The sequence below is a fragment of the Talpa occidentalis genome, unplaced genomic scaffold (genome assembly GCF_014898055.3).
Source record: "Talpa occidentalis isolate TD23 unplaced genomic scaffold, MPIMG_talOcc4v2.1 talOcc4.16, whole genome shotgun sequence".
Classification (NCBI taxonomy): domain Eukaryota; kingdom Metazoa; phylum Chordata; class Mammalia; order Eulipotyphla; family Talpidae; genus Talpa; species Talpa occidentalis.
This window is the reverse complement of record NW_023601653.1, coordinates 16553985-16656924: the sequence shown is the minus strand read 5'-3', so window position 1 is coordinate 16656924 and position 102940 is coordinate 16553985. Positions and strand designations below refer to the sequence as shown.

Genomic DNA, 102940 nt, shown 5'->3' with positions numbered 1-102940 from the left:
TAGTTTAGAGCAGTGATAATAGAAACACTTCCTGTTCTTCAACAAATCAGCTGGCACCACTGTAAGGCATCATCCTGTACATTAAGTAAAAAAATTCTGTTGTACCATAAGAGAACTCGAAAGTGCCCAAGTCAAGATTAGGGTATCCTTAGCTATCAGTAACAGAAATCAATTTGAAATGTGAATAATTGATTCCGGCCAGGTGATAAGTGTCACAGATAAGGGAGTAAGAAACTAAGCTTCTAAAAACAAACATTTCTCGAGCTTTCAAAAAACTAAAATTCAATTATAATACTTACCAAGTTTTGAGATTTTCCACTGGAATTGTACATCTCTGCATGGGACTGTATGCCCTTATCTGGGGGGGGAAAAATCCAAACACTCTAATATTCTTATTTTACTATAAAGTAATTGAGGCTGATTCCAAATCCAGACACTACTGTCACCCTCTCGTAGGCTAATTCTTCACTGAATAAAAAAGCTTGCCCAGGGAACTGGTATCTACCAAACATATGATGTTAGAGCTAGAAGGAACCTTTGACAATGACCCATGACTGTTTCCAAGAGAAACTGCACAGCAAATATGGAGTTGCCTTAAGGCCACATAGCTCACTGAAGGTGAATAGTAATTGGTGCTCAGTAAGGGTCTGTATCCCCAAGCCTAGATACAAGTAACTAGTAGCCAAAACTGTGTGTTACTAGGAAAAAACAGATATAGAACATGAAAACAAAAAATTAGATAAGAACACACACCAAATGCAAGATTCTTACAGAAAAACTAAAGTTGGAATCAATGTGCAAAATTCTCAACCAAAAAATGTTATTTTTAAATATAATTGCTGATTGGAAATATTCAAATGACCATAAATTTGATTTCTGGATTCCCTTCCTCCAATTGTTATGGATTAAACACATTTTAGATCCATAAAAATTGGAAGAAGTTTTTGCTGGATCACAACACTCACTGTAACATATAAAAAGAACTGGAGGTTTTGATATATAACACTTATAGCTGTGCCTCATTCTGTGTGTGTGGCCGTTTAACAAATGTTTTAGTCAGAAAGTAAGATTCAAAAAACAGATAAAATAACTTTTGCTTTTTATATGTCTTCTTGATCAGTGTTAAACTGCTATGGCTAAAGTTTTATAGAATGATAACCTAAATGTTGTCCTTTTTTGTACACATCTTTTCTATGCCTGTAAATCTTCATTCACTTTCATGTATGTATCATTTTTACTGTTATATTATTTTTGTTCAATAAATACTTTGTGATAAAAGGTGTGAAGAGGCAAGTGAGTTGGTTTACTTCCATTTACTTGAGAGGATCTAAATTTCACTTTTCCATATGGGTACAAGTTAGAAAATTAGTCTTGTCACCGAGCCATAAATATGGCACACTTTAAAACATGCTATGAATACATACATACAACATACATACATAATGCTTTAAAACATTTAAGGAAACAAATGTTGAGACTGAATGGTGGGGGGGGAGATGGTTCCCTTATGTTTTAAATGTTAAGTTCTATCAATTGCTCTGTACTAACATGGTGGAGGATAAGGAAGAAGGGTAAAACCAACTTACCATTTATTCTTTTAGCTGCAGCTACAATCATACTCAGTGGTGCAAGACTGAAAGCTATTCCTTTAAGATGAGGAACAATAAAAGGATGCCCTCTGTTTGCTGCTTGCCACTTCTATTCAACTTAGCACTGAAAGCTTTAACCAGAGCAGTTAGGAAAAAGGAATAAAAAGCATCCAAATTAGAAAGGAAGTAAAACTATCCAGAAAAAAATCCAACCCAGAAAGCAATTACAATAACATTGAGAAAAATATCTAGAAAAAATTTAATAAAGCACAAGACTAGTACACTGAAAATTAACGAAATTAAGAAGTCAAAAATATCCTGAGTTCATGATTAGAAGGCTTAATATTGTTAACATCACAATACTCCCCAAAGTGATCTACAGACACAGCACAATTCCTAACACAATTCCAATGGCATTTCCCCCATCATAAAATTCAAATAAACTATCAAGAAACCCTGAATAGCCAAAACAATCTTGAAAATCACAACCAAAATTGAAGAACTACAATGTTACAAGTAATCAAAACACTGTGGCACTGGGTAGGATGATAGAGATACAGACCAACAGAGTCCTCAAATAAATCCTCAAATCTATAGTCAACTGATTTTCAACAAGATTGCCAAGACTATTCAGTGGGAAAAAGACACAAAAAGAGAAAATATTCCTGACTTTGGATCTGACATAGTTTCTTAAATAAGCTGCAAGAGCAAGGGTAACAAATAAATTGGACAAGTTTTTAATTTTAGTGAAGTCCATCAAAAGGACACCATCAAGAAAGTAAAAGACAACCCACAGAATGGAAGAAAACAATTGCAAATTTTGCTTCACAAGGGTCTACTATCTAGAATACATAAAGCACTTCTACAACGCAATAACAAAGTTGGAGGACCAATTAAAAATGGGCAAAGGAAATGAATAGACATTTCTCCAAACCAGATATACAAATCGCCAATAACACATAAAAAGATGCTCAACACAACATTACGGAAGTGCAAAAACCACAATGAGGTATCACTTCACAACTGTTAGAATACAAAAATACAGTCATAACTGAATGTAAAATGCTTAATGTTTTAGAGTGAATGTAAAAAAAAAAAAAAACTCACCACCAACAACAAACCAAGTGTTGATGAAGAAAAACTGGCATTCTGATATATTACTGTTAGGAAAGTAAATGGTTTGGCCACTGAGGAACAATGTGGTGGTTCCTCAAAAAGTTAAGAATTATTAAATGACCCAAATTCCAATCCCACATACGTAAAGCCAAATAATTGAGAACAAGGGCTAAAATAGATACATGTATACCAATGTTCATGGCAGCATTATTTAAATAACCAAAAGCTGGGAAGAACATACCTATCCATCAAGAGATAAATAAAATACTGTATATTAATACATTATTATTCAGCCACCAAAAGAAATGACATTCTAATATATGCGACAATATGGATGAACTTATAAACATGTCAGGTGAAATAGCCAGACACAAAAGGACAGATATGGTATGATTCCACTTATGTGAATTGTCTAGAATAGGCAACTTCATAGAGATAAAAAATATATTAGAATTTAAACCAGAGGAGGTAGGATTAAGAGAAAATTAGGGGGGGTTATTTCCTAATGGGTAGTTTCAATTTGGAGTGATGAAAAATTCTGGAAACAAATATGGTAACTGGTGTATACCACTATGAATGTAATACTACTGAATTGTATAGTAAATTTTATGTTATATATATTTTACTACAATTTAAGAAAAATAGTAAAAACAAACATGAATTGTCTTGATTCCAAAGGTAGATTATTTGCATGGTAACAAGTAGTCTTTGAAAAGCTAGGTGATAAAGCACGAAATGGAACACAGCCACATCTATGTATCTAGTGATAAACTTAATATGTATTAACATCATCACTCAGAAGAAAACAAAGAAGACATCCTCTCTTACCTTGAAGAAATTTCAGTCTAGGATGAATCAAAAGTATTCAGGGTCCAAATTTTCCAAGTGTCAGTTCTCTTTACTGTAAAGCTTTCATAATCTTAATGGTGCTCAAGTATCAAAAAATACCAAACTCCTGGGCCTCCCCGGTGGCGCAGCGGTTGAGCGCTGGGTTGCGAAGCTGCCCGCGGCCTCTGCGGCGCCGGTTCGATCCCCGGCTGCTCCCCGGCCACCAGAGGAGGGTCCCACATGGCGCGCAGACCTCTCCTGCCGCCCGCTGCTCCCCTCAGCAGTGTACTTCGGTCCTTCTGCCTGGTCTGCTCCCCGCTCTGGCTCTGGTGAATTCTCTCACCCTCCCGCGCTTCTGACTGTACCCAGTGCATGTATAAACAAAAAAAACAAAACAAAACAAACCAGCAAACAAATAAATAAAGCATGCCTCTATAAAAAAAAAAAAAAAAAATACCAAACTCCTTAATAATAATGAGAAAATTCCCTAGGGCTTACCAGGAAGAAGAATTTATGTTACAACTAGAGGTATTACTTTACCTTTTTTATGCAGGAATCAAACTTATTGATAACTATATCAAATCAAATACATGACTCATGAAGTGAAAGATCTGATGCTTTATAATTTAGTGTTAGCCTATAAAATTACAGATTATGAAATGATCAGCATAAATATAAGTATCACTATTAGCACAATCATCAGTGCTAATAAGTCTCATAAGAATTATGCCCCCCCGCAAATGATCTCATTCTGCTTGCCTTCTCCCCCAAGAAAGAACTGTGACTCAACAAAAGCAGATTTTAACAACATGAAGATTGTGTTATTATAAATTTCAAAACAAAATGGAGGGATTTCCACATAATATTTATAACCTTCAAAGTACAATATTAATACATGTTTGTAAGTTAGAAATAACAGCAGTTTGTTAGGCTACAGGGTTTAACATAAAACCAATTTACAAATGTGAAAAGCAGTAGTGGTCCAATATTCACCATTACACATGAATCTTGTTTCTTCCAGAAATTTTTTTAAAAAATTAAAATTTCAGTATCATGAAATATTAAAATAACACCCCAAACATGCCACAATCACTATTCACAAATAAAGTTAAAATGTAATATACAAAAATTCACTTAATACTGTTAAATAACAATAAACTACAAGATTTCCTGAACAGAAATGGTAGGACCCCTGAATGTTTTACAGTGAATGTCAGGAAAAAAAATTAAGTTATGACTATTTCCATGATATATAAGTCAAAAATTTTACATGACCATTTCAAAATATACCAATTAAGATTTGTAGTTTGTAAGCTGCACTAAACAAATAGTCCTTAAAAGTGAACACAAATGCTTAAAACACTGTTACTAACACCAAGATGTGTTTATGATGTTCAATAGATGCATAATTAAAACTGTAATATTTATTGTCTCTGGTAAACAGATAATACCTACACAATGTTTTAAAACAGTCATCTCAGTTCTCATTTCTTTCATTTATATTTATCATGGCTCATTTCAAAGACATATTACAGCTTTCAGCTGATTCCAAGTGAATATTAAAACATATATATATACACACACACAGCCCCCAAATGAAATAAATTGCTCCCAATGAAGGATCATTCTTTCTATGAAAAGAACGGCATTTGAAACAAACGAAAACAGAACTTCTCATGTTTGAACTTATGATTTAGTTTTAACTAAATTAAAGCACAATGTAAAATAGGTTAAGTGCATTAGTATACAAATATTCAATAATACACAGTAAATATTTCTAAAATGAGGAAAGGTTAAAAATAAATAATTTTGGTGCTTTAATTTACTGGTATATAATGTGAGATTCTCCAAATAGCAGGTATTCACTTGCTTGAATCAACTTCTGCATCCCATGCTTTCCTAAACATAATGTGCTTATCAGTTTCGTAGCTATTCTACGTGCCAATGTTCAATAAAAAATTACAGAGCAGTAACTTAGAGTGTTCAAGATGGCTCACTTTTTTTACTGTTAAGCAAAGCTAAATTTACATTCCAGGAAACATTGCAGTTTAATTTTAAAAACAAACAACAATGCAGCAGTAAAACAATTTGAGAGGAGAAACAGATGCATTCACATATAATAAAGCCACTGCAACATCTTCAGGCATTCAACTGTTGTGTTAAATAAACAGACAGTAGTTATTTAGCAGCAATGATTCCGCAATAAATAATGCGCTGTGTTTCTCAGTCCTGCACAAAAATTGCAGCTACAGTTACATCAACAGCTGTAACCTACTGGCTCTAATGGCAGAAAAGACCTTAAAATCAACTGTACAAAAAAATTGTCACACTGTGACAACAAATATAAAAACAATCTGTAGGTCTGAAATAAAATGACTCCACTGTGAAGAGGACAGTGTAGACAAACGGAGATTCCAAGTCCACCAAAAGATATAATTGCCTTCAGATCTGAGTCCTTGATTGATAGGAAAGGCTGGGGGCTGGGCTTGAAACCATGTTATCAGACTTAAAAGAGCATGCTCTGTCTTCTGTTCTTCCCATGTCCTAAAATATAAAGTCATCTTATGAGGCATTTCAAGGTTCAGTTTTATCCCACATACAGTATTTGGTGACTCTAGGAAGCTAATGTTCCCACCAGCAAAAGCTAATATTCCACGGTAAGAGTGATCAGCACTGTCTTAAACGACCCTTTTGTTGATGGGGTCAGTCTACAGCTTCTATGCTTCGGAGTGATGAACCTGATGACTAGGGAAGTACAAGATGTATCTTCTGCCTCAGGTACCAAGGATGGTGTGTGCAGTGATCAAGCCAGGCCACTTGTAAAAGGTCTTTGTGCCATCTGCCGCTTTCAGGATCCCTGACTTGACTGAGTCAGATTTTTCTCTGAAGATTACTGAGCTGCCCACATCATACAGGAAAGTGAGTACGTGCCATGCTAAACATACACAGTGGTGGAATGCACTGTACATTGGTTTTTACATCGATAATTTTACTGATCAATTTTAAACCAAAAACTTGGTTCACACAAAATTTCATGATCGACACGTGAAATGGTTTATGACAAACACACCTGTCTCTGGATAAGAAGAGTTTCGAAAACCTGGGTCCTTTTGCAACTGAATCTCTTTCAAACTGAATATTGATACACCTAAAATGCAGACACAAAAATCAGGTGAAGAACTAACATGATTAAAGCAAACAGACCCCAACTATAGATGAAATGTTTTCGTTTATATTATATTTTCAAAGTTATAGCTCTGTTAAAATATTTCCCCCTTTGCCCCAATGTTTTGAGAAGGAAACTAAGCAAAATAATCTCCGCTTCCATCTTTGCTTTAAATGAGCCTCCGAGACTATGCTCCTGAGAATAAACACTGCTCTTTCTAGGTCTTGTCACGAAGCCATGAAGTTCTCAAACTACAGCTTTTTAGAGAAAAACAAAGGTTTAACATAACCACTTACCTCACACTATGAAACTTGATATTGACAATTAAATGTAAATATCATCTTTAAAAACACTCAATTCACCTTTTTCATTTGTAATCTCTGCCAAAGAGCTTCATTAAAATAAATGCAGAGAGGGCCTCCCCTGGTGGCGCAGCGGTTGAGCGCTGGGCTGCAAAGCTGCCCGCAGCCTCTGCAGCGCCGGTTCAATCCCCGCCGGTTGGGCGAGGGTCCCACATGGCGCGCAGACCTCTCCTGCCGCCCGCTGCTCCCCTCAGCAGTGTACTTCGGTCCTTCTGCCTGCTCTGCTCCCCGCTCTGGCTCTGGTGAATTCTCTCACCCTCCCGCACTTCTGACTTACCCAGTGCTTGTATAAATAAATAAATCTTTAAAAAAAAAAAAAAAAAATAAATGCAGAGAGTTCTAAATTCTTAAGGATTCTTACTTATAATTAGCAAACCTCAGTGAATGAGTATTACTTAGTAAATGAGAATGAAATAATGAAAGCTTTTGGCAGGTCAATTTCCCAACTATTTTCCTAATTCCCACCATCCTCACTACATTTTAAGAAAAAATATTAGGGTGATTAAAAAGTTATGAGTAAAATCAAGCAGTTACCTCAGGCCTGAGAAGTCAGCTATTCTAGTGATGACAGTATGTTCACCACTGTCATAGGGATAGTAAATCAGAGTGATCACAGTAGAGGAAAATAATTTTTATGTCTTGACAAGGAAATCTACTTTCACAAGAAAACAATCTTATCCAGGCTTGTGCTTCATTATTCTTTGCCTGAAAGCCATTTTTAACAACTCTGAATCAAAGCAATCGAGGTGGGGGTCTCATGACAATCGCTATCATCAGAAGGCATTTTCTAACTTAAATCCAGTAAGATTAATTAACCATGTCTAAGCACTGTTGATTTCTAATAGAGAAATGGCAATGTACTTGGGGTTAAGAGAAATAAAGCATAGATAAATAAAACAGATACCTTCCTTTAAGAAATTCTGACCTAATTATAAAAAAAGAACAAAATTTTAGGCTTAAAAACCAGTAACAATTCCTAACCCTGTAATTAACCCCAATCTCCAACCTTGGACAAATGAAAAAAACCAAAAAAATGGTATGGCAGTGGGATGAGAAAACACTTTAGAATCTCTTACTTTCAGGTAAAGCATGTATTCTTGGTCCCAGACTTCGGAAGTACACATGTTTCATAGCCTCTTCTGCTGAAACCCTTTTCTTAGATTCATACTGTAAAAAAGCAAAGAACTGCTTCATTAACTTTTTCTATAAATAGTGTAAAAGTAGGGTGTGCAAATTAGCAAGCATTTAGAGCTACTTTTATCTTGATCACTTAATAAAATGACGGTGTTTTATAAGAACAATATGGAGTACTATGATATGCTCTAATTTGAGGTGCTATTAAGGTTATAGTAATTCTTGTACCTCAGTTCTAAATTTCCAAGATAAAGCTAGATTTTAACTTAAAATTCAGACCCCTATATTTTATGAAGTGATGAAAAATGAAAATATTTGACATTTGGCATTATTTTTCTTCATGAACACCAAAGAATCACAGGAAATAGAACCAATACCTTTAAGGCAGACATTATTAAATTACCTATTCAATACCCATTTCCCTTGATGAGATAATCTAGATTGTTTAAGGTATCCACACTTCCAACTCTGACCATGAGTCTTAACTCTTCTAAGTTTATGCTAATTATGACAATTCTGCTCCCCAATTCCCAGTCTCTCTTACAATGAATGTTCTGGTCAAGGAGACTTAGGAAGAGACCTTGCAGTTGTTTCTGGAAAAGCCTTGCTTTCCAGATACAAGAGGACTAATGTAGCTGATATAACCCTTATTCTCTCTCTTCTTCCTACTTTGAATGAAGGTATGAATGGTATTTGAAGATGCAGCAGCCTGTAAGGTGGTACATATAAGGAAAAGAAAAGAGAAGATAAGAGAACATGAATTACAAAGAACGTGGTCTTAACACAGCTGATCAAAGCCAGCAGCTGACTACTTCAGACTATTCTAGGTCATATAAGAGACCCAGACCCATTGAGAAAAAATATAATATCTATATATCTGTTTTACTTAAGCATGTGCCTTGAGCATGCTAAATACTGCCATACTATAAATAATATTTAATTGTCATAAATATTTGAGGGAGGTATTAATCCCACTCTACAGATGAAATAGGCTTAGAAGTTAATTGCCCATATAACAATCATAAAACAAGATGCAACTTACCTGAAGAAATTTTGTTATCAACTCAATTCCTTCAGAGTCTAACCTAGAAACAACAAAAACCAAGAGGCTTTTACTCTTTTGTTTTAGCTGATAGCAAGTTTTCAGATAAAACTGTTTTCTAAGTGTTTTAATTTGCTAAATTCAAGTGCTCTAAAATAGCTACTCTTATAGTTTTCAAATACTCAAATGTTTTATCCCTAAAAAAGACTTATCTTGACACTTTAAGAAGAAACCATAAATAAGTGGGTTTCAATTCAAATTTTCAATATTCAAGAAAAAATTAGATTATTGAAACTACAGAATCACCATTCTGCCTCAAAACCAAGTAACTTCTATAATCAGGGCAGCTTGTAAAAAAACATTTTCCTACATAGGTGAAAAGACACAAATGACCCCAAAATTGTATCACTGTAGTTCAAGATAAAGGCAGAAATGAGTCATTTATGGAATTTTTACAGGGTAGTTTGCTGAGCATTCAGTACTGGAGTCATAAAGTTCAATTTAAATATGCCTCAACAACTTCATAAAACTTAATTAAAAAGGGCTTCAAAACCAATGATACAGCTGATAAAAATAGTTACAGTGAAGCACTGAATACAACAGAGAGTGGAGGGTTTAGGGGTTATTTTCATGGGACAATCTCTTGATCAAAAATCACAGGTTCTTTTGGACACCTCCCTTCACTTGAAAAAAACAATTATAAATAAGTGTCGTTCCCTCACCCCCGCCCCCCTCCGAGTATTCTTAGTGGTCTATGTTGCAGCTTAGATTTTTTTTTTCCACACTCTTCTAATCCTTTGTAGTTTGACTTTCTGACAAATATCCACAGTTCCTTGGACACAGTGAAGCTAGATCTAAGGTCAGAGAATCCACTTTAAGAGTTTCAACCTCCTATAATAGACATTATAATAGGCAAGCAAAATGTAAGTGACAAAAATAGGATTTGTGCTACTTGGAAGAAACATACACACACAAAGTCTAGCACATAATATTATTCCTCTTAAGTATACTTAAAATGTTATTAGTTGTTACAGTAACAGTAAGACCATAAATTCCCATACATATTTGAAAAGTAATTCTGGTATCTGAATTTTTTCAATATTGTTATCTTGAGAATAAATACAACTAGAGTGCATGTGCTGTGCTGTGAGCAATGTAAAAAGGCTTCTCATTAAAACAGACATTGGACTTAGCTGGTATCTTGGTGTCCTTTTTTCTCTTTTTAAGAATGAAAAAATTAAATTAATTATTCTACATTACTTACTGAAAATGTAACATAGTCCATAAATAAAAATATTCTGACTCAAATTTTAATGGGGATCATGGATGCATTTGTAAAGGAGATCTGAAAAAGAAACTTTAATTGAGGGCCTCCCTGGTGGCGCAAGGGATTAAGACGCAACCTATGAAGCTATCCACAGCTACTGCAGCACAAGTTCGATCCCCTGGCCATCCAGGGAGAAACCCACATGGCGCAGCAGATCTCTCTTGACTCACCCACTGCTCCCCTCAGCAGTGTATTTCAATCAATCTGCCTGTTCTGTTCCCCACTCTGTCTCTGGTGAATCCTCTCACCACGCCCACACCTCTAGCCTGTACTCCAGCTCTTGTATGCATAAATAAATAAATCTTTAAAAAAAAAAAAAAAGAAACTAATTGAAAGGCCAACATTCAGAATATAAGAGGTGGGAAGGTTTATATTCTTCAAATACAAATGATGTCACTGGCCAAAATACTCAGAGATCATCTTGTATCAGAATCAGGCATTTACTTTAGACATTTTCTCAGTTTTTTTCTTAGTAAATACTGAATAAACCCATAGAAAACAAAACCAATTGGATCGCTTACTTTAATTCTTGGTCACGGAATTATAAAATTAGTCTGACATATGAAAGAAGAAATTCAATTAAGATCCTGAATCCTTAACTGTGGCTAATGCTCAAGAGACTTGAAAACATAGCTGGGTTTTCCCCCCTTTCACTTAAAGGAAAAAAAAAATACCTGGGTGCATGGTTAATTAGAGGCTGTGGTTTATATTTTGGAAAGTTGTAGTTCTTGAACTCATCATTTGAAGAAACACCTGGCCAAGTTTCCTGAGATGGAGTTCCTAAATTTAAAAAAATGTATTTATAAATATAAATTTTATATATGAAAAAATATACAAATAGGCAGTACTAAGAAAGCATCTTAAAGAACAATTTACATTTAGTAAATGATTTGACTATTTAAACTGAAACCAAAGTGAAATGATAGAAATAGTAAACATAGATCGTTTTTTGGACTTTTCAATGAAGGAAGACATGAAAATGATGGTGTCTTGTTGACATGTAAAAGAGAAATACTTCCTAATACAAGACAAAAGTCAATTTTCAAATAATATTTCTCTTCTCTATTCTTCCATAAAATCTTTATTGTAAAGATAGAACTTGGTAAATGAAAAAGAGAAGTTATGGAGGGGATTATAATTATGCTAATTATAATTCTTACAGTAACAGCTATTAACATTCGTTTCAGTATCAAAGTTTTTAAAATGTATTTTTTTAAAGATTCTGTCTTATCCAGTTAATCAACTCTAGGTGACAAATCCCTGGAAAAGATTTTTTCTATTACCTAGCAGTCGAAAAATTAAGTGTAGTTCATCTTCCACAGTCGATCCTGGAAACAGAGGTCTTCCAGAAGCCATTTCAAAGAAAATGCAACCAACACCCCTTTAAATATCATTAAACAAAGATAAACAAAAAAACAATGAGCAATCTATTTACATATTATGAAGCACAAATAGTAAGAATCCTTTATTACTTATAATTGCCCCTCTGGAGAATTTTGTACTACCCTGCAAACCTCCTACAGAGATAGTTTCAGATCTAACTAAACTTGTTAACATTTTTCTTATTTGTCTAAAGATCTACATTGCTATATATTGATGCATTTTTTCCAACTTAAAATGTCTAGCTCTCTTCTGCAAGAATAACATAATAGCTAATAATCATTTAATACTATGTGTGAGTAGCAGGGATAGGGCAAAACAAGTGATTCAAAATGTTTTAATGAAAGCAGAGATAGAATATGCAGGTGGAGGGTGAAGAGGGAGAGAGAGACTAAGGGAGAGAAATTAATGGAGGCTCAATGAATGGATAATGTCTTCTGGATCTGTGTGAATATGCATTCAGCTTAGGACATTGTCTATTAAAGAACTTAAATTCTGGCAACAGTATATGCACTTTAATTTTACATATTAAAACGTTACATAGGAAATAAAATGATGGAGTCACTATGGAAAGCAATACAGTGGTTCCTCAAGAAGGAAAAAAAAAAGAAAAAAAAAAACCCTCCCCACCAAATCCAACAACATAAAATTATCGAATGATTCAGCAATTTCATTCCTAAGTATATACCCAGAAGAACTGAAAGCAGTGTCTCAAATATTTGTAGACCAGTGTACATAAAAGCAATATTCACAACAGCCAAAAGGTTGAAGCCACAAGTGTCTATCAATGGATGAATAAACAAAATGTAGCACAAATATACGATGATTACTCATTCGACCTTCATACTGATTTGACCTTAAAAATATTGAAAATTCTGGTATATGTTACCATGTGGATGATCCTTGAAGATATTTATGCTACATGAAATAAGCCACTCACAAAAGGACAAATACTGTACGAATTCATTCATATGAGGCCCTTAAAAATGTCAAATTCAGAGAGACAGAAAGCAGGATGGTACTTATGAGGGGATAAAAAGAGAAGGAAACGGGGAATTGTTCACTGGGTATGAAGTTTCAGTTCTGCAAGACAAAAAAAGTTCTGAAAATGGATGTGGTGATGGTTGTATCACAATGTAAATGTATTTAATGATAGAGAACTGTACATTTTAAATTAGTTAAAAAATTTTTTTGTGATACACTTAACCACAATTTAAAAATAGAAAAAATGTTACATAAAATTATAATTATTCAATCATTGACAACAGACAGAAATATAGGACTTATCACTCCATGAGGAGCAGAGGCAATAAATGCAATTGCAGTTCAGAGGAAAGAACTGCCACCAGAGACTAGGTTGCATCCAGGAAGAATTTATGAAAATCGTAACTTGAAGGTTCCCAAGCACAGGTCCTTGTTAGAGAAGCAGAATGCGCATTCCAGAGAGATGGCCTGGTATGAACACAGGAGCAAAGCTGGGAAAAGTCCAGGTTATTTTTGAGATACAGTGAGTAGTTCACTTAGCAACAAATGGCCAGCACTTACATAGAGGGTTAGTCTAAAATGTAATGACAAAGTAATCTAGACATGTTTTGTGGACATTATTAAGTATAAAGAACTGTACCTATTCTATCGGCAATGAATGGGGAAGGAGTAAAGGTTTGAATAAAGGAGTGTGGTGATTAAAGGGGTGAGGAAGAGTGCTACAACAGTTTATTATTTTGAGATAAATTTAAAGCAAGTGGGTTTTTGCAAATACTGAATGACAGAAACAATTTTATTTTACATCACTTACACCAAATACTCTAACTAGTTCAGTTAGTCTTAACATTAGCCATAAAACAGCTTTTTAAAGTAGTTGTTACTATTCCTATTTCCTTCAATGAGGTAAGTGAAGCACAGGCAAATAATGTTATTATATAGTTAAGATGTGCAGAACTGGTATTCAAACCTGGATGATCTTTCTCATGTGCCAGAACTCTTAATCATTGCTTATACTGTGGATCTTTAAAACATATCTCCTTAAAAGTCAAATATCTATCAGTATGCCATGGGTTAATGGCTACATTCTTTCAAAACTATAAATGGCACTAACATCTGCATATATTTACCACATGTCAATCTGTGTTGAGTATTCTGAGGAACCAAGAAGCACATCAGGAGGCCGGTACCACAGTGTGACAACTTCATTTGAATAGGTCTTTGTGGGAACTGACTTGGCTCTGGCTAGTCCTACAAAGGAGAGAGAAAACAATTAAGAAACAGCTGTAAAGACTTATCCCACTCCATATCTTCACCATGGCCACAAGTCACAAGGATGTCTGAGATGGCTACTCTGTAGGTTCCTGGATTATCAAAATTCGTCTATGAGTTTTTTTAAGTGCACATGGTATTGGATGGATCAGGCAAGTCCTCATGTAATTAAGTGAAATAATTCCACAATCAAAGACTGAGCTTGCTTTTAAGCATGTGAATGTACCTTCTAGAGTGTCTGGGTAATTCTAAACTTGGTATTTTCCTTATGTTCCTGAATCATGACATCAAATTTACTTCCTTGCTGAACTTAAATTGATGCAAATTAGGCCAATGGCACTGAGATAAACAATATTATTACTTATAACTAGAGACTTTTGTCACCTTTTAACCTGACTATAATATTCATTTGCTATACCGATTTTTATCAAAAAAACATGACCCTACTGAATTCTGACATTTCCTTGCAGAAATCCATTTAAAGAAGTTTTCCAATTTAATCCTTGGAATAAATTACATTGCTTCTATGGATAATTTTTAAAATAAGATAGACCTCACCACTTTTAAATATTATTAATTAGTGTAAAGAGTGTAAAACATATGCCATTCCTTTGCCAATTTAACATGGAATTCACCGATACTCCAGGTATAAAGGTGACTGTTCACAGCTTTCTCTCGAGCCACTGGCGTGAGATGTTTTCACTATCTTTAAGTCTCCAAATACTGATCACCAGAAGTGGAAACTTTTTTTTTTTAATTTATTTATTTATACAAGCACTGGGTACAGTCAGAAGCGCGGGAGGGTGAGAGAAATCTCCAGAGCCAGAGCGGAGAACATAACAGGCAGAAGGACCGAAGTACACTGCTGAGGGGAGCAGTGGGCGGCAGGAGAGGTCTGCGTGCCATGTGGGACCCTTGCCAGCATCCGAGGATTGAACGGGTGCTGCAGAGGCTGCGGGCAGCTTCGCAACCCAGCGCTCAACTGCTGCGCCACTGGAGAGGCCCAGGAAGTGGAAACTTTAAAAGATATCTAAAAAATATAAATTTACTTTTAACATACACTTTCTTTTGAGCTGTGATTTCTGTTATATATAACTTTACATACCTGTTCAACTATCAAGAAAAATATCACAAAAGACTAACTCAGAGTTTCATTAAATAAGTCATTCAAATGAAATTTAAAGTAATTAGGCAGCATTTATTATCCCTCAGTACAATAAAGGGATAACTGGAGCAATATTGACACTTTTGTTTGACGTTTTACTCTACTATCCTATCTTGGTAAAGTAAGCTCAACGAATCATGTTCCTGTGAATTTTGGGGACAACTTTCTGAGCCTTTCTGCTGACATTAGTAGTCAGTTAGATGGGGGCAAAGTACAGGGCTGCAATTTTGTTTACCCTAACCTACACTGATAGCATCAAAGCAACTTACTCTCATGCACCTGTCAGGATTCTAAACTAGGATGCTTATTCTAACAGGCTTCTGGTTTACAATTAGAATTTCAATATTGACATGGAAATGAAATGAACAATTTTTTTCCAAGCCAAATTAAACATGATATGGTATTTTTATACAAGAAATTTTCAATTATTAATGAAAACATCTATCTATTGAATATATTAGTACTTCCTAAACTTAAATTTCATGGACCATTGGAAAAAGGGAAGAATTTTCATAGGGATCAAAAACAACTTACCATGTGACTTATAGTATCACTTAGTTATATAGCCCTCCCTTTCTTGCAGTTAGTTCTACGAATGCTACTATGTAATCAATAATCAAAATAAATAATTAAGAGATAGACAATGTCGACTGTATTATCTCATGGGATACTTCAAATTTCTTGTTTGCCTGTGGGAAGGTAAAATTTACTTGGCATGCCTTGTAAAAGGTCAGAAGCAAAATTTTAAACATTCGTACTATCCCCCCCAAATATGTTTTTAATAGCCTTTGCCATTCTTTTTGCATTTCTAATTGCTAAGCAGGGCTTCTCTGAAAAAGAGAGAAAGGGAAAGAAAGGAGATGGGGAAAGAGGACGGGGAGGGAGAGAATGAATATTATAAGGAAATTTGAGCAGCATAAGCTATGCTCAAGAACAGACTGTATAATCTATGTTAGTATATGCAAATAATTTGTAATTTCTTGTTTAAACACATGTGATCTATCCATTTCCTTTTAAAGGAAAGAAACACAAATAGCAACCTATTTCAATACCCTTCAAATAAATGGGCAATATGTCAATGAAGAAATTTGAGGAACAGACTTACCACTTAACAGTGAATTTTCAAGGTTACTAACAGAGTAATACCTGAAACACTCATTTATCAAATTTAATGAAATTCCCCCAAAAGTAAAACTATTAGGGCCTCCCAGGTGGCGCAGCGGTTGAGCGCTGGGTTGCGAAGCTGCCCGCGGCTGCAGTGCCGGTTCGATCCCCGGCTGCTCCCCGGCCACCAGAGGAGGGTCCCACATGGCGCACAGACCTCTCCTGCCGCCCGCTGCTCCCCTCAGCAGTGTACTTCGGTCCTTCTGCCTGCTCTGCTCCCTGCTCTGGCTCTGGTGAATTCTCTCACCCTCCCGCGCTTCTGACTGTACCCAGTGCATGTATAAACAAAACAAACAAACAAACAAAATAAATAAATGAAAAACATGCCTCTAAAAAAAAAAGTAAAACTATTATAATCACTTCTGAAAAATGATAAAATGCTAATTATGGAAAATTACATGGCTTTAATACTACATTCCATTAAAGTATTCAAACTCTCACAAAGTAGAATTTTTTAAAAAAAAAATCAAAGTTACTACAAAAAGTTTCTTCAATGTAAAAAAAAAGAACCTGGAAGCAAGAAGAAACATTTAATTTCATTTTACTTTCTAATCCCTTAAAATGGGATTAGCTAAAGAGAGATATATGAACAGCTACTTAATTATCAACCACATAAATGAGTACAAAATCATGGCGCCGGGCATATAAAGGGAATCCCCATTCAGTACAGCCATCTACATTCTTTAGTCTTGGGATCCCTATACTTTTAAAAATTACTGAAGACCCAAAGAACCGGTATTTCCATATATCATATTTATTAATATTTGCCATATAAGAAACACTGAAAAAATTTACAACTTTTTCATTAAAAACACCACTCATTCATTATTAAGACATGAATAACAAAATAAAAACTAGATGGGCCTTGTTTTACATTTTTGTAAATCTTCAAAGTTCTGTTTTTCTTTTTAAAAAGATTTATTTATTTATTTATTTATACAAGCACTGGGTGCAGTCAGAAGCGCGGGAGGGTGAGAGAATTCACCAGAGCCAGAGCGGGGAGCAGAGCAGGCAGAAGGACCAAAGTACACTGCTGAGGGGAGCAGTGGGCGGCAGGAGAGGTCTGCGCCATGTGGGACCCTCCTCCGGTGGCTGGGGAGCAGCCGGGGATCGAACCGGCGCTGCAGAGGCTGCGGGCAGCCTCGCAACCCAGCGCTCAACTGCTGCGCCACCAGGGAGGCCCCAAAGTTCTGTTTTAATAGACGAGAACTGGAGTCTCACATCTGCTTTTGCATTCAATCTTGTATATTACTTTGATTAAAGTATTTGAAGAGAATCAGATCTCACACAAAGATGGAAAAAGGAGCATTACAGTAGTCTTTTCTGACAACAGTACATTTTCTTCCCAGATACTGCACTAGCACTGGAAAATGTTTAGCTTCTAAAAGGTTATGTGGGAACTGAAATTGTATCAATGAACTTTTTGTACTTTTGTTATATTAAAATTCATAGGTCTAACTTGTACTCTAAGTGGATCTTTTATCCAGGCATGATTCTGTAATATCACATATAGATCATACGGAAATACCAGTTCCCGGAGCTATACATATAATCCAAATGCTTGTCAATTTCTTTAACATAGAAAAAAAAAAAATCCAAAATAACAAAAAATCCCCAAACCCACCATATTTGTTAATATCACCAACCATCAACCTCAGCTGCAAATACTAACACAATGAAAAAGGCAAATAAAGACATATCTCATCATACTGCCCTTCGTATATCGTGTTTTTTGTAAGGATTTGAGTTAACTTTGTGTTGAACAGGCCTATCGGCAACATTTTCACTAATAGCACATGCTCATGTCACATCTCTGTGTCACATTTTGGTACTTCACAGTTTTTCATATTATTATATCTACAAATGGAGATCTTCGATAGTACTGTGTGACCTCCACCAGCAAAAAGATTACAACTCACTGAAGGCTCACCTGATGAGCATTCTTCATTAATATTTTTTAATTAAGGTATGAATGTATTCTTTTGGACATAATGTTATTGCGTATTTAACAGACTATATTATAGTATAAACATTTTCATGTGCACTGGAAGACCAAATATTTTGAGACTCACTTTATTGTGAAGTTTGCTTTTATTAGGCTAGGCTGGTCTGGAACCGAAAGGCAGTACCTTTAATGTGTGCCTGTAACATCTGGCTTAATTTTGATAATATATTATACCTTTGGTAACCCCCCAAGAAGGTTTCAGAACCTTAACAATTTATGGACCACGTCTGAGAACTGGTACCATTCAGTATTCACTAACATAATGCACCCACCAAAATTTTGTCAGTATCTCATTCTGAGGGCCACAGAGAAAATTTCCAAATGCACATAAAAGTAATCAGTGTCAAGGACTGTTCTTTTAAATTTAACCACCAGAACTATTTATAAATATCTCACACATTCCTTACCAAAATCTGCTAATTTTAATTCCCCTTTTTCATTAATGAGGAGGTTCTGTGGTTTCAAGTCTCGGTGCAACACCTTTCTTCTGTGGCAATATGCTAATCCACGCAGAATTTGGTATAAAAATAGCTACAGAAACAAAAAAATTAGTCTTACAGATGAGCTATACTTTGGCATAAGCAAATGACTTAGAACAGTTAAAAAAAAAACCAAAACCAACCAAAACGACATTTTTTAAGTACAAAGTCTTTTCCTTACATAGTTTTCTGAATTTTTTTAATTTATTATTCTACTTAAGGCATCTACTTGTTTTTTCCTAGCCTAACAAGTACCTTTGAAAATAAAATTAAACTTTACCTTATTAGTAATAATTCATTTGTTACAGAAAATAACTTAAAATTTCCTCATAAACTTACAGATCTACTAAGGATTACAGCCCGATTAGGAAATTTTGGCAAAATAAATAACCACCCTTTATTCACCCTTCCAATCTCCTCTACCCTCAAAAAAAACAAAAACAAAAAAAAAAAAAAAAAAAAAACTGACCTGGAACACAGACTTGAAAATAAGTCATCAGATTTGGCGGTTTTATTAAAATTCTGAGGTGTCAAAGAGAATGGTACTGCATAGCTCTGGTAAATTAAGTGCTTTTTAAAAATAACCTAAACCAGCTTCTATCACCCACTTCTTGGGTACTTTACTTGCAGCACCTCCTACTCAGCCTTCAAAATCTGCCATGATTCATAAAAGACAATTAGCACTATAGTGCTCTGAATGACTCTTTGAAAGAAGGCTACTGGTAGACTTTTATTGTGAATTTTGGTGGAAAGGGATGAACACAGAAGGTCTTTGATTCTTTGGGGTTAACAAAAAGAGCCTCAAGTCAGAGGATTCAAGAGTGTACTCTCAATTTACCTGTAGATGAGAAATTGAGAGTAAGCCAAGACAGCTGGTAAATAATAGGCCTGAAGAAATTCTAAGCAGCAGGGTTTCTACAATTATTTATGATTTGAAACTCTAAAATTACTATTTTCACATACTCCTGGTTACTTTTTTATGTCTGAAAAATATAAGGGCTATTTAAACAAACAAACAATAAAATACTTTATAATTTAAGCCAAGCATGTAGCCCTGGCATAAAAGGTAATAAACTCAAATCTTTGTCAAATTTTGAAATTTAAGATCTTTGTCTTCCTTCCAAATTATTGCTAATACAAAAGCAAAAAAGCAAAAAAAAAGAAAAACTGCAAACAAATATATGAAAAACAAGATTCACAAACTTCATAACAAAATGTAAAAAACGATGAAAATAATTCTCAAAATTTGGAAATAAATTTAAAGCCTTATTCTCCAATTCTTAGTTATCTATTATCCGTATGTTCTAAAGCTTCCTTTATTTAGTAAAAGAAACTAGCTCTCCTTTGTATCCACCAAACCTACTATTTTCAAAAAATTTAAAGTCACTATCTACACAATTGAACTGCCTCAAACACACAGCTGGGCAAGCCTATTTCCAGAACAGTTTCTCACAAACTGTTGACTAAGTTTAAATAAATACATGTTTGCTAAATTTGTGCACAACACTCAGGTAAAAGAAACCTACTGCAAGAACTCAACTATATCAAACATTTTTATTTGATTTTACTTTATTTTGCAGTTTCGTCTAGCACTGATTAAGATGCCAAACTTTTCTGTCATTACTTGTATGTTTAGATATGTACATAAGTAAATATAATTATCTTACTTTCCCTTCTGACAGTATAGATTGGTATTTCCAACCAGATTTTGCAATACTTGTATGTTCCTGGTGCTATTCAGTAGATTAGTACCTTGAAACTTACTGTTTTATAATTAAGTACCATTTTAAATATGGTAGGTGAGTTTGCCATTTAAAGGATGCCTTTTGCAGAATACATTATCATTTCTATTTATTTTAATCATTTGGATTTTGAAAGTAAATATATTGAGTACAATAAACTACTGAAAATGTCGAAGAGAAAATTCTGAAATAGAATAGTTTTGAGGCTGGTAAATATAATGCAAGACAGTTCATCTATGCTTAGTGTTTGGCTTTTTTTTTTTCAGTTGAAGATTGAACTTTATAACTCTCAGATGTACGGGAGTCAAGATCTGTATATACTACATTATATTCTAAAAGTCAAATTCCATTTTTCACGAAACAACTGAAAACGACATACTAAAACATACCTTTACATTGTGCATACTCATGATGTTTCCACAGTCATCCATGTACTGCTTTAGGTCTTTATCCTGAAAATCATACAGCACTTTACAAAGTAATATATATGTAGTTTTCAGAAGGTATTGATGATTTACTTAAATAGTATTTAACAAAATAATAATGTCCCTAACGTTGTTTAAAAAATCCAATTCACTGTTTTATTAAATACTGAATTCTTATTAAATACTTACCAGATACTCAAAGACCAGGGTCAAAGATTTATCTGTGTGAACAATGTCATGCAAGGTTACTATATTTGCATGTTTTAGATCCTTTAATAGTGAAACTGCAAAAGCGAAAAGAAAATCAATTATTTAGTCTGTGGCAGCCACTCTTTATAAAATCTAAAGTTTAATATATGAACTAATTAAGTTTAAGACTATCTTAAGTTTAATTTTTAAAAAAGATTTATTTATTTATGCATAGAAGAACTGGGGTGTGGACCAGAGGTGTGTTGGGGAGGCGGTGGTGAGAGGATTCACCAGAGATAGAAGAACAGGGGGATCTACTGAAATACACTAAGAAAGGTCTGCTGCACCTTATGTGGGTTAGCATCCTGGCCAAAATGGAATTCGGGCCATAGTTGTGATAGCAGTGATAGCACTGACTTATTAACCCCTATGCCACCAGGGAGGACCCTCACGATCATCTTAAGTTTAAAACAGGAATGCACCAAGGAGATTTATAATTGAAATTTTAATAAAATTATTTTTTTTCTTGTATGGTTCTGAATTGTCCCCAATATTACAAAAATACTCTCCATATCATCATCATCATCATCATCTTTTTTCCCCTCTCAAATGTTAAGCCTATTGAGACTTTCAGGGTTAATCTAGAGGGAACACACAAGAATTTTTTCTCTTTCCAACTGCTGATCAATTATTCAAATGATTTTTCTGGATAAGCTTTTTTTTTTTTTTAAATGGTATCATGATACAAACATATGTATTACATACTCATTTACAGTTTGCTTTCCCTCCACGCACCCATGTAACATTTCTGGTATGGAATATTTAGCCATGGCAATTTTTTCTAGTGACTTCATAATAAGCTATACATTAAAATAATTCATTTCTGTTGAATACTTTGACTTTAGATGTTAGCTTTTGTGAGGTCTAAATATATCTTCCAGTAATTAATATTTTTATATCTGAGGTCTTTTTTACTTGCAAAAAATTAGCTGGTATTATGCAGCTTTAGTTTTAAAGTGCTCTACTTGAATTTCACAATATATTTTGCTCACAAAGATCAAATTATACCTTCTCTTATAGCTGTGCATGGTGCACCTTCTTCATGTTCCAACCGTATCTCTTTTAATGCCACCAAATTCTCTGTCAACTTACTTCTTCCTTTATATACTGTCGCATATGTACCCTATAAAATATATTTTGAAAAATACATCAAAGGTTAACATGAGTCTCTATTTATACCATCTATACAATAAAGTCCTACCTGAATATCTCAGCACATATTAAATTCCATTTTGTAAAGAAAATGTCACAATGATTAGTCTTGGTTTTCCTACTGCCAAGAGGACTTTCAGTTCCATATGCATAGCTTCCAGACTCTTATAATTTATAACCAACCCTACAGAGTGCCTCAAAAATATGTAAACATAGGGAAGAATAGTTAATTTACTTTTTATACTTTGTATCAGATTAACATTGGAGTATTATCTTTAGGATCAAAGATATTTTTATCTGCAACAGTATGTGGAGATTAAGGAAACTAACACATTAACTAAAATTTTAAAAATAACCTTATTAAATTATAAAAACGTTGTTTCCAAAGTTCAGAATTTCTGAACATTAACTATCCTTTAAAAAATATGACATAACACTGTATACAGGAGATTACTTCTTTTAGTATTAGGACAGTCCTGAAACTCTCTTAAGGCTTCACTGTTAACTAATTCTATTACTTTTTTTTGCCCTTTCTCACCTTGGAAAGTAAGATAACATCAAAATCAGCCAGTACCATTAGGAAGTTCAAGAAGACCAAGGCCTTATTAGCCAAATATTACCTTCACCTTTAACAAGATGTGTCTTGATCAAAGACAGTACTTTGATTTTTCACAGGTTTGAACTCATGCAATTTCCCATGAGAGCAGATAGGAGAGTGTAGGAGGCTACTAACAAATGTCTATTTGTTAGTACCAAGAAAGCACAATATTTTGTGCTTTAATAAAGGATTAAAGGATTTTTATCAGGTTATAAAAAAAATTACTTCCTCTTAAGTTTAAGAGGGCTAAACTAGATGGGCTAATTTTACTCACTGAAGGCTTTAATTTCCTTCTAACATTGGTTGCCTTTTCTGAAAAAGATATAATCCTTTGAACAATAGTGTTTACATTATTTTTTCCAGGTTTGCAAAAACTGGACTAACAGAAGAGTTCAGATAATAAACAAGAGAAATTTTTGAAATAATTTACTTACCTCTCCAAGCTTTTCCAATTTGATGTAGGTTTCCATTTTCCCAAACCCAATTTCTGACTGAAAACAAAAAATTATAAATTTACTATTCTTAAAAATGTATTTTTTCCCTCAATTTCTGAAACTCTTCTGCTTTAAAGATGATCTTGGAATTGAGAAATCTTGATTATAACTAAATTGTATCTGTCAAGTTTTCAAAATATATATAACCAATGTTGGAACACTTACAGGGTCAAAAACACCAAAGTTCACTATTAAAACTGACATGAAAATACCGACTGTAAGACATGAAGTACATTTTAAGATTATAAAAAATTTTATAAAGGATAACTACATGATTTTCTTTTTAACAAAATTGCAAAATAATTTTTCTTCACCAATTTTGAAGTTTCCTAAGAAGCATGCAAAAAGTAAAATATTTGTGGGCCTCCCCTGGTGGCGCAGCGGTTTAGCGCTGGGCTGTGAAGCTGCCCGCAGCCTCTGCAGCACCGGTTCGATTCCCGGCCACCTGCAAGGGTCCCACTTGGCGCGCAGACCTCTCCTGCCATGCCTGCTGCTCCCGTCAGCAGTGTGTTTCGTCGGTATGCCTGTTCTGTTCCCTGCTCTGGCTCTGGTGAATTCTCTCACCCTCCCGCGCTTCTGACTGTACCCAGTGCTTGTATAAATAAATAAATAAATAAATAAATCTTTTAAAAAAAAATTTGTTTCAGGCTTTCTAATTAAAAAAATAATAAAGACAACTGAAAGTCACACTCTATTACTGGATCAGGAAAAGGCTAACACAGGAGAAATAATATGTTTCAACCTCCTTGGCTAACCCCCCCCACTGAAAGGGAAAAAAAAAAAAAGGCTTTAAAAGTGTGTTCACAGAACCAATGCTTTCAAACCTCAAGCTTCTTTGCCTATTTTGTATGGAGTCAATAAATGAATTAGATGGCATTATACCCAAATACGTAAAAGAAACCTAACATTTAAATACTAAAATCAAAACAAAAAAAAAAGACAAAAATAAAAACATAAAAGGTTTAGGAACAAAAAAATATATATATGGAAATTTAGGGATTGAGTAGAAATAGAAAAAGTTAACAAACATAAAAGGAGAAAAAGAATTTTTTAAAATTGCTTTCTAGTACCTTGCAGATAGTGGAAAAGGCAGGACAGATTAATTTCTCAAAATTGTACAAATGTCCATAAATAAATAACCAGGAAATAAATAATATTTTTTATATCCAATCCCAGCTCAAAGTTATATAAACTATGCTGGATCATTAAATATTATAATTTAGTCCAATTCTGGAGGTTCAAATATGCAATTTTTCTGGAAGTGTTGAATAAAATAAAAATTACATCTGCCAATCTGACTTACCATTCACTACCACTTTGCACGAGAGGGCAAACTGCCTAAAGTTGAGTGGTCCAAAGTAGCAGAGGCCCCTCAAGGAATTTTTATCTTTTTGATACAATGATATATTATCATGGCATGTTAAAAGTCATGAGGAAAATTACATGTCCACATGTAATTTTGAACATGAACAGAACACTGATAAATTCTGGCAAACTAATAAAAATTAGTCACCAGGCGGTATTACTGAAATGACTGAAAAACTGCTTCTCTTTGTGCTTGTTAAGACCCTTTTTTCTGTATACAGTGCTTTCCAAATAAATTTCAATTAAAAAAATTTGGTTTTGGTGGGGTGCCTCCCTAGTGGCTTAGGGATTAAGTGTCGGCACTACCACCTTGAAGGCCACCACAATAGCCTGAGTCAGGGAGCTAACCCACATGGCAGAGCAGACCTCTCCTGTTTCTCCCACTGCTCTTTGCAGTGTATTTCAGCGGCTCTACCTTTCTGCTCCCCACTGTCTCTGGTGAATCCTCTCACCCCCTCCCCCGCACCTCTGGTGTGAACCCCAGTTCTATGCAAAATAAATATATGAAAAATCTTTAAAAAAAATGGTTTTGGAACCATCACACACCATCCACCCATGTATTGTTCAAATGATTCAGTATGTTAAATTCATGCTTTCTATTAACAATAACTGCAGAATAATAAAGTAAAATTATAACAGACAATACTTTCCAAATGCAAATGGAGTTTTTAAATTTATATGGGAAACATGGCAAACAAAACTCACTGTTTGGTACATGAGAGCCCGTTTCTGAATAATCTTTAGGCTTCTGTAATCTTTTTAATAGTTCCTTTTTATATGATCTTAAATTACTCCATTTATTGACTAATGTGAACGTCACACAAATTAGGATATAATAAATTATTTTCTTCTACCAATCTCTAAAATTGAGGTGCTTCAAATTCACAAGTATAGAACTATACTTTTTGCCATGAATTTTAAGTCTATGTCATAGCTTTTATGAAGGGAAAAAAACTATAATGGAAATAAATGTAAACCATTAACAATAAACAATGCATATCCCTGAAGGAAAAATGTCACCACCTGTTAACAACCACAGGCACACAGAAAAAATATGACCGTGACCTAGGAACTTTTTCTTATCAGGGGGTGGGAAATTTTTTTAAGTGAATAAATTCTAGCATACCCTTAAAATGTCATACTTGGTTCAATGGAGATTATGACAAAAATGCTGAGGTTTGCTTTAAAGAATGTTTGAGTGGCCTAGAAGTTCAAGATGGTAAAAATAAAGATATTACAGAGATTACTATATCATATAAAGTAAGGAGTAAACTGTAAGAGGTACATATAAAATTAATATAATGGGTCACCCTTCAGAGACTGAAATTCAGCGAACACTAAAATATGCTAGAACTCTGCTTTTAGAAAAGAAATTAAATATTGTACTATATTATGAAGTTAAATTTGAATATTTAATCTACAAAATAAACAACATTGCTGAATTCCACCTATGCAGGCAGAGAATTCAAAGAGTAAGTACAGTTACACTAGTTGTCTGTCAAAACCCAATTAAAAGAATAAAGTGTACCCCCCCACCCATTTTAATAATTTCTAAACTTAAAGATTTAATAATTGCATTCAGATATTACTTGCTGCATCTTGAAAAACTTTAGAAAATTTACTTGTACTTTTATTTGCTGAACATGACGAGATTAACAATAGATATAATGACGAGTTTGTTGACATGCTGTCCTACAGAAATTATTCAGAGGTCAGAGGACAAAGCTCATCTATTCAACATTTATCAAGCACAATGCTAGGTCCTGGAGAAATAGTGAAAAGACAGATAAGATTCCGCCTTCAACAGAGTCACAATTTAGACTGATTTCCACCTTAGATTATTTTAGAATATTTTAAAAATTTGTAAAGATAGAAATGATAGCTAAGGGAATAAATAAGTTTTATATTTTAATGTAACAGTAAAATGCCCTTAATTTTGCTTTCCAAACAAAAGTATTTATTTCTGATACATCATTGCTCCAAGAAAATACTTGGCTTCTTGGCAGCCTCAAGCAAATTCCTGTTCAGATGGTTTCGTAGAGCATATGCACATGAAAATTTCTTTTGAAATACAAAATCAATTATAATTTATAATATCCTTCCATATAATTCAGTATAACTTAAGGGGTATTGAGTATTATGGAAAACTTCTTAATTACTTTGGCTCTGGCAATATAACCATGGCATAATTGTAAAGCTCTAGTAACATGGTGGCAATGCAGTTCTAAATAAGCTTCCAAACCAATGGTGTATATACAAAAGTCTATAGATGTCATTCTAAAAATGAATATGTATGTAAATAACACTGGCAACAAATGAAGATTTTTTTCCCCCAAACATCCATTTCCCTACTTGTGAGAATTACTGTACTGTTGTTACTGACAGAAATTTATTCTATCCTTAGATATATGGGGGACAGAAAAGAGAGAAATTATTTTACTTGGTCATTTAGTCTTACAAAAATTGTTACCCTCTATATATACACAATGGAATATTATTCAGCAATCAAAAAAGATAAACTCAAGCCATTCACAGCAACGTGGATGGAGCTAGAAGGAATTATGCTCAGTGATATAAGCCAGAAAGAAAAAGAAAAATATCAGATGGATTCACTTATAACAGGAATACAGGGGAACCAAATAAGACATCAGTGTAAAAAAAAAAATAATAACAGTACAAAACACAACAGAGATATACTGCAGGGGAGGAGGAAGGTGAGGGGTGAGAAGGAGGGAGGAGCACAGGGGACTGTGGTGATGGTGCATGTGTGCCTTGGGGAAGGAAATTCTATGGGGACTCAATTCTATGGGGTGGGAGGAAGCAAATATTGTCTTAAAAATGTAAAAAAAGGATAAATGTTAAAATTTTAAAAAAGACCATCAAAAAAACAAAAAACAACAAAAAAACAACAAAAAAAATTGTCACCCTCATCATGATATGACTTTGACCATGTACAATAATACATCAAAGGTAAATTAAGTTGTGGGTGGTTTTGAACCTCACTTCTATAACCCACAATGTATTAGTATTTCTGAGATACATTAGGATTTGATACCTATTTTCTCACCTCTTAGAAACAGGAAAGGACTATAAATAATCTGTATTGGTAAAGCTATGAATAAGGAATTCAACAGTTAATGTTTAGGCAAAAGTAATTCTTATAATGTGTGGAACCTATAATATCAATCTAATGAAGACAAATTTTCACTTACAGATTTTCAGTCTACTGAAGTTACAATTAATCCCACAAAACTTCCTGTGGGTGTGTCATCAACACTGTAAGACCAGCAATGCTCAAATGATCTTATCTAGTGGCATACAGGCTTTCCCACAAATCTTGTTTATGTTAATTTCTACTTTTTATCAACCATAAGTGAATGCTAAATAGCACTTCATCAATTTGTTAACCAATATCCTTAACATGAAATATGATGATAAATGCAATGTGGTGTCCTGGATGGGACAAAAAAAGGACATCAGTGAAAAATTGGGGAAATGTGAATGAAGTGTAGGATTTGGTAAACAGTAATGTACCAATGTTGGTTACTTAGTTGTGACAAATGTACTAAAGTAATGCAAAGTGTTTATAAAGTTAATTGGGTTTGTGGTATATAGGAGTTCTGTATGCTATCTTTTGACTTTTTCTGTATATCTAAAACTACTTAGTTTCTTTATATTAAAAATCAACTGAATACATATGCGTGCATAGGGATAACAAGTATTCTATCCTCCTGAGGAGATGGGAAAGGAAGAAGGACAATTCTTCAAAGTTAAAAGGGAAGAAAGGAATGAGAAATGGTATAGTTAGATATGCACATTTGCTATTTAGAAAATGAGAGTTTCTGGTAATGGTTTCCTTCTTCTTTACTATGTAGAAAGAGATCACCTGCTTATAGCGAGAGAGTAACAGTTAACAAGAGAAAGACTAAGTCAATAAAGCAATACTGAGGATCTATTTGAGGTTGACGATCATGAAGAATCAATCAACTCAACTGTATGTTTTTCTCTATGAGAGATGAATTTTCTGACTTGTTTCTTAGTTTGTACTCAAGGGACTTATGTTACTTCTACTATGTACGTATTATTGTTGATGAAAACAAAGCTTTATACTTTTAGAAAGGCTAAGATTTTATCTTGAAAAATAAATTTTAGAAAAAGACTATATTATCTATGGAAAATGAGCATTCACACATGTGAAGACTTTTTCTTTTCCCATCTCTTTTTCATAAATCCCCTTCCCCTTCCTGTCCATTATTGTAGGTTACTGAAGAATAATTTTCTAGTACATTCCAAAGAAACCATGCTTTAGAAAGGCACATGAACGCATGGTGAGAAAACCAAACACATTTAGCATAATTTGAAATCTATAAATCACTTCAGATTTAAAAAATAAGGTGGAGGTGGATAGGAACACTCAATTATAATAAAAACCTGTTACTTAAACATTGATTAGAGGGCACTGTTTTCCTTAAATTTATGTAGATTGAAAAAAATTCTTAAATGACAAAGCTTTAAGAACTACATGATGATAAAATCAAACTATTAGCCCAAATCTGAACATTTAATAAACTCCAAAACTAAGTATAAATTTTTGACAAAAACTGATAGCCAAAGAACACTATCAACTAGGTAATCAAGTGACAAAGGTATTTGAATAAAAGTGTCTTAAGCAGTGATACAAAACTATGATCTACACCTATACCAAAATCAAGTTGACATTATACTTTTACCTTACTATGTATGGTGAATGTCAAATAATGTGTTCGTATTATATACAGCATAAGCTTTATTCTTTAAAATAATTAAAATATGCAAGTAGAACAGAAGGTTTTTGGTGGATAAAAATGCTGTAGGATACATAGGTAACAAGGTGATGCAGGGCCTCCCTGGTGGCACAGGGGTTAAAGACAGTGCTATCAAGCTATCACCAGCCACTGCAGTAGTGCAGTTTGATTCCCCAGCTGGCCGGCCAGGTTGCACCACACATGGTGCAGCAGACCTCTCTTGACTTGCCCGCTGCTCCCCTTAGCAGTGTATTTCAATCAGTCTGCCTGTTCCGTTCCCCACTCTGTCTCTGGTGAATCTTCCCAACCCCCGGACCTCTGGCCTGTACCCCAGTTCTTGTATGAATAAATCTTTAAACGAAACAAAACAAAAAAGGTTATACAACAACTGCTACTGACACAGGAATTATCATCAATTGCTCCTTCTTCTGATACAGTGTTCAATTGGGTGCCAGGTACTGCCTATTTCATCTCTACATAGTACCTGGAATCTGTGTTCTACTTTCCATTTCCACATGACTGCCATATCACCCCTAATTTTGAATAAACTCCTACTTCATCTTCTTGTCGCTACACTTTCTCTCCTTTTACTTTATCATTTATACTTTTTCTGAAACTACTGCTATGAAAAAAAAATGGGATCATGTGAGTTCTTGTTTAAGTATCGCTGAGGTCCTTCCATTACATGGGATGAAGTCCCAACTCCTTAGCCTAATATCCAAAGCTTTCTACAGTTTGGATCTGCTCTATTTAATATTATTCCACATCCTCCCCTCACATTAGCTATAATTTTGCCCATATTCATACCTATGGGTTTTAGTTCATGATGTTTCCTCTCCTTAAAATGCCCCTGACAAATTCCTACCCAACTTTCTAGAGCCAGCTCAAGCTGTATCTCCTCTGTAAACCTGTGTTATACAAAGACATTTTGTTTGCTGTCTCTCTTGTTTTCCCACAGCACTTTATTCATACCTCAACTATGATGACAGTCATCTAAAAGAAATCCTCACAGGTGCAATCACCTGACTTTATGTCAAAGGTGACCCTGCAACAGGGAAAGCTGTTCTTTCAGTAACCACTGCTGGGTCACTTGCTGCATGCTAAGAGAAGGCATCTGTAACATACAACTAACAAAGGACTTTTATATAAAATGCATAAAGAATTCCTAAAACAATTTAAAAAGGATCAAAAAACTGGAAAAGAGACAACAGACTTGAACAGTTAACTTTTGCAAAAGATCCATAAACATTAAAAAAAAGGTGTTTAACTTAGTCATCAGGAAAATGCAAAATAAAATCATAATGAGATAGTATTACATATTCACCAGAAGAGTGAAGGTTTTAAAAGGGGGGGGAGCAGACAATATAAAAAATTGTTGAGGAAAATTTTCACACATTGATAGGGCGAACTATATAACTACTTTGGAAATTCTTTGGACAGTATCTAGGCAAGCAGAACATATACATACAGTCTGACCCAATAATTCCATTCCTAATATGTACCCAACATACTTACATATGCTAACCAAAACCCATGTACAGGAATGGTGACAGAAGCACTATTTGATAATGGCCCAAAACTAACAATCCAAATGTAAATGTCTGTTAATAGAAAACTGAATAAAGTATAGTGTATTCATATGATGAAATACCAGGTGAAAATAAAAGCAAATAACTAAAAATTCATGAACTGTCTAGATAAAACACAAAACAAAGAAGCCAACCACAAAAAGAATACACATTACGTATTTCCAATATACTGGAATACACATTGTATAACACATATATAAACTTGTATAAAAATGTAGTCAGACAATTCATAGATTCATAATTATAAAGTTTAAAAGTTCAAGTAAAAATAACAACTATCAAAAGCATTTTTAAAGTAGTGTACATAAATAAGGATTTAAAAAAAAGTCTGGATCCTAAAATGTACTAATAACATAATCAAAACAATGGGAAACATGGATAAAAGTAATCTTTGACTTTAGAGTCAGGGATAATGTTTACAGTAGTTTAAAAAGGGGGGGAGGGGGACAGAAAGGAAACTGGAAGGAAGCATGATGAGATTTCTGGGATTTTTCAAATTTCCTTTTAGTAATCTGAATATTGGCATATTAACTTTACAAAAAAGAGTGTATTAAAAACTGCAAAAAATCTTCTATTCATAGAGAATACAATTATCATTTATGTACTTCCTGTATATCTAGCATATAATAATATAGTCTATACAGCTAGCAGGGACTAGATGGCAATAAAAATATTAATAGTTTACCAAAATAAAATATAAAATAGCTTAAGACCTAGTCCAATAGCCATCTTTAAACTCTTAAGAATGGAAAACAAAATACAAAAGCCAAAGCAATAAAATTTATTCAAAAATTAAATTTAAAATTATAAAATATTTACACTTAGAAAATCAAACAAACATCTGATGGTGTAGTATAAGAGACTAAATATTTACCAAGGAAGCTCGACGTGACCTTCGGCTCATTGGTTGATCAAATGGTGGACTGTTTATCTGCAACTTCTCAAGATATCCATCAGGTATTCTGATATCTGCAGGCAGTGATAACCGCTTATTTAAATCCTTTAAAAAGAGAGAGAGAGAAAGGAAAAAAGGTATTTGTAGGTAACCACAAAGAAAAACAAGGGTATTTAAATTTTGGATTCATGTTCTTTATTATTTCTTAGTGATAAGTAACTGTAAAATTGTATTGCAGTTGCAATGTTACCTATTTTGATTATATATATGGCCCACAAAATATATACTGTAAGCAAAAGTATAAAATGCAGTTTTTCATAAATGACCAACATTTCATCTTAAATTAAATTAGACATGGAATTCTCTTGTTTCAAAATATATTGTTTTTTCCTGAAAAATTTGATTCTATAGAATACACTAAAATGACATTCACAATTAACTTGTGTCCTTGATGTTATGCATAACACTGACAAAGAAAATCAAACAAGTTCATTCTTCTACATGAAGACATAACTTGAATGTGTTATAGAGATAAGTAGGTATGATGAACTATAAAGGAAGTGTTCCCATATTTACAATATAAAGTATATATTTTTCACAAAATAAAGTATCCAGAGGAATCTTAAAATAATCTTATTTTCTAAAAAGAAAATTTTGCTAATTTATCATTCTAGATTTCCAGAATTTTTGAAAATTCACATTTCACTTACAGAGAACCCACATAGTTTTTTGCAGAATGTTAAATATAATGTATATTTGCCTTAGGATAGCAAATAATTGGAAAAGAGGAAATATTCACAAGACTTCTCTTCAATAATGCGAAGAAAACAACTTTCTTACAAGTATCTTATGCCTTTGTGAAAATTTTCAAAAAGGCACTGTTTTACATGTGTGTGCATTTATATGCACAAATACAGACACACAGAATATTCATATTTAAATGGTTACCTCCATTGATATCCGTCTATGTATACGATTTCTAAGACAAACACCAGTAGGTGACTGGACTTCATCAGATGATGTCCCAGAAGCTTGGTCACTCTCACCATCTGATCCCATTTTTAAATTTTCATGAACAATATCTGTATAAGAAAATGAAACATCTATCTTACCCTACTTACACTCAGCTACATCACACAATCTTTTATCACTACAGGTAATAGGTAGATAGCCAACAAACACGTAAGTCATAGCATAAAAAGGTTTTTACATTCTGGGTGTTGTAAGTATGCAGTTAATGGATCAAAACATAAAGTGGTCTTAGAAGATTAGTAAGAAATCCTTTTATACTCTCAGACTATGAAAATAACAATCAAGTAATTATCAAGAGTTGAACAATAAATTACAGACTGGAAATAACACTAGAGGATCATTTAGCCATTTCTCTCCTTTTCCAGAGCTGGGAACTAAGACCTTGAAAGATTAAATGATTTCCAATGGTCACACAGTTTACAGGCAGAGCTAAAATAGAAACCTGGGTTTTTGCCTTCTATTTAGTTTAGTATTCCTTTCACTAAATAATGTGCTATTGGGTCTATAACCAAATAAGCTAATTCTTTGAATATTGTTTTTAAAAGCTTTTAAAAAAAAACCTGGTAAGACAGCTTCTCCCAACCCCAGTCCAGTGTTAAATATAAAACAGTTCAAGTTATTCATTGAATATTTACTTTGTACTACAACTACAAAAACAAGTTTATGATTGCCAAAAATATGTTGGGCGCAAAAACTTACTCAAATTACACTGGAAGGTGGGTTATAAGTAGATACAACAAAGTGCTCAACAAATACACCAATGATCTGAATAGTAACTAAAAATCAAAGACTGCACTAGATAATTGGACCTTTCTCCCAAATGAAATGTTATATGAAATATAAATAGACTCAATCAGTTACAAACTGTAATGGTTTTTTAATAGATCAATATGTAATTTAAGAACACACTTAGAGATTTCTGAAGAAATTTTATACTACCATTTGAACAAAAAATTAACTTGGCAGCAAAAGTCAATGTATTAGTGATTGATTCTTAATCTGATAGTATCTATCAGAGGCTATTATTTTCTGTCACACTGTAAAAATGTCAAAGATATGCTTTCTGTTTAACTAAGCTTTCCAATTCTAGCAAAATCTGACGCTCCTTCTACCTCTGAAAATACAATACTTTAAAATCTATAGCTGAGGTTGCAAGAATGTATGCACAATACCCAGGAAACAAAGACAAAGAGAAAACTAAAATCCAAAGCTGATAAACATATAAACATAAACTATCACTTTTTGGGGAGGGACTGCTGATCTGGGTAAGAATGTACTTGAATTTAGCTGTCACACTGGAATAAAAGATGAAGCCTCACAAAAAAAAAAAAAAAAAAAAAAAAAAAAAAAAAGGTGATGCCTCAAGTGTCCGAGTTGCAAAAGCTCCTTGCAGAAAGGCATGAGAATCTCAAAGTGTAACATCTTCAGTAAAGGGCACACTTAAAAGAAATCTGCTCTAGTCCATAATGACTACAAAGGAGCATATAAATCTCTAAAATATTTGAGTACCATATGATTCAACTAAGACATTTCTCATGCCCTTAACAAATATGGGTAGTTCCAACATGAATGTTGGTTCTTCCATTTTTGCTAGTAAGACAAAAGTGAAACAATGAATGAAGGTTTCTGTCAACACTTCACTTACTTATCATGGTTGCGAACAATTTCTTTGCTGAATTAGGTAACAGTTTTTGAGGGCTAGAACAAAATTTACTTCTCAAATGGATCAATTTTTGGTCACTCACAATATGACAGCTACAGAACTGATACACTTAAATTTAATCTGAATTAACATTTTCAACGTCACTTCCTAAATTTATACCAAGAGTCTGCAAATGTGATTTGTTTTTGCATGGTCCCTGAGTTTAAAACAGTTTTTATATCTTATGGAGCTATTTTTAGAAGAATATGCAACATAAATCTTATGTGGCCTACAAAACTTGAAGTAGTATTATCTGTCCTTAGACAGAAAAAGTTTGCTAAAATCTCTGGTCCAGGCAGTCAACAATAATAAATCAAGCCCTGATCTGAGCACTTTCCAATTTCTGTGGGTTAAGTAGCTTGCTCCAATGACTAACTTCAAGTTACCAATAAGTTATCACTGAACACAAAGCTGGAAAGAAATGCGCACACCGTTATATAATATTTTGACTATATATGTACATTAGAAATAAATAACTCTAAAAGCCTAAGTAATAGTAAAAGGTTAGTTCCCATTGTAGATAAACTCATACTCCCCCAAAGTTAACACGACACACAAGGAGATATTATATCATGGCAAGAGTAAGCAGATAAAGCAAGCGACAAAATAAAACTCTCAAAAACTTCAGTAAATATAATTTCATTACCAAAAATATGTTGGGTGCAAAAACATTATTCAAATTACAGTGGAAGGTGGATTTTAAGAAGGTACAACGAAGTGCTCAACAAATACGCCAATGATCTGAATAGTCATGAGACCACAAAATATACGTAAATTGATTTTAAAAATCAAAAACATGATAAATTAAATATCATCCAAAAAGGCCAGAAATAAACAGAACCTTGCAGATATATAGTTTTCCTAGATATTTAAAAGGACAGTGACATAACTCAGGTGATAATCATACATACGGATTATTGCATCTGGTAATAATCTGGAGTTAGAAAGGTATGACCCTACATTAAGCACCATTTCAACCTGCCATTCATCTTCAAATCTTGCATCCATCTCTTAAGGGTTTTGTTTTTTTCTTGCTGAATAGGTTTTCAAATGTTACTATTCTGTAGTGTCAGCACTACTGCACTACCTCTCTAAAATCTTCTATCTTTCCGCAACTGAATTATAAGAAAAACTGGGTAATAAAGATCTGCTTCTTTAGCTGTTTGTAACTAAAACTTAGCTATGTACATGACCTATAATCAGACAGTGTTTTAAAAAGTAGACAATTAAATTACCTAATCTGCTTCCATTTCTGGGCATTGCCATGAAGGAGCCAAGGCTTCCTCCAATAACGCTGTGTGGTCTCCGTAATGGGGGCTTCTTGAAGGACCCTGTGTACTGGTGGAGGAAGGAATGCATACTGTGAGAGGTTGGAGGCCTGCCATTCTTCACAATAGGCTCTGTGGTATCCAAAAATCATTCCATTAACAGCCCAAGATCCAGGAGCACATGAAAAGGGTTGAGAAAATGAAATAGGAAACAAAACAAAAGGTTACAATAGAGATCTACATTTAATATCATTTCTTTGACTATCTCTGCAAAGTATTGGATTAAAATAATTTATGAAAAATTACAGAAAACATTTTAATATTTGAAGTTGGTCTAGAAACTAATTATCTACTTCTTACATAATCAAAATTGGTTACCATCACAAAATACCCCATAGATTTTTGATCTATTTGCTTATTTTAATATATCTTGATTTTTTCCCTACTACTCTTACATTTATTAACTGTGCTGACTAGGCATGCTGTAGAATATAAAAGACATAGTCCTGGTCCGAAGAAACTTACATTCCTATTTGGTAAACATTCAAAAAGATATGTCAGTGAATAAGTAACAGAACTTCAGTATAGATCAATATAGAATTTTTAGAATCTATTGCCCCAAATTTTTCATAGTTTTAAAAATAATCCTAGATCTATATCCAAGCAGAAACATTTTAAAAATACTTAAAAGGCATTTAATTATACATGAAGAAAATCCTGTTTTGTAATGTTTACAGGGAATCCTATGATTCCTTTCTACTTCTAAAGAGCAGGTTAAGGACATGATGAAGTTTTCTGTGACACATAATTAGTCCTCTGTATTAAAATTGTATTTTAGGGCCTCCCTGGTGGTGCAAGGGGTTAAGACTCAGCTTATGAAGCTGATCGCAGCCTCTGCAGGATGAGTTCGATCCCTGGCAGGCCAGGGAGTAACCCACATCACGCAGCAGACCTCTCCTGACTCGCCCGCTGCTCCCCTCAGCAGTGTACTTGGGTCAATATGCCTGTTCTGTTTCCCACTCTCTATCTGGTGAATGCTCTCATCCCCTACACCTCTGGCCTATACCTCAGCTCATGCATGTATAAATAAATAAATCTTTTTTAAAAAATTAAAAAAATAAAATTATATTTTATATTGGTAGTAGTCAAGGAATTTTAAAAGAAATTGGGTATCTTTAAGTATCTTCTCCTCTCAAAAGGAGCCAAACCTTCTTTGGTAGCAGGATAATCAAAAGTATACCTCCTAATGAGGGGATTTTCCTACCTATAAAGATTTACCAGACACCAAAAAAAGTTGGCAAGAGTGGGTTGCTCAGATCTACAGAAGACAACCAATGTATGGGCTTAGGAAAAATGAGCCAAGAAGGCCAAGTAGCCTGCGCCTCTAGTGATGATGACAGCCTAAAAGGAAAGAGAAAAGATGGGGCAAGAGTCCTTGAGGCTCACATTAGGCCCAAATCATCTAATCTGCAGCAGATTAGGGTAGGGGGGCAGTACCTAACTAGTAGTGGAAAATACCTGCCCAAAGTACACTGAACATATATGGTCTTTGGCAATAGTTAGCTAATCAAGGACCTGGGGATTTTAAGTCTTATAAAATAATCAGTGATTTAATAATGAATGGTAAGAAGGTATCCTATACAAATGTGTAAATTAAATAGTTAGAAACACTGTGGGACACATGCTAGAACAAACAAGAAAAATTCTAAGTTATAATATTTCATTTTCTGTAATGATGAACTATTTTACATTGGGTACCGAGGAAAAATTTTCTGTGCAGAGATATTTCTTAACAGATTTAAATGCAAAAAGGAGTCAGTCATGGGAAGATGGTTGTGTGGTATATTAGAAGATATTCTGGACAGAGGGAAAAGCTACTGCAAAAGTCAACACATGGCAACTTGACTTGGTAGAGAAGTGGTCCTTAAAGTTTAGCATGTTTCAGAATCTTCACAAGGACTTGTTAAAACACAAACTTCCTGAAAGGGACCCTCCTTGGGGCAATGGAACGAATGGTGGTTACCAAGGGCTATAGAGAAGGGAGAATTAGGAGTTATTGTTTAATAGGTGTAAAGTTTCAATTTAGAATGATGAAAAAGCTCTGGCGATGAATGATGGTGATGCTCCAACTACAAAGTGAGCATATTCAATGACACTAAAAGCATATACTTCAAATGCTTAAAATAGTAAATTATAGGTTATATACATTTTGTTGCAATTTTTTCAGATAGTAGAAATTTATATGAAAAACTGCAGTGATCTTTCTTATGCTATGAATTTGTTCCAAATAAAGTTTACAAGTGGTTTTTAATACTGTAACATGGCAATTTTGATTCCATTGAGAAATTTATTTGGCAGCTTATTTATCTAGACCTTCTGATTAAGTAAACTATTATGATCAGAAACATGAAATTTCTTGCTCTATTCCACAGCCTTACTCATTCCTGTTCCTAACCCTGTTAATCAGGTATATTAGCTTGATCCTATCCCACACCCTACATGCACCCAATGAAGTCTGCTTTCAATTTCACCTTCTCATAGACCTTGTGCAATGTGTAGGAGTCCGCACTACTTTCAACTCCATGTATCACCCACTATTGTCAAAAACTAACCTTCCCTGCTAACCATGTATCAAATCCACAGGTGAAAAGAAGAGGACTGCAAGTAAGGCAAAGGCTGCCAATATCCATAAAATCAGGATTACTGACTCTAAAAGACATGTCCCAGTGCAGCAGATTTTAGAGTATCTAGAAAACTAGGCTACTTCAATCTTTGCCTTTGAGATTATCATGAGAATTAACATCCTGTTAAATTCGTTTAATTACACTCCTTGGGAACATGAAGACGGTTCATTTTTTTAAAAAAAATTTCAGTTATGTCAAAAGAACTTCATTAAATTTACCTGTAAGTCACAAGTACTGTAACAAAACATTATTCCGGACTGTCTTTCTTTCCCTTTTTTTTTTTTAAAGATTTATTTATACAAGCACTGGGTACAGTCAGAAGTGCGGGAGGGTGAGAGAATTCACCAGAGCCAGAGTGGGGAACAGAACAGGGAGATAGACCGAAAAACACTGCTGAGGGGTGCAGCGGGCAAGACAGGAGAGGTCTGCCGCACCATGTGGGACCCTTGCCCGGCAGCCGGGGATCAAACTGGCACTGCAGAGGCTGCGGGCAGCTTCACAGCCCAGCGCTCAACCACTGCACCACCAGGGGAGGCCCTATTCCGGACTTTCTATAGTATAGTTATGATCTACCTTTTCCTCATATTTAAAATTAATTATAAAATTAAATAAAATTTAATTATTCCAGTAAATTTTCTTATTACAAAAAATAATAACTACTTTAAAGACAAAACCCTGAAATATTATAACTGCGATATTCCTAAAATAGCACTAAGATTTTATCAAACAGAGAATCTACAAGAAAAAATATTTCTCAGATAATCTAAGCATTTGTATTGAGATACAATGTGCATAACATAATTAACCATTTTAAAGTGTATAAATCAGTGGCATTTTGTCCTCTTACAATGATGGACAACCATCACTTCTCTCTGGGGCCAAAATACTGTCATCATTTCCAAAGAAGACCCTGCACCCATCAAGCAGTCATTCCCCATCATCCTCTTTTCTGAATACCTGCTTTTGGTTTCTATGAATTGACCTAATTAATTATAAAATATGAAAACTTTGGGTCAGGCTTTTTTCAGTTTTTGAGTTTCATTCACATTGTAGTATATAGTAGTCCAATCCTTTTTATGGTTGAGTAATACTCCACTCTTAGAATATGCCACAGTTGACTAATGCACTCATCTGTTAATGGACTTTTGGGCTGCTTCCACCTTTGAGCCATTGTAAACAGTGCTGTGAATATAAACATTCGCGTATGAAACTTTGTTTGCATACTTGTTTCTATTCTTTAAAGGAAATTCCTAGGAATAGAATTGCTGGGTCATATCGTAAGTTCAACTTTACAGAAACTAAGTTGAATTTATTTAGAGAAATTATAAACTAAATTCTTCATCCTTCTTACACTAACATTGCCACTATATGGCTGTTAGACAAAGACCACCTGATTTAAAAACTGGTAACAGTGTATGTGAGAAGGCAATTTTAAAAGTGTCTAATCTATCACATCTCATTCATTAACGGATACTCAGATGTAGACTTTGTGTATCACCTATTTTAAGAGCTTTTATGCTCTATGATAAACTCATTAGAGAAAAAATGTGTTGAGACCAGCTACCAGGCACTAATGGATGTTCAAAAAAGATATCGAACCTTTGCCAAAGCCACTGGTAAAATCTATGTGCTATTACACATAAGGGATAAAGAAAAGCAGATTATAAATCAGATAGTCTGTTACCAGCAATCTTTACAACACAAGAGGAATCAATGTCTATTATGACATATGCAAGTATTATTTCTCAAGTATCTCATGTTAAGAAGAAACTATTCAATAGAGCTCCTGTTTTCTCTTCCTCAGTGCCTATTAATAAGAAATTTTAATAAAGCAAATTATGTACAACTTAAAAAATATTTTTAACATTTACCCATTTGTTATAAATTAAACATGTTTTTAAGAAATAACACCAAAATATTCCAGAAAATATGAATTAATCTATTAATGAGTTCTCAAAAAAATATGTACATTTCTTTGACTCACAAGAAGAGGTTTGTCTTGTAGCCAAATACCCCTTAAGAATGCGTCCCAGAAACCATTCAGCAACATGTATACTGTGATTATTTTACTCCTGAACATCACTGGCAAATATGCTGGCAAGACTCTCTGATCACAAGAGCCAATACACAGGATTTAAATAATACCCAGAATTCAAAGGGGGTCAGAGAGAGAATTTTAAGGATTTTACTCCTAGCTAAAGGAATAAAAGACATTCTAAAACCATCTTTGAGATCTGATGCAAAGGCAAAAATGTTTCCCTCCTAAATAAAATAAGTAAATTATATCTAAATCACTTTAAATTTTTTTAAATTTTTTTTTTTTTTAAGAGGCACGTATTTTATTCATTTATTTATTTATGTCAGAAGCACGGGAGGGTGAGAGAATTCACCAGAGCCATAGCGGGGAGCAGAGCAGGCAGACTGAAGTACACTGCTGAGGGGAGCAGCGGGCGGCAGGAGAGGTCTGCGCGCCATGTGGGACCCTCCTCCGGTGGCCGGGGAGCAGCCGGGGATCGAACTGGTGCCGCAGAGGCCGTGGGCAGCTTCGCAACCCAGCGCTCAACCGCTGCGCCACCGGGGAGGCCCATCACTTTAAATTTTTAACTCAACTTATCTATGTCCTCTCTCCCCTTTCACAACAAATCAGTCAACCTTGGGTAACTAAGACTCTTCTGAGGAAAAGAGATAAAGAAACCAAAGCCCAAGTAACATAATTATGTAAAAAATTACTTACATAAAGCCAGGAAAGTAATAAATATATAAATGTTAATGTATCCCAAACTCCAATGCATGACTTTTAAATCGCGATTATTCCTTTCCCTCTTACAAGAAGGACATTTGCATTCAGTTAGAAAGGGTGGAATATTCATGCTTTCAGCCACGGATACAAATCTCTAACAGCAGAATTAGGCAGAGGCAAGGAAGGTTTCTCACACAGTCTGCACATGATGATACACCCGCAGCCATCCAGTTAGCCCCTTCCCTTATTATCATGACATCCGTAGGGCTATTTCAGTTTTGAATATTTAGCTTTGTTTATTTCATCTGGAGTTTGCATTCATCTAATATAAAAAAAACTCTTTTTCTTTTCTATTATGGGTCTGTGAACTACTACTTTACATAGTGAAAAACTGCTACTTTACATAGTGTCCAATGTATTATGCATTATACCCCTAACTACTATCTTTCAATACCACTGATAGATATTGCAGTAAGTATAAAAAAAAAAAGTAAAATTCCCTTATGTAACAAACTTTGTCATCTACATGGTAGTCAATCAGTACACATGCTATAAAATTATGATGAAGCCGAAAATAAGAATTTCAAACTTACTATAACTTAGGTTATAAGAATAACAAAAATATTTAAATATTAATTTAAAAATAGTTACTTAACAACTAGAATAATAGCATAAAAGGTGGTATTATTTAAGAACCAATAAAAAAATGGAAAGATAAATGGGACAGAATTCCTCAGGGTTAGAGAGCAGGTAGAGTAACACTGTGGAGTAAGAGTTACAGTCCAGTAAGAAATCAAGCAAAAGTTATGCTGCCTTCTGTTTCCTGGTAACTAGGAAATCAGATGGTGAAATAAGCAAAAGGATGTTATTTCAAACTAACCGGGAAAGTAAACTTATATTCTATTTATGAAGTAATTAAAAGGAGGAAGCATTTGTCCTCCCTTGCCCATCCCCCAAATATTTACCATTATCCTTGCTGCTGTTTTCTTCAATAGTCATTTGTTCAGCCAATTCAGACAATGATTCATCAATGGTCTGGCTTCCTCGAAGCGTGAGGGATAACCTTCTCTTAAATTTTTTCATCCTATCAATTGAATGTGACTTGAAAAATCCTAGGGAAAAAAAAAAACAGAACACAATGAATACAAAATTAAAGCTATGAATTACCACTCAAGAAAAATGTTGCCCTGGGTTTACTAGGAATCTTTAAAATAAGAATGAGGAATTCTCAACTTCCTCCAAATACCACAAAAATCTCACCCTGTCCTTTAAAAGATCCACTCTTTCAGATTAATGCTATACTTATATAATACCATCAGAAAAGCAGAAATTCTACAGAATGAAAGATTGAGACTTTATACAACTGAATTAAGAATTGAAAATTTTCCAAAAAAAAAAAAAAAACTTTAAAAAGACAAAATATAGTGAAAATATCAACACTATTTTGATCTATAAGTTTCATTAAAAACATCTATCATCACACTGAAACCAACTAATGATACCTTTAGATTCAACCAGGGGAGTGGGGCCAGACAGGTGAAGGGGAAGAGAGAATAAAAGAATGGTGTTTGAAACTTTATTAAATAGTTCCAATGGAAATTTTCTTTGAAATTCCTGTTCTATGGGGCAGACCCAGCACCCAGCTTGAAGTGCTCCCCTCCCCATCACTTGAGGTGAATGATCCTCACTGAGTAATCAAAAACCAGGCATGCCATATTTAAGACAGGGAGCTTCACGTCCAGACCTCACCAAAACTGTGTGGAACTGAGAAAGGGCTGTCCCCACAGTCAGAGGTGAGCTGAAACCCCCACAAAAGCCAGGCCCTGCAACAGGCCACCAGATGGAGCCCAGAGGGGGATCCAGACCCCGCTGGGGCATACCAAGGGCACAGGGGAGTGCCTCCCAGACATGCCATCTTTAAGCCAGAGAGCTTCATGTCCCGACCTCTGACTGTTCCCACCGACCTCTGACTGTTCCCACCGTCAGAGCTTCCGCTTCCGACATCCCAGAAGGAGCTCACCAAAGAGATGCTGGCCAGTACCAGTGACACAGTGTCCCAACACACAGGACAAATCAGAAAACAACCAGCAGGGCGAAGAAAAACTACAAGCAACCAAGCAAGACCTCAGGGAAAGGATATACCACAAAAAGAAAATCAACCACCAGAATGCAACAACAGTGACTTGGAAGAACTTTTGAGCCTTCCCGATAGAGAATTTAAAATTGCCATGATTAAAAAACTGAAAGAAGTCAAAATAAGGGAAAAATAATGAACTATTGGAAGAATGAGATTGAGTCCCTAAACAGGGAAGTGAAAGAAATGCAGGAGACCAAAGGATTAATGGAGGAGCTGAAGAACTCTGGGAAAAGCAATGAAAGCAGAATAGATGAAATGGAAAAACAAATAAGTACTCTCAAAGACACAGAAATAAAAAGAACCAAAACAGAAAAGAAAAAAAGAAGTACAAAGGAAAAAGCATGAAGAAAGACTTTGGGAACTATCTGTCTCCATGAGTAAAGGAAATATAAGAGTTATAGGGATCCCAGAAGGAGAGGAGACATAGGAACAGAGAAAATATTCAAGGAGATAATCGAAGAGAACTTCCTAAGCATGAATAAGGAGCTGAAAATAGACATACAAGAAGCAAGACCACCACCAAACTTCCATGATGAAAGGAAAAATACAGCAAGACTTTTAAGAGTAAAGCTTCCAAGAATCCAAGACAAGGAAAAATTAATGAAGCTGACAAGAGGGAAGAAACAGATAACATACAAAGGAAAACCACCAGTAATGCAACAGGGTGGTCCCCAGGAAAGGGGGAGGTTCCCTGCCCCACCCAAGGGAGGGTGGAGCTGAGCAGGGAGAGAAGAAGCTGCAGAAGAGACTGAGGAAGGAAGCAGGATGGAGCCAGGAGACCTGGAGGAGGTGCATGGAGCCTAGAGACATGTGAAGAAACTGCGCTTGTCTTTTGGTTGTGGACTGGGTGACACAGATGTGGGTGAGACCCATGGGGAGGTGACAATGGCAGCTTTTATCTTGATGTTGATTTTGCTCTTTTCCTTCTGGGCTTGTCTGGTTGTTTCTGACCCTTTTCTGTGGGTCCCCACTGGAAGATGCTTTAGACTTGTGGCAGGCTTTGGGGCCTTGCTCTGGGCCAATCCCATTTGGATGGACTTTTACCCACGAGGGGACGGGTAACTTTGGGTGCTTCATTTAAAAACTAGACTCTGCCTTACCTGTATTGTTTCCTAGTTTTATTAAAGTTCCTTCCCCTTAAAGTCTCCTATGTTTTCTGTTGATGCGGCGGATGGCAGAACCCATTTAGAATAGGCAGGTTTGCGGAGTTTGGGCTGCCCCTCTCCCTGTCCTATAACAGTAAGACTGACATCAGACTTCTCCAAAGAAACACTATGTGCAAGGAAAGCGTGGAGGGATATAGTCAGCGAACTCTAAGACAACAAATGCCAACCAAGAATACTTTACCCCACAAAGCTTTCATTCCTCTATGAAGAATGAATAAGGACCTTCCCAGACAAACAGAAACTCCAGAATTTCATTATGACTAAACCCCCACTCCAAAAAATACACGGAGTCCTAAAACCAGAACATACAGAGAGATAAGAACAAAACAAGACAAAATATAAAACCATGGAAAAGACAAACAAAATGGCAAATACAGATGCTAACGTAGCAATATTAACTCTAAATGTAAAAGGACTAAACTCCTCAATAAAAAGACAGAGTCGCAGGCTGGATTAAGAAACAAAACCCAACCTTTTGCTGTCTCTAGGAAACACATTTAACTATAAAAGATAAAAATAGACTGAACGTAAAATGATGGAAAACAATCCCACAAGCAAATGGACCAAAAAAGAAAGCAAGAAGAGCTATACTTATATCAGATAAAATAGATTTTAAACTCAAAAAGGTAAAAAGAGACCCAAACGGCCACTACATTATAATCAAGGGGACATAACACTCATTAACATATAATCACCAAATGAAGGAGCAACAAAATCTCAGACAACTATTATCATCTCTGAAAACAGACATCAGAGAAAATACATATGTAGTGGGACACTTCAACACACCACCATCAACAATGGATAGATGAACGAGACGAAAAAAAAATTAAGGACACTAACGCTCTAAATAAGGATCTAGACCTCTTGGGCTTAACAGACATCTATAGAACACTACACAGAAAAAAATATGAGTACACATTTTTCTGAAGTGCACACAGATCATTCTCCAGGATCAATCACACAGTGGGATACAAGACAAACACCAACAGATACACTAAGATTGAAATTATACCAAACATGTCCTCTGACCATGAAGGCATCAAACTAGAAATAAACCATAAAAAGAAGGCAAGGAACCCTCCTACCTCATGGAAATTGAAACCCACACTACTGGAAGACCACTGGACTAATGAGGAGATCAAAGAAGAAATTAAAAAATACTTTGAGTTGAACAATGAGGACACCAATTTTCTAAATGTATGGGATGCAGCAAAAGCAGTTAAAAGAGGAAAATATATAGCAATAGAGGCTCACATCAAGAAACAAGAAAGAATTCAAAGAAACAACCTAATCTCACATCTCAAAGAACTAGAAAAGAACAACCAACAAAAACCCTAAAACCAGTAGAAGAAAGGAAATAATAAAAATCAAAGCAGAAATAAATGAAATAAAAACTAAAAAAAAATCCAAAAGATCAATGAAAACAAAAGTTGGTTCTTCAAAAAAATAAATAGACAAATCCCTAGCCAGACTCATAGGAAAAAACGGAAGAAAGCATAAAAAAAAGACCACAATTGAAAGATGAAAAATCACAACAGACACAGCAGAAATCAAAAGAATAATGAGAAAATACTATTAACAGTTATATGCAAATAAGTTCAACAATCTAGAAGAGATGGACAACTTTACAATCATCCAAATCTAGATAAAGAAGAAATAGAACAACTAAACAGCCCAATTACAAGCAGTGAAATTGAAATGGTAATCAAAACCCTCCTCCAAAACAAAAGCCCAGGACCAGATGGATTTACAAATGAATTCTACAAAACATTCAGAAATGAACTAGTGCATATCCTTCACAAATTCTTTCAAAAAATTGAGAAGGGAGGGATAATAACAAACACATTCTATGAAGCTAACATTACACTAATACCAAAATCAAACAAGGACAACACAAAAAAAGAAAACTACAGGTCAGTCTCTCTAATGAACACCAATGCAAAAATCCTCAATAAAATTTTAGCTAACAGAATCCAACAATGTATCCATAAGGTAATTCACCACAACCAAGTAGAAGTTATTCCAGGGACATGAGGATGGTTCAACATCCGAAAATCAATCAATGTCATCCAACATAAAAAGAAATATAAAAACCATATAATATCAAAAGATGCTGAGAAAGCTTTTGACAAAGTACAACACCCATTTATGATAAAGGCCCTTGAAGTTCTCGGGATACTAGGAACATACCTCAACATCATAAAGGCCAAATATGACAAGCCCATAGCCAACATCGTTCTCAATAGTGAAAAGTTGAAAGCATTTCTATTAAGATCTGGAACAAGACGAGGATGTCCACTCTCACCACTGCTTTTCAATATAATATGGGAAGTCCTACCCAAAGCAATAAGACAAGAGAAAGACATACAAAGAATCCAAACAGGGAAGGAATAAGTCAAACTATCACTATTTGCAGATGATATGATAATATACAGAGAACCCAAAAAACTCCACAGAAAAACTAATCAAATTAATCAATCAATTTAATAAAGTAGCAGGGTACAAAATCAACATACAAAAATCAGCAGCCTTCCTATACACAAACAATAAATCTGAAGAATAAATCAAGAAAACCATCCCTTTTATTATTGAAACAAACAAACAAAAAATCAAATACTTGGGAATAAACCTAACAAAAGACGTAAAGGTAAAGGAGCTATACAAAGAAAACTATAAAGCAGTTAAAAGAAATAGAAGAAGACACAAAGAAATGGAAAGACATCCCCTGCTCATGGATTGGAAGAATTAACATTATTAAAATGGCATTCCTACCAAAAGCAATTTACAGATTCAATGCTATTTGAATAAAAATTCCAATGACATTCTTCAGAGAAATATAACAAACATTGATGAAATTCCTATGGAGCCACCAGAAACCCCAAATAGCCAAAGCTCTCCTGAAAAAGAAGAAGGGAATGGAGGCATCACACGCCCAGATTTGAAGCTATACTACAAAGCAATAATAATCAAAACTGCATGGTATTGGAACAAGGAAACACGGGCCAATGGAACCCAATAGAAAATCCAGAAATAAACCCCCAGATTTATGGTCAACTAATCTTTGACAAAGGAGCAAAGAATATGCAATGGAGCAAAGAAAGTTTGTTCAATAAATGGTGCTGGGAAAACTGGGTCGCTACAGGCAAAAGAATGAGGCTTGACTACTACCTCACACCATGCACAAAAACCAACTCAAAATGGATTAAAGAACTAAATATAAGACCTGAAACCATAAAATATATAGAAGGAAATATAAGCGAAACACTACATGACATACACCTCAGTAACATCTTTAAAGACAAATGACCAAAGCAGTGATAGTGAAGGCAAAGATAAACAGCTGGGACTACATCAAATTAAAGAGATTCTGTACAGCAAAAGAGACAGTAGCCAAAACAGAGACCCCACCGATTGGGAGAAAATTTTTGCACACAACACTAATGATAAAGGACTAATCACAAAAATCTACAAAGAGCTGAAGAGACTCAACAAAAACAAAGTAAATAATCCAGACAAAAAATTGGCAGAAGAGCTAAAAAGAAACTTCTCTGAAGAGGAAATGCAAATGGCCAACAGGCATATGAAAAAATGCTCAATATCACTTGTAATCAGGGAAATGCAAATCAAAACTACAATGAGATACCATCTTATGCCAGTGAGAATGGCACATATTAAAAAAACTAGCAACAACAAATGTTGGTGAGGATGTGGAGAAAAAGGTACTGTCCTGCACTGCTGGTGGGAGGGCAAAGTAGTCCAACCACTATAGAGAGCTGCATGGAGATTCCTCATTCTGCTAAAGATGGAGCTTCCATATGATCCAGCAATTCTACTCCTAAGTATTTACCCAAAGGACACCGAAACATTAATTCAAAAGGGCACCCGCACCCCTATGTTTATAGCAGCACTATTTACAATAGCTAAGCTATGGAAACAACCCAAATGTCCAAAAATAGATGACTGGATCAAGAAGATGTGGTACAGATACACAATGGAATATTACTCAGCATTCAAAAAAGATAAACTCATGCAGCAACATGGATGGCGCTGGAAGGGATCATGCTCAGTGAAATAAGCCAGAAAGGAAAAGAGAAACACCGGATGGTCTCATTCATAGCAGGAATTTAGAAAACCTAAATAAGGGACCTGGAAAAATACTAATTATAATAAAGTAAAAATCAAAATCAACAAGCAACTATAAACCAGAGACACACTACAGGGGGTGGGGGGAGAAGGGAGTAGGATCCAAACAATGGGGGGTGGGAATTGTTTGGGGACTATAACCAAGATGAAAATGCATACACTGTGCAAAAAATGAAAAATGATGTAAAAAATATATAAAATAAATAAAAAATAAATTCCTGTTCTTTAAGCTTAGTTTGGTTATAACACCAAAAACACAAAGCTGTATTGAGGAATATTTTCTACTAACTCATCTTCCACAGTTAACTAATCCTCTCTTCAGCTGTGTCCAATCTACAGTTAAACACATCTATTGTTATTAATTTTAGTTACTAAATTTTTCAGTAATTTCTATTTGATTCTTTCCCACAGATCCAGTTCTCAACAGAAATTTTCCACCTTGTTATCTATTTTCATGAACAGGTTGTTTATAGTTTTAGAACTTTGGATTTTGAACTCCAGTTTATGGTAACCTGTATATCCTTTATCTATTGTTAATTTTTCTCTGTTGGTTCTAGTAATCTTTTAGTGAATGTTCTATATTGTATGTGAATGCTTGAATGGAAACATGTAGCAGGTTCTAATGATGCTATGTTTACCTAGAGAGAATTTAATTTCTTTCTAGGAGCAGATCCTCTCACTTAAAATCAGGGACTGGGCTGGTTTGAAAATTGTTTCAGATAGTATAAAGACTGGCCTACCTATGGTTTGTTCCACTTATGGTGAATTCCAATTGCAAACCTAGACCACCACCACCACAAAAACTATTGAAAATTCTACGCAGCTTCCTCCGTAGCATTTTGCTCATTTTTTATCCTCTTATGCAAAAGAACTTAGATAGAAAATGCCTCTAGAGGGAAACTAGCACAGAATGTTATGTTTATCTCCATTTTCTCTGAATCTTTTTCTCCCCCCACTTACACCCCCAGTATTGACTGACTGAGAAGCTCTACAATGCCTTCAAGTTTATGTTTTCTCCCTCGCTTTTCAAGTAATTCTCAACAGAAGCCATAGTCTGATACAAATTGCTCCATCATAGCAAAAAGGGAGGTTTAGATGTGAATTAGGAGCGAAATGTTTTTCATCGAGTAAGGTGAATTTATAGGAAGCAATCAGTGAACTCTATATAAAGAGTTGATTCGAATTAAGAAACCTGTAACTATAGGGTTACCCCAAACACTAACTTCTATCATAGTCGGCCCTTACATAGCTCTACCCTAACATTAACAGTAATCCATGCTTTTATTCAATAGGTATTTAAGGTTAATCGTATAATTGCCAACTTCATCTATTTCTGTAAGAATCTACACTAGAGACACCATCCTTTGTAAGGCTTCAGCACCATTCTGTGTGGTTAATACATATCTCTGCAAGTTTGGGGGACTCAGTCTAAATTCCAAAGAAAGGACCTACTTGTGATAGACTGCTGGAAGTAACCCTTGAGGCTCTGGGAATATCCTGCCTTTTAAGTTTCTTTGTATCCCTGAGACATTGAGCCCTACCAGATAATTTAGTTAACACATAAATTTGCATGATTAGGGCTTTGAGACACTTTATATTAGTTTGGTATCTAGGGGAGGGGGAGAAATAAGGGAAGGTGAGTAGTTAAAGGCAGTCATGTAGAGGCATGGCTTCCATGCCTATATAACTGACCCCAATAAAAGCCTTAGATACCAAGACTCATAAGCTTTCATGGTTGGCAACACCTTGTACAGTGTTGTCATATAAGGTGTGAACATACTGTAAAAATGTTTTGGGAATGACCTTTCCTGGCTCTAGCAAAGGAGGGTGCAAAACCATTTGAATAGACTGAAATCTGTGAAATAGGTAGGAAAAATCTACTACCTGTGGAGGAAGCCAGTTTTTCACTAACCCCCACTAACAAGGAAGGAGTTGATAATGAAGATTTAAACAACAGGTACCCAGGCTTTGCATCTCTACAGTGCATTCTTTAGTACAGAAGAGATTAAATGCCGGCATTGCCTTCCTCTGCACAGTCACAGAATCAAAATTATCTTTACGTCAAAACAACTCAGAACCAGAAGCTCCACCCCCCTCTAAAATTAATTACTTTTAATGTTAAATGATTCACTGTTCCTACCTATATAAATGGAATGCAAACCTGTGATTGCTGGAACAGTTCTCACAGAGTAAAATTTGTTAGACTGCTTCCTGAGCTTGGATCTTTTATTTTCATATAAACCTTTGTCTAACTATCATTGAGATTTTTACTCCAATTAACAAATATGACTGGAAGAATGAAACAAAATTCATGCAACTTCACTACAGAAGATAACTAAAAATTCATACCTGGTTTCTCCTGGACTCTACCTTATATACCCCTTTCCCTTTGCTTATTTTAATGTGAACTTTTCATTGTAATAATCAGATGTCACTAATGTCTGTCCAACTATTCAGGCACCACCACTTCATCTTACACATCATTTTTGAAAGTTTTTTGACCAAACTGTCTATTGTTTTAGATGACACAAAAGGATAAAACCACAAAATTAGCCAAAAAATTAGATTAATTCACACAACATTCTATAATGTAAACCAAATACAAATAGAGTTAGTGCCTGTCATAATACCGTGTTGAGCTCTCCCAAACTGTAGCCTATTGCCACACATGGCTATTGAGCATGTTATAGTTACATTTTCCAAGAGGCGTGCCATTTTCCCAGCCCCTCTTAAATGCAGTCACCTTGGACTATATGTCCCAATATGCCATATGCTGGTCTTCCTGAGAAGGAGAGCTGGAAACTCGGGGTAGAGCTGAGCAGCTGCTATATAACATGGATGGTAAACAGATCTGCCTCTCTTGTGTCTGAGGTCTGAACTTGTACACTGGTACTGTTGGAAGGAGATATATGGAGGAGAGACATGTGGAGATACTTGGAAGAGACACGTGGGGAAGCTGACAATGGCAGCTACTATTCAGATGTGGCATCTGCCTAGCCCCTTCCTTGTGCCTTAGACTTGTGGCAAACTTTCAGGCCTCAGTTGCCCTGCTTTGGTCCAATTCTGTTTAAGCATTTCTCCACGAAAGGATGGGTAATTTTCAGTTTTATTAAAAAATATCCTTGCTTCTCATCTCTCTATGCACACTAAATCTATTAAAGAAATTTCACACTAAGAGCATGCTTCCTTTGTCTTCCTTTGTGCACAGATTCTGGAATGCCAACTAATTTTTTAACCTGGGAATGGGAAAAACATACATATATACATTACTATTTAAAGACAATAGTCTTAACACTAAGAATATTCCCAACCCAGAGCCTCTGAGTCTTTACCTATAAAAATGTTGTCATGTGGTGGCCTTTTTAGCACTTCCGATAAGAAGTTCTTAGTACACAAATCTGCTTACAATCCAAATTTAATATTAAAGGACTTAAAATGGCAATTTTCTGCTTTATGTCTTTGAAATATCTCAAAAACAATTTTTATTAATAATTACAGAAAAAATGACAAAAAGTCTGAACAGTTTTTAAAATGCCTATATGGTCTTTCTTTAGGTACAGAAGCAAAATTTACATACCAAAAAAGTTGAGCATTTTAAAATTTAGATTAAAATCCAAGACTGAAATGCACACTAGTACTAGTCCACATAACCCTGCTGTTGCTAATGTTCCTGAACTTAAGTAGAGTAATATTGTAACGTGGTCAACTATGTTGGGCGCCAAACTGTTACAGGACTACCCCAATGTGAAATGGGTGCCTGACTGTGGGTCCTCACCTGCACACTTAAAAGCGACTTATGAGACTCAACTGCAGGCACCACAAAAAAAGTTAATAAAAGGTTTCTTTACAAAAAGGGGGGGAATGAAGAAATGAATAACTCAGGGAGGGAGGGAGGAAGAGGGAGGAGGAAGGTAAGGGGGGCGAGAGAAATACTGGTGAATGCATCCTACCAGTTCCATTGAGCTAGAACCCCAATAGTATGCTGGAATCCAGCAAAAAACGAGGGGGCCCCCAAGGGCCACATTTCTGGTTATATACCAAGCCTGGCTGCTTAACTTCACCCTCAGTTCCCAGCAATCCTCTCTTCAGAGGTGATGACATCATGAAATTTGTAGTCCTTGGTGTCTTGGCTCTCTTTGGTCTGGAGTGGGGGTGGAGTCCACAAAACCTGTGTTTGTGGAGTTCATTCAGGACATCCTCTCTCCACAACAATATGATTTCACAATAAAGACAACTTTATTTCATCGTAATATTTTCTGCAAAGACTATGCTTAAACTTATTGTAAATGAAGTGAACTCATTAAGTGGCCTTAAATAAACTTTCTATTATTTTTCCCACAATAAATAACAAATATCTAATTCTCTCTAGGACACTCAAGCTAACGATACTTAATGAGAACTAACTTTACACTTAAAACTAAGATTTTTCACTAGACATAAATCTTATTTGCATTAAATAGTTACTGCACAAAAACAGTGACAGAGCATTGAATTAAAATTTCAAACATGATTGTAGTTTTTGTTTTCACACAACACTTAAATAAGTTAATCCTTTAAGCATTCACATCTTAGACTGATTCTTCTCCTTTAACAGTATGAATGAATGCTCAACATAAAACCAGAAAAAAAAAAACTACCAAGGATTTTCTACTATTCATAATCACCACATTAGGATGACAGTAAGAGTATTATGAAATTTGAAGCAAAATATCATACAAGGAAGTTATAGGGGTTGGTCCCTCCACCAGAAAACAACCAGTGAAGTAGAAAAACAACCAAAATCAACTATCTAGGAACTCTGAAAACTGATTTGCTACTCTTAACAACCAGGAGAGGGCCTGCTGAAAGAAACTGCTAACCTTGATAGAACCATTTGTGTAAACCAGTTAACACTGCCCATTCCTCAGTCCTGTCCCAGGAAAAGAGAGAAAAACCATATTCTTACAGTAGCTGGTTGGTGCCAGGACAAACAGCAGGGAGCCCTGTCCTCAAAAAATTGGGGGCTGCACATTTTGATCATTCTGGCAGATCTCTTGAGAGACTGGTCCAGATGCAGACACTTGCCTTTCTTTAAGCCCTCTGAGGTTGAAGGGGATATTCCTGCACCAGTATCTATTTGAATATCTAAAGCGAAATCAAATGAATTATTGTTGTTGTCTGAGGCAAATGTTAACAAAAATCTTCATCATGTCACTAGATGACGGCAAAAATAAATGGAATAGACATTTCACAACCACACACAACCACTAATACATATTTGTAAAAATAATTTGGAAAAAATCACAAATAGGTGACAGTGGCCTTCACCAACCAAGAAACACCTGAAGAGTAGGAGAATCTGGTTTCCATTGTTGTCACTATAACAGTCACAATAGCCAGGTTGCAACCAAAAATTACAAAGCACACAGAAGTTCAGAAAACCATTCCTGAAGAAGTTCAGAAATTGGAATTGGTATTAATGTTAATTCAACTATCCTATATATGCTCAAAGGGTTAAGAAAACCAAGCACAACGTATAAAATAAATGAACATATCAAAAAAGATACAGAGGAACCTCCCTGGTGGTGCAAGGGGTTAAGACGCAACCTATGAAGCTCTCTGCAGCCACTGCAGCATGAGGTTCGATTCCCCCTGCAGGCCAGGAAGCAACCCACATGGCACAGCAGAACTCTCCTGACTTGCCCGCTGCTCCCCTCAGCAGTGTATTTCAGTCAATCTGCCTGTTCTGTCCCCCACTGTCTCTGGTGAATCCTCTCACCCTCCCACATCTGGACTGTACCCCAGTTCTTGTATGCATAAATAAATAAATCTTTAAAAAAAAAAAAGACACAGAAACTATAATAAGGAAGCAAACAGAAATGCTAGCGTTAAAAAGCACAGCCTGAAATGAAATATTCACTACAAGGTTTTAACAGGTGATTTATGTAGAAAGAAAAACAGGAGCAGTGAATCTGAATAAAGTAAAATTATGTATTCTGACAGGGGGTAAAAGGAACTTATAGGACCCCACTATGGGAACCCACACAGACATCACAGGATCCTCAGAAGTGAGGCAAAAATACATTTGAAGAAATAATAGCTGGAGACCTGAAATCTGATTTTTAAAAAATGAATATACACATCCAAGAATCTCAAGAAGTCCCGAGAAGTATAAAATCAGAGATTTCAATGGTGATACACATATTCAGACATATTCAGTATCAAAAGAAAGAATACTGAAAGCAGCAAGAGAAAGAATTTGACATACACAACGGACCATCAATAAGATTGATAGCTAAGATTTCATCAGATACACTGGGTATAGAAAAAAATCTGTCAATCAAGAATTCTATATCCAATAAAATAATCCTTCAAAAAGGAAGAAGAAATTAAGACATTTCCCAAAAATAAAAAAAAAAAAAGCTGAGGATTATCATTACTAGTAGACCTGACCTAAAAGAAACAGGCCAATATGATATCTTTGACTATAGATGTTAAATTCTCAACAAGACACTAACAACCCAAATTTACCAGCATACTAAAAGGATTAAACAAGGGAAGTTCAACATTAAAAATCAATATAACACTATATTAACAGAATAAAGGAAAAAAGCCAATTGAACATTTCTAATGATGCAGAAAAAGAATTTAACAAAATCCAATACCCTTTCATGATAAAAACACTCAATAAACTAGGAAAATGAGAATTCTCAACATGATTAAGGCCATACATGAAAAATCCATAGCTAACATCATATTCAATGATGAAATTTCCCCCCTAAGATCAGGAACAAGACAAAGATATCCAACCACTTTCACCACTTCTAGTCAATATGGCACCAAATGTTCTAGTCAGAGCAATTAGGCAAGTAGATTTAAAAAAAAGGTATCATAACTTGAAAATGAGAAGTAAAACTATGTCTTCACAAATGATATGTAAAATTCTAAATAAAATCTTGAGTTAATAAATGAATTGAGCAAAGTTGCAAACTACAAAACACAAAAATCAACTGTATTTTCATACACTTGCAACAAACACAGGGAACAGAAATAAATAGTAACAAAAACAATACAATACTTGGAAATAACTTTAATCAAGGAAGCACAGATTTCCACAGTGAAAACTACAAAATGTTGGTGAAAGAAATTAAAAAGTATTTAATAAATGCAAAGCATCCTGTATTCATGTACTGGAAGACAATATTAAAATGACAAAATCGGGCCTCCCCTGGTGGTGCAGCGGTTGAGCACTGGGCTGCGAAGCTGCCCACAGCCTCTGCAGCGCCAGTTCGATCCCTGGCCACCGGCAAGTGTCCCACATGGCGCGCAGACCTCTCCTGCCACGCCCGCTGCTCCCCTCAGCAGTGTGTTTCGTCAATCTGCCTGTTCTGTTCCCCACTCTGGCTCTGGTGAATCCTCTCACCCTCCGTGCTTCTGACTGTACCCAGTGCTTGTATAAATAAATCTTTAAAAAAATGACAAAATCACCCAAAGTGATTTATAGAGACAATCCAATCCTAATCACAATGCCATTTTTTAACAGAAATAGAAAACCAGATCCTAAAATTTACATAGAATTACAAGGGGTCTTAATAGCCCAAATAATCTTAAAACAGAACATCAAAGTTGGAGAGCTGACACTTTTTGATTTCAAAACTTTCTATAGAGCTACAATAATTAAAACATTGTGGTACTGACAGAAGGATAGACAGCCAATGGAATAACTTATTTTTTTTTTAACATTTTAATCATCATTTTGTTTTTATTTTCCTCAATTTTTTTTTTTGTAGGGATAGGAGCATCAGTTTATTTTTTTTTTAAATAATAAATTTTATTTTTATATTCCCCATACAATTGCAGCCCCCCCATTCTGACCCCGATCCCTCCCCTCCCACCCCCACCCCCAAAAGTGTCTCTGGTTCATAGTTGTTTGTTGATTTTGATTTTCACTTTCTTATAGTTATTCTTTTTCCTGGTCCCTTATTTAAGTTTTCTAGATTCCTGCTATGAGTGAGACCATCCGGTATTTTTCTTTTTCTTTTTGGCTTATTTCGCTGAGCATGATCCTTTCCAGTGCCATCCATGTTGCTGCAAATTGCATGTGTTTATCTTTTTTGAATGCTGAGTAATATTCCATGGTATATATGTACCACATCTTCTTGATCCAGTCATCTATTTTTGGGCATTTGGGTTGTTTCCAAAGCTTAGCTATTGTAAACAGTGCTGCTATAAACATAGGGGTGCAGGTGTTCTTTGGAATTGATGTTTCTGTGTCAATGGAATAACTTATTAACTCAATTTTTACAAAGGGTGCCAAGATCATTCAATAGGGAGAAGATCATGGTTTATTTTTTTCCTTAACAAATGGTGCTGCAAAATTTAGATATATTCACATGAAAAAATGAAGTTAGAACCCTTAACGTGTACCCATATATAGAATTTAAATCCAAATAGATCAAAGGCCTAAAAAAGCAAAAATGTAAAATTCCTGAAAGAAAATATGAAGGAAATAATGATGCTGAATTGGGCAGTGATTTCTTAATATGACATCAAAGACACAGGAAACATAAAAAAAGACAAATTTGACATCAATCAAATTTAAAACTTTTGTGAATCTAGGCACAATATTGAGAGAAAAAAGCCAAGCCTCAGAATTGGAGAAAATATTTGCAAGTCATATACTTGATAAGTGCTTAATATCCAAAATGTATAAAGAACAGGATCCTATAACTCACCAATAAAAAGCACTCATTTAAAAGATGGACAAAGGACGTAAGCTGACACTGCGCCAAAAAAACCCAAAAAAAAAAAAAAAAAAACCAAAGTTCTAGAAATAGAGTGTGGAGGCAGTTATATGTATTTAATGGCAACTAAATTGCTGACAAAAAGGTTACAATGTTAAACTTGTTATATATTTTACCAAAATAGAACAATTTTTAACAACTTTGTCAGCAAGCATTAATATACATTTTCATCAAGTATTCAGTATGGCCAATACCTCATTTTAATAGAATTTTATTAACTGCACTGACAAAATTATTTCAATGTGAGCAGTCAACCTTTAGCAATTGTTTTGAACACAACAAAATAAGTATTAGGACAATGGCTTACAGTTAGGATGTATGAACTCACAAGGCTCTTGCTATTTCCACCTTAAAAATAAGAAAAAGCTAGAGAGACTATAAAATTGTAATTTTTTTACACTCGAAGAATTGAAATGCAAAGTAACATAAATGAACCTAATACTAAAGGAAACAGATCTTTTCAGGAATGAAAACATGGCTGGGGTCACGGTGAAAGGAGGAGTAAACCTGCTGTGAAACTAGCCCAACTTTTAACAACTTTTAAGGGGTGTATGGAGGCTGGCAAGGCATTAAAATCTTGAGCAGCCTCACTCAAAAAGTAAATCTGCACTTTCCCAAGGACCCTTTCCAAGCACGGGAGCTATGACAGGGAAATGGCAAGATTGGGCTGCAACATGCTTAGGGCTAGGCAGGAGAGCTAAGAAAACTTTGTCCCCAAGGGCACAGGGCCTTCACCAAGACAATGCCATGTCCACTACAGGAAGGTGTCAGGGCAGAAGGTGAAGGCTTTCTCCAGAGGCAAGGGAAGCCAGGGTTAAAGAGAAAAGAAAATGTCCCAGTTGCTTAAAATCCCAGCAACTGGGCTATGAAACAAGAATTTTACTACTGGCTTGGCTGTAAAGCTTGCAAAGATTTTTGAGCCTCACAGGTGCTCAGAACCCAAGCCCCAAAGAGGGAAAAGTCCCGACTCCCACAGCCAAAACATTTGATACCAATGGTGAACAAAACAACTAAAGCTCTAACAGTTTTGACCCAAATCAGGCTGCTTTCTGATCAAGTATTCTATTTCAGCAACCCCTCCCGCCTTCAACTATGTCATGGAAATCCATTTTAAAAAATGAATGTTAGCTATACATCATCCTAATGTATGGCACAAATGTTTTGTGCTGCCTATTAATCACACTGAATATTAAGAAAGACATGTACACCTCCAGGGTCAGGTTTAAGAAAATTAATACATTTCACTGCTTCACTAAAAACCTTATGTGAAAATGATTCTTTCCTTATAAATGCATGTAGGTGAAGCATGTCACTACTATGATTTGAAATGGGAGCTAGCAGTTTTACGCATCAGAGCTAATGTCCACGGTAAAGAAAAAGGGCAAATAGTATTTTACTATAATGAAAATTAAGTTTTGATCTTATAAACTCACTGAAAGAGTTTCAGGATCATGGGACCACACTATGAGAATTGTTAAGTTAGTTTCCCAAACTAATTCCAATTAACCTCTCTTGGCAAACTGAACATTAATTATTCAGTAAGGTTATGGTCAGTTATTAGTAGCAATCATATTATTACAGTTACACAGGAAGAACAAGTTGAGTGCACAGGAAGAACAAGTTTAGGAGGCGAATGAAATCAACACTGTACCTACCAGACCAAATTTTAATGAACCTGGAACTCAGAATAAAAGGCAAAGAGTATGACTCCGAGAGTTACATTTATAAAATGGACTGATACCAGGAAGAACATGTATGATAAGAGGAAAGGTCAGAAATGTGAGCAATGAAGGAAGGTAAATGAATAAAGGTAAAGTCATCGAGGCAGTTCCAAAAAGAGTGGATAGACACACAATTGTGACAGATGAAGGAATATTAAAGACAATGTATTAGTACTAATCAATTCATTTCATGGTTATGGCTTGGCCAAGTTTCTGAAAGTAGAAATCAGGTCTTAAAATTCTTAGAGACCCCAATTCAGTATTGTTTACATTGCTGATTGTTCACTGTAAAGAGCAAAACATAGTTCATTACGGGGCCTCCCCGGTGGCGCAGCGGTTGAGCGCTGGGTTGCGAAGCTGCCTGCAGCCTCTGCAGCCGGTTCGATCCCCGGCTGCTCCCCGGCCACCAGAGGAGGGTCCCACATGGCGCGCAGACCTCTCCTGCCGCCCGCTGCTCCCCTCAGCAGTGTACTTCGGTCCTTCTGCCTGCTCTGCTCCCCGCTCTGGCTCTGGTGAATTCTCTCACCCTCCCACGCTTCTGACTGTACCCAGTGCATGTATCAAACAAACAAACAAACAATAAATAAATAAATAAATAAGACATGCCTCTAGAAAATTAAAAAAAAAAAAAACATAGTTCATTATATTGGAACCCCTACAAGTACATGATGTAATATCCCACTAATTACCCCAAATTCAGTAACAACTTAGGAAAAAAAAACAATCTCTGAGAAGTCTTTTACTGGCTATTAACATTGGATTCCTCAATAAATTCATTAATAAACCCCCAAATCCTTCTGGCGCTCAAAATATTTTCCATCTAAGTTGTTTTAATTTAATTAATTTTATTTATCTTACAATTACATGTTTAATTTTCTCAAACATGTATTTTTGCATATATTGTTGGGCAGTTAAAACTATGATTAAAATCTTTTTTAAAAATCAGTGTAGGGTCTCCCCGTGTTGCAGTGGTTAAGCGCTGGGTTGCAAAGCTGCCTGCAGCCTCTGCAGCGCCAGTTCGATCCCTGGCTGCTCCCCGGCCACCGGAGGAGGGTCCCACATGGCGCGCAGACCTCTCCGGCCGCCCGCTGTTCCCCTCAGCAGTGTACTTCAGTCCTTCTGCCTGCTCTGCTCCCTGCTCTGGCTCTGGTGAATTCTCTCACCCTCCTGCGCTTCTGACTGTACCCAGTGCTTGCATAAATAAATAAATCTTTTTAAAAAAAAATCAGTGTAGATACTTTCATCATGAATAATCATCAGTTGATCTGCAGATGATAAATCCCAACAGAAAGGCATTTGTTTGAAACAGCTGTTCAGTTTCAGTGAATTCAGAAAGTCATCTATTAGAAATGTCATCTGACTCTTTTGATAATAATGGTCTTACTCAAAGCAGAACCAAGAGGGCAATTGTAACCACTTGAGGTAGGGCCTCATTTTGATATACAAATGGTTACATACAAGGAAAATGCCCACTTAAAAAGCAGCAAAGATTTGGAAACAAAATGATATCTAAACTATCAAGATTTCATTAGTTTCATTCATTTCATTATTTCATGAAATATTAAGATTTCATTAGTTTCTAGCTGTTCCGTAAGTAAATGAAATTTTCTTAAAAAAAAAGTTTCAAATTAAATTGCAAAACCAGTTTACTGAAAGCTATTTTTAAAAGATTTGCTTGCTCTGTCAATTATCTCATACACTTAAAAATCAATCATCATCTCTGGTGGCTAGTAAAAAATTAGTACTCTAAAAAAATTGTTAGTTCCTCCACTACAATTGAAAGCCAAAGGTGGCAATTCAAATTCTCATTCTCTATTTCAGTTAAGTGACGAGAGCTCTAATTGTGGGTTTACATCTATGTACTGCCTTTCTTAAAGCACAACTACAGGAAGATCATAAATTGTACGAACAAATTGCTAATAGCAACATAGCTATCTGTAATAACATAATACTGGAAACAAACCAAAATTTATATATAGGAAAATGGATAAAATATGCTAAATTTGTAGCATGGAGGGTAATACAATGGTAAAAATGAAAGAACTACAACCTTGTCACAAGAATATTGGCATGATGTTTAACCAAAAAAGCAATTTCAGGGCTTCCCCGATGGCACAGCAGTTGAGCGCTGGGTTGCGAAGCTGCCCGCGGCCTCTGCCGCGCCGGTTCAATCCTCGGCTGCTCCCCGGCCACCGGAGGAGGGTCCCGCATGGTGCACAGACCTCTCCTGCCGCCCGCTGCTCCCCTCAGCAGTGTACTTCGGTCCTTCTGCCTGCTCTGCTCCCTGCTCTGGCTCTGGTGAATTCTCTCGCCCTCCCGCACTTCTGACTGTACCCAGTGTATGAATAAACAAACAAACAAATAAATAAATAAAACATGCCTCTGTTAAAAAAAAATTTTAAAAAAAAGCAATTTCAGAAAACATTTAGAATATTCTTCTTATTAAAAAACATTTTATATAAAATAATAAAATAAAATATATATATAACTTATATAATACTAAAGACTGAGATACAAAGTTCAGTATGATACCATTTAGGTGGTGGCAGGGAGAACATACAGAAAGATGTATTTCTGATTTTGTTTTAGATGTCAGCATCACAGATACTAATTATTTTATTGATGTAAATACATCATACTAGATAAGCAGATCATGCACAGAACAGTGAGGACAATGTGTCATGAGTCAAGAACTGTGTTTAACACAATTGTGAAAATTGGTGAAAAAACGCAAGTTTAGGGGAAAACAGTAAGTATAAAGCAACATAATTAAAGGAGATTAAAAATTTTAAGAGAATAAATCTTTTAATAATAAAAAGAACACAGGGCTAGAGTCAAAAGGGCTTTCTTTTTTTGAGTCCTGCCACTTAGTAGCTATGTAATCTCAGGCTACTAACCCACTTAATGAGCTTTCAACATTAAGTTTCGTCAGAAAAATTTAATTTTCCCCCAGAAACAAATAGCCTGTATTTAATGCTAACAGATATGAAATCTGGTCTCTTTTGGAAGACATCACTTCATTTTTGGCTTGACCTGCTGTCCCTCACCCACAAACATTATCTAATACTGTCACTACACTATCCCCAAATAAGACACCAAACTAATTGGTCCAGGAGATTCCCCTCATAACTTGCACTGACTATTGATTTATTGATTATAACAACCACTTAGGACCAACTTCAAAAGACAAATATACCCTGGGAAAGCAACTGCTTTTACCTGATGTACAACATTCAATAAATGCTGTCCCTACAAAAAAAAATCATATTAACACTAATTACAAAAGTCAAGACTGACTAGATTATACTACAGTAACAAATACCAACAACACAACTAAGGGTTCATTCTTTCAAGCTATATAGACATTGAGAACTGTACGGGTCTCTGCTCCAAGTCTTCGAGGACCGAGGATGCAGTAGCAGCCACCACAGGAAGGGGATCAAGAGTGTAGCAAAGTGTAGACTAATTCCTAAAGCTTCTGTCTAGGAAAACCATATATTACTTTTACTCACACTTAACTGGCTAAATCAAGTCATACGGCCATGCCTAATTTTAGGTATGTAGGAATTTCTAGCATACTTATAAAAACAGGAGAGTCAGATACATACAATTTTTACAATGTTTTGGGGCATTTGGAGATAAACAAAAAATTCAAGATTAGAAAGAGCCAATATAATCGATTTTCAAAAAATTTAACACGAAAACACAAATAGCAAAGAAAAGGTCAAATGCTAAGAAAATCCCTATCAAATTCTAAAAGATTAAAAAAACAAACTACATCTCCTAAGCAATTAAAAAGAAATTCCAAAGAAATAATTACTTTTCTTCCTAAAATCTCAGTATAGTCTATATAGTCTAACAGTTAACAGATTCCAGTTATACACAGTGGATCAATAGCTCCTCCACTACAAAAGAAATAAAGCAGGAATAGAAAGAATTTTTTTTGAGTGTGTATGGTGTTCATGAACAATCCATCATTTTCGTGTGTGCAACTTTTCAATTTTCCCAGCACCATTTATTAAAGAGACTCTCTTTTTCCCCATTTTATTGGAATGCCTGCTTTACCACAGATTAAGTACCTGTATGAGCATGAATTTATTTCTAAGCTTTGGATTTTGTTCCACTGACCCTCATAAGTATTTCTGTGTGAGTACCTTATTCTGCTGCTTTATAACTGAGTTTGAAGTTAGGTAAGATGATATTCCATTTCTCTCCTTTTCCCCCAGGTTTGCTCTTGCAATTCAAGACTTTTTGTTTTTCAGTTTGAAAAACATTGCTGGAATTTGATAGGGACTGTGTGAAATTTGTTTATCATTTTAGGCAGGATAGTCATTTTGATTATACTGATTCTGCCTCATCCATGAGCCTGAGATATCCTTCCATCTCTTCATGTTGCTGCTATCTAAGTCCTTTAGTAACATCTTGTACTTTTCCTTTATTGTATTAGGTCTTTTACCTCCTTTGTTAGGGTGATTCCAAGGTATTTAATTCTTGTGGGTGCTATTGTAAATGCTAATTATTTTCTTAAATTTTTTTGTTATCTTTGCCCGTTTATATAAAAAAATCCATGATATTGTAAACTTGCCACTTTGCCTTATTCATTTATTGTTTGTAATAACTTTTTGATGGAGGCTTCAGGATTTTCTATGCCAACTTTTTTTTTAACTGACTTCTGTCAGCTTATTCTGAGAGAGATCTGTGAAAAGTCTATTAATCTACAACTATAATTGCAGACTTGTTTGATTTTCCTTTAAGTCAATTTTTGCTTTATGTATTTTGAAGTTATGTAATTAGGTACATACAAATTAGAACTGTTACATCTTGTTACTGATGACCCTTTAACATCATCCCTTTCTATCTCCAGCAATGTTTCTTGGATTAAAAACATTGTGTCTCATTAGTATAGTTACAGAGCACCTTCTCTTGGTAATCTGCATGGTATATTGTTTTCCATGTTTTCACTCTGAACCACTGTTTATGCTTTGTAAGCACCATATAGTTGAGTTTTACTTATTTTCCTTATTCAAGTTGATGTCTTCTAGTGAGAGGATTCAGTAATTTGCATTTAATTAGTGATACAGTTGTATGCAAATCTGTCATTTTTCTGTTTGTTTCCCATGTCTCCTTGTTCCGTCCTTGCTTATACTTTCCTCCTTTTGCATCACATTTTTATTATTCTATTTCCTGCATTCTATTGACTTATCTTTTCATGTCATTTTCAGTAGTTACTGTAAAAGATACAAAAATGCATCTTTATTTTCTATCTTAAATTAGTACTTTTAACATATCCCCCCAAATGAGCAATTCTTACAGTTTTACTCTGTTTACCGCCTGTTTCTGCTATCTTACAATTACTTCTACATGTTATATTGTTTTTCAATATAACACTACTACATTGGACTAATGGTTTCAGCATTGACTATAGTCTTACCCACTATATTTAATCTTTCCAGTGCTCTTCATTATGTCCTGCTTCCACCTGAGAATTTTTTTCTTTACTCTGAAGAAATCAGATTTCCTATAGTGCAGACATTCAGCTGACTTCTCTCAGCTGTATATGTAATATCTTTATTTCATTTCAATTTCTAAAGAATATTTTCACTGTATTTAGTATAGACTTACTTGTTGGCAGTTTTTCCTTCCATAGTCTGTTAAAAAGTTGACTTTCAAGTTCTTACTATTTTCCTGTAAATAATATCTTCCCTCCAACTATTTCTAAGATTTTTCTCTGTATATGTGATTTTTACAATCCCAAATTATGTGCTGAAGAAATACAGCAACATCTGTACCAATTGCTACTATTAAGTTTTTTGTACCTACCTACTTAATAAGTTATTTTTTAGCTTAGTGGTGCAATGAAAAAATTTCAAAGAAATTAGGGCCTCCCGTGGTGGCACAGTGTTTGAGCGCTGGGCTGCGAAGCTGCCCGCAGCCTCTGCAGCATGGGTTCAATCCCCTGCCACCAGGCGAGGGTCCCACATGGCGCGCAGACCTCTCCTGCCGCCCGCTGCTCCCCTCAGCAGTGTACCTTGGTCCTTCTGCCTGTTCTGCTCCCCACTCCGGCTCTGGTGAATTCTCTCACCCTCCTGTGCTTCTGACTGTACCCAGAGCTTGTATAAATAAATAAATCTTTAAAAAAAAATTTTATTTTTCAGAGAAATTAGGTTAAGTGTGATTTTGTTATTTATCCTGTTTTGGGTTCACTAAGCTTCCTGGACTGTAGCTAGTATCTTAACAGTTGTGAAAAGCAGTGATTATTTCTTCAAATACTGTTTGTGTCTCCCCTTTTCCTATCCATTTTATCAATGTCTTTTAGGATTACTCTAAACTAGGTAGCTTATGAAAAACAAATTTATTTTGCACAATTCTAAAGGCTGGAAGTCAGAGATCAAGTGCCAGCATGGTCAAATGAGAACTTCTGGGTTACAGATTATTCATATGCTCACATGGTGGATGGCACCAGGGAGCTTTCTAGGTGGGGCTGGGGTGTGATCCCATACATAAGGGTTATACCTTTATGACCTAAGCATCTTAAGGCCAAAGGCTCTACCTAATATCATCACAATGGTTAATAGGACTTCAACACATGAAATTTGGGGGGCATAAACATACAGACCATAGCAATCAAGGACTACAATTATATATATGTTAAATCATCTGGTTGTTTTTGCTTTTTAAAAAAAAGCTATAACATTTCTTTTCAGCTTATTTTCTTTCTGTGCCTTAATGGTATCCTTTGCAACAACTTTCTCTCAGTGAGTACTATCAAGATAGTAGATACAGGAAATCACTTCCCTTTGCTTAGTCTTCTACTTTACTCCTCAAAAATGGGGAAAACAAGTTCCTCTATGTTTCATAAATGAACTTCATAAATTGCTTTAAAAATTATTAAATCACTCCTCCCTTTTAGGAAGAGGGCTGGGAATATGACCCTATCTTCAGTCCCTTCTATGGATAAGCTATTACAGAATGTTCCAGGACTCCTCACAAATGTAAAATGGAGCAATGTATATAAGGAAGGTGCTGAACTTTCAAAAGCATCCCTTAGTTATGATTAAGTCTTTTTCAGACACCATACCTACTATTTTTTCCTACTAAATAACCCTCTAAATGCCTATATATTTAAATGTTTAGTCTTTATCCATAAAACTAAAGAGTTTTAAAATTGTCCTCATATCATTCAATGCTAAATAAAAATAAAATTGCTTTTTTCCTCAAAGATCAGCTGTGTATTAATTGCTACAAAGAAGATAATTCTTTTATCAACTTATTGTTAACACCACCATGTATCTGGTCCTACGGAATTTACAATTTTCACACTCATCATCTCATTTAATCTTCAGAACAAAAGCTCAAAATTTAACTCATTGGCATTAATAAGCTAAGTAAATTCTTGACAAAAGTCAAATTTCAAACTATGGGTTCTTTCCACTAACCTACACAAAGTTGATTCATGTGCAGACTGAAAGAAACACTGCCTTTCCTTTTAATTTTTGTAGAATTAGATATTCAGTGAAATAAGGCAAAACATTTCTGATAATCTTTTTCAAAAGACAATCCACGCTTTAAAAACAATGTTAGCAATATCAAATTACCTGAAAGTCAACAAATTTCAATTATCCCATCAAAACTTGCTTAACAAATGATTTACTGATGAAGACATCATATCTGATATTCTTCTATATATTTTTAAAACTAGTTTACACAAAGCAGAATATACTATAAATAGTAACTGTAGGAGATCAGTAAACACTCTTCCTTGGGCAGAATTATAAAGACAAACTCCAGACTCAATTTCACAAACAGGAATAACTTTCAACTATTCCTTGTCATATTTCAATACTGAGGAGAAATTTCAGACAAAGGGAAGGACAAAAAGCTTTCATCAAACCTTCACTCCTATCTAGCCTTCATAGACTAGACAGTGTTATTTTTAAATGAAGCTATTTAAAATTATTAACAAACTTCTGAAAACAGTATTGTCAAGTGTTAGACATTCCATCAGAAATAGGCTACACCCATTTATTATATGAACACATATCTTACCCTTGCTACACAACAAACCATTTTTTTCATTACTTTTATGGAGAGTATGACCTACGAAAGAGGAAATAAATATCCCTATGAAAAAGCTTCTTAGTTCTAAGTACAATAAACTAGCGCCACTATCTAACATCATTATATATATTATATCTGATAAGTTATATCTAGTATATTGCAAAATAAACAGACATGAAGTAAAATTATCTCTGAAAAATAAGTGGAATTATAAACTTATTCATACCTCCCTTCACCCCCCCCCAAAAAAAAAATCAGTTCATAGTAATTCATGCTTGTCTGAAATATTTGGCTAAGGCTAAAACCCATCATTACAATAGATACTTATATATAAATCAATTAGCTTTACACTACCAGGAATATAAGTAGCCATAATGCTGGACATTCACAAATGGCATATAAAAGCAGTGGCTTAAAAATGCATGACCAAGATGAAAATGCATACTTTGTGCAAAAACAAAAAATGTAAAAAAATATATAATATTAAAAAAATAAAAATGTATATACCTAGAAACACTGGCCTGCTATCTAACACAGACAAGAGAGTTCTCACACACTGATGTGATTTGTCAGACAAAGGGTGAGTTTATAAATGCATTACCAGGCCTATTTCATCTATAGGAATAATCTAGAAGATTCAGGAAAAAAAATGAGAAGGGCAGAATCATTCCTCTATTCAACAAAGAACATTAGGTTAATAGGACTTATTTCTTTTACTCCAAAGAAAAACTAAAAAGGTCCTCATCTGAATCTATCTGTACAAGGTATATAGTCAAGAGGTCATAAGCTCTAGATGTGGCTATATGTTCCCATGCGATTCTGTGGTTGAAAGTTAGGAAGTGACTGAATTGTTCCCTCTTTCAAAGGTAGGAAATGAGAGGTTATCCTGAGGTCAGAATCTTCTAATGTGGCTCTTGATTTAAATTGTGTTAACTTGCTCTGCTCCGGGATGAAAGCAATTATGATCAGATCAATGTGCTCTGCAGCTGGCTAGTTAGCGTTCCAGAATAGGCAGCCAGCATAACAGCTTTGGGGCTTCTCTGGGCATAGTGCCTCCTAAGATTCAAGTGAAGGCCAGTCCTGTTGCTACCAATCCCTAAACAATATTTTCAGCTCCCCAAGATAACAAGTAAAATAAATAGAAAACATTCTTTTAATTGTCCAAGTAGGCTATAAATGAAGTGTTCAACATTTTAGTCGAATATTCACTAGAAAATGTTTTGACACTTTATACAAAATCATTATACTGGCTCAATAAATTATATGACCTTAGTAGCATCAGCTGATTTCTTGGAAGAGAAAATTTAAAAGGAAGCCACTATGATATTTGCTCTAAAAAAGTTAGATGAGGGGAGCAAGCACGGCCAGAAAGGAGTGTAAAGAATCCTAAAACCTAGGAAACTATAAAGTCCTCTATTTATGCATACAAGAACTGGGGTGTAGGCCAATGGTGAAGGGGGTGAGTGGATTCACCACAGACAGCAGGGAGCCGAATGGATCCCATACATATATGTGTGTATATACACACACACACACACACACACACACATATATATATATATATATATATACACACACACACACTGCTGAGGGGAGCAGCAGGTGAGACAGGAGAGGTCTGCTGTGCCATGTGGGTCAACTCCCTGGCCAGCACCAGGGAGGCCCTACAAAGTCCTCTTAAAGAAAATGGCGTGAATACAAAGTTTTATGATTGCTTTAAGTGATACTATGAAACCAACTTATTCCAGTTTGACTATAAAATCCACTTTAAAGTTTGAAAAAATGCTTCAGCCTACTACTTTCTTTCAAGTTAGAATGCAAGAAAAATGTCTGAGGAAGAAGTTATATTCACGAAAAATAAAAATTGACGACTCAACTAGCTTAAAACAAGTCAACTAATCAAATCAATAATTGGGGAAAACACAAAAGGGAAAAAAAATTATACCTATATACGTTAGCATTTTAACTTATAACTTTAAATGTGCTTACCAATCTCTTGCTGTTAGACAATGGCCATGATTCTTACATAAAATCACACGCCATTTTGCAACCATCCCAGGCCGGCAAGGTTCACCATCGGTTCTAGCGAATTGAAGAATTCTGGAGCCCTTGGCGTCATCAGGTTTTAACAGTGTTGTGGCAGAAAGGCACTGCGGGTTCTCCATGGATCCGCGTAAACAGTAAAGGAGAGTCCTGGAGCTCTCAGTGGCTTTTTCAGGCTTTTAATGCTCTTTGTATGCCAACTGTTGTGGGGCAAGCCCTCGGGCTGGCAAGGTGGGGGATTTCTGGGGGTCTGGTAGGCCAGCCCCCAGCAAATCTTTACTCTTTCTTTGGGCTCTGTAGTGATAGGAATGCTCAGAATGCACCCTATGCAGACGGGTGAAGGAGGAGTCCTGGACCCCCGGGCGGGGCGGGGTTGGGGCGGGTGGCTAGCTAGCGGTTCTGCTCTCTCGCTTGTTCTCCTGGCTTTCCTGTGATGCCGCCCTTATATGCGCAGGCTCAGCCCAGGTGAATCCACCTACGCATGCCCACACCCTACTCCAGGTGCCGCCATCAGGCATACATTCAGGACCACTGGAATCCATCATTAATTCCTAATGGCAGGAGGGTAGAAAAATCTGACAATTATTTGCCCTACAGACTCTCTTTGGAGTAGTGTGGTGGTCTCTTCCTCTGTAGCTGTTCTGCCACCCCCCATTCTCTGTGATGCAGCCCTTATAAACTCAGTCTCTGAGCTCAGGTGTGCCCACCACCAGACTCCAGATATCCACCATCAGGCATGCGTACCCTGAGCCCATACTCCCAAGTGCCTCCAGCATTCAAGGCCGCAGGTGATAGCCACAGAGGCCAGCAGTAAAAAAGCTTGAGCAATCCTCACTTACCCTACAAATGTTAAGCAGGGGAAACAAGCCAGTAGGGAGACAGCAAGTTGAGCCCCCTGCCAATCTCTATATGATCTTTTCTCTGGCCTCTCGTGGTCTCTTCCTCCTGTAGCCATTGCTCGCCCTCTGGTAGCCATTCTCTGAGTAATGCTGCCCCCCCCTATATATATATATATATATATATATATATATATATATATATATGGCCCTGACCTCTAGGCGCAGGTGTGTACACTTGCACATGCGCATACACCCATGCTCAGGTGTCCATAGTCAGGCCCACACCCATGGGTGCTCCACACCCATGAGCCCTCTACCTTAACAAGATCAAGGTGGCAGGTGATAGCCACAGAGCCCAATGGCATAAAAGCCTGGCCAATTTCATTACCCCACACTAACAAAGACTCTACAATTTCTAGTTAAATCTTTAAAAGTGAAGTGAAATGCATGCCAAACTTTTACAGATTTGTATACCTTTCAAGATTTTTAGTTATCCTTCCACACATCTAATTTCATAAAACTTTTTTCAGCAACCCGAAAAACTTGACTTGATATATCAAATCTTATGCATTGCAGAGAAATAATTTATTTGGGCAGTAATTAAATTATGTGATCACTATAATAAATAAAGCTGGTATATAACTGGTAGGAAAAGAATCGAAGGTCAAACTAAAGAAAAACCTATTAGCCACCAGTTAGTATCAAACATGCCATGGCCATCAATCAGTAGCCTTACAAAGGGAATGAAGGCCACAGACTAATCAGTGCTTCTAATATATCCTCACTTGCCCTCATAATTGCCATACATAGAAGTCTAGGCAAGCACCCAAGAATCTATGTCATTCAAAATACTTTAAACTTCAAATAAATTTCTTAACTGTAATGTAGATGAATAATTTGAACTTTCCTTTATAAATGGAGTGCTAATGAACCATAAGATTTCTGTGCAATTTTAAACAACATTCTTAAACAGAAAAAAGGGAAGAACCAGTCAGCATTATAACTATTCTGTGTATATCTATGAATGTGATGATTTTTTAAAATTCAGGTTAAATTCCATTATGAGCAATTTTCCTCATTACATTCTTACAGGTTCTATTAGAAATATTTGGATGAGAGCTAAGACTTGCTAATTATTTTATAAAGAAATGAAAAATAAATATTTATTATATGCTAGGGAAAGCGGACTTCTCTTTTAACCATGCTTTGAGAAAAGGTTTACAGTGAACTCCTACACAAATGAGTACATGTTCATTTATATGATTGCTTTCATAATAGCAGGCTGAAAATCTGATTAAAAGCCAACTCATTAGGCGTGCAAACATTCAATAGGAAAGAAACCTAATGGCACTCACCATGGCTCTCCAGAATGCATTAGTAAAAGACAGTAAAATGGGTATGAATTCATTATTACTGAATTTCAGAATATAGTTCATTCTAATTTTACCTAAATGATGGGGGGGCGGAGAATCATCATTCAATTTCATTTAAAAAAGTAGTGCCTGGAGCATAAAACTGCTTCTCAAGGCATCCAAACCAGACCCTCCTTTGTGGTTTCAATCTGTCCCAAAAATGTGGATCCTTCAACAAGGAGAAAAGACCTTTCTGCTAACACACAGATTTGACTTTTCATCTGGAAATTTAGAAGCAGGCAGAATAAGTCTCTTTTTTTAAGCATATCCCGCCAATAAGGGCTTTTCCTGGGGCCCTACTCTACATTTACTTTCTGCATACACATTTCAATGGCATTACCATCTCTCTGACATCCTTAGTAACACAAAAGGACAGAGAGAGGCTTGTATTATTTTTCCATTCTTTCTGTAAGTAGAAAGCATTTAATGATTTTCATTACTTGTTCAAAAGACAACTCAACAATCATATTTATAGTTTTCTATAAAACCTAATGCTGGTCTTGACCGAAATTTTAATTTACCAAGGACAACTTGAAAGATTTGTTCAAATAAATCATACTCAACATTAAAGTATGAACCATCTTCAAGTTTTGTTCCTATAAGCTAGCAACCATATTCTTCAAAAGTGATTAGAAATATACAGAAAATACTACCTAGTACTATCAATGGACAACTTTTCTCTCAAACATGAGATTTAAGTTTTCTCTTAAAACTTTCATAGCAGCACAATGTAAAAATATCTATAATAAACTCAAGGGGGGAAATAATATAAGAAATCATTAATGCATCTTTAGGTAAAATTCACTTCAATTGCCAGAAGATCTAGTGAGTCTTCTATCAATCTTTTTTGTGCAAGTCAAAATAATAAAATGTACTTGAAATTACAACAACAAAGAAATTAAAAAACATAATTAACCTTTTGCATTACATAATTTTCCAGCACTCATTTTTAAAGATCTCTGAGACTACCAGAGTTAATATTATCAAGAAAATGTCTTTTTCCTTTTTTAAGTAACAGGTAGTTACTAGCATTATGTACCAATCTGTTTCAGTACTTTACCTCGCATTAACTTTTAACCATCACAGCAATGCTACAAAATTATTAAAATTATCCACATTTTACATATCTAAAGAAACTTAAGTCACTGAAGAGCTTTAAAACTCCCCCAAGATCCCAGCTAGTAAACAGTAGAGGCACTTGGAATCCGAGTAGTACAGACTTTATTTGGCCATCCCTTAACTATTACATACTATCACCCAAAATAAGCTTTAGCATACAGCTTCTTTAAATGAATATGAACTGGCTGGATGCTTAATAATTTTTCTTCCTCCTAGGATTTATGAAAATAAGTGGCTGAGAAAAAAGGCAAAAACTAGATGTTTTTTTCTTTTCTACTTCTCCACCTACACAGAACTGGGTACCCCTACATCATGCTCTCATAGTTTCCAAACATCACATTTTATATAGCATCTTCCTACTTGTTTCTAAGGAGTGTAAGCACAAGGTTATGAACACTTTCAGAGAAGGAAGGATGCTTTGTATCTTGTGTTTTAAAATCCCTTTTCCTTGTAAAGAACTAGCTCTAACCAGGCCCAGTTAGTGCCCGATAGAAGAAAAGAAATTAGGATTTTTTTTTTTTTAAATCACTCTCTAGAGTAATTTATAAACCAGAGAGACCAAATCTTGTTGAGTATGGGATCTTTTGTAAACTTAATCAAATAGTCCAAAATGTATATGCAACAAAACTGAATAGACCTCACGTAGTGGTTTTGGCTAACTCTTATTAACAGTGAGATTTTATTAGCAACTCTGTACAATGTTATCATATATGATTCCTACGACAGCCCGAGTTGGCATTGCACTACCCATTTTACAAAGGAGGAAATAAAAAATGTTAGTGAACTTTTCTGAGATTAAATACCTAAATCTTGCCATTTCCAATTGGTAGTATTTAAGAGACTTTTGAAAAGGAGGAAAAAGAATAAAAGTCTACAGTTCCAAAGCTACTCATAGTAAAATGCCCAGGAGTAGATTTGAGAAATGGAATCAGTGAGTTACTACAGTTTAATAGAAATAGCCCCTAAGATAGCAAAAAGAGCAAGATGAAGGGCAGTATTATGATCAAATTTCATTTTGCTTAAAGCACAGGTTCTCCAAGTGAGGCCTAAGAAATCTTTAAAGAGAGGTCCTGAGGTCAAAACTATTTTTATACTACTACTAATAGATTAATTATCTTTTTTACTTTTGTCTCATGAGTGTTCAGTGGAGTTTTCCGGAGACTACATTGCGCAGAATATTGCAACAGAATGAAATTCAAAAGCAGATGTTAAAATCTCCTAATAAGATCTGCATATATATAAAACAATGCTACTCTTCTCACCATGAGTTTTTTCAAGATATTTTTCATCTTAAAATATCTAAGTTAACTACTAATATTTGTTATTTAAAGTAAACATTTATTAATTTTAAGAGGTTTTGAGACCAAAAAGGTTGAAAATTCTCTGCTCTAAAGTCATTCTTAAGCAATCCTCAAATCTAAAATCTGGTCTAAATTGATTTTTAAGTGGGCTACAAAAATGAGTAGTTACTAGGTTTCAAAAAATTTTAAGCTCCTTAAGGACAGAAATGTCTTTAATGTGTGTCCCTCCCTACCACCATCTTATCACTCACATCCATAAAACAGAGTTATATCAAGTAAGATTATTTCTCTTTTTTTATTTCTCTCTCTATATATATTTCTAAATAAATGCTATAGTTGATCCTGAAGTAATAAAAAGATTCTACAATACATCATCTCAAACTGGACAGGAAGATCAACCTAAAAACTGAAAAGATCAGACTTTGTATCATGGTGACACATGACGACCCCACTGATGTAAAGATATCATGTGAACCTCAGCTATCCACTTCCTGACTCCAATAGTTAGAATATTAAAAAGAATTTCAGGAAGCACATTTTTTTTTTTTAAATAGAGGCATGTTTTATTTATTTATTTGTTTGTTTGTTTGTTTTGTTTATACATGCACTGGGTACAGTCCGAAGTGCGGGAGGGTGAGAGAATTCACCAGAGCCAGAGCGGGGAGCAGAGCAGGCAGAAGGACCGAAGTACACTGCTGAGGGGAGCAGCAGGCGGCAGGAGAGGTCTGCGCGCCATGTGGGACCCTCCTCCGGTGGCCAGGGAGCAGCCGGGGATCGAACCGGCGCCACAGAGGCCGCGGGCAGCTTCGCAAGCCAGCGCTCAACCACTGCGCCACTGGGGAGGCCCAGGAAGCACATTTTAATAGGAAGAATTAAGTAAAATTACACATTTAAATATTTAAAGGGTCATGTTCATAGATAATGTAAAAATGAATCTTCAATTAGCTCCTCTTTGTTTCTGAAATACAAATCTCACAAAATTTCTGACTTCCTAAAAATTCATGTAGGTTTCATTAAGTACATTTGGCATAAGGTAAATATAAATTTGTATTTCATGTTTAAAAAAACAAGGAACAGGGCCTCCCCGGTGGCGCAGCGGTTGAGCGATGGGTTGTGAAGCTGCCCGCAGCCTCTGCAGCGCTGGTTCCATCCCCTGCTGCTCCCCGGCCACCAGAGGAGGGTCCCACATGGCGCGCAGACCTCTCCTGCCGCCCGCTGCTCCCCTCAGCAGTGTACTTCGGTCCTTCTGCCTGCTCTGCTCCCTGCTCTGGCTCTGGTGAATTCTCTCACCCTCCCGGGATTCTGACTGTACCCAGTGCTTATATAAATAAATAAATAAATAAAATAAATCTTAAAAAAAAAAAAAGGAACAAAGTGTGTACACAATTTTCTAGCCTTTCTTTCCAAAAGATAATCTAAACTGGACAAACTGAATGTGTTAGTTTGTTATTTTGTAATGTATGACAAAATAATAGCTTATCACATTTTTTAAAAACTAACACTTCATTAAAATTTTCATAAGACTGGATAGTGGCCAACTTTCCTTGGCAACACTGGAAGACTTGGTAACATGTAAAAATGTCAGCCCTCTAATCTCTTGGTAGTTTTCTTGGGGAAGGAAAAGGGTCATCCTAGGGCTGAATCATATACCAGATGACCTCAAAATTTTAGATTCATAATCACATTCAGAAAAGGCCCCTTGGGGGCCTCCCCGGTGGCACAGCAGGTTGAGCACCATGCTGTGAAGCTGTCTGCAGCCTCTGCAGCGCGGGTTCGATTCCCGGCCTGCCAGGGAGATGCCCACATGGCGGGGCAAACCTCTGCTGCCTCACCCGCTGCTCCCCTCAGCAGTGTCTTCAGTCCTTCTGCCTCCTCTGCTCTCTGCTCTGTCTCTGGTGAATCCTCTCACCCTCCTGAGCCTCTGGCCTGTACCCCAGCTCTTGTACAAAAATAGAAAGAAAGAAAAGAAAGAAAAGAAAGAAAAGAAAAGAAAGGAAAGAAAGGAAAGAAAGGAAAGAAAGGAAAGAAAGGAAGAAAGGAAAGAAAAAGAAAGAAAGAAAGAAAAAGAAAGAAAGAAAGAAAGAAAGAAAGAAAGAAAAGAAAGAAAGAAAGAAAGAAAGAAAGAAAGAAAGAAAGAAGAAAGAAAGAAAGAAAGAAAGAAAGAAAGAAAGAAAAGCCCCCTTGTGGTTTTGGAAAAGAAAGAAAAATAAATAGTCCTCTATCAGATCATTTGCTAAGTGAAAAGAAATTGCTCACATACCAAATCCTAAGAGGGAGAGGACAAAACAATGAGCCAATTAACAAGTGAACTTAATTTACTTTGTAAGATCTAAGGGTCTAGGGCATTTAAATAGCCAGGTGTGGGCCTCCCTGGTTAAGATGCAACCAATGAAGCTATCCGCAGCGACTGCAGCACGAGTTCAATCCCTGGCCAGGGAGCTACACACATGGTGCAGCAGACTTCTCCTGAGTCGCCTGCTGCTCCCCTCAGCAGTGTACTTCAGTCAATCTGCCTGTTCTGTTCCCCATTCTGTCTCTGTGAATCCTCTCACCCCCCCCCCACACCTCTGGCCTGTGCCCCAGCTCTTACATGAATAAATATTTTTAAAATATAAACAGCCAGGTATAAGATTTCAAAGGAATCAGAAAAAATGTAGCCTAATAAACTTCAATACCACAACTTTCATGTTTTGAATTTTTTTCATTTTAATTTCTAGGATTTTCTATTCTATTAATTCTACTTATTTAGGAAACCTTAGCATATCAATAACAGGAAAACTAAAGCATTAAATTATATTAACATAAAATGAAATTATAAAATGTATCCTGTGATACAGAAAAACACTTTGACACAATAATACCTGAATTAACCAGAATTCTGACAAACAAGATACTGCTATGACACCTGAATATCTCCCATAAATGGAATTAAAAATTCTTGTTAATTAAAGATTCTAGTTAATCAAAGATTGACTATATGGGCCTATAACCTCTCTTCTTTTGCTTCAGTATTACTACCTGTTCAGTCTTGCTCCTCAAAAGCTGAGAGGTAACATATTATTACATCTAATTAACACCTGTGGTGAAAAGTTAATTACATACAACTTTGGCACTGATTGATGATGTGTTTACAGCACACAGGAAGCAAACTTGGTATACCAGAAACTGAAAGTAAGTCTAACACGGGTTCAAGTCCCAAATACAACAGTCATTGTGGAGCGTAAGAAGTATGACACTGGGAAAGTCAACCGTAGTCTCCTTTGTAGAGAACCAAATTAATGATTGTATCGAAAGGATGTGAGATTTAGATTAGAATGTCTGTACTGTACCTCGGCACCAGGCACACAGTAAGCATTCAACAAATGTTACTTCCTCCACTACACACTCCCAAATTATGAATATCAAATATTTGTACTGTATATAAAACTACAGACTACACACTCCTTTCTTCAATCACAGTCAAAATAAGTAACTTTTGTGAGGTAATATAGGAACAATTTGGTAATGTCATTTCTAAGAAAATATTGTTAATTTCAAATAACCACCCTGCAACAGAATTTCCAACTATGAAATTCTTACATAAACCATGTCATGACAGACTGAATATTTCTGTGAATATTCTATATCTTGCACATACACAGGAGAGCTGCTGAGTGAAAATTTACCATGGCCAATCGGTGTCATTCTATTAGGCATGCGAAGTCTGTGTGTTCTGATCCCATGACTTTTCAGGTGTATCTCCAGAGATCTCATAACAAAGACCTCGTTTTCTTGCACTCTCTTGGCCACTCCTTTTGCAGGTTTATTCAAATATAAACACTCTAAGTCTCACTAAGCACTAGAACTCTTAAATCCCAAGTATGTTTTTTTTCATTCTACGCTTCCTTCTTAGGCAAATTCAATCCTAATTCAAATTAGGATTTAGTAACACAAAATAACTCCCAATTTCTATCTCTGATTCTTTTCTCTTTTTTGAACCATAAGTTCATAAATCCGACTGCCTACTTGGGTGTCCCATACACTTAATTCTCAACAAATCCTAACCAAGAGAAAGTATTGTCCTTGCAGATGGACATAATAATTGAAACTTTTTATAAATACATTTTGAAGTTTACTGTCATTCTTAGTGGGCACTGAAAACTGAAACCATCTTCTACAACCAGAGGTTACTCTCTATATTAACTTCACTATTTAGCTATTTTCAATAAAATGACTTTACTATTCCAGGAAACACTTGCTCAAGCAGATAAGAGTTGCAAATAACTTCATTGTTCATTTCAGGAACTTCCCCAAAATCCCATATAAACCAACATCAGACTATTAAACTTTTCATTAAATAGCAGCAAATGATTATTCATTTTCCAAGACTCTTCCTTCGAAATCCTTGCTTTGCTATACTTATTAATTGTAAACTGTTTTATCATGATCCTTACTAATTCTAACCAAGCTCTTACATTGAAATACTCTCTTAAACATTCCAAATCCTCAATACATATCCCAACTTTAGCTCTACACTCCAACTTAGCTGTCTTTTTCACCCCCTTATACACACACACCCTCTTCCTACCGATTCAATATAGGTGGTACTCTCCCTAAACTCACCAGGTCATTTTTAGTATTTTGCAGAACTTAACATTGCAAAGTCCTGCCAGATAGTTTTCCAAATGCCTGTAAAATTCACTTCAGTAATACCAGTTTTGCAACAAACAGGGAAAGTCTATAAGAAATCGTTACCCTACCTTAGTCAGCATCTGTGGACACTAATGGTACAGTGTCTTAATGAGTTAAAACAGCCCAAACTTGCCCACTAATTAAATTTCTAAATAATAACAAAGAGATTACTAATATCAGAGACCATAAAACTAGTGAGGATTTCTAAGGAAGATGGAAGGTACATCAAACAGGCTTAATAATCTAATAAGCAGGAATCTTAGGAGAGATGAGATAGGGAAAACTGAATTAACATATGAATACTCCACACACTAATAATTAGTTGAAGAAAAACACACTAAGTATACTACAGTGTAAGAGTGAAAAGAAATTTTAAAGGAGATGATTACTGTAATATTAATGACACAATGAAATGCTTAGTATGTTTTTCAGAAGGCTGACACTTCTTATTCACCAAAAGTAAATGTATAAGCAAGCCATCTATTTTACTATAAATCATTTAATGCACCCATAAGGCCAAAGGAATGCTGACAAAGGAGAAACTAGAAAGAAAAGGTTAAGCACTGAAAATGCCTCCCTCAATGACTGGGAGGAATGAAAGGGATTCCCATTTTAAGATGTAAATGAAAAAAAGTAAACAAGTATAGAAAGAAAATATGAATGAATTCCCTTATAATCTTTTCTAACTATGTGTCAAAATCCAGAAACATAAACTTATTTACCACACAAGGTAAATTCTGGCATGAGAACTAAAGGATCTAGATGTATATATTTGCAACCCATTACAAACAAAGGGTTAATCTCTCCACAGAGAACCCCAAAAACCAATAACTAATAACCTAATAAAAAATTAATTAACATAAAAATTCACAGAGGGGGGAAAAAAGGTAAAATGTCTTTGGCACATGAAAAAACACCCAACTTCATTCATGCTGAGAAATACAATAGTCTGAATTAACACTAGTGTGATGTATCAAACTGGCTATGAGAAAACAAGCCTCTTATAGATTCAGGCAGTTCCACAAAATGGCAATTGGCTACATGTAACAACTTACAGAAAGATGTATTTTTTTTATTGTTTTACTTTATAATTATTTTTAGATATACAGAAAAAAATTGCAAAGACACACCTAGGTTGTGCTCTTAAGATCTTATATCAGTTTGGTACATTTGCCACAATTAATTAACAAACCAAAACTGACACATTCATAATTAACTAAAATCCATTCTTTCGATTTTGTTGGCTTTCACCTAATATCCTTTTACTGTTCCAGGATTCCACCTGGCATATCACATTGTAATTACCATGTCATCTTATGCTACTCTTGGATGTGATTATTTCTCAGGCTCCCCCTGTTTTATTATGACCTGAGAGTTTTGAGAAATATTCAGAGATTTTTGTAGACTATCCCTCAATAATATTTTTTGATGTTTTTCTCATGATTAGACTGGGTTTATGGTTTTTGGGGAAGACCATACAAGAGAAATGCCATCCTTACCACACATTACCAAACATGATTTACGACTATTAACTCAGTCTGTTCAGGCCACTGTATCAGAACACCTTAGACAGTATTTCTCACTGTTCTGTAGGCTGGGAAGTTATAGAGCAAGGTGTCTTCAGTTGCAGAGTCTGGTGAGAGCCCATTTCCCATAGTCATATTTTTGCTATGTCCTCATAGGGTGACAAGAGCTAGGGGCTCAGTGAAGATTCCAATAAGGGAATTAATCCCATTCAAGAGGGCTCATCTCTCATGATTAAGTACCCTCAAAGGTTCAACCTCCGAATATCACATTGGCGATTAGGATTCAACATATGAATTTTGGGGGACACATACATTCAGTCTATAGTATTAGTACTATACATTTATATTTATAGTATACTTATAGTATGTCATATCAAAATATACCTAAAAACATGTATGTAAAAATATAAAGTGTAATATCAATGGTATTAAACCTAGGTGACATATCTGAGCGAGCGTTTCTCAGGTTTCTCCAAAGTCAATTATCCTTTTATGTCCTATGTCAATTACCCACTTCTCTATTCCTTAAGTGGCGGAGACATGTTACTTCTTCGGCTGACTATCTACTTAAATTATTTGAAATTCTTCTGCAAAAGAGATTTGTCTAGTCTTTCCCATCTATTTATATCAGTATGAATCTAAGGATAACATTTTATATTGGAATTATAACCCAATATTATTTTATGGCTCAAATTATTCTTGTAATGGACATTGGGAGCTATTTGAGTTGGTTCTTATGTCCCTTTAACAAACCTCCTTCATTGTTTTTGCCTGAGTACTTCTTTCCTTTCCAATGACCCTTAAGATGCTTCAGGTTCATCTTGTACTTATTTCCTATCCCACTCATGGAATCTACCCCGGCTCCATTTGTGGGGAGAATATTATTAGAAACCAAGACCTGGGCACAGTGTGCTCACTGCAACTGGAGTGTTATTTCTTCTAGGCCCTCTCAGGAGCCAGAGCAAGGAAATATATGTGTGTAGAGAGGCATTTATTAGCCTTGTTTTTACAATCTAAATCATATATTTTCTTGTTCAAGTACAAAAATGTATGTTATTCATTTGACATTGTAACAGTAAAAGAAATAAAACAACTCAAGTGTCCACATGAGACCAAATGACTATTACATATCTATACAAGGAAGAAGTATTCAGCGAATACAAATGACAGACTTTTATCTAGATATTGAAAAATGTTTGAATTATACATTTGTATGTTTCTATTTACAAAAAGAAACACTAGAAGGATAAACAGGATACTAAAAGAAATGTTTACCTATAAAGGACGTGGGAGGGAAAACAAAAAAGGGCAAAGGCAGAAATAAGGCTTCTGTGTAATCTCTACATACCTTTGATTTTTTTAGTCATACTTGTTTTAAAAAATTAAAGTTAGGGGCTCCCTGGTGGTGCAGGCAGTTGAGCACCGCACTGTGAAGCTGTCCACAGCCTCTGCAGCAGCAGGTTCCATCCCTGCTGGCCAGCGAGAATCCCACATGGTGGGGCAGACCTCTCCTGTCTCGCCGGCTGCTCCCCTCAGCAGTATGTTTCATCAGTCTGCCTGTTCTGTTCCCCGCTCTGTCTTCGGTGAATCCTCTCACCCTCCCATGTATCTGGCCTGTACCCCAGCACTTGTATAAATAAAAAATAAATCTTTAAAAAAAATTAAAGTTAATGTTTAAGAAGAATTTAAAATGCCACAAAAGTGGAAGGGTTTGAGAAATTTAAACAGTAAGGCAGGGGAGGGGAGAGGATGATAATCATTAATGAAGATTAGCTACTATGAGACAAGGCAGTTCCAGCTTAAATTATGTACCAAAAATTCTTTGCAAGACTTAGTAAAATGCAAGTAGTTTAAAGCCAAATTTAGTTGAATTTAAAGTACCAAAATGCACTGCAGCTACCAAAATTAGCCTATTTTCAGAAACTACATAACTGAATATTATTAAATGGATACTGCTGTATGGGGCAGTGTAAAGAACTACGAAATCTTTTGTAGAGACAATATGTGCATTCTTGATTGACATAGCTAAATGAGAGGATCTATTATTTCTATATGTTACAAATGTACTATTTTTATCTCTTATTTCCCAAGTAAAATGGTGAAACCAATTTCTAACATATGTAAACATCTCTTCATTGCAGGATAAAAATGGCAGACTTTGCAAATTAAATAAGCATTTCCAAGTACTCCGTACAGATGAAATAATTTTCATGTCTTGGAGGAGAATCAAACCAGAAAAAAATGATGTAAGTAGATCTTTTTAGCAATCCCAAAGCAGGGAAGCAAAACTTTTGAGGCCACTTCTGAAATATCAACATATAACAAAAGGTTGTCTCTTCAACATTCCAAGTAACTCATTTGTACCTGATCACAAAACTTTCCCAATGGCTTCACTATAGAAAACATGATACTCACCTAAAAAAAAGGTTCAATAATTCAATAGATAAAAAATTCAACTTCTTGCTGATATATCTCCTTCTTGGACTTTATCTCTGCCACTATCTCTACAAGCAACCTTTGGCTCTACTACACAGAAATAATAGACTGGTAGACATAACAATTTTTTTAAAAGAATGCAAAATCCTTTTCATACCTCCTTTGTATATAGCGTTCTATCATAGGAAGTGCTTCCCCCTTCCCTCTTATCTATTTATTTGTAAAGCTAATTAACTTTAGTATCACCTACTCTGAGAAATCTAATACCCCTAGCTAAATGTAATTCCCCACTCTTTGGGATAACTATCAAGTCTACCTTTGGAGACAGCATGAATTCATGGATAGGATAAAATCTATCACAAAGTACATAATTTTTCATGAAGCTATTCTTTACATAGTACAACCAAGAAAAAGGGTAAATGAAGTCTATCCTATTCAGCTTTTATTCATGTACTGACAAGCAGAGTTCAAGTTTTATAAAAGACACCAGTTTTAAAGACAGACACCTATTTCTACATTTTTTAAGAAAAAAACAAAAGTAAAAAAAAAATCCACCACCATCCACTATTCCCCTTTCATCCATGGTTAATTTTTATTGTTTTGCCCAATCCTCTACTTTATTTCCTTATATTGCCATATAGGTGAAATTATTCACTATTTTGTCTTTTTCCTTCTGACTTATTTTGTTTTGCATAATCCCCTTAACTCCCTCCATCTTTGCTGCAAATGGAAAATATTCATCCTTTAGAGCTGAATAGTATTCCATTGTGTGTGTGTGTTTGTTCACATATTCCTTGCTATGTTAAGTAACTTTGTAATGAACACTGTGGTACATATAATTCTTTGAGTTTATGATTTCATATCCCAGAAATGGGATTGCTGGGTGAAGCAAAATTTTTAGTATTCCGAGGAAGGTCCACCACTCTCCAAAATGGTTGCACTACTTTTACATTCCCACCGTCAATGTATGGTAACTCCTCTTTCTCTACAACCTCACCAATCCTGTTGTTAGCAGTCTTTTTGAGATAAGCCATTCTCACAGGTGTAAGATAATATCTCACTGTGGTTTTGATTAGCATTTCCCTAGTAAGAAGTGATGATGAACATTTTTCACGTCTGTTGGCCATCTGTACACTCTCTTTGGAAAAGTGTCTATTCAGATCTTCTGCCCATTTTTTGATTCAGTCATTTAAGGGTTTTTTGGTTGTTGTTAAATCACATGAATTCTTTTTCTACCTTAAACAGTAACCCCTTATGGGTTATATGATGTGAAAATATCTTCCCTCACTTAGTAGGCTGTGTGTTTACTCTCTTAGCGATTTTTTCTTTTTGCATTGCAAGAGCTTTTTAATCTGATTTAGTCCCAATTTTTTATTTTTGCTTTCATTCCCTTACCTTTTTGTGGGGTTGAGTGAACAAAGATCTAACAATGAACGTATCACCTATGATTCCTTCTATGTATTTTATAGCTACAGGTTTTATATTCAAGCCTTTTATCTATTTTTAATTTATTTTTCTTATACAGTTAGAGTATGATCCAATTTCATTCTTTTAAATGTGGCTATCCAGTTTTCCCAACTCCATTTGTTGAAGAGACTTTACTTTCTCCAATATGTAGTCATAGGTATTTTGCCATGTATTAGATGTCGATTTATGTGTGAATTTATTTCTGGGCTCCCAAATTCCGTTCCATTCATCTGTGTACACGTTTTTGTTCCAATAGCATACTGTTTTGATTACTGTTGCTTTGTAAATAAATTAAAATCAGATAATATGATGCCGAATTTTTCTTTTTCCCCCTCAAAATTGCTTGAGCTATTCAGCATCTTTTATGGTGCCATGTACATTTTATTATTTTTTCTATTTCCTTAAAAATATCATTGGAGGGCCTCCCCTGGTGGCACAGCGGTTGAGCACTGGGCTGTGAAGCTGCCCGCAGCCTCTGCAGTGCCAGTTCGATCCCCAGCCGCCAGAGAGGGTCCCACATGGCACACAGACCTCTCCTGCCACGCCCGATGCTACCCTCAGCAGTGTATTTTGTCAGTCTGCCTGTTCTGTTCCCTGCTCTGGCTCTGGTTAATTCTCTCACCCTCCCGCACTTCTGACTGTACCCAGTGATTATAAAAAAAAAAAAAAAAAAAAAACTTTAAAAAAAAAATCATTGGAATTTGGTAAGGATTACATTGAATCTGTATAGTTTTTTGTAAGATGGTGATTTTTTTATTATATTAATTTTTCCTATTCATGAACATGGAATATTTTTCCATCTCTTTGTGTTTTGTTCTATATCTTTTAACAACATCTTATAATTTTCATTATATAGATATTTCACACCTTTAACTGTATGGTATGGTATTTGATTCTTTTGATGCAATTATAAATAGAACTGTTTTCTTAATTTCTTCATCTCATTCATTATTTGCATATAGGAATGCAAGGGATTTCTGTATACTGATTTTTTTTTTAAGATTTATTTTTTATTTATTTATACAAGCATTGGGTACAGTCAGAAGCGCAGGAGGGTGAGAGAATTCACCAGAGTCAGAGCGGGGAGCAGAGCAGGCAGAAAGATCGAGGTACACTGCTGAGGGGAGCAGCAGGCGGCAGGAGAGGACTGCGCGCCATGTGGGACCCTCCTCTGGTGGCCGGGGAGCAGCCGGGGATCGAACCTGCGCTGCAGAGGCTGCGGGCAGCTTCGCAACCCAGCGCTCAACCGCTGCGCCACCGGGAGGCCCTGTATATTGATTTTTTAACCTGCTACTTTACTGTAACTTTTATTTGTTTCTAATAGGTTTCAGCAGTTACTAAGAAGTAGTCTTTATGAAAAGATAGAGCCTTCTAAACTTTATTAATAAAAATAAGAGTTGCAGATTTTTTCCCAAAAAATGTAAATAATAAGACTATTATTTAGACTATTTAGTCTCCCCGGTGGCGCAGCGGTTGAGCGCTGGGTTGTGAAGCTGTCCGCAGCCTCTGCAGCTCCAGTTCGATCCCCAGCTGCTCCCCGGCCACCGGGGAGGGTCCCACATGGCACGCAGACCTCTCCTGCCTCCCACTGCTCCCCTCAGCAGTGTACTTCAGTCCTTCTGCCTGCTCTGCTCCCCGCTCTGGCTCTGGTGAATTCTCTCACCCTCCTGCGCTTCTGACTGTACCCAGTGCTTGTATAAATAAATAAATAAAAATAAATCTTAAAAAAAAAAGACTATTTAGAGAACACACATGTGCTTACAAACTTATGGGCAAAAAAAAAAAAAAAATAGAGCAAAATGCAATGCTGACTCCACTGTTCCTGAAAGTGATTAAATGTACATAAATAAATCATTATCTTGAAAATTTAATGGACGTAAATTTTTTTTTATATTCAAGACCATATTATACATTGAGAAAGATGAAAAGGCACCGAATCTCACATATTGCAAAAATTCATTATGAAATGTCATATCTCAAATAATCTTCACAAGACATCATCAAGCCATAATCTAATTCTAAAATAAATCTAGTTTATATAATGCATCTACTATAAAACAGGCATAATTAAAACTTAGTTTAAGAAACCTCAATAAAATATCTTTAATCTAGAAAGTAGACCATAAAGCAGTTTTTATTTAATTACAGTAATCCCAATGAAAATAAAGCTCCTGGTCAACTGTATACATAAACTATCAGGGTAACAGTAATGATATTAAATGCGTCATTCCACCTGAGCACAATTCTGTAATTCAATAAAAGCATTTAAGTTTAGTACTACACAGCTGATGATCTGGATTTTGCTAAGAATAAAATTTAATCAATTAAATTTTACTCTTGATATTGACCACTGTGTTTTTGAACATTTACAAACAGGTATATTATTTACATATGAATATTATAGCTTTATATTTCCAACTTGTCTAAAAAATAATGATATATGCAGGCTATATCCCTTTGCTCTCCAGGACTTTCACTAACATGTTAATATAACTCACATGTATTAAAAAGGCCAAATAATGCTAAATTTTTCCCCTCCAAGTTAGCCTACAAACTTCTTCCAGATTACTCTCAGTCTACTTGTGCTCTGATCCTTTTGATGGCTTTTTATTTTTTACTATATCAAAATTAATTCTAATCTCTCAAGGCCATATGAATCTAATTTGCTAACTGGGAGTTGTTTCTCCTAACCCTATCACTTCATTCATTCATTCAATTAAACAATATGTAATTTGGAGGAAATACCAAATTTAAAATGTATTGTCCCTCTGGAGCACAAAGTCAGCCAAACAGGAACAAATTTGTAAATAATTAATTATAATACAATATATTAAGTATTATAGTAGGCATAAATAGCAGAATCTCTGTAATTCTCCTGGAATGTATCAATGACTTCAGAGGAAGTGACATTAGTCCTCAAAAATGAGAGGTTTTTTTCTCCAAGTGTCTCAGCCCTGTATCAACAAACCAGTTTCCTCATCTTCATATTCCAGCACCTACTACGGTATTGGCACAGAGTAGCGTAGGCACTTTAAACATGGATGCATGGATGGGTGGTAAGGAAAGGGAATGGAAAGGAAAACAGGAAAGGAAAGGAAGTAACACATATTAGGAATGATTATTAGATCAAAATTGGTCAAAACTGGAAAAAGTAAATCAGATGAAACATTCCAAAACTCTGCCATATGAAAGTGTCACAAAAAAAGATAAATCTAAAGATATTCAGGGTTGGGGTCTCCCCAGTGGTGCAGCGGTTTGAGCACAGCACTGTGAAGTTGTCCGCAGCCTCTGCAGCACCAGCTCGAAGCTGGGGAGAAACCCATAGGGCGCAGCAGACCTCTCCTGCCTCGCCCGCTGCTCCCCTAGGCAGTGTACTTCGATCAATCTGCCTATTCTGTTCCCCGCTGTCTCTGGTGAATCCGCTCACCCTCCTGCACATCTGGCCTGTACCCCAGTTCTTGTATAAATAAATAAATTTTAAAAAATAAAGATATTCAGGAAATAAAATTAATAGGATTTTGTGTGGCTGACGGGACTAAAGAGTGGGGTGTATAACAGAAAAACAGAAGAAGTTGCCAAAGTTTTGGTTTAAGTAACTGGACTGACAGTAGTGCATTCACTGTGACTGGGGATGGAGGTAAGAATAATGGAAGAGTTCAGTTCAGGTTAAGTGAGTACTAAGAAGCTATATCTGGAAGGCAGCTAAAAAGGAACTCAGAAAAAGAGGTCTGGGTTAGAAATAAAGATGTGGCGATTATGAGCATATAGGTGATAAGAACAAAGTACTAAATATAGATGAGACTGCCCAGGGAACATGTACAATATGAGAAGAGGGTGGAGGATGAAACATTCCAGATAAATAATGTTTCTGTTATTTCACATTATAATACCACCACATTAAATTCCATGTTTATAACATGTACAATGATCAACATATGGCCAGGACATTAAAACTTTAAAAGTATTTATTGATTACACACCTGAATGAAAATGAAAAACAAATCAAAATTGTTAGGTATAATAAAGGCATAAATAAAGGATCATTTTTTAGAAATAATTCAGTAAGACGGGTTCAAGGGACTGAAGTCGCTTAAGGAAATACAAAATTTACTTTAAAATCAACAAAAACCTTCTTTTCCCACCAAAAGTAGCAGTACAAGTTAGTAATTAGCAATTTAAAACTGGAATTATCTTATATTTCAAAATTTACTTTAAAACATATTAACTAATTTAAGATAATGACTCTAAATTTGAAGCCACAAGCGCTACAGTGTTATAGCTTGATTTTTTTCCACAAATATTAAAATCAATTGTGATCAACCTTTGTTTATATTATTGAACATTAACATACATTAATAACAAATATTAATCATCTATTTTAAGAATAGCAGGACTGAAAATATAATTTGAGGAGACCATAGTGAGTTAGACTATAGTGAAATAAAAATTATTCTAGGGTCCCTTTCCCACTGCATACAAATATCCATACAAAATTTAGAATACTCTTGAAAGAATTTACACTAATAAACACATAAAAGGAAATAAGAATAAGCCATTAAAAAGTTAATTTTAAAAATTAACTTTGAGGCAACAAAAGAAAGCAAAGCTTTCATTGTTTTTCACTTTAATGGACTACCTCAAATCAAGACAATAAGATTTTCTGTCCTTTAAATGTGAATGAGATAAAACATATTAATAATACTAATTTGCAATTTTTATCATAAAGATCTATTTTCAGTATAAAAAATAATTACCAGAATTATATTTGGTAATGGTCTATGTCCATTTTTCAGCGGTAGAGAGTCACATATCAATAGATACAAGATGGAAATTTACACTTACTGAAAACAATCAATACCAAAACCAAAAACTATTATGTATAGATACAGATGTAAAATTTATCCACCTTAGGGCAAAATTTTCACCCAATACTAAAGCAACCTACAAGGCTTGCATCTGGGCTATCTTCCCTTTTATGGCATATATGCTGAAGTAATTTTTAACCCATAAAATCCATATTAACAAGCAAAGCTATAAGTAAAAATAAAAGTAAATACACACTTGTATCACAAGGTGAAGTATACACTATTTTGCTATTCAGAACCCATGTTCATTTTACTTTATGCAAAAGAATTCTGACAAACCCATAATCAAAAATACACAAATGTTTTAATGTCTTTAAAATACCCAGATTTTCATTCATTTCATCAAGCTAGAAATTTGTCCTTTCTTATATTTTTATATAGTTCTTTTTAACGTTGCAAAACTAATGCAGTGGAATTTAAATCAAAATTTATTAATAAACAAAAATAAAAATTTAGATCTCTCTACAGTAGACACTTAACACACACTTCAACATCACATCTCCAAGAAGACAGTATGTCAGTGGTGCGAATGCCATAACTGGAATCTCACCTTCAATTTAGAGGTAGGACCCTAGTAACAAATACTTGACCCAAAGCCTCATTTGAAAAATGGGCACAATCCCTGCATGATGGGCTTTTAGGATGATGTGATAAAATAACACTTAGCACAATGCCTCGCAAAAGCAGCAATTAACTAAAGTTAATTTCTATCATATTTAAAAGGAAACTTTGGAGAGCAGGATAATTTTAATTCCAGTCAATATGCCATGGATCTATAAATCCACCTCCTCAAATACAGTATCAGTATCACATGTAACTGTAGAATATAATATTATTATTTATAAAAGTACCCCACCTATCAGATTTCCTGGTAGATGTCTATTGATTCTCCAAGTTGGACAACAGAAAGAGGAAAGGTAAACTACACTGAGATAACGTCAATACATTTTTCTCGCCCTTGGCAATTTCTCATTCCAGGTGAATATTGGAAGCTATCAAAGGAAGTACCACCTTAAAAGCCTGGAAGCAAAATAATGACAAAGAATCTGCTAATGACATTGGCTTAATATTGTAAATACCTCAGAAATTTTAAAAAAGAGTGGGAAAATCCTGTCTGATAGATAATCTACAGTTGAAATTTCCAACATTACAGGATGAATACTGTGAGCTAGTCTAGGTTTTCTACTGTAGGCAGTTTTTTTAATTAACCTCACAAATACTCAATAAAGCATATCATATTTTTAAATGCCATATATTTGCTATTTATCTTTTGCATTTAAGACACAAAATGCTCTATCAGTTTCTAAAACATGCTTATAAATAACTTTCTTTTAAAAGTTTAAGCAAAAATCACATTCAAAATTCAAAGAACTTTTACAGGTATTTAAAAGAGGCAATTTTTAAAAATTGATAAAATAAAGAATATTTCTATAAGGCAGGTTTAACCTACAATGCCCCCCTTTTTTAAACAACACAACAGTAAATTCACTAGGTAATTATCCACCATTAAAGTACAAAATCTATATAAAAGAATGCCACTGACATGATGCTGTAGTTTTTATAAAGACTACAGAACAGTAATAAAGAATCAAGTATAATGTATGACGTCTCATAAATATTCAGCACTGTTAGACAACAACAAAGAAAATATCAGCACAAAAATTTTGTATTCACAGATTTTTAAAAAAATATTAAGGAACACCATAGTCTTCACTTTTGAATGTTATTACAGCTTCCACTGTTCACAGTAAAATACTTGCAGCTAAATATAGTGATATATTTTTTTAATTTAGTTAATACCATTTCCCCAATGAAGAGAAAGGAGGGAAACATTGCTAAATATAAGGGGTTAAAGCCTTGACAGAGTAAATTACTTTACACGCCATCTCTTTCCACCATCACTGTAGGAATGAGCCAGTATCGGAAAACTACATTAAAATCTGCTTAGTCAACACAGCTATTCTGTGATAGACAGCAAATAAAATTTTCCTATTTTCTGTAAAGCCACTGACAAGTTTGCACAGGACAAGACAGCTGGAATACAAAACTATCTGTGTCAAACACCAGATGGTGACCATACCTTTATTTCAAATAACAAACAGTCTAAATTTGGGCCCAAATCCAAGGATGGCAATAAAATATACATTTTATAGAAGCAATGTTTAGTAACTAATTAGGATAAGTAAGACAAATTCTTCATATACTTTTCTCTGAGAGTAAAAGTAATGTGAAATTTGAAAAATACAGCCAAAATCCCACCAACCAGAAATCTTTGTTAACTTTCGGTAGGTTTTTCTCCCAATGAGAATTAAATTTTTATTATCTAATTATTATTAGCAAATATGCAGGAAAAAGAACCAGGGTAGCCTCCGTATAAATAGTTTATGTAAAAGACTGTTAATGATTGACCTGTAAATATCACCAGGATATCTGAACTATGTGTTAAAAGTGATGAGGGTTAAGGAGTCCCACAATTCAGAGACTGGTCCCTAAACTGATCTCCCTTTCACAAATTTTAATGTTAACACTTTAATGACAGCAAGCAGCAAAATGCTGTTACAATGCTATCAAGAGTAACGATTCCACATCAAACCAGCTTTATTTTTATTTTCTTTCCATTCATTTCAATGGGTTTTTACTTTTGCTGTGAAAAATCAGTTAGGTTATATTTGCAGAGTTATTTTTAAACAGCTTAAATTCAAAGACTCCGTTTCTTTCTTGGAAGCCCAGTATTCAAACTGTTAGTGTATCTGGCCTAAGAGATAGTTTACCAGATAAAAGGATAACACTAGTTCTACTCTATGATTCTTTCTCATAACCACCACCAAAAAAAAAAAAAAAAAAAAAAATCCTTAAAACAGTCACATTTTCCTTTTGTTCTGACCCATTGTATGGCAGCAAGCGGTCAGGATTACAAAGAGTGAAATGACTTCATTAACAAAACAACATCCCACTCTTTAATTAAATAAGTCAACTATCCAGTCTCACAAAAACACAAAAAGCCAGTATGACCGCTAGCAATTTTTATTTCCCTTAACATCTGCTTCAACCTGATTCCTTGCTTCATGGGCGGCTTCTTTCCTTCACTCCAGACATCAGAAGTCTTAAAAGCCCATTCATTTTCTTCTGCCCAGTGGACAGCAAACTAAATCCCAAACACAGTAACTCCGATGTGTTCCTCTGACTCACACAAGCCCTTGGGAAGGGAATCCTTGCACAAAGCCTCGAGAGAGAACCAGCAAAGTTTGAGGACAGCATTGTCCGCCTGCACGTCCAGCATTTCCTAAGTGACAGAAGGGACATGCCAGGAACACACTTGGCCGGCGCGACAAACAGCCAAGACCCAAACCCAAACCAGCCACTTTGGCATCTGGAAAATGAATCTGGCTAGCACAGAGGTAACCAACCATAACCCACGACGTGCCTTGGGCGAATAAATGAATATAAAAGGAGCAGCACGACGGCGTGTCACTAGATGCTTTTGCCATTTCTGCAGAAGAAAAGCTAATTGTTAGCGGCCATGTGACACTGCAAGATCCCAGAAAGGAAAGGGTGGGTGGAGGAGAGAGGAGTTCAAGGCAGTTCAGGGTCAGAACCGGCACCAGCATCCTGTCATCAGCCAACGTACCCTGCGCTGCAGGCACCAGGCTGCTCACCCGCAAAGGAGTGGGTGAAAAGTCGGGGGAGAAAGAGGGGGCGCCCGTAGGAGAGTCAATGTGGCAGTGAGGGGGTGATGGGGGGAGGGACTCTGGAGCTCTCCAGCCGAGTTGGGGAGGAAAAAAGCGCCGGGCGCACAAACGCAGAGAAAAGCCACTGCGGCGGAGCCGACGGCCCCGGCGGCCCCCCACGGCCTCCCCCCCCACCCCACCCCGGGCCCCAGGTTTCCCACACCCCCCACCTCCGCGCCCGACCAGCACTCCGGGGTGCGCCCCGCCCGCGGGAGGCTGCCCCGATCCCGATCTTTGTCTCCGCGGCTCCCCACGCGCGGGCTCCTCCCGCCGGCGCGGCGCCCCCGCCCGCGCGCACCCCGGTCTCCAGGCAGCGGGGAGCGCCGCGGCCGCCGCTCCGCGCCCCCGCCCGGCCCCGCGCCCCTCGGGGCTGCGCCGCCCGCGCCGGCAGCTCCACCCCCGCCGAGGGGACCTTTGTGTCTCGGGGGACTTTCCGCCTCTCCCCTCCTCCTCCTCCTCGGCCTCGGGGGGACCGGCTCGCCCCGGAGACCCGGGCGCCCGTCAGGCGCCCGCACCCGCCTCAGCCCGGAGGCGCCCCGCGCACCCCGCGCGCCCTCAACTTCCCGGCCCGGCCGGAGCCGCCCGCCCGCCCGCCGGGGCGCCCCTTCCCGAGCGCCCGCCCGGCCCCTCAGCCCGCGGCGGCCGGGAAAGCCCCGCGCGGCCGCCAACTCACCAGCAAGCGCGGGGGCAGCGCCGGGCGAGGCGGGCGCGCGAGGAAAGTGGCTCCGCCGCCGCCCGCGCGACCGGATGCAGGTCCGGGCCGGGCGCCGAGGCGCCTCCCAGGCGCAGGCCTCGCCGCGCGGCCGCCTTCCGCTCTCGTCGGGGCCCGGCCGGGCGCCGCGCGTCCCTCACGCGTCGCCGAGCGCCCCGCTCAACATGGCTCCCGCCGCGGGCGGGCGGCCCCGCTCCCCTCAGGGCGGGCGGCGGCGGCTGAGGCGGCGGCGCGGGCCGAGGGGCCGCCGGGCGCGGGCGCGTCTTCGCCGGGCCGGACCGCGGGGCGCGGGGACCGCGGCGGCCGCGCTGCTCGCTGCGTGTGCGGCGCGTCCTCACCCGGCGGCTGCGTGGACGCCTCCGCCCGCGCCCGGAGGAGAGGAGCGAGAGAAAAGACTTTTATTGAAACGCTCCCACCAGCGGCGGCGAAGAAAGGCGACCGGCAGCGCGAGCTTCCCCCACCCTGCCGGAGCGGCTCGCCGGGGCAGCGCGACCCCTGCCGGCGGCGGCCGCGGCCGGGGGCGGGGCCAGGAGCCCGGGGGCGGGGCCAGGAGCCCGGGGGCGGGGCCAAGAGGGCGGGGCGGGGTATCCCGGGAAACCCCCAGCCGGGAGCCCCGGGCCTGGGTCTGGGCTGCTGCCCGGTTTCTGCAGCGACCGCGGCGGGGTGGGAGGGGTGAGGAGACCCCGAGCGAGTGAGGGTAGGCGGGACCCGGCCCTGGGCTAGGGAGAAATGTGTCTGAATAATCCGCCTTCATCCTCTGCCCACCTCCAAGAAAACAAAAATCTTGCTTCAGTTAACCAGGTATTGATGTGATTAAGATTTCAATGCCACGGTTCCCTCCCTACTGGTTTGCTACAGAGTTGATCTGCAAGGACCCCCCCCACACACACACACACACCCGTAAACATATCGATCATTGCAATTTTACTCCTTTGTCGTGTATGGGGCCGGGGGATGGGGTGCCAATGTAGAGGTCATTTCATGCAGGCAGCATTTTTTCATTGTAACTACCAAATTTTTTATTTATTTTTGGCAATATGCTAGGTCCTCACAGGACTAAGAGTCTAGCTGGGATGAAAGATATTTAGGAAGCAATTGTGATAAAATCTGAGCTTTGTGAGAAGGGAAACTCAAGGTGCTACAAGAACAGAGAGGAGCTACTGTTGCACAATCTAATTGTCATTAGATTTTGTTTTCCTGGAAGAAGGGGCCGCCGAGAGATTGGCCCAGTTTCTGTAAAAGCTTTTACTTTCTTCTTTCCCGGAGACTAAAAGCTAGCTCAGGAATGAACAGCAGAATGAAAGTAAAGACAAACCGAAGTAATACTGACCCACTTTTTTTTCACTAAAGATAAAAGCATAAAGTGAAAACAAACATAAACCCATAGAGGGAGACATTGAGAAGATTGGAAAGAGAATGGGGACCGGATGGAGGCAACCTAAAGAAGAAAAAAAAAATTAACCCACATAAAAGACCTCGTGAAGTGAGAGATAAATGTTTTTCCATTTTAATATCCGGAAATAGACTTAATCAATCTTCAATGCAATTTCAAATCACATTGCATCCTAAGGATTTTGGGACACCCTTGGATTTCAGGGTGAATCCTTTTCCCCCTTAAGTAAGGCCTGCTCACTTCTTTGTCTAATTTTGTTGGGCAAAGTGGAATGTATCTACTGTAATACCCAACAATCACACATTTCACTCAGACTTCTTCCCTGCCTCCAAAATTACCAGGATCCATAAATTAGCAACATTTATGCTCTATGCATATTTAACACTTGCTTATCATATAAGAATGTGCATATATAACACAAGCTTTCCTTAGAACAAGCATGCTTTTTAAAAAAGCACTGTTAATGATGCTTTCTAGATCTGTCCAAGTCAAAGAACTTTATAAATAGCAAAACATAGCATCATGTTCAGAGGTTTTTTTAAAGTTAGAGAAAAATGGTACTTAAACAAGGCCTACTTATATACCAAGCATTTTTCACATACTTGCCTTATTTTTTAAAAATTTGTTAGCTTTTTTTTTTTTTTGGCCCTTTGGTAAATAATAAAATAATAATAGAAATGACTTTACAAAACGGCATCCTGGGTTTCATATTGGGTAATTCCCCCTTCACATCATTAGATGGAATTACTCCATTGGAAATGCGAAGATTGTTCTAATTGCCTCATCTAAAACTGCTAAAGAGCACTTTACCTCTTCCTACATCTTATTATCATAGTAAAGACTTCATAGTTAGCATTTAAATGATGACTTTATTGATCTATTTATTCTTTCCATCACAAAATATTTACTGACCACACACGATATGTCGGACACTGTTTCATGCACTTCAGATAGAGAGGTAAACAAGACAGACAAGGTACTACCCTTGTAGAACTGTATTCTAATGCTAGGAAATCATTAGATAAATGTGTAAATCACTTAAGGAATTCATAAAATAACTTATGAGAAATACAATGAAGAAATGATACAGAAGATGAGGGGAGAAGTGGGGACATTTTGGGTGGTGAGGTTAGAAAAGGTCTGATGAATAGCAGAGACTAGAATCCGTGGTTCTTCCTTTATGTCACTTAGCAAATTACTGAATCAAGAAAGTTCACACAAAAGAAAATGTGTTATATACATATAATGGAATATTATTCAGCTACAAAAACGAAAGGCGTGGCCCAACATCATGAATGGATCTTATGAACATTATACTACATAAAATAAGCCAGTTACTGAAGGAAAAAATATAATGCTTCATGATTCCAATTTTGTAAAGTGTACCAAATAGTCAAACTCAGAAGCAGATAGTAGAAGGATGATTGTTGGGGGCTTTGGGAGAGGGAGAGAAGGGAAAAATGGCTGAGAAAGGGGGAGTTGCTATTCAAAGGGGTATAAGATTCCAGTTACACGGCCTCCCCTAGTGGCACAGCGGTTGAGCGCTGGGCTGTGAAGCTGCCTGCAGCCTCTGCAGCACCAGTTCAATCCCAGGCCGCTGGAGAGGGTCCCACATGGTGCGCAGACCTCTCTTGCCGCGCCTGCTGCTCCCCTCAGCAGTGTACTTCGTCAGTCTGCCTGTTCTGTTCCCCGCTCTGGCTCTGGTGAATTCTCTCACCCTCCCGCGCTTCTGACTGTACCCAGTGCTCGTATAAATAAATAAATAAATCTTAAAAAAAAAAAAAAAGATTTTAGTTACACATGATGAATAAGTTCTAGAGATCTGTTGTACTTACTAAATTGTGCTTATAATTAACAAAACTATGCTGTACACAGTGAGTGAGTGAATGAATTTAGTTACTTTTCTAAATTGACTTAAAATTTAGACATCCTGTTTTGGGCATGTTAGTTGTTTTTTTTCTCCTAGATTACAGACTTTTAACTTGTAAAATAAAGTTAAATTACAAAACTACTTAGGACATTTCCCAAACTGTAGTTAATAGTCTCTAGCACTTCAAGAAGAAAAAAAGATTGAGCAAGCATTCCAAAGTCAAAGTCAATTGAGAAATGCCACATATTTTATCTCCCTTCTGGAAATTCACAATGCACATTTACATATTAAAAGTTCTTAGAAGTTCTGAGATTAGAAGTAATTTTCTTTCCCCAAAAAAATATGCCGCAAAATGTATTGACTGTAAAATAGGTTTAGATGGGACATAAGTGGAAATATTGAGGGACACACATCTATGGAATGAGCACAGTCTGGGAAACTGCTTTCTTGGATCATTAAGCATTTATTCTCCAGCCTTGGGAAAGCGGACCTTAGAGTGGGAAGAATTTGCAGGGCATTGAACTTTGGACAGAGAGAGTGAAAGGGATAGAACAAGAAAATCTTTGCTGTGATTCACCCTTTGAGTGCGCCATAGAGTGGGAAACAAATGTGAAACATATCCAGATAAGAGACACTTAAGCTGGTTTTCAGTTGTTCTTCACCAGTGGTTCTCAAATAGTCCCTAAGCCAGCAGCAGACTATCACCCAGAAATTTCTTGGAAATTCCCTAGGCCAAGTGCCTCAGATACTCTGGGATAGAGCCCAGCAAACTGTTTTAACAAGTCCTCTAGGATCCTGTTATATCTTATATAATGAAGTTTGAGAACCGCTCTTCTGGACAACATCGATACAAAGCTTTATCGATTTATGACAGTTTTCCACATTTCCGAATTTCTGGGTCACATCCAATTATTAATAATTATTAAAAATTCTTATGGAAATTACTTTGCTTGTGAAAACACTTTTTGTTTAGCTCTGATCCTTATTTTGCTAGGCTAAACATATAATAAATCTATTTTCTTGCAATAAGAAAGAAGCAAATCAAGCAAAGGGCAGCAAACAGCTATCTCCCCCCTTCTTATCGCTTGAACAAAATTATTTTACATTTGTTAAAAATGAAATGATGTGAGAAAAGAGTGTTGTCAAAGTTGTTTTTAAAACCTGCTTTGAAAACAAAGCAGCCAGCAATCTATTTTTTACAAATAGTTTATACCATCCCAACATTTGCAAATCAACTTTATACTATTGAGTAATGATACTGTTGTAATCAATATTTTAAAGGTTAGCTACTGAGATTCTACAGAGCCACATCTATTCAAAATCATTATTAGAATATCTCCTTAGACATACAACTTACAAATTTTCAGAGGGAAATTTCTTCCCTGTCTACATTTAAAATTTCAGCTTTGCTATATTGAATTTAACTATAAAGCCTTAATAGCTCCCAGGGGCTTGTTGGAATGATCTGAAATATTTGGTAAAGCCCAAGAGTAATATAAAATGCGTTCAGGAAAGTGACATCATGTGTCCTTACAAGGGAAATGAGTCCAGGAAACAAACTCAGTCTTGGCAGTTAAAGAAAATATAATTTCAAGCACTGTTTTAAAATGAAGTTGTTCTCGAGTTGCTGACAAAATGCTTAAGGAGTGTTAGTCTCCAGGATTCCAGTAATTCACCACACAAGGGCCTGTTAAGAAGTTAAGTAGGGATTAAACCATTTTTCTTTCTTTTTTAAACTTTGTGATATTAACTACTTTAACTAGATTGATGTTCTGTCCACCAAAAAAACACCAAAAACCGGAGGTGGACTCTTGATCAAATAAAATATATTTCAAGTGGATTTGAGCTTCCTGAAAAATAAAACACAACATGAAGACACATTTAAGAGTTAAATTCCTTCCTTTTAAAAAACACGTTGAAAAGTGGGAGCTAGGGCTGTAACGGTTTTTCCCCTCTTAAGCGTGTTAAGAAGGAGGATGTGGCAATTAGCAATTTTCCCAGGGGCTTGTTGAAATGATCATTGACCTTTTTCATCCTTTTAAGAATGAGAAAAGGGGAGGGAGCAGCAATGGCCTTATGCTTCTGTCATCTCAGAAATCTGGCCGAGTGATTTGCTTTTAGGGAAGTTTATCAGATTGATGTGTAGATGTGACCCTTCAGTCTCCAGCTAATAGTTCAGAAATGTAAATTTTTCAGTAAACTGCCTTTGCCTTGCTTGAAATCAACATGACCCTAGGATCCTTTTAGATTGATATGACCTGTGAAAAAAGACACTAAGGCATATGTTAAGGTGTTTAATATTGGAAAAGAGGAAAATTTAAAAATGAGAAAGAGGAAAAAGATGACAAGCACAGTAGAATTAAGCTTTGTAAATGTAATTTTAATCCAGCAACAAGGAAGGCACAAATTTTCAGTGTTAAAGTTCATGTTATAAAAACGAAGAATACAAAAACACAAAACCAAACAAGTCAGGGGTCAGCCCTGAAGCAGTATTGCATAGGAGTTGAGCTTTGCAATCAGTTGGGATTAGATGGGAGTCCTGCCATCTGTGAGATTTGCTACTGTGAGATTTTGGTAAGTTACTTAACTAAGAGTTGCCCCATATGTAAAATTAGGATTATAACATAACCTGCCATGTTGTAAAGATTAAATGAGATAATAAATGCAAAGCAATGGTATCACATCTTTTGTTTTAAGTAACATGAGCAACAGTTCAAACAGCATACAAAAGGGGGCTTTTTTTGTTTACATACTGGAAACCCAGGAGGTACAGACTGCAGGGACCGCTCAGCCAACAGTCAACACAATGTCATCAAAGTCTGGTTTCTCTCCTTTGGGTTCTGCCTTTGGCAACCTTGGATCCTCCAACCAATTAGGTCAAAAGATAACTGCAATGTCTGTAGCTCTATTCTTACTGGTTCCAGTCTTACAGAAGATAGGGGAGCAATATCCCCAGCAGCATAAACATCAGCTCCAGTTAGGCTAACTTGAAATCACTGTTACCACAACCAAGGTTGTTGGTTGGCAGGGCACCTACTCAGTTAAATGCAGAAAGCAAAGGATAAGTGGATTTATCATCAACTGGATACAGGGAGTCTCAGAACAGTCATTCTGTCTCATCTGGACTTCAGTCTGCGTGCCAATCTCATTCCCTCAGTTTTCTTTTCAAGTTCACTGGCCGCTCTGGCATCATACTCTTATAATGTGAGCTCATCTTAAGCCAAGATTCAGTCAGAAAAAAAAAAAAGACTGATTGGCCCATGGGTCATAAGTGTCCACCCTCTAATCCACTAAACGAATTGAGTAGGAGAAATGCAGTTGTTCAAAACACAGGGTGGGGGGTACGTTAAGAACAGAAACAAGATGGCAGGGATATAGGGCAGCCAAAAACTACAGGTGTTCCTGACACCTGAGCAAATGCCAATAGCATAATCAGAAATTTCAAATCAGAGCAAATAATTTTGATAAGGAGGGTCAGGTGAGTCAAGAGGAAGAGCAAATGAATTAACACATACATGAACAGTTGTGCTGTATTCAAGTTCAGCTAGCCTGGGATACTACATAGCAATAAAAAGGAAGGAATTACCAATATGTACCAAGCACAGATGAATCCTAAAATAATTATGCAGAGTGAAAAAAAAAAAACAGAACTAAAAAGAGAACATACTGTAGGCTTCCATTTTTGTAAAATTATAGGAAATACAAACTAATCTAGAGTGACACAAAGCAGATCAGCAGTCACCAGGGCCTGGGGGAGGGAAGGATTAAGAGCTGGAGGACATTGTGGCAATGAAAAAAATGTGTTCTTTTTTTTCTTTACTGAGGTGATGGTTTCATGGGTGTATACTTAGGCAAAAGCCTATCAAGTTGGGCTTTAAATATGTTAATCATAACTAAATAATACTGCTCAAAAAAGAGAGTGAGAATGTATCCCAAACATTGTCCACTCTAATGGCATTTGAGACTATTATCTGCCTTTCTGTCCACTCCTGGAGTTTCCAACACTGTTATAAATGCAGGTCTCTGTAAGTGTATCTGTGTAGAAGCCACACCCCTCAATCTATAGGTGGTTTCTAGCCTCAGGGTCTAAGAAGAGGTTAATAAAAGCTATAAATAAGATTATGTGTTCTTTTTTGAAAGATTTATTTATTTATACAAGAACAGGGGTACAGGCCAGATGCACAGGAGGTTGAGAGGATTCACCAGAGACAGAGCGGGGAACAGAACAAGCAGACTGACAAAATACACAGCTGAGGGGAGCAGTGGGTGAGACAGAAGAAGTCTGCTCACCATGTGGGCATCTCACCGGCTGGCCAGGATGGAACCCGCACTGCAGAGGCTGCAGACAGCTTCACAGTGCAGCGCTCAACCACCTGCGCCACCAGGGAGGCCCAAAATGATGTTTTTCTTGACAAATTTTCCTCCATCGTGAGAAAGAGTGTAGCAGTTGGCAATAATGAATGAGCCAAGCCTGAAAACGACTTGACCCTCTATTTAAAATATTAACCCTCTAAGTCCAGAACATCCTTTTACAGTAGATTGTTGTACTCAACAAATGTTAGTTCCCTTCTTCGTCTACCTCCTCAATGAGAAAACATTGCAAAAAGTTAGAAACATTGCTCATTTCATGTTTTCATCCTTAACTGTATCATGACTTCATACTCCTGAAATGTAGATTACCTGTGTAAAGCTGTTTCTCCTCTGGGCAAAGAGAAGCTTATCATTGGCCTGGACATCCTACTTTTTGAACACATTGATAACCAAAGCCTTGAGGTAGGTCACAGTTAGAATTGCTCTCCAGAGCTCATATTCATTTACTTATCCTCAATTCTAGGTTGATAAGGAGGCATCCAAAGTGCTAAATATTTCAGTATTACCTCTCATATGCCTATAAATGCAAGGATATTTTACAAAGCTTGGTTTTTTTTTGTTTAAAAGATCATTTTCTTATAACAATAAAAGTTTTAGTAATGTAGCCTATTAAAATGGTGTTTCATTTATTTGCATAATTGAAATCATTTTAAATAGTCCAACTGTTAGGGTAGTGGGTACCTCTCTGTGTCCTTTTATACTTCACTCCTTCAATATACTCGATCTACTATTAGGCATAATGAGTTCAAATATTCTAGTCCTCTTACTTTGCATAAATATCAACAAAAATTTTAGGCTGAGGGCCTCCCTGGTGGCACAAGGGGTTAAGACACAACCTATGAAGCTATCTACAGCCACTGCAACATGAGTTCAATCCCCAGCCAGGGAGCTACCCACATGGCGCAGCAGACCTCCCCTGACTCGCCTGCTGCTCCCCTCAGCAGTGTATTTCAGTCAATCTGCCTGTTCTGTTCCCCACTCTGGTGAATCCTCTCACCCCCCACCCCTCTGGCCTGTACCCCAGTTCTTGTATGTATAAATAAATAAATATTTAAAAAAAAATTTTAGGCTGATGCTATAAAATACCATAGCATTTGAAGTGAAATGATTTGGACTTGAAATTTAATTCCAGTATTTGTTGTAAAGGCTATAAGAAATATAGTTATTCATTCCTAGCCTCACTTTCTTCATATGTAAAATGGCCTGAATGTATATTTGTACTCAACAAGTACAAATATAAAAGTGTCTAAGATGATACTTGGCACTGAACAAGCAATGAATAGATGTCAGTGTTCTTCCTTCCACTCCTTTGCACCATGACTATAAAAGTCATGGAAAAATACTTTGATGAAAATGCATCTAGCAAAGCAGAGTTCTAAGTTTATAATGCTCAAGAGAAGTCATCTGTCTTCTAAAAGGAACTATAATATTTAGGAAAAAAGGAATG

The 102940-nt window shown here is 36.2% G+C and overlaps 1 protein-coding gene across 4 annotated transcripts; it reads right to left on the bottom strand.

Moving 5' to 3' along the window:
- Nucleotides 1–4332: 4332 nt before the first annotated feature.
- CDK17 (cyclin dependent kinase 17) lies at nucleotides 4333–94334 on the bottom strand. 4 transcript variants are annotated; one of them, XM_054696118.1, is made up of 17 exons: nucleotides 94198–94334; nucleotides 42695–42841; nucleotides 36273–36437; nucleotides 33252–33385; nucleotides 32283–32408; nucleotides 23611–23667; nucleotides 22435–22549; nucleotides 21367–21461; nucleotides 21142–21204; nucleotides 18939–19062; nucleotides 14056–14176; nucleotides 11848–11945; nucleotides 11239–11344; nucleotides 9238–9280; nucleotides 8138–8228; nucleotides 6604–6681; nucleotides 4333–6077 (listed from the first exon to the last, which is right to left on the bottom strand). In XM_054696118.1, exons 2-17 carry the CDS (start codon nucleotides 42810–42812, stop codon nucleotides 6040–6042), a joined length of 1572 nt encoding a protein of 523 aa, XP_054552093.1. In that variant the 5' UTR covers nucleotides 42813–42841; nucleotides 94198–94334; the 3' UTR covers nucleotides 4333–6039. The 4 variants fall into 4 exon arrangements, with proteins under 4 accessions (XP_054552093.1, XP_054552091.1, XP_054552094.1 ...); XM_054696116.1 differs by lacking the exon at nucleotides 94198–94334 and adding an exon at nucleotides 69730–70156; XM_054696117.1 differs by lacking the exon at nucleotides 94198–94334 and adding an exon at nucleotides 69730–70156 and having other exon boundaries at nucleotides 6035–6431.
- Between the last annotated feature and the right edge of the window lie 8606 nt (nucleotides 94335–102940).

Excerpts from the sequence above, each read along its gene's own strand:
- CDK17 (XM_054696118.1), bottom strand. The coding sequence starts at position 42,812 with ATGAAAAAATTTAAGAGAAGGTTATCCCTCACGCTTCGAGGAAGCCAG. Across the intron at positions 36,438-42,694 it reads AAACAGCAGCAAGGATAATG|AGCCTATTGTGAAGAATGGC; the intron begins GTAAATATTTGG and ends TGGATACCACAG. Across the intron at positions 6,682-8,137 it reads AATACATGCTTTACCTGAAA|GTGTATCAATATTCAGTTTG; the intron begins GTAAGAGATTCT and ends TCTGCATTTTAG.